The following is a 101,617-nucleotide window of genomic DNA, read 5'->3' as shown; positions in this document are numbered from 1 at the left end:
TGCGCGGTGAGGCGTGTGGCCCCTGGCAGTCCCCCGCAGACCCGGCAGGGGCGGTAGCCCCGCCTCTCCCCCGGGATGGCCCTAGCTACCTGCGCCGACCTGAAGACGGAGTGGTCTAGGCAGGGGTGTGGGACGCAGACCCCCTGGATGTGAGTCCTTGCCATTTGCTAGCTGTGTGACCTTGAGCAATTTACTGAGCCTCTCTGAGCCTCACTTTCCCCATCTGTACGGTGAAAGCACTAGTATGGACCACTCTATTAGGTGGCTGCGAAAATCAGGTGAGAGTGTGTACACTTAGTGGTCAGAGTACGCATTTTAAAAGCACTCACTATTACTAGTAATCGTAGCAAAAATACCTCCTTGCCTCAATCCAAAGCTCGTCGATGACCCACCCTTGAAGAGAAGCAAGGCACACAGCAAAGGGATGAAAAGCTTAGGCAATGGAACCAGCTGGATTTAAAGCCCAACTCAACTGTTTACTCCCTGGCGGACGTACTTAAACTCCGGTAGCCTCAGTTACCTCATCCACAAAATGGAAGTTTGTAAAACAGCCCTGAGACTTGAGTGAAACGGCGATGATGAAGCACTGAGCGCACAGGGTGCCTGGAACTTAAGCACTTAATGTGGCTGCTGTTTTTATTATCATTATGATTTTGATTACATTACATAAGCACCCAGGAAGTTACAGAGGGCAGAGACCTCAGAAGTGCTCTCCCGCCCTGACATTTTACAAATGGGATAGCTGAGGCACGGAGAACTAGTCTGGCAGCAGAACCCAGAACATCTGGCAACTAGCTAGTGTGTGGACATTTTTATTATCCTCTCATGTCTGTGAGCTTTTCAAGAAAAAGATACTGCACTGTTCCACCTTCTCTTCTCAAAGCCTAACACAAATCTGTGAAAGGAAGGAAGGGAGAGAGGGAGGAAGGGAGGACAGAAAGCTATTTCTTGACTGGTGTTACAAGGTGCAAATTTGGACACAGCCATCACAAGTGTTGACCCTCTTAAAAGATAGTGGCTCTGACCCTGAACCTGGGTGGCAGATGTAGGCAACCCCCCCCCCCGCAAAAAAATACTTTTCTGGATTTTACCATCAGAGAACCAGTCCCTAGTATCTTGAGACCCTTTCACTGTTCTAAGCATCCAGCTCAGTTACAAATAGCCTTGCAGGGGATGTATTAGGGTGGCATCATCACAGTGGGCCAACACTTTCAATGCCCTGGATTTAGTTTATTATGGTCCCTTCCAGTCTGAAGGAGCCTACCCTCTACACAGCAAAGCTTAGCCGCCACTCTCTCTGCCACCCAGTACTCTGTTTAAGCAGGTGTCTTCCTGTATGGCCTGTGCAGGACAATACAGTTGCCACTAGCCACGTATGGGTATTTAAATTTAAATTAATTAAAAATAAAATTAAAAATTCAGTTCCTGAGTTTGTCAATGAAATTCAGTTCCTCAGTCACACTAGCCGCATTACATGTGTTCAATAGGCCCATGTGGCTAGTGACTTTTGCACTGAGAGAAGATTCCATGATCGCCAAAAGTTCTTCTGGAACTTTCTGTTAGAGACCGTACCATGCTAATTTCTCCCACCTTGCTCTGTCCCTTTTCATCAGCTCTTCTCCTCACTTGGAGATGCCTCAACTTCCAAAAACTGGATAAGGTCCATGGAAGGAGACAAAGTACACACAGCAGTGTCAGCCGAAGGGAATGAGGGAAAGTTTCCCTAGAGGAAGTAGAAGCGTTTAAGCTTGAGAGCTGAATTCTGAGAGGAAGGAAGCCAAGTGAAGTGGAGAGGAGATGCTTTCAAAGAGAAGAACTAGGTGCACGGGCGCTGAAATGAGACAGAAGAGCCAGGTAGGTTCAGTCTGGCTTAAGCTGAGAGTGCAAGGGCAGAAGAAGCAAGGGATGACGCTGAAGAAATATTTTCTTTGGTTCATTTCTTCCTTCTTCCTTGGAATTCTTCTCTAGCCAGCATGCTTCCCAATGTCTGCGATTGCTAGAGCCTCCTATTGGTACTAACTCCCTTAGAGCAAAACAGAATAAAATGTGACGTCCAGCCTCCACGAATGACCCTGAAGATCCTAGCCTCCTGGGGTTCATGCCCCAGTGTAGTCTTCTCCCAGGTGAATCAGGGAGAGCGGGTCCGTGTGAACAATAGCGTGGCGGAAGGGATGGTACTTGCCTTCTGAGGCTAGGTCATAAAAGGTGCTGAGGCTTCTGCTCTGGGCACTTGGATTGCTCTTTCTAGAGGAAGCCAGCTGCCATGTCACAAGAACATCAGAGCAGCCCTGTGAAAACGCCCAAATGGAAAGGATTGATGGCTTTAACGTGGGTCCTCCAGTCCCAGGAAATCCTTCCGATGACTGCAGCCCCAGCTGGCATCTGGACTGCAACCTTATAAGGGATCCCAAGTCAGAACCACCCATCTAAGCTGCACCTCAAGTCCTGACCCACAGAAACTATGAAAGATGACAAATGTTTATAATTGTTCTCAGCTTCTAAATTCTGAGGTAATTTGTTACACAGCACTAGATAAACAATGCACAAAGGAGAATATTAATAGTAACAGCTAATATTAAGTATTCTCTATGTGTCTAGCATTCTTCTAAGCACTGTATAAAAGTATTTAATTTAATTCTTGCAAAAATCCTATAAGTGATATATTTTTTAAAATATTTATTTATTTTTGGCTACATTGGATCTTCCTTGCTGCACGCAGGATTTCTCCTTTCTCTAGTTGTGGCGAGAGCGGGGGCTACTCTTCGTTGTGGAGCACGGGCTTCTCAGGGCGGTGGCCTCTCTTCTTGCGGAGCACGGGCTCTAGGCGTGTGGGCTTCAGTAGTTGTGGCACCAGGGCTCAAACCCATGTCCCCTGCATTGGCAGGCGGATTCTTAACCACTGCGCCACCAGGGAAGTCCCCCTATACGTGATATTATTATCGCCACTTAACATAAGAGCAAACTAAGGTATAAAGAAGTGAACTAACGTGTCCAAGGTCACACAACTACACAGGCAAGGGACTGACCCATGATTCAAAGCCAGACTGGTTTCAGAGGCCCAGACTCTTTCTGGTCCTCAAGAAGTTTGCAAATGACCAGGAAAGAAAACAACATAATTATAGACTCTGATGCAAAGTAGAAGGCAAGTATGCAAATCAGGTGGTCAGAGGCCTGTGACATCTCTTTCAGGCAGAGATAGAAGTTTTACTATTTGGAAGGGCCTCACTTAAAGACTGGAAAGGATTTGCACCAAAAGAGAAGAGGCTTCCAAGGCAGAGGGAACGGTATTAACCAGGCAAGCTGTCCGTGAGGGCCTCCTAGGTACCGCAGAGAACGCGTGCTTGGAATCTGTTCCCCCGCAGAGTCAGGGTGTAATAGAAGAGAAGTCCCTTAAATGCAAACATGCAAGAAGACTGGCCCGTTCCTCTGAGGGTACACAAGAGGGGAAAAGTCTGATGACAGAGAAGAAGGTAGAAGGTAGAGACAGGAGAACGGGAAAGAGAAAACAGCTGGGACTGTGTCCGAAAAAAATGTGCAAGGATCTTCAAATAACCCCAGGGAGAAAGACTGGAGTTGGGCCATCCCTCTGAGATGAGCCTGTGGGGAGGGACAAGAATGGGAGATTGAGGAAAAGTCTAGAAAAATCCACACACCGTCTACAAGGGCTGAAGGGCACAGAACAGGCTGTGTTAAAATACGAATAGAAAGACCTGGAGGCTCTTTGATTCTCATGGCCTTTTATCCGTGCTTTCTAGTCCTTATTTGTATATCGCAACGAGTGCCAGGATGAAGCTGAGGTTGGAAGGTGGACAAATTAGAGTGAATCCAGGTTTCTAAACAAATAAGAGAATAGTTTCACCTATCCGCAAGGTTCACTTTTTTCCAGAGACTTTCAAAAGCTAACTGTTTCTTTATTGGAAATAAGGGCAACAAAGGGTGTGCTCCGAAAGACCCAGGGTTGTGTTCTGTGGTACCACGACGGTGTGGTGGCCACTGGCAGCCACTCTGGGCTGAAGACCAGTGTTAAGATAGGAGGCTGGCAGACAGTAGTTAGTACTGCCTGGGTGGATGCCTGCATGAAGTCTGACTGCAGTAATGGGGGTGCACTTCAAACTGTGTGAACGAAATGGGAATTTATGAGGAGGGCAGGGCAGGCCATAGGATCAGGGACTCTCCGTTCTGGAGGCCAGGAGTCTGAGATCAGGATGTAAGGCAGCCCACATTCCCTCTGGAGGGTCTAGGGAAGAGTCTGTTCTTTCCCCCTCCCAGCTCCTGCTGACTGTCGGCATTCCTTGACGTGTGGCTGCATGCATCCCTCCCATCTCTGCCCCTGTGATCACGTTGCCTCTTCTATCACTTCTCCCTTGACCTTACTCTTAAAAGGACACTAGTTATTGGATTAAGAGCCCATCTGGTTATCCAGGCTGATCTCCTCAGCTCAAGATTCTTAAATTACATGTACAAACATTCTTTTTCCCAGGAAGATAACAGTCAGAGGTTCCAGAGATTAGGATGCAGACATAATCATTTTGGGGCTACCATTCAGCCCACTATAGTCATTAAACGATTTTTGTGGGAAGGTCCTTTGAAACTTTGTAAATATCCCATTTCTCATCAAATGTTCACTCCTGAGTTCTCGCCTCCATTGACGTTTCTTGGCTGAATTAATTATGACTATGATGGTTGCCAAATGGTGGTTTTCTAATTCCATCGTTCCTTTTACATTTATTAGTTGGCATCCTACCAAAAGGAAAGTGTCATCTCCTGTCATTGATTCATGTTTTATTTATAATAATTTAGACTCACTGATTCCTATTTTATTCAATGGGTTATGATTCATTGCTATCATTATTTATTTTGATACCTAAATTGTCCTATACTTGGCCAGTGGGACCTTCTTCAAGCTGGCTTCTGCATCCTTTTGACGTGTCCCCATCAGTCTTGGAACACTTCGTTATTGTCGGGTACAAAAAGGTATTCCAGGCTCATCTTGCATCTTCCTTCCCCAGCCCTGGAATTAGCCATTTCTCCAAGAAGCCCCAATTCCTTTTCGTGGAGAATGCTATTTAGAAACCTAGATGAGGCTGCTAGGGTGTTCATGACCATTGGGATGTCATTGCTTCTAGGCCCTCCACATATATATTTATTTCTATATCTAGCTATATCCATCTATCTATCTATCTATCTGTCTATCTATCTATATACAGATAGATAGTGAAAACTATGAGTTCTCAGCTTCCAATTCCAATCCAACACAGGAGGATTCATTCTAGTTTTCTCCCTTTCCATATACATAACTCTCCAACATTGAACCTTGTATGTGTTGCCATTCTCCTCAATATATTCTTTTATTCTATCAGTCTCCCTGTTATGCAAGCGACCTATCACCAGTCCCTTTAACAGTGGCCTTTCTCACCTGTCTTGGGCTCTGACACCCTGCACCAGGCTACTTCCCCCCACCCCCTTGCAAATTCCTACTTTTCTTGGCCATACTTAACTGGTTTGAGACTGAATTATTCCAGAAGGAAGGGTAAATATTATTAGTATTTATAATGATAATAATAGTCATTTTAAACTTTTCAAATAACTGATAAAGAATGTTTTATAAAGCAATTAAAAGACTACAGAGCAAGCAAACATCTCTTAAGATGGTCTCCCTCACCCAATACCCACCACAGCTAGACGGAGCTTTATGAGTTTGTAGTAAATCTTTCCAGATGTTTCTTAGGTGTTTACGTGTCTCACCTGTAGTATTACAACAGCCTCCAAATGTTCTCCTGCCTTCTGTCCTCGCCTTCCTACAATTTATTTTCAACACAGCAGCCAGGGTTTTTCATAAGAGGATCCGATCATGTGCCAATCCCCTCATTCCACTCAGAGGAAAAGCCACAGTCCTTGCCCTGGGGCCTCTATGCACAGTCTGCCCCTCCCTCCCCCAACCTCGTCCCCTGCCCCCAGCCCTTCTTCAAGCACTGGGGCCTCTGTGACCTCCATGATGTACTTTTAACCTGCGAGTACACTCCCCACTTAGGATGGTGCCCTAGCTCTTCCTTCTGCCTGGATCCCTCTTCCCTGGGATATCCACGTGACCCTCTCATCCCCTTGAGTACCACCTTCTCAACAGAGGCCTACTCAGGCCACACTAAGTGCCATGGCGCCCTCCATCTTCCCCTGCACCCTTCAACCAGCTCCTCTCTCCCCAGCCCCTATTTCTTTTGCTCCTAGCCCTTCTCATCTCATATTATGTAATTTCCTTTTAAAATTTTGTTTATTGCATGTCTCTGCATCACTAGAACATAAACACCCTGAGGACAGAAAACTCTTTTGTTCCCTGGTTTGTCCCAAGTGTCTCGAAGCTTTGTGCACTGTCTGTAACACCACAGGGGCTCAGTAAATATTTGGTGCAGAGCTTCCCTGGTGGCGCAGTGGTTGAGAGTCCGCCTGCCAATGCAGGGGACACGGGTTCGTGCCCCGGTCCGGGAAGATCCCACATGCCGCGGAGCGGCTGGGCCCGTGAGCCATGGCCGCTGAGCCTGTGTGTCCGGAGCCTGTGCTCCGCAACAGGAGAGGCCACAACAGTGAGAGGCCCGCGTACCGCAAAAAAAAATAAAATAAAAAATAAATAAATAAATAAATATTTGGTGCATAAACATTTATTGAAGTAATTCTTCTTGGCTTAAATTTATCTCAAAAGGTAACGCATTCTTCTGCAGTTTGAGTTTTGGTTTTTTACTTAACAATATGTCTTGGGATCTTCCTGTTTTATTTTAGATATACTAATTAAAATCTTATTTTGTGTAGTACTTTGAAGTATAGATGGAGTATTGTTATTCAACCAGTCGTCTATGAATCACACATACAACTACTCCAGTTTTTCTCTATTAAAAACCAGGCCTTGTATAATTCAAATCTCAGTGTCCTCCTTTATAAAATAGACAGTATTCACCTCATAAAAGACTGAGGATTAAAAGAGATCCTGGGGTAGGACTTGGCAATTTTTTTTTTTTTTTTTTGACTGCGTTGGGTCTTCATTGCTGCGCGCCAGTTTTTCTCTAGTTCCAGCGAGCGGGGGCTACTCTGTTGTGGTGCACAAGCTTCTCGTGGCAGTGGCTTCTCTTGTTGCAGAGCACGGGCTCTAGGCACGTGGGCTTCAGTAGTTGTGGCATGCAGGCTCAGTAGTTCTGGCTCGCGGGCTCTAGAGCGCAGCCTCTGTAGTTGTGGCACATGAGCTTAGTTGCTCCGCGGCAGGTGGGATCTTCCCGGACCAGGGCTCGAACCTGTGTCCCCCGCATTGGCAGGCGGATTCTTCAGCACTGCACCACCAGGGAAGCACAGGACTTGGCAAATCTTTTATTGCATTTTTATGCTGTTATTATTACCTGTGCTACTGCAAGCCTCCTCATGACCATTTCTCCAGGACACTAATTGTTGGAGAGGCACGTTTTTAATCAGCAGTGCCTATGAACTTCCTCAAACAGAGCTGTCACCTTCCGAAAGTATGTCACTGTACACCCACTTGTGGACTCAGTAATTTTTGTCAATCTGATGAGTACGAAAAATAATACCTCTGTGTTGTTTTTTGTTTCCAAGATGTATCTGTTAGTTGGAATATTTTTTCCTTTTTTTTTTTTTTCTGCCAAGAGTATAATTTCATCTTTTTTTTTTTTTTTTTTTTTTTGCGGTAGGCGGGCCTCTCACTGTTGCAGCCTCTCCCGCTGCGGAGCACAGGCTCCGGACGCGCAGGCTCAGCGGCCATGGCTCACGGGCCCAGCCGCTCCGCGGCATGTGGGATCCTCCCAGACCGGTGCACGAACCCGAGTACCCTGCATCGGCAGGCGGACTCTCAACCACTGCGCCACCAGGGAAGCCCTAATTTCATCTTTTATTCCAACTCAGTCCCTAAAGACTTTCCAGACAACCACAAATCACATTGATGGGATCTGTCTTCTGGGTTGTCACAAGCTATGCCACTTCTGCAATGGCCTAACTATATGTAGATTTTGTTAGTGTCACCACCCAGAAGTGTGGAGTAGGAAAGCGGGGAAGGAGTCAGCCTCGATCAGCAAAGTCGCAGACTTAGAACATAAAGCTGAGCCCAGGAAATTCTGAGAGTGTGTATTTTATGCCAGACGCTGGTCTGTAGAGACCGTGGTGAGTAAGGTACAGTCTCCTGGATCTTACAGTCTAGTGGGACAGAGAAACGTAAAGGAAGTAGACAACTAAGTAAAGGCCCAGGATTTATAGATTGCAGTAAGTTCTAAGAAGGAAATAGGGCTTCCCTGGTGGCGCAGTGGTTGGGAGTCCGCCTGCTGATGCGGGGGACGCGGGTTCGTGCCCCGGTCCGGGAGGATCCCGCATGCCGCGGAGCGGCTGGGCCCGTGAGCCATGGCCGCTGAGCCTGCGCGTCCGGAGCCTGTGCTCCGCAACGGGAGAGGCCACAACAGTGAGAGGCCCACGTACCGCAAAAAAAAAAAAAAAAAAAAGAAGAAGGAAATATACAGGATAATATGGTATGAAAGCCATGTGGGGGAAGCCGCTTCGGGTGGGGTGGTCAGGGGAGATCTCTCTGAAAAGGTGATGTTTGGGTTGAGACTTGAAAATGATTCATGTTGGGAAAGAGCTGAGGAAATTAAAGATGCAGAGGCTTTCAGACAGCAGGGGGAAAGATGTGTTCAGGGAAACTGGAGGAGGGTGGGAGGATGGTGGGTGAGGGAGAGCAGAGCAAGGATAAGGAAGCCGGAAGCTGGAAACTGTGATTCCTTCTAAGCCATGTTAACAAGACTGGTTCTCATCTTTAGGGTGATAAAAAGTAGGATGTTTTAAGCAAGGAAATGGCATGCTCCAATGTGTGTTTGTCAAAATCACCATAGTTTCTTGTCTCATCTTCCTTTCTAGGAGTGCCCAGTGCCTTCTCTTCTTTCAGGAATTTCCAGTTCCTGTCATCTCCTCTAGCATCCTAAAATCTATTACTGATGACACACCACCTAGACTGTCATTCTCATGGTTTGGAGTGAGTTAGCATTACTCGGGGAGCTTGATAAAAATGGGCATTCTAGGCCCTTACCCCAGAGATCCTGACTTAGTAGGCTGGAGGTAGGAGCCAGAAATATCCATTTCATCAAACTCCCAGGTCAGTGGTTCTCAAATCAGTCTGCATCAAAACTACCTGGAGGGCTTATGAAAACACAGATTACTGGGCCCCACTTCTAAAGTTTCTGATTCAGTAGGCCTGGGGTGGAGCCCCAGAATCTTTGACACTTCTTTGTTTAATTTTTTTTAACATAAATTTATTTATTTATTTTGGGCTGTGTGGGGTCTTCGTTTCTGTGCGAGGGCTTTCTCTAGTTGTAAGCAGGGGCCACTCTTCATCGCGGTGCACGGGCCTCTCCCATTGCGGAGCACAGGCTCCAGACACGCAGGCTCAGTAGTTGTGGCTCACGGGCCCAGTTGCTCCACGGCATGTGGGATCTTCTCAGACCAGGGCTCGAACCCGTCTCCCCTGCACTGGCAGGCAGATTCTCAACCACTGCACCACCAGGGAAGCCCTGTTTGTTTAATTTTTATTTTTGTCTGCATTGGGTCTTCGGTGCTGCGTGTGGGCTTTCTCTAGCTGCGGTGAGCGCGGGCTACTCTTCATTGCGGTGCGTGGGCTTCTCATTGCGATGGCTTCTCTTGTTGCAGAGCATGGGCTCTAGGCACGCAGGCTTCAGTAGTTGCAGCATGTGAGCTCAGTAGTTGCAGCATGTGGGCCCTAGAGCGCAGGCTCAGTAGTTGTGGCACGTGGGCTTCGTTGCACCGTGGCACGCGGGCTCTTCCTGGACCAGGGATCAAACCCATGTCCCCTGCATTGGCAGGTGAATTCTTAACCACTGCGCACCAAGGAAGCCCCCCCCCAGAATCTTCATTTCTAACAAGTTCCCAAGTAATATTGATGCTACTGGTCCAGGGACCATGTTTTAAGAACCACGGTCCAGGGTGATTCTAATAAAGGTGATCCCTGGGACCACACTTTGAGAAACTCAGGCCCAGGGACTAAAGCTAATCTTGCTAGTATTCCATAAGTGTTCTTCCTAATATCTCCCAGACTCTCTGGCCTCATCTTGGCCCACCCACTCTCTGCATTAGGCCAACCCCTAGCATTCTTTGCTCTTGGCACAGAAAAGTTCTCATCATTGCTAGAACTCATCATGACTGTGCACTTGCTGGCCTTTGCACATGCTGTTCCTTCTCCTTGTAATGCCCTTCCCCCAAGCATTCCCTTTAGACCCTGCTCAAATGTTATCCCTTCTGTGTGGAGTGTTCCTCATCTCTCTGCTAGACATTTGTTGCTCCTTTCATTGGATTGCCTGACACTTTGCACATATCTCTAACATAAGAGCATGAAAACTTTTTTGACCAAAACCAGTAGAAAAAATTCATTTTATATTGCAACCCAATAAACATATACTGATATATTACATAAAATTAACATACGATTTTATAAAATAATACTTACCTTAACATGCACGCTGCTATTCTACTTTTTTTTAAAGCTGGCTGTAACTTTTTAAATTGATTGTGGTATGAAGCACACAGCTTTGGGGGCTTCCCTGGCTCAGTGGTTAAGAATCCACCTGCCAATGCAGGGGACACGGGTTCGATCCTTGGTCTGGGAAGATCCCACATGCCACAGAGCAACTAAGCCCGTGTGCCACAACTACTGAAGCCCACGTGCCTAGAGCCCGTGCTCCACAACAAGAGAAGCCACTGCAATGAGAAGCCCGCGCACCGCAACAGAGTAGCCCCTGCTCAAGGCAACTGGAGAAAGCCCACGCACAGCAACAAAGACCCAATGCAGCCATACATAAATAAATAAATAATAAAAATGTAAAATGGACAAAAGGTTTGAACAGACTTTTTACCCGTGAAAACATATGAATGTCAAATAAACACATGAAAGGATGCTAAACATCATTAGTCACTAGGAAAATGAAACTGAAAACCACAATGAGATACCACTTCATACTCAGTAGACTGGTGAAAATTAAAAAGATTGTCCACATAATCTTGGCAAGCACGTGGAGAAACAGGAACGGCTAGTGAAAATGTAAGTGGTACAACGAACTTGGAAAACAGTTTAGCAGTTTCTTGAAAAGTTAAACATACATTTACCATAGAGCTCAGACATTTCAATCCTATATTTTACCCAACAGAAATGGAAAAATATGTCGAAAGACATGTTCAAGAATGTCCATAACAGCTTTGCTTGTAATAGCCAAAAACTGGAGACAAGCAAATCCATCAATAGGAGGATGAAATAAAAAGGAATGAACTATGGATACGTGCAATAATATGCATGAATCTCAATGATGTTGAGTGAAAAAAGCCAAGCAAAAAGAGTACATGATGTATGATTCCTTTTATGTAAAATCCTAGAACATGCAAACTCATGTATAGTAACAAGAATTAGATCAACAGTTAGCTGGGAACAGGGGTGGAGGAACGGATGGATTGAAAGGGGTATGAAAAGACTATTAGGGGTGATGGAACTATTTGTTATCTTGATTGTGAAGATGGTTTCAAGGGAGCATACATAAGTTACAATCAATCAAGTTGTACCTTTTAAATATAAGTAGTTTATTGCATTTCAATTATACCCTAACAAAGTTGTACAAAAATATTAATGACTAGCTAAACACAAGTCATAAATGCGAAAACAAAACAAAAATCCTAGTCTAAAATACGATGCATTTAAAATGCATAGCTTAAAAAGGGAAATAATGGATAATAGAATTCAAAGCATTTGGGGATCTAAGCTGGGGGAGAGGGAGGAGGACAAGGAAGAAGAAGAATTCTCATAATAAGTAAAATAAGATCATAAGTATTGAAATTCAGTTACTTTACTCATATAAAATAATTATCAGTTGCAGATGATGAAACACAGATCTCAGTACAGTGGGGCCCAAATCCAAGGAAAGGCTGGTAGAAGAGTGGGGAAGTGAGACAGAGAAGAGAAGGAAGCCAGTAAAGAATATATTATCAAGGAAGTTACGAGTGCAGGCAGTCTGAGCTTGCTCCCAGTGTAGAATTCTGGGATGGAACTCCAGAACAGACAGCTAAGAGTTGAGAGGCAAAGGAGCTGGGGTATTTATCCACCAATTCCCGCCAGTCAGTGGTTGAGAGCTACTTCCAGATGTGTTAATTTCCCAACACTTCCAGCCTGCCCAAAGGCAAGTAGAGCAGGCTGCAGTGGAAAAGGAGAGTCTTCAGGCAGAGAGTCACAGGGGCTGGAAATGAGATTCTAAGCTGGCATGCATGGAAATAATGCGTGTTAAGGAAATAAGGCAGGGCATGCTGTGCTGGTCAACCATTACACGCCACATACTGTGGTATTTAAATAGACAGCAACCTTAAGAAGCTTACATTTCAACATGTAATACACCAACTATTTTGCTAATTAGTTCTTGACTTTATCTAAATTTCATCTCAACTGAACACAACCTCTTAATTTTATGTTGACTTTCTCCTAAATCACCATGCACATGCAAAGAACAGCAGAATATCAGGGGAACCATGATAAATAGCTATCAAGTTTTAAACTTGATTTTTAAAAATATTTATTTATGTATTTATTTTATTTATTTTGGCTGCACCGGGTCTTAGTTGCAGCACTCAAGATCTTCGTTGGAGCATGCGGGATCCTTTTAGATGTGGCATGCGGGTGACATGCAGACTTCTTAGCTGCAACATGCAAACTCTTAGTTGAAGCCCGCATGCGGGATTTAGTTCCCCGACCAGGTGTATAACCTGGGGCTCTGCACTGGGACTGGAGTCTTACCCACTGGACCACCAGGAAAGTCCCCTTGATGTTTTGACCCAAGTTGACGATGCCATTTTTTGGCTGCACTCAGAGACAATGTATTTTTCCAAAGATGGAATGATTCTATTGAAATGACATGAAAATTTTATGGCTGGAATCCTAGAAGGATGTGTGGTTTTCAGTAAAATATTAACGAAAAAAAGCATTGTTAGAGTAACACATTTCCCTTGACATCAATTAAGCTTCTGAATCCAGAGCTATTTCTGAATTTTTCACTTACATGAGCCAATACATTCTCTCTCCCTCTCTCCCTCTATATCAATTTGAGTTGTATTTGCTGTCACTTGCAATTTAAAAATTTTTTAACTAATACAGAAATTGGCACCAGGCGTGGGGTTGTTTCCAGGCAGCCAAAATCCCACAAATGTCCACAACAGAGACATAAAAGAGAGATTACGTGAATACATTCAGGTAGAAAGGAACTTAAGCACCGTCTGACCCAACCAAGTCATTTTATGGGCAAGTAAATAAATCTCCAAGAAATTAAATAAATCAATATACTTTTAGTTAATGATACTTTAGAGAATGCGTTATCATAACCCAGCACCCTGAACATTTGTAGGAGAAATAGGTTTTGGAAACAACACGCAAAGTAAGTATAGCGTGTGACGAAGCTTCGCTGACAGGAACTGGTCCCTTCATGGTGCAGCAGAATCACTTTACTTCTTTTCAGTAAATACTTCTGGAGCACCAGAAATGTATTAGCCATTGAGTTAGGTGATGCACATTGAGCAGGGGAAAAGAACAGCAAGGACTGTACCCTCAAAGAACTTTGTATCTAGTGGGAAAGGCAGTCAATTAACTCAGAGTTTCACGCAAATAAGTATTGTTGCTGTGATAATACATACCGCAAAGAAAAAGTCCAGGATTATGTGAGGGAATATAAGAGGCAGAACTGCCTTTATGTACGGGATCCAAGGAGCCTTCCACAAGGAAAGGATATTTAAATCGATACCTGAAGGATAGTAGAATTTGCCAGGTGAATTTCTAGGGTAACTGATTCCAAGCATGTGCAAAGCCCCTGATGGGAAAGAGCTCGGCTTCCTAAAGGAACAGAAAAACAAACTAGCATAAGTGAACATTAGCGGAGTGAGGAAGAAGAACTCAAATGAAGCCAGGGAGATGGGTAGGAGGTAGATACGCAGGGACTTCCTGAGAACTTTGGACGCTATTCTAGGAGCAAAGGGGAAACACTGAGGAGCTTTACACAGGGTGGGGATGGGTTAGGGTTTGGAGGGGACCAGACTGAATGCAGAGAAATAAGAAAGGCATTAGAACAACAATCCAGGTCAGAGAGGAGAGGAATCCAGGGAGTAATGGTTTGAGTGGAGACAACAGTGAAAATAGAGGAATTTCTGACTGACTCAGTGAATATTCTGGAGGTAGAAGCAATACACTTTTTTCTTTTTTTTTGGTACTAGTTTGAGTTGTTTGTGCTGTCACTTGCAACTTGAAGAGATGTACAGAAATCGGTATCAGGAGTGGGGTGCGTCAATGGGGATGTGATGATTTAGTGATGAGGGTGATGTGAAATGTGACAGAGGGCGAAACAAGTAATGAGCAGGTTTCTAGGATAAGGCAGGGGGTGGACTGGTGACACTGACTGACTTAGGGAACCACGAAGGAGGAGAAGAAGGGGGAACACTATGAGATCATGATCAAGGACAGGAGGGCTACTTATAAGCTATGAAGAGCTAAAGGGTGTGATAGGAACCAAACAGAAACAGGATAGCTTTGGGAATCGTAAAACTACTGAAGCCAGAGATTTTCAAACTTTTCCACCTATGTTCCTCTAAAAAGAGAAGGAAGGCAGAACTTCAGCATGTGGACCCTCTGGTAAGTAAACATCTGACCCCATGGCAGACTAATAAATAAAAATGCCAATTTTTCAATATGATACTCTTTTAGAAATCCATCAGCCATTTATTTACTGGAGGTAAGGGGGCCACAAACAAGGAATTTTTAGAATCTTGGAATTCCATGTTTTTGTGTTTATTCCTCACAACAATCTATGAGGAATCCTTGTCCTGTTCTAGTAAGTGGGAAGTCTGAAGCACAAAGATGGTCAAAACAGTTGCCTAGGTCACATGTAGGCAGAAAATGGTGGAACTAGGATTTAAAGTTAATGTTGTCTAAATATAGTACCTGACTCATATCTCACAAAATAATTTGATGTGGGTTCCCAGTTACTCCAGAAAACCATATCCAAATACCTTAGCATTTTAAAAAGTTTTAAAATATGAGGAGGAAACTCAGTAGATGAACAGAATACCTTGTGCTGATTTTTAAGAGTCTAGGTATTGGGGGGAAAAAACCTTTACGTAGACTCAAAACCCTTGGTATGTTATTTTTGATTATGTTAGTAGCTAACAAGTCGGGTTCAATTTTGCTAAATAAAATATAAGAACGCAAGAACTAATTTCACATTTTCCAAATTTTCTTCACTGTATCTCAAACACCAGACACCTTTACAACCAAATAACATAATGTATAGTGTGGTATTTTATAAACAAAGAAGATTTTTAATGATTTTTTTAAAACAGGCTAAACTACTTGCTAAACCAAATATCTCTTTTAATAGCTGGAAGGACTTAAATATTACTATTTCATATTATAAAATCTTAAACTTGAAATCTTCCAAAAGAAAAGTAACACACTTCCCAAATAACACCAAAAGACAAGACTTTTTTAAAAGCTTTTAATTAAAAAAAAGTAAAACAGGAGATGGCATTTATAAAGACAAGATAGTAATTAAATCATAATACTTATGTTCCTTTTAATTTGCTGTAATAATTCCTTTTCTTTGGAGTGTTCTTTCATACGCTCATTTTGTCCCAAAGAAAAATCACTAAAAAATAAGTTTTCCAACATAAAAAATGCATTCAGGTTCTCCTTGGGAGCTATAAACAATTGGTGCACTTTTCAGTGACAACACAAACATGTAAAACTGATGAAGCAGAAATTGCACCTGATTCTTATATGTTCATGCATATGGTGATACAAACAAAGTGCTTTATCTTGAAGACACAAGAGAATATTTCCAGTTCTGACCTGTGAAAATTTCTCTGTTTGCCAGAGAAATCTCATCAGCTTTTTAAACGCCAGCATGGCAATTGTGAAATGATATCACCTAAGGTGTCACCATCTATGATTCTTCAGTTCACAGAGCACAATAGATGCTGGGTCTTTCTTTAAAAAACATTTGAGGGTGTGTGTGTGTGTGTGTGTGTGTGTGTGTGTGTGTATCTGTGTCTGTACGTATTGTGTAAATTTTTTTTGTAATTTTTGGAAAAATTCTCATCATAAAGATCTGATTTTAGGATTAGAAGTTAGTTCTGCCTGCACAGGGATCCCCAAGTGCTCTGGCTCTGCCACTAATGCCAAGCATCTTGGTACCACTGAGAAGCTAACATCAAAGACAGGAAGGGAAAGGAAAAAATGAAAAAGAGGAAGATGAAAAAGTAGGAGAGAAACAGAAAGACATAAAAAAGCTTGCTTACCATACTAATAAATGAGGATATAATGATTTGTACTCTCATGGCATTCAACATATTTCTGAATTCAGTCATGAAATCATATTCATTTTGGTTTATCCAATACATGCGATTTATCTTTTTTGTATCAGTATCAGGCAATATTTATACATAACCCTAAATCTGTACGTATGTTGCGGCATCTTCAGGGTGGGTTGGAGTGATTATTCCATTATTGGATCACTATTTTGTGACTGTGAGTAAGGTTTTGTACAGTTTGCTTGTTTTATAAACACCATAACTGCAATGAAATAAATACTCACAAACTTCTATAAGTCTGTATAAATATCCATTTCAATAATAAATTCAGTAAAAGTCACAACAATTTGCAGTGGAAACACTGAATATGGAATAGACGTTTCAAATAAATAGTTAAGCTTGGAGCAATATATCCTAAATGCTAAATTGTCTTGGAAGTTGAAAGAAAACTTAGATTTTCTAGCCAGTTAATTTTTCAAATACTGGAATTTCTGATGTAAGTCACAATTTCAGAGATTTATATTGGGAAGAGAAAAACTCAGCAAGAAAAACATGGTCAGCATTTCTAGTGACCCTGCTATTGAAAGTTCTAATATCCATGCACACAAAAATACTACACTTTGGGCTTCCCTGGTGGCGCAGTGGTTGGGAGTCCGCCTGCCGATGCAGGGGACACGGGTTCGTGCCCCGGTCCGGGAAGATCCCACATGCCGCGGAGTGGCTGGGTCCGTGAGCCATGGCCGCTGAGCCTGCGCATCCGGAGCCTGTGCTCCGCAGCGGGAGAGGCCACAACAGTGAGAGGCCCGCATACCGCAAAAAAAAAAAAAACACAAAAAAACTACACTTTGCTATTAGAAAGTGTTCTTTCATTCTCCAGTGGAACTCTGTAGTCATGCCTTAAACAGAATTTTAAAGGAAACAAGGAGAGGACAGGAGAAGATAGGAGGACAGAAGAGACCCCATCTCATGGTCATCCCACAGATTCGATGTGCCAAAGGGGGCAATGTAACTTTTGGCAAACTTCAGACCACAGATTGCATGTTTCAGGAGTCCACTGAATTCAAATTGTGGTTATCATATTTCAAAGGCGCTAATGTCGTAGCTTTCCGGAAATTATCACAGGCAGAGAAAATACTGCCTCATGGCAACGTCCTAACTATAAGAAATAATTAGCACTTTTTGGCATGGGGATTAGAAGATCAGAGTTTTTCTAAATTCTCCACCGAACTCACCTAACATTTCAGGATACAGCAAAGGAATTCCCAGGCAGAAAACCACACCAAATTCTAAGGCTTCACAGTCTCATAATGCATCATTCTAGAATGTTCTAGAGTTCTATCACTGACCTTTGCTGGAAATCCTATTGTGCATCTTCAGACTAGAACCCACAATTGAGAGTTGTGGGTAAATCTGACTCTCATAAAAGAAAAGGAATTGCTGTATGCCATGTCTTTATCTGCAGATTTTTTGTGGGACTTGCCAAAGGAGGAAAGGAACTTCTTTAGGTCTGTGAGCCACCAGCAAATCTGAGTGACTTCTGTGCGGTTTGCTGGCTGTGCTGAACAAGGAGAAAGAAAATTGGAATGGAAGTCAGGGAATCATCTCCACATCCTGGCTCTTTCACCAAAATCCTATTTGTGGGATACAGAATGCAATTTCCCCGTCCAAAACACAATCCCGAAATTCCCCCCACATGCTTTAGAAATCAAATAATGAATGATGTCACCTTCAGTGGTAAAATGAGGAAACATAAAATACAACAGCAAAGATAAGAGTTTCACATCATAAGGGTAATTTCCCTTAACAAAAATAACAAACCACAGGTCGCCCAACTTATCAAAAGGAAAGTATGGGTTATTACTCAGCCATTTTAGATTTAAATTTGTTACTACCATAATGGTGCTGCATACTAACATTGACTGATACCTATATATTCTTCGGTAGTGCTGAGACTTGCATATGTTTTTTTCAGGGTAAGACCTTTTCTGCTGTTATAGAACCTATGATATCCTACGGGATTCCAATCTGTCGGATACCATATTTGCATTACCAAAACAAAAATTTTCATTTTATACTTTCAGATCATTGTCTATATGTGATGAAAAATATTTCATATTTTTGTTTTCAAAAATTTCTCTGTGAAACGGGATGTATCCTATACACATCTGTGTGCCTTACAGAACAGTAATTATATGGAATATATTTGTTTCTTTGTATTACAATTTCCTTATTTGCCCAGTGGAGATGATACAGGCCCCTACTAAGTTCACTAAGTTGTTGCAAACATCAAGGAGATCATTTAAGCACACGTTTTTTGAGATAAATAAAGCATTATGCAAAATGCCCTTATGCTAATAGCAGCTACAGGAGCAACTAGGGATTAACTTTGATTCCTTTGGGGAGAGAATACCGAACTTCCTCTACTGTAGCTAGGTGATAAGACACACCTTGGCTAACAGCCAGAACACCCTCGAGAAGAAAAAAAAAATTTGAGAGACCTTTCTAAGGCTGGTGGGAAGATGAATTTTCTGGCCAGTGGAATCCACTGAACTGTTTATTTGTACACATTACATTCCAAGTCGGCCTTTAATTTCCACGTATTGCCCAAGAGTTTAAAGAGAGAAGGCCACACCTACCGAAGTAAGAGATAAAATGCTTTTGTCTCTGGGTCAGCACAAAATCACATCTCTGCTAAATAGACCGTTTAGGTTTAACACAATTACTGAATTTCCTTTCAGAAGCTGTGGCTGCATAGACATGTCTTACTATTTGGAAAAATCTGAACAATTTTTCTTAAAAAACAGCCCCAGATATGCTTCATCCTTTATCACTGCCCAATTAGCTAAAATCCGAATGTTTCTCCCCGATGTATTTTTTTGAAGTAGAAAAGGATAGCTTTATTGCTTTGCCAGGCAAAGGGGGGATACAGCAGACTCCTGCCTTGAAAAACTATGTGTCCCCACCCCAGAGGATTTGATGAGGGGTTTTATAACAATGGTGAGGTGGGACCTCTGACAAGATTAGGGTGTGAGCAGGGCTTGTGCTCCCTTAATCTCGTCTCAGGTGGTCGGTCTCCTAACCCTGATCTCTGTCCCAGACGTGTTTTAAATAAAGGGTTGCAGGCATCATCCTTTTGTCTAAATTTTTAGTCTCCTACATAAAAATCTCAGCATAGGGTCCCACTTTCACTTAGACTACCTGTTTTAGATACATGTTTATACGATGGAAAAGACAACCGCAAGTAAATATAAAAGTAGGGAAAAAAAGTCTAGAAGGGACTACACTAAAATAAAAATCTTTTTCCCTGGTTAATAGGATTATGGCTAATCTCATCTTGATTTTGGTCCAATGACCTATATATTCTCTATAAGTTTTAAAAATTTGTTTTACAACAAGCATGTATCACTTTTATAACAAGGGGTGGGGCGAACCCATTGCATAGAGAGAGTCTCAAGAGAAGTGGATAAAATGTGCCACATTAGATGCCACTGACATTGCCTCAGACACTTGGGAATCAGAGGGCTCACAAGAGTTCCTTTTCACAGCTAGCTCGACCTACTTCAACAGTGTTAAGTGAGCAAAAATATCATTTTTTTAAAAAAAACAGAGAGATAAATAGCACTTTAGAAAAAAATTAAAGCGTATTTCCATTTAGGGGCAACTGATTTAGCAACATTTAACAAGTCTTTTTAAACTTAGTTGTCATAGAGCACCATGAAATATTCACATAAAAGAGATCCAGGCAGCTTGCAGATGAGTATTTCCTCGTTCATGAGATGCCTAATTGACTCGAGACAATGGGAAATACTCAGCGCCTCTGGTTCGGGCCAACATGGATGATGACATGTTTCTCATAAGCCCTTTTCATGGTTTTCTCAATTTGCTTCAGAAAAACTTGTGGGATTCGTCCACATAAAGTGTGCACAGTCTCCAAAAACTTCAGCTGAAGAGGGTAATACATGGATTGAAAGAGATTGTCTTGAAAGGGAAACTGAAAGATGAGTTAAAAATAAAAAAAAAGAAAAGTGTATTTTAGTTACTGAAATGCCATTTAACACGCAAATAACTTACTGAGAAATGACACAGGGAATTAATATAAACATGCAGGCACAGCTTGGTACGTTTTTAGATACAGAGGAAGGGACCTCCGAGGACCGAGGGTCAAATCCTGATTCAGTCCTGTGCAACCCCAGGCAATCACTTACCCTTTTGGGGCCTGTTTCTTTACCTCTTAAAAAAAAAAAAAAAAAAAAAAGATGATTTATTTGGATTTTAAAAGCTCTTAAAATCTGAGTGAAGTATATTTCCCAGGACAGGATATTCTATAGCATGCTCTTGCTGAGTAGAAGCAAGACTCAAGTATAAACAAAAAGGTCCTACTGTATAGCGCGGGAAACTATGTTCAATATCCTGTGACAAACCCCATAATGGAAAAGAATATGAAAAAGAATACATATATGTATAACTGAGTTACTTTGGTGTACAGAAGAAATTAACGCAACATTATAAATCAACTATACTTCAATAAAATTTTTTAAAAAGACTCAAGTAGATACTTGAAATCTACTACAATAAAACACTGAATTGGGGCTTCCCTGGTGGCGCAGTGGTTGAGAGTCCGCCTGCCGATGCAGGGGACACGGGTTCGTGCCCCGGTCCGGGAAGATCCCACATGCCGCGGAGCGGCTGGGACTGTGAGCCATGGCCGCTGAGCCTGCGCGTCCGGAGCCTGTGCTCCACAACGGGAGAGGCCACAGCGGTGAGAGGGCCGCGTACCGCAAAAAAAAAAAAAAAAAAACCAACACTGAATTGTTCATATATCTTGCCTTTGTAGCAATCTTAATGAAGGAACTATGGTAATCTCACGAAGTTCAGAGTTTAACAACTACTAGTGAAATGTATCATCAGTGAACTTTATTTTAGTAATTCAGGTACCAAATATTGGTTGTCGGTTTTTTCCCACTTAATATTGGACTTTAAAAAGAAATTATCTTGTTTTCCTATGGAATATGTCTGTATTTCCCAAAATAAATCTTTCAGACCACCTAATTATGAACACGAGTCAAAGTTTTATCACAGTCTTGTCGAAAGGGAAAAGGCCTCTAGTAGGTCAAGTAAAAGATTCATTGTTGGCAAGGACATTCTAAACAAAAAGACTAGAGAAAAAAGCAAAAGGGAAATAAGAATGATGAAAAGTCAGATACTATTGCCTGACAGCAGAGTGGGTGGGTGTCTAGTTTCCTAGAACAAGTCTTAATCCCTTAAAGTTCATCAGAAATATTGCTTAAGCATGTTTATCAGAAATGTGAATTTCTTCCCAGAAGGAGATTACACATTATGTAATGCAAAAAAAGGGTTCTGTCCGAGACCATGCTTGGAACACTTTTTCTTTCACAGCACAATTTAGACCATTGATAAACTCCTTTTCATCACTGTATCCCCAGTGACAGGAACAGAATAGGTCAAAACCGTGGAGCCCTGCTTGATTCCTCTCTTTCCCCCACATCCTTCACCTGGTGCAACAGCAAGTACCGTAAACTCTACCTCTACAGCACATCCCGAGTCCAGCCTCTCATCTTCCCAACACCACCCAAGTGCACGCCAGCCCCATCTCTCACCTGGAAGGCTGCAGTCTCATAGATAGCCTTTTTGTTTTCACTCTTGCACCCCCTGCACCAAGTTACCACGGAGATATTTTTAAAGCATAAATCAGAGCACGTCGTTTTCCTGCAGGGGCTTCCCGCTGCAATTAGAGTAAGATTCCAACCCCTCTCCTGTCCCCAAAGGTTCAATGTGACCCGGAACTCTCCCTGCTCATCTCCTCCTCGCTTCCCTTTTCTGTTCATTCTGGTTACTGTGGCCTCTTCCCTGTCGGTGGGCACACAAACTTACTCCTGACTCAGGGACTTTTCCCAGGTTATTTCTTCTACTTGGCAGGATCTCTCCCCAGATTGTCCCAGGGATCAAGGCTCAGGCTGGCAGAAGCCTCCCTGAGGACCCGAGCTTGTGAACCTTCCTCTCCATCCTGGATGCCCATCCTGGATGCCCAGCACCCTGCTTTAACCTTCCACTATCTGGTAAGAGTTTTATTGATTTCTTCATTTATGTGAGTACTGTCTGGCTTCCTCACCCAAAATATACGTTTCATGAGGAGCGGGCTTTGTCAGTCTTGTTGACTTCTAAGTTCCCAGAACCTAGAATTGTTCCTGCATAAAATAGGCTCTTCAGAGATGATTGTTGAAAGAATTACTGGCAGAATGTCTGCCTCATATATAATTTTCCTTGGGTCATGATGGGGGAAGATCACACTTACCCTTCACACAAACATACACACAGAGTTAGGGTATGTGAGTATGTGTGTTTGTGTGTGTGTGTGAGAGGGGGAGAGAGAGAGAGAGAGAAGGGGAGGGAAGAGAAGGAAGAGGGAGGGACAGGAGGAATATTTTCAGAGAGAGATGAAGGAAGAAAGAGACATACAGCGAAAGAGAGAGAGAGGAAAAGTATTTATAGAGGGGAAGGGAGAGAGCAAGTGAGAAAATGTGGACAAGATAAGAAAAGAAAAGAGTGTGAAACTTCTAATTATTGAGAACAACTCTATGTCGGGTGCTGTACTAAAAGTGTAAAAACAATCATTTTGTTGAATTCTCACAACACGTTTTATGAGGTAGATAATATTATTATCCCCATTTCACAGATGAGGAAACTGAGGCTCAGTAAGTCAAGAGCACAGAGTTAATGACTAATCACCAGAAAGGGACAAAATTGGGACCTGAACTCAGGTCTGTCGATGCCTAAAGCCAAGCCCTGACTCCACTGCACTGGGGTGCACAGTGGCAAGTGGAGAAATAGGTCTTTTATGATGAAGTCTGTCTATATTTACTTGAATTTCAGGATGGGGTTAGTGACTGTCCTGATTGAAATGCGTGAACGAAAATTGTCTTTTTAGTCCCAACTGAGGAAAATCAGTGAGTGTATTATGCAGAATCATTTATGAAACAGTTATTTGGCCCTCTTTCTGATCCACCCAGAAAACAAACAAGACCGATTGTAACTCTAGAACCATAGTTGCTCAATCCCAGGCCAGGGCTGACAGAGTACAGAACAACCTGGGGCATGGCTCTGATATCCACGTCTGCTGCATTCTTATGTACCTTCCATTTGTACTCCTGAATGGATGTGCACCTGGAGTCAGTGTTTGAATATCTAAATGTGATATCACTAAGTACAGAACAAATTTTCTGTGTAATTAAATCACCTGGCTTTGGAGAAACAACAGCAGGAATCCCAGGAGAAAAAAGAGGTGTTAGTTTATTGGCACGTGAAATTCTTTCCCTCCACAGAAGACAATTCTGGGGATTCCAGAATTGGAATTCTCTGGGATTCTCCTTAGCAAAATGCATACTTTCATACGTGCAAAAATGCATTACTGTGTTGCAGGATTCACCCTCACCTCACTCCTGCCCAATCCTTTTCATGAATCATGAGGGTTCCCAGATCCCCAAGGAAAAAACCCTCTAATAAAATCTACATGCCTTCTGTCAGGGGTTGGCAAATTTTTTCGGTAAAGGGCTAGATAGTAAATATTTCAGACTCTGTGGGCCGTACAGTCTGTCACAGCTACTCATCTTTGCCTTTGTAGCATATCGGTGGCCACAGACAATACGTAACATGAACAGTTGTTGCTGTGTCCCGATAAGACTATATGAACAGAGAAATTTGAATTTCATAAAACTTTGTTACACAGTTACACAGTTCATAAAACTGTGTTACGAAATATTCTTCTGTTCATTTTTTTCCCAACTATTTAAGAAACCATTCTTACCCCACATGTCTTACAAAAACGGGCCAGATTTGGCCCAATATTTGGCCCAAGTTGGCCGACCCCTACACTCTACGTTTTGGAATGAAAGTTTCAAAAGGGAAATCTCTGAAAGTAGCTGTTGCTGGTTCTGCCCCACCAACTTCAAGGTGAAAGGCAATGTGGAAAGCAGTGTTTCCCAAAGTGAGGGATGCAGGTACCAGCAGGCAGTACTTGACGTGATATTAGGTGGTGAACCACAAAGCAAGGTCCTTTCGACCTTCCCAGTTACTGCAAGAAGGTAGTTCACATAGGTCTTAACTGCTCCTGCTAAAATCAACCTCTTCAAGGGAGTAAGAGGGGGCGCCTCAGCTCCAGGCCAGAATAGTTGGTGTGATCTTCACACTCAGCCAGAGGCAATTACAAGGCTGTCTGGCATGTCTCGGGGGAAAGCTGTCCTCCCAGACTTGGTGCATGGCAGCGAGCTGAAGTTTTCTTTGTGTGTATGAGCCACCCTGGCTTATACGCATGTTTGCATCCCTGCCCCAAGCACCTCCATGTGGAGGCCTCCTTTGGGAGGTGTGTGGGGGGGTACCTTTCTCCTCCTCCCCTCTTCCTTCCCTCTCCTCTTCCCCAAGATTCCTGGGCCCGTAAAGATGCAAAAGCCTTTTATTCAGGAGATATTCCTGCCTCCGTGCTGCAGCCACTTGACCCTCAGCCAGCATCCTTTGGTGGATAAAAATGGACCACCGAGAGCTGGTGCCTCTTCTTGCCTCTTGCTCGCACTGTGGCAGTCCATAAATAAAGACTTGATTGTCACTTTGGTTTGGCTCCTGGTCCTAACTCAGGAGTCCCCAACTCCTGGTCCTTGGACTGGTACCGGTCCGCGGCCTGTTAGGAGCCGGGCTGCACAGCAGGAGGTGAGCAGTGGGCAAGCAAGCGAAGCTTCGTGTGCCGCTCCCCGTCGCTGGCATTACCGCCTGAACCATCCCCCACGCCCTCCCAGCCTCCCACCCAATCCGTGGAAAAATCATCTTCCTTGTAATGCGTCCCTGGTGCCAAAAAGGTTGGGGACCGCTGTCCTAAATGACCACCTCGACACCTGCTTGGTCAATAGGGTGGAGCTGGCAACCAGGCAACACACTTAGCTTGAGCTGCATAATATTTTATTTTTATTGTATTACCTATATCCTAACCTCTGACCCTTTATTACGGCAAATAGCACAGAGTTTCTCTTTCTTTTTTTTTTTTTTTTGCTTACTGTTCTCTTCTTTTTTGGGGGGGATTTTTTTTTTAATTCAAACAGAAAGTCACAAAAATTATAATCATCCTCATCAGTTCACTCAGTCCCAGGTAATTAATTTTTGTTTTCATCTTGATCTTTTGTTAGCACTTTTATGAATTCATGAGTTTTCCATTAGAGTTCTGAAAATGCTTATTCGTTCAGTTCAGCAGTATAGTCAGTTACCAAGGGTTTCTCTGTCTGATAGGACACTTCCTCCTTCAGCGAATTTATTTCAGAGAAAAAGAAATGAGTGACTTTCTTGGAAATATTAAGTCAAGAGTGGACAAAGTATGGTACCAGGTGGCAAGTGGATGGAGTGACGTAGCGTGAGTGAGGTTGGGGAAAAGCGGTAGAACTCAATGCTTCTGGGAATTATTTGGCCTTCAAAGGGACGGGTGACCACAGCACCTGCACTGCTTCATGCTGCTAAGTACATGTCTGCTGAATGGGGGGGTGAGAACACACTTACATCTCGGATTGCTTCATAGAGCGCTTTGAAAGTTGGCTGCTTCTCATCATGGTAGACGCCTCGGTTCCCATGCAGGACAGACACGCCTTCCCGCTCGGCCGCTCTGCAATTGCTTCCGTACATGCAGTGATCAGGACGGTAGTTCCACTGGCAGGGGAACACGTACAGACACTCTGGTGGTGACAAGAGAAAGATGTGTGTACAATCAGTGTCAGCGACGAAACCAACGTTTCCATAAACTGCACACCACACGGGATTTCAAAGCGCGTGACTGTGATTGTGACTTGTAGCTCAGATTTTACCACGTTTGTCGATATTCTGAGATCAGGAACTGAAGGAGCACACATTAGTGATGTTGGAGATTTCACCCCAAAGAGGAGGGCAATATAGCATCTTAGACAAGAAGGCAAATGAGGGCAGCAGAAGCCTGGATCAGAATCCCAACTCTGTCACTCAAAATCAGTGCAACCTGGGTCCAGTGACTTAACCGGCCTGTGTTTCAATTTCCTCATCCGCAAGATGGATGTAACAGGATTGCCCTGTTATTTTGATGATTCAATTTTTAAAAAGCTCATGTAAAATGCATAGCAGACTGACAAGCACACGGCGGTGGTCCATAGCATTAGCAGTTACAATCAACTCTTTGAAAAGGTTTTGTGAAATGGACCAACTTGAAAAATTAGAGTCAAGATTGAAGCAAAGGTTCTTCTTCAGATTAAAAAGCAACCAACCAGGGCTTCCCTGGTGGCGCAGTGGTTGGGAGTCTGCCTGCTGATGCAGGGGACACAGGTTCGTGCCCCGTTCCGGGAGGATCCCACATGCTGCGGAGCTGCTGGGCCCGTGAGCCGTGGCCGCTGGGCCTGTGCGTCCGGAGCCTGTGCTCTGCAACGGGAGAGGCCACAGCAGTTAGAGGTCCGCGTACAGCAAAAAAAAAAAAAAAAAAAAAAAAGCAACCAACCAACAGAAACGAAGTGAAGGAAAAAAACAAGAAACAAAATACTACAATAGGAAAACAACAACAAAAAGCAACACAAAAAGAAGTCCCCCTGTCAAGGTGACTATATACACTGTGGGTGAGCATGTGCACATGTGTCCTTGTGCGTGTTTGCATCTCTAAGCCTGTGGTTCTTAGCCAGGGGTGATGCTACCCTGCAGTCTCCCGGGACCACCTGGCAGTGTTTGGAGGGAGACATTGTTCGTCATACATGACGAGGCTGCTACTGGCATCTGGTGGGTAGAGGCCAGGATGCTATAAATATCCTCAGTGAACAGCAAGCCCCACCACTGTAGTAGTGCCAAGGTCGAGAAACTCTGCTCTAACCCTGATGGACTCAGTAAATTTCTTCTTGGTGACGAGGGAGTATAAAATCAGCAATAAGCTCATAACCCCTGAGCTTCCTGGCTCCTCCTTCCTGGTGCCTTTAAGGGCCGGGGCTAGAGGAGGATGGATCAAAGTTCTCTGCAAACGTGTGCCACTGACCATAAGAAAGGCCCCGAGTGACAGCACAGAAGGCTTAGAGCAAATCAATTACCAGTGTCAGAAGAGCGTCATAAAGATGTGCTTGTTGGTTGGGTTGATGTCATTCCCTTCTCATGGAAAGGACCCCTGCTTAGAGGTTATTTACAGAAACCTTCGAGATGGAAAGCAAAGAATGAAGACGTCATCGCACATCCCCTCTGGCAGATGGCGTGTAATATTTCTACCATTCAGAAATCACATGCCACTGGGGAATTCCCCGGCAGTCCAGGGATTAGGACTTGGAGCTTTCACTGCCGAGGGCGCAGGTTCAATCCCTGGTTGTGGAACGAAGATCCCGCAAGCCGCGTGGCGCGGCCACAAAACAAAACAAAACATAAAACTCACAGACTGCTGTGACATCCAAGCACCCTCTAATTCCTAACTGTTCACAACACACGATGAGACTTTCCTTTTCTTGGGAGAACTCCATTCCACCAGGATGTTTCCCTTACCTGCATTCACCTCCACGCTTGCGCATACATAATCCACAGCTGGGAGAGAGCGGTGCTCATCATGAAGTTATACTATCAAGGTCTGAATCCCAACTCCTCTATTAGTTGTGTGACTTTGCTGCACTTCCGTGAAGAGGGTGGATGTGAGGATAGTGGGAGTGAAAATATCTAAACATGCTTTTGTGCTTCTGAACTGTGACCTGACCCCAGCCCAACAGCTGCCTTTTTTTTAATCCCATGAGTCACCTCACTCCTTTCTGATACCTGCCCGGCCATTTGGATTTGCAGTCCCTGCTTAAGCACCTGCCAGTATTCTCTCCTGAATGAATTGCCCTAGACACTACCTCTGTTTTTGTAAACGCACGGATTGATGGAATGAACAAATATTTATCAAATGCCTGCTATGTGTACAGGTCCTGCCTTCATGGAGTTTAAGATTGGTGATGAAGGTTTTTTGCCTCTTCCTAAGTAGTTTAAGGACTCTACTACAAAAAGAAATCTTTTCCTCTCTTTGCAGCCTCCTTAGAGGACCGAGCCCAATGAGGGCATCACTCAAAGGCAAAACACAAAGACATAGAGTCTAAACAATATGTTACTAAATAACTGATGGATCCCTGAAGAAATCAAATAGGAAATCAAAAAATACCTAGAGACAAATAACAACGAAAATATGACAATCCAAAACCTATGGGATGCAGCAAAAGCAGTTCTAAGAGGGAAGTTTATAGCAATACACTTTTACCTCAAGAAACAAGAAAAATCTCAAATAAACACCTAAAGGAACTAGAGAAAGAAGAACAAACAAAACCCAAAGGTAGTAGAAGGAAAGAAGCCATAAAGATCAGAGCAGAAATAAATGAAATAGAGATGAAGAAAACAAGAGCAAAGATCACTGAAACTAAAAGCTGGTTCTTTGAGAAAATAAACAAAATCGATAAACCCTGAGCCAGACTCATCAAGAAAAAAAGGGAGAGGACTCAAATCAATAAAATTAGAAATGAAAAAGGAGAAGGTACAATGGACACCACAGAAATACAAAGGATCATAAGAGACTACTGCAAGCAACTACATGCCAATTAATGGATAACCTGGAAGAAATGGACAAATTCTTAGAAAGGACAAATTCTTCCAAGACTGAACCAGGAAGAAACAGAAACTATGAACAGACCAATCACAAGTACTGAAATTGAAACTGTGATTAAAAAATCTTCCAACAAACAAAAGTCCAGGACCAGATGGCTTCACAGGCGAATTCTGTCCAACATTTAGTGAAGAGTTAACACCTACTTTACTGAAATTCTTCCGAAAGGCTTTGTAATAAGACAGGTAGGTTCAGAGTTGGCTTCTACCACCTCCTAGTTCTAAAAACTTGGGTGAGTTGCTGAAACCCTTGGCCTCAGTTTAGAAGCACTGAAGAGAAGTTAAATGATGCAGATTTGAATCCCAGCTCTACCACGTGTTAGCTGTGACCTAACAGCAGAGTGGCTAAGAAGCAAGCTTTAGAGTCAAGCTGTTGGGTTTCAGTACAAAACTCTGCCATTAGTTGCATGAACTCAAGCAAATGGCATGATTTTTCTGGGCCTCAGTTTCATTATCTGTAAAAGGGGAAGAATTGTAAATACCACTCGTAGGATTTGGGGAAGTATTAAATGAGTTCATATATAGAAGTACTTGGAACAGTGCTCACTGCACACAGAAGGTACACCCCGTAAATGTAAGCTGTGATCATTACTATTATCATTGCTATTGCCGTAACAAGAACTATTGCATTAGGCTACTAGAAGGATAAAACAAGGTAACTTAAATGGAATGCGCCTGGCATCCTTCTAGACACATAGCACATTGGTGGTAAATGTTTTACACCAATTGCCTCTAGACATGCAGGTGGCCAGACTTTCTTAACCTTTTATGAGTCACAGATCTCTCTGAGAATCTAATGAAAGCTTTAGACTCTGTCTTTGGAAAAATATATGAAGAATATCTGCTTACAAATTTAGGGGTTTGTAGATTTCCCGAAGATCAGCTAGGAACCACAGCTACTGAATATCACATGTGAAATTCGGTCCCAGACAGAATTCAATTCACGTGTTTACCTTCCCTTCAGAATTTTCCAGAGGAAGAAACGTGAAATTCCGTGAGAATAGAACTGAAACAAGTATTTGTTCACCACAATGCAAGGCATTGGTGTCACTGGGTGATACGGCACTGCCCCTGCCCTTCGGGAATTTATACTCTTCTAAGGGAGATAGTACAGAAATGAACATTTTTTTTTTTTAGAAATGAACATTTTTTATCAGAGTTTATAAAAGGAAGGCATTTTGGTAAAGCTTTACTTAAACTTAGACTTATATAGTAAGGATAGGATTCTGACAGTTAGAAGCCTGGAAGAGCATTTGAGGAGGAGAAAATGGCCTGATCATGGCGAAGAGTTTGGAAATCAGAGTGTGTTTTAGAAAAGATAAAGCATTTAATTTTTTTTGGGGGGGGCAAACTCGATTTCTTCAAAGAGGTAAGATAATGGTAGGAAAGTTGTGATATAAATAGACTGCTTTGTCCTAAAATATTCAAGATATATAAATCTTTATTAGGTTGCAAGTAATCAACTTTGATTCTAGCATGTGAGGCAAAAAATATTTTTTTGCCTTTGGAAAGAGAGGAGGTAGCTCAAAAAATCAGAGGGAAAGCTGAATTGGGGCAGGAAGTGGGGTGGCTCCTGGGATCTGGGTGTGGGGACTAATTAATGTCAGCTTCTCGGCATTGCTGCCAGGATGGACCAGCCTTGCCCACTTTCTGCTCTTGGATTCCCAGACTCAGGTTCCCAGGAGATGGTCTGACTAGTTAAGTGCGAGTCAGGGGCTCTAAGACTGCATGCAATGGGGGAAGAGCAATTCCCCTGAGAGAACTGCGTGCTGTTACTAAAAGAAAGGGCAATCAAGAGTGCACAGGTGGACATTTACATGAACCTATTTGCAGGGCAGGAATAGAGCCGCAGACGTAGACAATGGACGTGTAGACACAGAGGGGAAGGGTTAGGGTGGGATGAAGTGGGAGATAAAGTTTGACATAAATACACTACCATGTGTAAAACAGATAGCTAGTGGGAACCTGCTGTGTAGCACAGGGAGCTCAGCTCCGTGCTCTGTAATGACCTAGATGGGTGGGATGGGCGGGGGAGGGAGGCCCAAGGCTGGGGGATATCTGTATACATATAGCTGATTCACTTCACTGTACAGCAGAAACTAACACGACATTGTAAAGCAATTATACTCCAATTAAAAAAAAAAAGAGTGCATACGTAAAAATAACAGATGTGCCTTTTTATTCACAGATACATTTGGCGTGGGTTACACTGCGGAATCTCCTTCTCCATGGGGGCAAGGAGGAGGAGAGGGGCTACACCAGCACCCTCGGCTGGGCTGAAGATGGAAAACCTCTGTAGAGCAGCTGATGAACACGGAGCGTGGATTAATGATGGTTATTTGGCACACAATGAATAACTATACCGAAACGAATCTAGTTTAAGCAAGATTATCATGGCTGTCAAAATCTAATGTTTAAAAATGACAGCATGGTGAAATGTGCAGGTTATTTTTTTCTGCTGCTGAGGAAATAATACAGTGAACGGTTTTTAAATTCCAAAGCCTCAAAACACTGCAATTTATTAAAAACATCTTTTTCAAGCCAATCTCTCTTCAAACCCTGGGTCTTTGCTATTTTTCCTCTCCATTTTATGTAGATAAAGAAGCTCAGTAATTGATTATTTATGAGTCTGAAATCCCTTAGCGATCCTTTTCCGGAGTCTACGTTTATTTCCAGAGCCTCCTAACTACTTGCAAAGTACTGTGTGAATTGATTGCTCCTTACATTTCTGATCATTTCCTACTCTTGGGGTCTCTAAGATTATGGAATAGTTTATGTCTGATCATTTTAACTTCCTGGTGGAATAGGCTTGCTACTTACTTACTACACTATGTCAACAGAACGGAGGCTGTTTGCACGACTCATAGCGTTTTGTTTGTTCTGCTTTGTTTTTTAATGTCTCATTCTGCAACTGAGCTTTCCCAGCCTCCTCTTCTTCCTTCTTCCAGAATGTACCTTGTTCCAGAAAAGGGCAATTCATTCCTCCAAGAAGATGTCTCTGATCACACAATTTAAAGATGGAACCCTCTCTCCCCAGCCTTGACAGTGGCTCTCTCAACCTCTCGTTTGTTTCCTTCATAGCACTGATCACAATTTGTGATTTTGAATGACTCATTGTTACTCTTTGGAAGCTGACCTCTCCCAAAACAAGGTAGGTTTTGTAAAAGTAGAGACTCTGTCTCCTCTGCATGCCGCCGCATCCCCTCTGCCTAGCCCCGTGGCTGGTACCTAGCAGGTAAATGCTCAAAAGATATCCACTGAATGAATGGGAGAATCAAAGCGTATACGTTCCTCTACCCTCTGTATCTTTCCCCCTTCTCTGCTTTCTCCCTCTCCTTTCTCTCCCCAACATCCCTTCCTCTCACTTTCCTGGCTGTGCTCTTTCTCTTCCATTTCCTTCCTTCTTCCATTCCAGTCTCTTAATCCCATTCCTCCAACCAGCCAACACCTCTGAAGATCAACTCCAGTTAAGGCACTAACCCTCCCACCGGAATCACTCAATGAAGACAAAGTAGACGTAACCCCTTCTCACAAGGACCCTACGATCTTCATTCTTGAGCTTCGTATCAGAGCTCATGAACTTCTCAGACTCCCAAAACAATGATCTGTTTCCAGTTTTCCAGGACAGTCCTAAAACCAAATAATTGGGCCTGTCCACCCCAAAACACATTCACAACTACCAGCTGCTGGAAGCTTTTGGTGAGGTGAGTATATAGTGTGGTTGCACACCCAGGCAGGATGAGAGCAAGGCCTGACAGGGCCTCTGAAGAGGGCTGTTCCATGTGACTGTGTGTCCTGCTCTCTGTGGCCCCAGCAAACCCTCCCGACTCCCTAGTATCAACTCATGGACGATCTATGTACATTCCATGCGCGTTTCAGCTCTTCTCTCTCTTCGTGGACAGAGCCCTAGCGCTTCTCATCTGGCTGGATGCCCTGCCTTGTCATCTAAACTTGGCTGGTTTCATTTCTTCCCCTGGCCACCCCCACTTTTCTAGAAATTGCTCTGAAAGAAGGGACAGACCTCGGTGTTCATGTTTGAGAGAGGAAAATGCCATGTGATCTTGCTCTCCTGGCCCCTGATGACCGGATCAAGGGTGGTCTCCCCATCGAAAGAGAACCAGTTCATAGCTGGGCTGGGAATCCGTTAATAGGCTGGGACAGGCCAACCCCCCATCCCCCTCTCTCTCTTACCTTCAAGAATCCGAATTAAGAAACCTAGACAACCCATCATCACTGGCATGGGCTTGTAAGGTTGTGCTGACTTGGGGTTGGGCCATGTACAAGCAGACATTATTGCCGGACAGATGGAATGGAATCAGATGGGCATGAAGACAAGCAACACAACATACACCGTGAGGACTCTGAGGGATGAAGAAATGAGCTTTGATCCTGAGCAGCCACCCAGAGATGGTTCTCACGAGGCCTGGCATGATCTGACCCACGTGTTCATGGGACTGGCACCTGGCCCTTTACTTAGCTGGTCTGAGTTAAGTTGTATTCCCTGCAACCTAAGCGCATGAATCCAAGCGTATCTTTCTACATAGGCTTCTCTTTTAGCCCTTGTCAAATCTACCCTTTCTACAGAAGTCTGCTCTTGACTCAAATTCACCTGTAAATATGTGAGTTCTGTCTTTCACCCCTTGAAGAAGCTGCCTTGGCTCACCTGCCAGGAAATGTCCTGTGGGATGAGCTACCTGCATGTCCCCCATGGGCTTCAGCTGTCTTCTTGTGAGTCAGTCTAGTACCCAGCACGGCAATTACACACCCACAGGCATTTACTATCTAATTATATAGCAAGAGTTTTAAAACATTTTTAAGCGAATGGCTTTTAAACACATTTTAAAAGCGATGGGATTGGCTACGAGAGGCTCTAATAGTAAAAACATTCTAGATACGGGCTTGGGTTCTGTGTGTATTGCTTCGCCAATGGCAACCCAAAGAATCATAACAATAAGCATGTTTATCTCCTGAGTCATGGCCAATTCTCTCTCTCTCCTTTCCAGGGATAAAAGTGACACACTTTTTTTTTTTTTCAAATATAGTTAGTTCTGGTTTATAGAAAATGATCCCAATGAATATAAACAAAGAAAAACCTTTCAATGTGATGGATATCACTGGATTTCAGGTCAAAGAGCTCATGTTTGATAAAGTACCTGGATAAAGTATGCAAGATCAAAGGCAGACCATACAAAGAACAATCCAGGAATTCCCTAATACTCACTGATCCAAAGTTAGGAAGCTCCGTTATTTACTTGCTACTGCTCAGACCCAAGATTCAGAACAACTTCCTAATTATTTTATAATATCCTTGTACTCAGTGGACCTGAGACGGGCAGTGTGACGCCATTAAGCTCAGCTGGTTTTCAGCCCTGATTAAAGACAAGGGGCTCGCATCTAAGGGCAGAGCTGCTTGCGACCGTCTTTGAGTGTTATTTACTCACTGATCACGTCCTCAAATAATCTGCAACAGGCTAAGAGGATTTCTGCGGAGGCAACTATGCAAATGTTTTGAATTCCTCAGTTTGGGAATATGGACAGATAGGCTCATGGAAGAGAGTTTAAGCCACACAACACAGTGGAAAAAATGCCATATTTAAAGGGCAGAAATAATGCGGGAGAGAGAGACGCATTTGGGGAAACCTGCCCAGCTCTCTAGAATCCACCCTCCTCTGGGACCTTCCCCTCACCCCCAAATACACGGGGCCGGAGTTGGAGTGGCCTGGGTTTGTGCTCCTGCTCTGGCACTCATTAGCTACACCACAAATTATTTAACTCTCTTTCCCTTGGTACCTTTGTCTATAATACGGGGATTCTATTCTCAGGGTTGTTGCGAGGATTAAATAAGAAAATGCTCAGAAGAGCACCTGACACTCAGTAAATAATCAATGTCAGCCATGATTCCTTAGCTCCACGCTCCTGGCCTAGGGGACCCACACTGCCAACATGTGATTTCTCCCCCAGGAATTTGGAACTGGGGTGAAGTTAGTCTTTCCATATGGCTGGACGTGGAGCATGAAACCTTGGTACTTTGCTTTGAGCACAGAATGAGAACCTTCAAAGAGAGGAATACACAGTCTCACCAGGAGAAGGAAAGTCCAACCTGGGTTCCTCTTCCTTTTGCCTCTCCTGCTTTAGGTCCTGGGCCCAGCCTGCTGGCCTTTCTGCCCTAGGTTTCTACAGGACACCAGTTTGCTTATTAAAAAAAAAGTAGCCTTTGTGCTTAGACTAGCTCCAGGGACCTTTTATTTGTAGCCAAGAGTCCTACTCAGTATAACTACACCTAGAAAAAAAGATGAAATCCGCTTTAGAAGAAAAAGGAGGGGCAGACTTTCAAATCCCCGTTGATCCCTGTTGCTATCAAAGTGAAACGGATTAAAACATGCCACAAACGAACCTCCAACACATCCCCTTCATCAAATGAATTCGTATTGGGACCCTCTGCCAGAAATGCACCCCGTTCCATATCAATCTGCTCGCTTTCTTTTCCAGGATTTGCTACTTTTTGATCCAAGGGCATGTGAGATTAGGTTCCATTTCAGCATTTTGTTAAAAAACAAAAAAAAGGTACATACACAGAAGTCTTTATAAACAGGAGTCTCTAGTTCAGGATTTTTAAAGACACAGGAGAGGCCTGAGGAGGTTGGGGTGAAGAGTGCTTTTTTCCCCTAGAGATCTTTCTCAAAGAGAAAACATGCTTTTGGTTTTAATACCATTAAATAAGGTTGTAGCAAAGATGAAAGAAAAGAAGGAAAATTTTTAGCTTTAGGTGTCAATACAAAAACACAGACCAGAAATTTACATCTCCTTTCCTTCCCCAACTACCCAAACACTGACTTAACAATATAAGAGGAATTTCTTTAGCCCTAGGTGAAAAGAAAGAGGGATGTGGGAATCCAAGTCCTTCTTCTAGACCCTTTTAACCCTGAACAAGTCAATTTATTGTAAGGACCCCAAGAATCAATTCCCTTCAATCTAGCAATTGTTCAGGCTACGGCGGGCCTTGTGCCTAGATTATAATGTTTTCATTTAGTTCTGTGCCACCCACTGATTTTGCCTGTACTTCTTGGAAGAATGGCGTGGCAAAACCTAAAAGATATTCTTGAAGAACGGAGCCCAGTGTTGGGGGTTTCAACATTTGGCCTTTTGTGTCAGCAGCGCAAGGACCGCCCGCGTGAGACCCCGGGGAGGGGGTGGGGTGGGCGATGAAAAGGCACCCTTTGCAGGGGACACAGGCACAATTCAGGCTTCGCCAATACAGCCCAGGCTGGAATGTGCTCTGTGGGGCGAGGTGGGCGGAATCCTCCGAGAACTGCATTCTTGAAAGAGAACCTACCTGGGTTGAAATAAAAAATAATATTTAATAAGTCCTGGTCTCCCCACGTGATGGCATTCTTGTACTTCTGGTACAGAGGGTATAGCATGTCCTCCCAAGCCAAGCCTGTTGGAATCATGCTGTTCTGGAAAAGAGAAAACCATCAGAGTGGCTAAAGCACGGCAAATACATCTCACCCGCTGAGAATCAATGTACAGGGACGTGTTCTCCCCTTCACCGCCCCGCTCCCCAGAATGAAAATGAAATCAGCAGAGGAGGGGACCTGTTGGCCTCAAGGCATAGGACAAAGCAGAACTAGGGCTGACGATTACAGGTGTACACATGGATGGTAGCTGGACCAGAAACGGGCAGTTGGGCCTATGGCTTCTGCTCAGAAAATCACGCCCCATGTGGTGGAGGCATAAATCAGGAGCTTGGGATGAACATACACACACTAGTGTATATAAGATAGATAACCAACAAAGACCTACTGCAGACCACAGGGAACTCTACTCAGTATTCTGTTAATGGCCTACATGGGAAAAGAATCTTAAAAAGAGTGAATATACATATATGTATAACTGATTCACTTTGCTGTACATCTGAAACTAACACAACAGAGTAAATCAGCTACACTCCAATAGAAATTTTTTTTAAAAATTATTTACTTTTAAGACAAAAGCAACATATTCAGACTAAATATTCAACCAGCACACAAAGATGTAAAAAGTAAAAATATTTTTCCTCCTGCCTCCTTCAATTCCCATTCCCACCTTCCCTAGATGTATCCACAATTAATGAACAGTCTCTTAGATATTCTTTTGGAAGTTTCTAAGGCATAAAAGGGATCACCTCTATGGCATCATGCTCTGTTGCATTTTAATTTTTTCACTTAATATTTTTTACAGCTCTTATCTCACTTATAGATTTGATCTAATTCTTTTCAATAGGAGGATAATTTTTTTGACTTGTTCTCTACTGATGTTCACTTAGGTTCTTCCAGTTTTTTGCTAGGATAAAAGACAAGGCCATGAACAGCCTTGTATGTTTATCTCTGTACATTTACATAAATATATCCCTAGGGTAACTCCAAAAAGTTTTCCAGGGTTTTTGAAGCCTGGGATACACAGAGTGTTTAAACATGGAATTCAGAAATGCAACATAATATTCCCCAATAGTAACTCTGCTGAACAGTTTAAATTCCATAATCACCTGGAATTCTCCTAAGCCAACAAATATTCCATAACTCTCCAAATACTTTTCTCTTCCCTGGCTTCTTCCATTCTCACCTGCAAGCCAGCTACTTCCAAAATCAATACACTGACACTCCTGGAACGTCACCGTTGAGGAGACAAAATCCCGACATTTAAACAAGGAAATATAACATACTTCCTTACCTTGAACTGGGCACTTCTTATTCGAGTTAAGTTCATCAGCATGACTCCTGAGTTAACTCCCGCAGAGCCATAGAAAGGGTGCCGAGCAAAGCGGCTGTACCAGCCGATCTTGGGGATTTCATGCTCGGGGGCCATGGCCGCAAGCTGCGTGGAATTAAATTGCCTCAGAAGCTTCCAGATGTCATCAACAGGTCTCAGAAAGAGAACATCGGTGTCCACGTAGAGAAGGGAGTCCACATCCTTTAAAATCACCTTTGTGTGTATTGGGTGAGGAGGGAGAAAACAAGAAACAGAGGAAGCGGCCTGATAAGTCAACACTGCCAATGATTTTGTTGATTAATGTTAATGCTAGAAAGGGTCCCACTCTTAGCTTCCATTCCTCCCTTCTCCTTGGACTTCAGGGGTAAGGGTCAGTCAAAGAGTAGAGACTCAAAGGAAGATTCATCTTGATCCAGACTGGTCCAATTCCAGTATCCTGGATTACATCTGGTGAGGGTTGAACGTCGCAAGGAATGAAAACATTAGCAAATGACTGTGGCTTTCTTCTCCTGCATCCTCCAATAAGGCCATCTGTCTTTCTCAGTTTTTTCTTGGAAAAGCTAGGGTTAGCATTAGACTACTTGAAGTGGACAATCCGTAGATTAGCTCATGCCAAGCTTTAGGGTAAATACTCTGTTTCTGGATCCATTTCTTTTAGTGTTGATGGAAATGGCTCTGCATCTTTTTGAAATAGTATTTTCAGCTAAGATTTAGACTTGGAAACAGGCAAAACAAGTCATTGGCCAGCTTTGTCTGCAAGGATTGGCGAACGTCTTTTTCTAAAGGGCCAGAGAGTAAATATTTTAGGCTCTGTTGTAGCTACTAAACTGCTGTTAGCATAAAAGCAGCCAAGGACAATATATAAACAAATGAGCATGGGTGTTTCCAATAGAACTATTTAGAGACAATAAAATTGGAACTTCGTTTAATCTTCAGATGTCACAAAGCCTTCTTCTTTTGATTTTTTTTCAACCATCTGAAATGTAAAAGCCATTCTTGACTCAAAGGCTGTGGTCTGTCAACCTCTGTTGTAGATCGTTCAAGTCAGCCACCTTAAGTAAATAAGTTTTGCTATGCTAGATGCTTAGTCTACCAGAATTTTGCCCTGGGGTTTGAGACTTTAAAGTCATAGTTAGTAATAGAGTTCTTTGCCTTGTTTTGCCATTGTTCCCCCAATTTAGAGGTAGCTTAACCAAAGAAGGATCATCCTCCTAAAACTACAACAACACTTGTTATGGACTGAATGTGTCTTTACAAAATGCGTATGTTGAAGCCCTAACTCCCCAATGTGAGGGTATTTGGAGATGGGGTCTTTGGAAAGTAATTAGGGTTAGATGAGGTCCTGACGGTGGAACCCTCAAGATGGGATTCATGTCCTCATTAAAAGAGACACCAGACAGCTTGCTCTCTTTCTCTCTCTCTCTCTGCTACATTAGAACATAGTGAGAAGGCAGCAGTCTGCATGCCAGGGAGAGTGTCCTCACAAGAACCCAACCATGTCAGCACCAATCTCAGACTTCTAGCCTCCAGAACTATAAGAAAATAAACTTCTGTGGTTTAAGCCATCCAGTTACGGTATTTCGTTATGGCAAGTTAGGACACCACTCCATTGAGATCCTAATATTTGAAACTGATGAACACGGGCACTGTATGGTACAGGCATCGTGGAGATTTCAGTCTTGAATAATTTCAAAACTTACATGATTAACTGCAGGATTTATCTTTCCTTCCTCATCTACTAGAGGAATAGAATTGACAAATCAATAAAATGAAATAAAAAAATAATGATCATCTACCATGTCATAAAAGAAGACATCCGTCTTAACAGTTTAAAGATCCTAATTCCAGAATTAGGATGAATTCTTTAAAATGAATACACAAACTTAAACAAACATCTACCACACTATACTTATTTTTTCTTATTTAACCATGGACAGGTAAAAACTTTGCCACAGATTAGCACTAGCCTGCTGAGTTGTTTTTTTTTTTTAAATCACAACTCCAGAGTACTGTGGAAGAAGGGCAAACTCTCTACAAAAGTAATAATAAATTATACAATCATGATACAAGTTACTTATCACATGTAAATACAATTTTGATGTTCAAGACCACCCATAAGAACTCAACATCCTGCCAATCCTATTTTACTGGGAAGGAAAACTAATGCACAGAAAAGTGTTCTGTCCAAGTTAATGTGTCAAATAATGCTAACAATTGCTGGATTTGGAGCTAATAAAGTTGCAACACGGTAAAGTCGCTTTCTAGAATGTGTTTAAGGAAATGAGAGACTGCACAGTGTTTCACTAAAAAGCTAATTTAGAATTAGAGAATCAGAGGACGAGAAAGCTATTTCAACCCATGTGAAAGAGAACAGATTTCTCTTTATGGCTGATTATCTAATAAGGCCTAAATAAAACTGTATTAATATTAATGTTTTAATCAATTAAGGGTTATGCAGACATCTAGTCCCTAAATTCAAGCTCACTGACTTGATTAATTTTTTTCTCAGTCTTAAATCAATACTATTGTTAAAGTTATCATCACTTTCCTCAATAAAATAAAAGTATTACCATCTTTCATCAAAACAAAAAAGAAAACAAAAAGACTTGAAAAAAGGTTTGGAAAAGGAAAACTAAAAAACCCTTCAGGATGGAGGCATTCCATCGTGAAATAATAAGCAAGATAAATATATTGATTATACAGTATAGAAGCTGGTTAAAAATAAAGCAGGGAGAGGGGCGGGGGTCCCAGGTAGGAAGGGGCTTGCAATTTTAATTAGGGATATTGGGAAGGACTCACTGAGAAGAAAGAGGGCAAGTACAAATAGCGGAGGCTGGACCACTCTTAGAACAGCAGGGAGCCAGGGCGGCTGGACCACAGTGGGCAACGAAGAGCCAGGGATGAGGATGGAGCAGAGCGGGGGCTGAGCGGGGGCCGGTCACTTCACTTAGGGCTTTGTTTGCCTTTGAAAGAACTTGTTCTTTCACTGTCAGTGAGATGGAAGCCATTGAAGGGCTTTTACCAGAGGAGTGCCATGGTCTGACTTAGATTAAGGATCACTTTGGATGCTACACGGAGAAAAGACAATTAGGGCACACAGGGGAAGCGGGGAGACCAGTTAGGATGCTATTTTAATAATTCCAGTGAGATGCGATGGCGGCTTGGCTCAGGTGGTGACAGCCCAGGGAGTGAGAAGTGGCTGAATCCATAACACAGTTTGAAATGGAGCCAACAGGATTTCCGCAACAGATTGGATGTGGAATGTGAGACTAAGAGAAAAGTCAAGGGCAACTCCATGGATTTTAACCTGAGCAACAGGTATGATGGAATCGCCTTTAACTGAGATTGCACCTGATGTGTGTCACTCCCGAAGTACCTGCCTGGCCCTGGCACATATGTACTGGAGTTGGCAGATGCTAAAGCCTCGCTCCCTCCCTCCTCCTCTGCATCTGCCCTTCCTGAAATATAAAGAAAATCGTAGTGGTCCTAGGAAGGGATGCATTGATGGCGGATTTCTGGGGTGATGGTCGTTTCTCTAGTTCTTGACCACAGTCGTGGTTACAGAGGTGTGAGTGTGGTAAATTAAGCATAAAGTGTTTTGGTGGGCTCTTTGTGGTAGGTAGATCATATTTCAAAACTGACACACAAAAGTAGCCCTAATGGTACATCTCAGAGACGGAACGGAAGATAGTCCTTAGGAATACTGAGTCTGGCATTCCTGAGTTCAAATCCTGGCATCATGTGCCCTGTGACTCTGGACAAGTTCCTCAGTTCCCCATGCATAAAAAGTGGAAAGCAAGACCTCCACCACGTCCCCTGTCTTTGGGTTGTCACTAACATCCAGTGAAATAAAACACACACAGGGAACTCGGTACAGTGGCTGGTACGTAGTAAGTACTCAGTAAATAGCGGTGTTGCTACTATAAGAAGTCTCCGTGTTTTTTTCTTTTAAATCTCACGTGTAATTAGTTACCATGCACATCAATGCTCACAGCACTTCAAAGCATGTGTCGACCACAAAGTGTCTTTTATATAAACAAAGTTAAGCTGAGAAAAGTTGAAGTTTTCGAACATCTCTAATATCATAATCCACATATTACCTCGACTGAAAACAAGAGCACCAGGGCTTTTTACTCTTTATCTGAAAAAATAAAAGACCAGGAGAAAAACTCCACTCTTCTTATAACATTGCGTCTCTGGAGGCTAATTCTGCAGCAATTATTGGTGGTATTAATTTGAAGAGGATCACTGTGGCCACTTTATAATGGGCAGAGGAATATTTACCGAAAGGATATAAAATTAGCCATTCTAATTCCCTTATGGAAATTAGCACTAGAAATGAGGCCTCTGTTTTCTCAGAGAAGAGCAAATAGAGGACAGACAATAGCTATTTGTATACAATGCTGCTCTGCCTCCATTCACCACCCCAACCTGGGCAGCTGGCTCTGGCCACCGGCAGCAAGATTATCAGGGGCCACTGGCACTCCTTCAAGTTCATTTTGCTGCAACCTTGTTCTGACTTCAACAGTACAACTTTGTGGTTGAAAGTTCGGGGTTTGAAATCTAACCATTTGTGTTTGGATTCTGTTTCTACTACAAACTGCGGTCTTGGGCAAGCTGCTTTAAGCCTTCTAAGCCTTAGTTTCCTTATCTTTTTTTTGGCCGTGCTGTGTGGCATGCAGAATCTTAGTTCCCCGACCAGGGATCGAACGCGTGCCACCTGCAGTGGAAGCACGGAGTCTTAACCACTGGACCACCAGGGAACTCCCTGTTTCCTCATCTTGTAGATGGGATTGGTCACTCACTTCAGAGTGCTTCCGGGATGATTAAAAGAGGTAATGCATGTGAAGCCCCTGACATACACACAGTAAGGACTCAGTAAATGCTATGTGACATTCTTATGGGCTCACTCTCAGGATGGCTAGTTCCTTGATCCCTAGCCCAGTAACTGGCTGCAGTAGTGGTGGTAGTAAAAGAATGAGGCATGTGCTCTGTTCTCAAAGAGCTTTAGTGGGGGAGACAGATAAGAGGCAAAGCAAAATAAGATGTGGCTAATGGTAGGAGTAGCACAGAAGCACTTGGCAGGGCTACTAAACCATTCTGGATTGAAAAAAATGACAGAAGTGACAACTAAGCTGAGAGATAGGCAAGTGAATAGCAGGGCAAAGAGTACTGAAGATAGGGCTTCCCTGGTGGCACAGTGGTTGAGAGTCCGCCTGCCGATACGGGGGACGCAGGTTCGTGCCCCGGTCCGGGAAGATCCCACATGCCGCGGAGCGGCTGGGCCCGTGAGCCATGGCCGCTGAGCCTGTGCGTCCGGAGCCTGTGCTCTGCAACGGGAGAGGCCACAATAGTGAGAGGCCCGCGTACCGCTAAAAAAAAAAAACAAAAAACAAAACAAAACACAGTACTGAAGATAAATAGAACAGCATGTGAAAAGGCCCAGAGACCAGGAGGGAGCAACACACCAGGGAGGATAGCAAATTGGTTGGTGGGGCTGGAGCTTACAGTGGGAGAGCCAGGAGCCAGGGGTGGGGAGAGATTAGGCTGTCTAAGTGGGCAGGGGCCCAATCAGGAGCTATGCTGACAAATTTGGACGTGATCCTAAGAGCCATGGGGAGATGTGAAATGACATGAACCAGAAACCTTGAGGTCTGATGTTTCCTCTCCTATCCCCATTGCCCACATCCAATCCTCAGCAAGTCCCATATGCTCTTCCTCCAAAATACATCTGAATCTGCCCATTTCTCTCCCTTTCCACTGCCTTACCCTGAGTTCAAGGCACCATTACAGCTCCCCTAGAATTCCGGAAGGGTCCATTCACTGGCCTCCCTGTGTACACACTTTCCCCTTCAATCTGTTCCTCACAGAGCGGCCAGAGGGATTTTTAATCTCCAGTGTCATTTCTTCTTTGACCCATGGGTTATTTACAAGGGTGGTTGTTTAATTTCCAAATATTTGGGATTTTCCAGATATCTTTTTATTATTCATTTCTAATCTAATTTCCTTGTAGTCAGCGAGCACACTCTGCATGATTTCAATCCTCTCAAATTCACTGAGACTTGTTTTATGGCCCACATATGGTGTATCTTGGTGAATGCTGAAGGTTTATTATTCTGCAGTTGTTGGGTGGAGCATTCTATAAATTCTGTACCTGCCAATTAGGTCAGTTGGTTGATAAGTGTTGTCAAGGATTTCTAGGTGCTAACTGATTTTCTGTTTGCTTATTATAACCACAGGAGCTCTATGGAGTTTTATCTTCAGACACAAAGAAAGAGGGGAGAAATATGAAGTTACTGCAAATTCATTAACATCAACAGATATGATTTGGGAGAGTTCCCTGGTGGCCTAGTGTTTAGGATTCCGGGCTTTCGCTGCCATGGCCTGGGTTCAATCCCTGGGTGGGGAACTGAGATCCCACAAGCCACGTGGCACAGGCAAAAACAAACAAACACACAAAAACCAGATATGATTTGCGAGCCATCATTTATTTTCACACTAACAGACAATTATCAAAAGAGGAGTGTTGCAGTCTCTCGCTCTGATTGTGGGTTTGTCTATTTCTCTAAGCAAGGTTTTGCTTTGTAGATCTGGAAGCTCTGTTGTTAGGTGCATACTCATTTAGGGTAGATACACCTTCCTGATGGACTGAGCCTGATTGTTATGAAAGATCCAGAGGGCTTTTTAAAAACCTTACATTAGAGGATGTCACTTTCATCTTTAAACCCCTTCAAGACTTTTCACTGTGCTTTCATTACACATGAACCATGGCCCCTAAAAGGCTCTGCAGGATGGACACACTCTGTCCCTACAGGGGACCGAGTTCCTATCAGTGGTGATCTTTCACCTCCTAGCACAACTTTTCATTATGGCTCAGTTACTGTCAAAGTCAACAGAGGGTGAGGAGGAAAATGGACTTAATAGGAAGTTAACAAGCTCCTACTTCTCTTCCTGCCTACAGCCAGGGTTTCCTCTGTCGGAGATGCTCTTAAGTCTTTCTTTAGATAGAAACTAACACAGTTAGTTTCCCCCTTTCGGAAAGAAAACATAAAGTAGAAACTATCTCATTTAACAATGGAATCATCTTTTGGAATGTTCCTTCTCACTTCATTCCGGAAATTCAATGCACCCAAGGTAAAGAAGATACTGTACTCAAATTTGCTGAAAAACACTATCAATTATGAAATACTTGTGCAGCCCTGATGCTTTATTCAGTTTCATTGTTTGTGAGTTCTCCTTTTAGATAATTGCCTAAAGTATCAAAACTGTGATTAGGGTGAAAATTAATGATGTCCCCAAATTGTATCTGTTGATGTAAATCAGTTAGCAGTAACTTCACATTTCTCCCCCTTTCCTTGGGTCTGAGATTAAGCTCTAGGGAGCTCCTGTGAGTTAGGATAAGCATCTTCCCCAGCCTGTGAATGAAGTGCTACCAACAGCTTCCCGGATGTGAGGCAGAGCTTTCCAGTTACCATTCTCGAATGGCCAGCTCTAACTCACGCTGTAGATCTGAGCTCAGGTGTGATCTCCTCAGAAAGGCTTACCCAAGAGCCTCCTTCCTCTCTGCCTCCAGGCTCCCCATCACACCACTCTGCGTACCTCTGTCCACAATCAGTGGCCTGTTGTTAAATTATTTTCTCGTCTGTTGCTTGCCTCCTCCAATTACAATAGAAGTTCCATGAAGACAGGGACCTTCTGGGTCTAGTTAACTCCTAAAAGTTTATGTGCCTAACGCAATGCCTAATAGCTATATTAGGCATCCAATAAATATTTACACAAAGTAAGGAATTCAACTGCTGAACTGTCTCAGAAACATTGTAACTTTAAATATGTTTCAAGGCTGATTGCAGAAGAAAGGACAGGTCCTGAGAAATAAGAAGGTCTGTGAATAGTTGAAGAATAGAAGACCTAAGTTCCTGAAGAGAAAACTAACATAACACCTACCAGGCTGAATATCATTCTTTTGCGGGTGTGGTCCAGTGCGTCACCCTTCAGGCCTCTGTTGATGGTACAGCTAAGTCACTTCGTATGTATATCATCCCATTTCCTTACCTCACTAGCATTTTTTTTTAACATCTTTATTGGAGTATAATTGCTTTACAATGGTGTGTTAATTTCTGCTTTATAACAAAGTGAATCAGTTATACATATGTTCCCATATCTCTTCCCTCTTGCGTCTCATCCCACCCCTCTAGGTGGTCACAAAGCACCGAGCTGATCTCCCTGTGCTATGCGGCTGCTTCCCACTAGCTATCTATTTTACGTTTGGTAGTGTATATATGTCCATGCCACTCTCTCGCTTTGTCACAGCTTACCCTTCCCCCTCCCTGTATCCTCAAGTCCATGCTTTAGTAGGTCTGTGTCTTTATTCCCATCTTACCCCTAGGTTCTTCATGATCTTTTTTTTTTTTCTTAGATTCCATATATATGTGTTAGCATACGGTATTTGTTTTTCTCTTTCTGACTTACTTCACTCTGTATGACAGTCTCTAGGTCCATCCACCTCACTACAAATAACTCAATAACGTTTCTTTTTATGGTTGAGTAATATTCCATTGTGTATATGTGCCACATCTTCTTTATCCCTTCATCTGCTGATGAACACTTAGGTTCCTCACTAGCATTTTTAAAAGACCCTAAAAGCTAAAGGAATGGAAAGGGAGCTGCAGGAGGCAAAGGACAGAACAGAAGCAAAGACAAAAACGCCATTTAGATTCAAGTAGGACTGAATTCCAGAGGAGGGAACCTTTGTTAAATGATGTTAGTGATAATTAAGAGAAGGAAAAAATATTCAAAGAGGGTTAAAGCAGGAAGTGGAAACAGAGAGGAGGAAAGGACAAGTTTCAAGAGGAAGTAAAAAAGAAACACGTATTTTTTTGTTTCTTTTCTTACCAAGGGGAAACATCTCCTACATTTATGAAAAATAGAGAGTTGAATATAACTAAAATAGCAACAATTTATCCGTACGGTCTGAAAGCCACAGTCTCCATATACACTAAGTCAGGTCATGACTAAAGAAACGAAGGTCTCCATGGAAAGGCCCAAGAAATGCAGCCACTGTTTCAGTCTGGGAAGATGAAGAAGCTCTGGAGATGGACGGTGGTAGTGGTTTGCCCAACAATGTACTGAATGCCACTGACCTGTACACTTAAAAATGATTAATTAAAACATTTTATGTTATGCATATTTTACCACAATAAAAATGGGAAAAAACAAAATACAGATACCACTCTTACATTTTTTCAATTCAAATAAAGTTGGCTTTAAACAATGTACTCAATGGTGTTTACTCACCTATTTCTACCTTTGTGAATTCTTATTTCCCTAAACAAAATGTATTCTAGGAGTTATTCTTTTTTTTTTTTTTTTTTTTTTTTTTACGGTACGTGGGCCTCTCACTGTTGTGGCCTCTCCCATTGCGGAGCACAGGCTCCGGACGCGCAGGCTCAGCGGCCGATGGCTCACGGGCCCAGCCGCTCCGCGGCATGTGGGATCTTCCCGGACCGGGGCACGGACCCGTGTCCCCTGCATCGGCAGGCGGACTCTCAACCACTGCACCACCAGGGAAGCCCTCCAGGAGTCATTCTAAGATGATCTTTAATTTCCACAATTCTATCAGGTTCCTGTCCTTTAGATTTTCTTCTTTTCCTGTTTTGAAGAGTAATTCGTTCCTAGAGCACACACCTCTCCAGGTGAGATGTCCTTCAAAGCTGACCGAGAGCCCACCTTTGCCAATGAAGGAGCCTGGGCAACGTCCCCTGCCACCTGCCTCCTCTCTCTAACAGAGAACTTTCCCCTAAGGGGGTAGATTCCGGGGAAAATTTTTTGGGTCCCGTGCCCCTTCTCATTCTACAGAAAGATAAACTGAATGGGATAGAATTTCTCAAGCTTCTTGGACTTTCTCTCTGGGACCAAAATTCCCAAGTCTCCAAATCAAAATCAGAACAAAAAGGAAATTCTACGTTTCAATACATATTTGCAAATTGATCAAAATAAATTCCCTTTTCCTCTACCATCACGTCACATTCCTTTTCAAAAAACACACACTGGACCTATCTTGAAGCTATTACAGAGAAAATAATTATTGAGGAAAGGGAGAAAGTCACGTAATGACAGACATGTCCACTGATGGCTGGGTAACCTCTCAGAGATCCTCTAGTAAACAGAGTGGAAATCTGAAAGACGCAAAAATCATGGTAATTTAATCCTCATTTCATCCTCACGACAAGGTAGTACTATTATGACCCCCATTTTATAGATGAGGAGACTGAGACAGAGAGAGGTTAAGTTCCTTTCCCAAGGTCACACAGCTATAGAAAATATTCAATCGGTAGATATTTTTGTCAATAAAGTAACTTACAAACATAAAGGAATAACAATCCCTCTGTTTTTTTTTAGCACGTGTTATGTGCTAAGCATCATTCCAGCCATTTCCTATACATAGTACATTGTTTCCAGTGCCTTAACAACCCTGCCAGTGTGGTATTATTACTCTCATTTAATAGATGAGCTTAACTAACTTACCTAAGGTTAGCACTAGTAAATGGCAGCACCTGGATGAAACCAGGGCTCTCTGACACCAAAGCTCACACTCCTTCTGCTCCACCATGTTGTTTTTCATCCACCACAAAGCAGTAATTGTGCTTGTTCACAACGGGAATGATGGATGTGACTAGTGCTAGAGCAATTGTTCTTAAACTTCAGCGTACATGAGATTCATTTAAGAAGCTGGGTTGAAATGCAGATTCCTAGGCCCTACCTCCAGATTCTGAATTATTAGGTCTGACCTGGACCCCTAGAATGTGCCTGTATGTATGTATGTGTGTGTTTTTTTAAATTTTGAAATCATTTCAGACTTACGGAAGAGTTGCAAAAACTCCAGAGAGCTCCCATGTACTCTTCACTGAGCTTCTCCTGTGTTAATATCTCACATAAGCGCCCAACATTTGTTAAGACTAAGAAATTAACCTTGGTACAATTCTATTAACCACAGAGTTACTCTGATTTTACCAGTTTTTCCACCAATGTCTTCTTTCTGTTCCAAAATCCAATTGGTATCTCACAGTGCCTTGAGCTGTTCGGAGTACTTTCTCTTCTCCAGTCTGTGACAGTTCTTCAGTCTTTCCTTGTCTATTCATGAGCTTGACAGCTTTGAAGAATACTGGTCAGCTATTTTGTACAAAGTCTCTCAATTTGGGTGTTTTCTCAGGATTAGACTGAGGGTATGCACTGTCAGGAAAAATACTACAGAGGTGAAGTGTCCTTTCTCTGTGTGTGCCCGTCTCTGGGTGTACATGATGTTGATATATCAATATGTTACTGGTGACGTGAGCCTTGATCCCTTGGCTGGCTAAGGTTCTGTCTATCAGTATTCTTCACAGTAAACTTACTATTTCTCCTTGGTAATTACTAAATATTGTAAAGGAGACACTTTGAAACCATGAAAATATCCTGTTTCTGGTTAAACTTACACCCCCTAATTTTAGTATTCACTGGCAGATCTTACCTGCAGTAATTAGTACTGTAGTATTCTAATGGTGATTTTCTATTTCCCTCATTTCTTTCTACATTAATTGAATTCTTCTGTAAGAAAGAGTTGTCATTTCTCCCCATCCAGTTATTTGTTCAGTTATTTATTTGTATTAGTATGGACTTATGAAAATTATTTTATTGGGGGGTTAAAATTTGATATATATTCTTTTTTTTTTTTTTGCGGTACGCGGGCCTCTCACTGTTGTGGCCTCTCCCGTTGCGGAATTGGATCTTGGCTCACGGGCCCAGCCGCTCCGCGGCATGTGGGATCTTCCCGGACCAGGGCACGAACCCGTGTCCCCTGCATCGGCAGGCGGACTCTCAACCACTGCGCCACCAGAGAAGCCCAGATATATATTCTTAAATAAATAATTATTTATTTTGTTGCTCAAGCTGTTTCAACTTTGGTCATTTGGAGCTCTTTCAGATTGGCTCCTGTGCGCTTTCAATATGCACGCCCTTCCTTTTTTTCCACATCCTTACCTTCTAGCACCACAAGACACTCCAGGCTCGTCTTGCACTTTCCCTGCCCTCTGTTCTAGAATCAACAAGTTCTACAAGGAGCCCTGGTTCCTATTATTGGAGGACGGAATTTAGAAACCAAGATTTGGGTGCAAGGTGTGCTCATTGCTACTGGGGTGTCACTGCTTCTAGCCTCTCTTAGTGGATCTCTAGGAAGTACATGTATGTATACTACCCAAGGTATACATACATATCTTTATCTATCTAGTTAACTACCTATCTATCTATTAAAAAAAACATGAATTCACATTGATACCTGATCTCACGAGCCTGTATGTGCCTTTGAAAAATAATCTGTTAAAGAAACAGAAAATTTTGAGCTTAGATTATCAGGGTATTGGGCTGAGTCTTGAATTACTGGGCATGATTTTAATAAGTGAGGCTGGAGGTGGAAGAGTGGAGAGGCGTGGTCCCCAAGCAACAGTATGGAGGGGGGTAATACACACAGCGTCTCGGAAAGACAATGGCAGAGCAGCCTGGCTGGAATGGGAATTCATGATTTGGAATAATGCTGAAAAGTTAATAGGTGCACTCGGTCAGAATTCAAAGGGCCCTGAACACCGGGCTGAGGGGGTGCGAATTGATCCTACAGAGACTCTGGGAAGGCTCTGGGGTGAGAATCCACATGAGAATATCATTCAGAAACCAAAAATCCAGGAGTGGCATGCAGGAGGGAAGGGACTCAGATGGCAGGGAGACAAATAGATCAGTACCATCATCATTTTCTCTGTTATCATTGCCACACTTACTGTTTGTATTAATGTAAATATACCCAGAACCAGAACACCTGGCCAGAAAGAGGCCAGCACCTTCTGTAATTCTGGCATGCCTGTATGTATTTGCAAATGTGAACAAGAAGTTTCTATACATTACGAAAAGCTTTGATGCTCTTTTTTTTTTTCTGACTGGTTTGCCATTTTAAAAAATTGTCTAAATTATACAATATACAAATTCATGCTTGTGTGTTATAAAAGTATGGACAATTTAGCAATCCACAGAATAAGAAATTCAAATTTTTCTTTTTCTGCCTATCCCCACCACACCATCACTCCATGCCCCTGCAACCCTCTCTCCTCTTTCTGCATTAACTAACCATAACGGTTCAGTGAATATCACCCCAGACAGTTTCTGCACATTTATCTATATATGTGACCTTTGCAAGGCCAGGAATTCAGATCTCAACTCAACTGTTACCTCCTCAGAGAGCCCCACTCCCCATCACTCTCTAAACACTTTAACTTTCCCCCATTATTCTTATTACTACCTGAAATGAACTTTAATTGTTTTTGTCATTCTTCCCTGACTAGGATGTAAGCTCCGTGAAAGCAGGACATTTGGATAACTTGCTCACAGTCATATTTCTAGGGCCAGTCACATAGTTGGGGCTGAATAAGTATTACTGAATGAATGTTTGTATATATGAACGTTTGTGTGTATATATACACACACACAAATGCACATACTTTTGGATTTTTTTAAATTGAGGTACAGTTGATTTACAATGTTGTGTTTTATTGGTGTACAGTACAGTGATTCAAATATATACATATATATATTCTTTTTCATATTCTTTTCCATTATAGTTTATTACAAAATATTGAATATAGTTTCCAGTGCTATATATAGTAGGATGTTGTTGTTTACCTATTTTACATATAGTAGTTTGTATCCGCTAATCCCAAACTCCTAATTTATCCCTCCCCACTCTTTTCTCCTTTCGTAACCATAAGTTTGTTTTCTATGTCTGTGAGTCTGTCTCTGTTTTGTAAATAAGTTCATCTGTATCATTTTTTAGATTCCACATATAAGTGCTATCATATATTTGTCTTTCTCTGACTTACTTCATTTAGTATGATAATCTCTAGGTCTATCCATGTTGCTGCAAATGGCGTTATTTCATTCTTTTTTTATGGCTGGTAATATTCCATTGTATATATGTATCACATTTTCTTTATCCATTCATCTGGCAATGGACACTGAGGTTGCTTCCACGTCTTGGCTATTATAAATAGTGCTGCTATGAACATTGGGGTGCATGTATATTTTTGAATTAGACTTTTCTCCAGTATATGCCCAGGACTGGGATTCCTGGATCATATGGTAACTCTAGTTTTAGTTTTTAAGGAACCTCCCTACTGTTTTCCATAGTGGCTGCACCAATTTATGTTCCCACCAACACATACTTTTGGATTTTTAAAAATACCAATGGATTCACTCTATACATACTTTCTAATTTTCTCTTTTGAGATATTTCCCTTTCGTTTTGGATGTGCAGAGAACAAAGAACTTTCTGTTTGATTCTACATATTCTCAAACATCCTTTATAGTGTGAAAATAGTTTAAGGCAGGGGAGAGAATTATGAACACTTGAAATGTATCATTCCCATATAGTGTTTTCTTCCCTGTTCCATTGGGAACTTGTACAAAAATAAATATCCACTCTTGATTAAATAGTGACGCACCACTTAAACTGTTTTGAGATTTTTCAGGGTCACTAAATGGCTAGCTTAAAATGCAGTGGGGGCTTCCCTGGTGGTGCAGTGGTTGAGAATCCGCCTGCCAATGCAGGGGACATGGGTTTGATCCCTGGTCCGGGAAGATCCCACATGCCGCGGAGCGACTAAGCCCGTGCGCCACAACTACTGAAGCCCGCGCGCCTAGAGCCTGTACTCTGCAACAAGGGAAGCCACCGCAATGAGAAGCCCACACACTGCAACGAAGAGCAGCCCCCCGCTCACCGCAGCTAGAGAAAGCCCGTGCGCAGCAATGAAGACCCAACACGGCCAAAAATAAATTAATTAAATAAATAATTTAAAAAAAAATGCAGTGGCCCAGGAGAAAAATTACATCCATTTTTATTTTTGCCTCTATTGTGCCCTCTTGTGGAATGATATATAACTTACATACTCATTTTTGTGAAGTTTTAACAAAGAGCAGATTGTACCCATGTCCTGGCTACTACATTCACACATGATCCCATCAACGCAGTAGACTCTTCTGATCAGTTTAATCTCTGATCTCCATGCAAACAAGATTCAGATTGCCTCTGAGTTGAGCAAATCAATGATGGCTTTGTTCAGGACGCTTCTCCTAAAAGTCTGGCTCGTCAAGCTTGTGTTTGGTCTTTGATTTCATCATCTCAGCTGTTGGGTCAGCTGTTATAACTGCATGCAGGACGTTTTCCACAGGCCTTGCGTTACTGAAGGTGTCTGGTTTCTCTGGCATGCTCTGAGATAATGGCTCTCTCAGATCTTCCATCTGCTTCCATCCCTTTGGCTTGCTTCCTCCTCTTATCAGGTGTTGCAATCCCGGCCAGCAAGTACACACTATCTTCTCCTGCAGGCTGTAGACATCCTGTTAGCCCTGGCAACTGTCATTTAAAGCAGAGACCAGTTTCTTAGTCAGATGATGCCGTCCCAGAGAATATGCTGTCTGCTAGGGAGTTGCTGGAAACAGGATCACTGGGTCACAAGGAACTGTAGCTCTTCCCTCGAATTGGACTGGTTTTCGACAAATGTTTTCATTTTCCTTGTATTTGAAATCAAATCCAACTAACGTGTACTGAATATATACTGGGTTCAAGTCTAGCCAGTTATAAGTGTTAAATCTTCAAATCCTCTCTACGACCCTTTGATGAACTTGGTAAAGCCCTTATTGTAAGTCCATTCATTCATGCATCCGATGTCCGTCCTCCCTCCCTCTTTCCCATCCTTCCATCCTTCCTTGCCTTCCTTCCTTCTCATCCAAACATCCCAATAGTTTTACTGAGTGCCTTCCGCTAATATGTGCAGTGCACTACTCTACTTGTTGGAGACCAAAAACCTTTCCCATGATAGGGCTTACATGTGAGTGAGAGAAACCCAAAAATAAAACGAATAAGTAAAGTATGTAGTATTCTAACTTTAAAGATAGTAGCATAGAGGAAAAAATAAAGCGAGGGAGGGGAGCAATTTTAAATACAATAGTTTCACTGAACAAGTGAGTGTGAACAAAGACATGTGTACTATTTTTATACCCATTTAACAGATAAGGATGGAAGGTTCCAGGGAATCTTCCAAAGGAGGTATTTTGGAAAATTTTGGGAATCTTTTCTACAAATACAGGAGAAAATTCTGGCATTTAGAAACTACAAGAAGCAGGGCAGAAAGACTATACTATGGGAGAAACTTGGGCTCCAATCCAGGCTCTAAGATTTACTCCAGGAAAATGATTAACTTCCCTCGACTTCAGTTTCCTTGTTAGAAAAAAATGGTACCAATCGGTACATTCCTCAAAAAGTGAAGAGTTGATGAAATCATGAACCTGAGGATCCCAGAATGTACTAGTGTGACAGTCACTGCCTGGTCATTGACCACCAACCATTCAGATCTCTCCTTTCAGTTGTATGTCCTGAAGACCTGTCTTAAAGCCTCATTTCTCACGCTGTTTTCAACTGCACCCCACAGTAAGACATGCATTTATATCATGATACTAGTAGTACGTGCACACATAAATATATAAAACAGAAACATTTTCAAATATATATTTGTCCTTACTATAGTAACGCATATCCCTTATTTGATACTACTTTAGTTATTTAATTTTTTAAAGAACTGATCATTAGCCACTAAACTGATTTCAAGAGTTACCAGTGAGTAATTTTCTAGTATTTGAGAAACACAAGGATCGAACCGTTAACAAAGGCTTGGTAAATAATTTAATGTAGATAGACAGACAAACAGACATAAGAACAAATACATAAAAAATATCCTCAACATCTCCCACCACATTTCCCTCTCTCACCAAAAACAACCAATTCCAATCCTTTAAAACTGATTCTTTGGGTAGGTACCTCCACGTCTCTAAATAACACGCTAAAAGAAAAACAATTCTCTGAACTCACAACTTCTGGCACCAAATGTGTGGGGCTTTCCCCCACACCAACCAATTCGCCAACACTCCAGACACCAACTGGCTGTCCTACAATTCAGTTATGACACTGACTACGTAGGGTGAGGTCCAGAAGGGTCCTGAGCCCAGGAGCTTCTGTCTCCATAACGTTTGCACCACCCTCCCAGCACATGGATGCGTTCACCAATCCCAAATCTCTCCGGACCTCATCGTTTACAGATTTTAATGGAGGCTTCATCACGTAGGCATGATCAGTCATTAACTCAATCTCCAATCTCCCTCTCCCCTCCTAGAGGATGGGGAGTAGGGCTGAAAGTTCCAATCATGGCTTGGTCTTTCTAGTGACCGGCCCCCATCCAGAAGCCCACCAAGAGTCACCTCATTAGAAAAAAAAGACATGCCTATTAACCAGGAAATCCCAAGGGACTAAGAAGCTCTATGTGAGATGCCTCTATCACACCCATTATTCAAGAAATTACAAGGGTTTTAGGAACTCTGTGTCGGGAACCGGCACCAGAGACCAAATGTATATTTCTCATTATGTCACATATGCCTCATCTACTGACTTCTTACCCTGGAAGAGAATTTAGCTGCAGTACTCGGGATCTTCATTGCGGCCTGCAGGCTTCTTAGTTGTGGCATGCGTGCAGGATCTAGTTCCCTGACTAGGGATCGAACCTGGGTGTCCCGCACTGGAAGCGTGGCATCTTACCCGCTGGACCACCAGGGAAGTCCCGAAATTCTCTTGAATTAGTTTCACTGTTGATTTCCTATCCTTTGTGTTCTATGTTCTCTTTCCAGGGCTCCTATTCTTTACATGTTTGATCTATCCTCTAATTTTCTAAACATTGTATTGCTATCCTCCATATCATTGGTTTTTATTGTTTTTTGATTCTACTTTCTGAATAAAAACCTTTTTCTCCCAATTCTTCTATTGATTTGTTCATTTCTACTACCACAGTTTGAATTTATGAGGTTTTTAAAATCCTCTAAATGTTTTTTTTTAATAAATTTATTTATTTTATTTATTTTTGGCTGTGTTGGGTCTTTGTTGCTGTGTGCAGGCTTTCTCTACTTGTGGCTCGCGGGCTCTAGAGCGCAGGCTCAGCAGTTGTGGCGCACGGGCTCAGCTGCTCCGTGGCATGTGGGATCCTCCCGGACCAGGGCTCGCACCCATGCCCCCTGCATTGGCAGGCGGATTCTTAACCACTGCGCCACCAGGGAAGTCCCTAAATGTTTCATTTTTAAAATAGAATCCTATGCTTCTTCATGTAATACCTTCTTTTATTTCTCTGAGAATACTGATGATAATTTTTTTAGAAGTTTCATTCATCCTTCGTATTGATGTTTTCCTCTATATTGATGTTTTTCTCTTTATTTGTCTTGACCTCTGTCTTTCCTAGTAGAGGGTTTCTCCAAATATCTAGTGATTTCTGGATTTCCATTGAGATTTAAGAGGAGTTTGGAAGTATGTGGAGGGAACTTGTCAGCTGTATGCTTCAGTGTAGGAAGCTCTGGCTGGGCCACCTTAATGGGGAAACTCCTGATGTCAGTGTCCTTAAATCCCCAAAGATATTTCTTTCAAATCCCTGTTTAGAAGACATAATTTTCCTTGCAAGGTTCTGAGAGCTATATGGGAGGAAAGGTCTGTGGTCTCAGCATTCATATTTAAATTTTAGACTGAACCTCATGTTTCAACATGATGCCCACCACTGTGCCTGGATTCCTATAGTCCAGAAATAATCTATTTTATCTTCTCTAGAAACAGAACCGCCAATCTTTTGCCCAGGGAAAGAGAGAGGCGGAATTCCAGTTACATGATATAAAATTGGCAATCTGGGGGTCTAAGTGTTTCTCAAAGAATCTTGCAATGAAACCACTGATTTTAGGCATATTTTCACTGCCAATTCCAGCTGATGCCACCAGTTCACTGGCCTTTTGGGATTGTGTCATGTGAGTTATTTGCTCCTGGGCTTTCTCCATTGCTGGTTAATGATACAGATGTCTCAAGCAGACCAAGTTGGTTACCACCAACTTAGTGGTAAAATCTACTTCAAGCTTTAATTGCCTCCTCTTCTGTACTTTTTATCCTAGAATAGAAGGTTTATGCTACTTAAAAAATTAATTATCCATTTTACTATAGGTTGGGGAAAGAATGAATATAAATCAGATGTTTTGCTTGCAGTCTCTAATCAGACACAAGCCTAGTGTGCTAAACTTCTTTTCCATTCTGAGAGTCCCTAACATCCTTCCAATCAAGTCCTCTTCTGATTAACTCAGCCTAAGTCAATTATAATTGCTTGCAATCAAAGAATTATGTAACAGTAAGTAATCAACAAATATTAGTCACGATTCTTGTACTATGCTTCATAACAAACATGGTAATTCCAGAATTACTAAGATGGTAATCACGTTGGTCAAAAAGACTACGATGTGTCTGATATCAAAATAGGAGCATCCTCTGCTGGGGCATGTTGTAATTGTTCTGTGCTGGTTATGGCTTGGACAACTAGACGGAAAAAACTTTTGCTGCTGTTAAGCAAGATAAGGTCCTTTGGGGAAAACAGTTAATGGTCTCAGTAGTTTGATGTTACTTATCAGTACTCATAATAACAGCAATAATAATAAGAATTACAGATAACACTTATTATGTACTGTGCATTATTCCTAAGAGTGTTATATTTATTAACTAATTTAAGTGTTCACCACACTATGAGTTAGTAAAATTCTTATTCCCATTTTACAGATAAGTAAATTGAGGCAAAGAAAAGTTACTTCTCTCTCTCTCTCTCTCTCTCTCCATATATATATATATATAAACATTATATCTACCCTCTCTCCTGTGGAAAAACTGAATCCATATGGTTCCGATGCAATTGGTCCCTGTCGCCCAAAGGAGAGAATGTGACTTAAGTTGGGCTAATCAGAGTATCCTATTTTCCTGGCCATAGTAGTTGTTCAGGGACAAGAACATGAACCATGAGGGGCCAGTCAAAATATACACCACGATTTTTATGATAGAGTTATTAGAGACCATGCTTTTATCCTCTCTTAATAGCTTTATTGAAACATAATTTACACATCAGAGAATTCACCCATTCATAGTAAACAATTCAGTGGGTTTTAGTATATTCACAGAGGTATGCAACCACCATCAGAATCTAAATTTAGAGCATCTTCAGCACCTCAAAAAGAAATTCTGTACCCACTAGCAGTCACTCCCCATTTCGCCCAACCTGATTAGCCCTAGGCAAGTACTAATCTACTTTCTTTTTTTCTTTTCTTTTTTTTAACATCTTTATTGGAGTATAATTGCTTTACAATGGTGTGTTAGTTTCTGCTTTATAACAAAGTGAATCAGCTATAGTATTCATATATCCCCATATCTCCTCCCTCTTGTGTCTCCCTCCCACTCTCCCTATCCCACCCCTCTAGGTGGTCACAAAGCACCAAGCTGATCTCCCTGTGCTATGCAGCTGTTTCCCACTAGCTACCTATTTTACATTTGGTAGTGTATATATGTCCATGCCACTCTCTCACCTCGTCCCAGCTTACGCTTCCCCCTCCCTGTGTCCTCAGGTCCGTTCTCTACATCTGCGTCTTTATTCCTGTCCTGCTCCTAGGTTCTTCAGAACGTTTTTTTTAGATTCCATATATATGTGTTAGCATACGGTATTTATTTTTCTCTTTCTGACTTACTTCACTCTATGACAGTCTCTAGGTCCATCCACCTCACTACAAATAACTCAGTTTCATTTCTTTTTATGGCTGGGTAATATTCCACTGTATATATGTGCCACATCTTCTTTATCCATTCATCTGTCGATGGACACTTAGGTTGCTTCCATGTCCTGGCTATTGTAAATAGAACTGCAATGAACATTGTGGTACATGACTCTTTTTGAGTTATGGTTTTCTCAGGGTATACGCCCAGTAGTGGGATTGCTGGGCCGTATGATAGTTTTTTTTTTTAGTTTTTTAAGGAACCTCCATACTGTTTTCCATAGTGGCTGTACCAATTTACATTCCCACCAACAGTGCAAGAGAGTTCCCCTTTCTCTACACCCTCTTCAGCATTTATTGTTTGTAGATTTTTTGATGATAGCCATTCTGACCGTTGTGAGGTGATACCTCATTGTATATTTGATTTGCATTTCTCTAATGATTAGTGATGTTGAGCATCCTTTCTTGCGTTTGTTGCCTATCTGTACATCTTCTTTGGAGAAATGTCTCTTTAGGTCTTCCACCCATTTTTGGATTGAGTTGTTTGTTTTTTTTGATACTGAGCTGCATGAGCTGCTTGTAAATTTTGGAGATTAATCCTTTGTCAGTTGCTTTGTTTGCAAATATTTTCTCCCATTCTGAGGGTTGTCTTTTCGTCTTGTTTATGGTTTCCTTTGCTATGCAAAAGCTTTTAAGTTTCATTAGGTCCCATTTGTTTATTTCTGTTTTTATTTCCATTTCTCTAGGAGGTGGGTCAAAAAGGATCTTGCTGTGATGTATGTCATACAGTGTTCTCCCTATGTTTTCCTCTAAGAGTTTGATAGTGTCTGGCCTTACATTTAGGTCATTAATCCATTTTGAGTTTATTTTTGTGTATGGTGTTAGGGAGTGTTCAAATTTCATTCTTTTACATGTAGCTGTCCAGTTTTCCCAGCACCACTTATTGAAGAGGCTGTCTTTTCTCCATTGTTAATCTACTTTCTATCTCTATAAATAGATTTGCCTACTTAGGAGATTTCATATAAATAAGATCATAGAATTATTCTTATGTCCTTTTTTGAATGGCTCCTTTCACTTTGCGTAGTGTTTTCAAAGCACACCCAGTGTTGTAGCTTGTATCAGTACTTCATTCCTATTTACAGCAACATACTACTCCATTGTATGAATATACTACATTTTATTCATCCAGTCAACAGTTGATGGATGTTTGGGTTGCTTCCATCTTTTATCTTTTGGCTCTTATGAATCATGTTGCTATGAATATTTGTGTACATGTGTTTTCATTTCTCTCCATTATCTAGGAGTAGACTTGCTGGGTCATATGGTAACTCTATATTTAATCTTTTGGGTAAGTGGCAGACTGTTTTCCAAAGCAGCCACACCATTTTACATTCCTACGAGTAGTGCATGAGGGTTCCAATTTTTCCACATCCTTGCTAACACTTGTTACTATGTCTTTTTGTTTAAAGCCATCCTAGTAGTGTGAAGTGGCATCTCAATGCATTTTTAAAAAATTAATTAACTTATTTTTTAATTTATTTTTGGCTGCGTTGGGTCTTCGTTGCTGCGCATGGGTTTTCTCTAGTTGCGGCGAGCAGGGCTACTCTTTGTTGCGGTGCGCGGGCTTCTCACCGCGGTGGCTTCTCTTGTTGCAGAGCACGGGTTCTAGGCGTGTGGGCTTCAGTAGTTGTGGCACGCGGGCTCAGTAGTTTTGGCTCATGGGCTTTAGAGAGCAGGCTCAGTAGTTGTGGCTCGCGGGCTTAGTTGCTCCGTGGCATGTGGGGTCTTCCCGGACCAGGGCTTGAACCCGTGTCCCCTGCATTGGCAGGCGGACTCTCAACCACTGCGCCACCAGGGAAGCCCCTCAATGTGGTTTTGATTGCATTTCCCTGATGACTAATGATATTGAGCATCTTTTCGCACGTGTATTGCCCATTTTTGAATCTTCTTTGGAGACCTGTCTATTCAGATCCGTTGCCCATTTTTAGTTGGGTCATTTGTCTTTGATTACTGAGTTGTAAGAGTTCTTTGTATATTCTAGAGAAAAGTACTTTATCAGATATATGATATGCGAATATTTTCTCCTATTTTGTAGATATCTTTTTGCTTTCTTGATGGTGCTCTCTGAGCACAAAAGTTTTCAGTTTTGATGTAGTCCAAGTTATCTAGTTTTTCTTTTGTTGCTTGTGCTTTTGGTATCACATCTAAGAAACCACTGTCTAATCCAAGGTCTTGAAGATTTACTCCTATATTTTCTTCTAAGACTTTTATAGTTTCAGCTCTTATATTAGGTCTTTGATCCATTTGAATTAAATTTTACGTATAGTATAAGGTACAGAATATAACTTCATTCTTTTGAATGTGGATATCCAGTTCTTCCAACACCATCTGTTGAAAAGATTACTCTTTCCCCAACTGAATTGCCTGGGAACCTTCGTCTAAAATAAATGGACTGTGAATATGAGGGTTTATTTCTGGACTCTCAAATCTCTTCCACTGATCTATGCCTCTACCTTTATGCCAGTACTACACTGGCATAGTTACTGTACTTTTGTTGTAAATTTTGAAATCAGGAAGTGAGAGTCTTCCAAGGTTGTTCTTCTTTTTCAAGATTGTTTTGGACATTTTGGGTGTCTTGAATTTTAAAAAAAACTTTATATATATATATATTTAGCAGTTTTAGGTTCACAACAAAATTGAGAGGAAGGTACAGAGATATCCCATACATGCCCTGCCTCCACACAAGCATAGGCTCCCCTATTATCAACGTCACTCACCAGAGTGGTATATTTGTTACTAGGGATGAACAGATAGTGACTCATCATAATCACCCAAAGTCCATAGTTTACATTAGGGTTCACTCTTGGTGTTATAGCTTTTATGAGTTTGGACAAAGGTGTAATGACATATATTCATCATTATAATATCATACAGCATATTATCACTGCCTTAAAAATCCTCTGAGCACCACATATTCATCCATTCCGCCTCTCCAAACCCCAGGCAAACACTTTTTACTGTCTCCATAGGTTTGCCTTTTCCACAATGTCATATAGTTGGAATCATATAGTATTTGGCCTTTTCAAATTGGCTTCTTTCACTTAGTAACATGCATTTAAGATTCCTCCGTGACTTTTTATGGTTTGCTAGCTCATTTCATTTTAGCACTGAATCATATTCCACTGTCTGCGTGCACCACAGTTTATCCATTTACCTCATGAGGGATATCTTGGTTGCTTCCAAGTTTTTACAATTGTAAATAAAGCTGCTATAAAGATCCAAGTGCAGGTAGACATAAGTTTTCAGCTCCTTTGGGTAAATACCAGTGAGCACTACTGCTGGGTCATATGGTAAGCATAGACTTAGTTTTGTTAGAAACTGCCACACTGTCTTCCAAAGAGGCTGTACCATTTTGCATTCCCACCAGCAATGTATGACAATGCCTGTTGGTCCACATCCTTGATAGCATTTGGTGTTGTCAGTATTCCAGATTTGGGTCATTCTGATAAGTATGCAGTGGTATCTCACTGTTGTTTTACTTTGTATTTCTCTGATGACATATGATGCAGAGCACATTTTCATATACTTATTTGCCACCTGTTTATCTTCTTTGATGAGGCGTCTGTTAAGGTCTTTCACCCATTTTAAAATCAGGTTATTTCTACTCCTGTTGTTGAGTTTTAAGACTTCTTTGTGTACTTTAGGTAACAGTCCTTTATCAGGTGTGTCTTTTGCAAATATTTTGACCCAGTCTGTAGCTTGTCTTCTCATTCTCTTGATATTGTCTTTCACAGAGCAGAAGTTTTGAATTATAATGAAGTCTAGTTTATCAATTTTTTCCTTCATGGATTGTGTCCTTACTGTTGTCAAAAAGACATCACCATACCCAAGGTCATTTAGGTTTTCTCCTATGCTATCTTGTAAGAGTTTTATAGTTTCGCATTTTACATTTACATGATCCATTTTGAGTTAATTTTTGTAGTGTGTAAGGTGTGTGTCTATATTCATTATTTTGTATGTGGTCGTCCAGTTGTTCCAGCACCATTTGTTGAAGAGACTATCTTTGCTCTATTGTATTGCCTTTGCGCCTTTGTCAAAGATCAATTGACTATATTTATGGGGGTCTATTTCTGGACTCTCTATCCTGTTCCATTGATCTATTTAAGGTTCTATTTCTATGAACTGGTATAACATCTTTCTTAAATGTTTGGTAGAATTCACCAGCAAACCCATTTGGGCATGGTGCTTTCTATTCGGAAGGTTATTAATTATTGATTCAATTTCTTTAATAGATATAGGCCTATTAAGAACATCTGTTTCCTCTTGGGTGAGTTTTGACAGATTGCGTCTTTCAAGGAATTGGTCCATTTCATTTAGGTTATGAAGTTTGTGGTCATAAGAGTTGTTCATAGTATTTTTTAAATTGTACTTTTAATGTCCATTAGAAAGAATCTGTAGTAATGCCCCTTTTTCATTTCTGATATGAGTAATTTGTGTCATTTCTTTTATTTATAACTTCGCTAGAGGCTTATTGACTTCAAAGATCCTTGAATTTCCATATAAATTTTCGGATTAGCTTGTCAGTTTCTGCAAGTTTACTGAGGCTTTTATATGGCCTAACATATGGTCTATCCTGGAGAACGCTCCATATGCACTCAGATGGATGTGTGTTCTGCTGGTATTGGGTGGACTGTTCTACAGATGTCTGTTGGTCCAGCTGGTTTATAATGTTGTTCAAGTCTTCTATTCTCTTGTCGATGTTCTGACTACTGCTTAATCCATTATTGAACGTGAGGCACTGAAATCTCCTACTCTTACTGGTGGATTATCTATTTCTCCCTCTAATTCTGTCAGCTTTTGCTTCAAGTATTTTGGGGGCTCTGTTGTTAGGTGCATGAATGTTTACAACCGTTATATTTTCTTTGTGGACTAACACATTCATCATTATAAAATGTTTCTGGTTTTCTCTAATAATGTTACATATTATATTCGATTTTATCTGATACTAGTATAGCCACTACAGCTTTCTTGTGGTTGCTGTTTGATTGACATATCTTTTTCCATCCTTTTGCTTCCAACCTATTTGTATTTTGAATCTAAGGTGTGTCTCCTGTAAACAGCACACAGTTGGATTGTATTCTTTACCATCTATCTCTGGCAATTTCTTTCTTTTGATTGGAATTTTACCCATTCTTATTTAATGTTATTATAGATACAGTTGAGCTTATGTCTGCTATTTTAATTTTGTTTTCAATATCGCATGTCTTTTTTATTCCTGTAGTCTTCTTTTAACTGCTTTCTTCTGCACTGAGTATTTTCTAACATAGCATTTTAATACATTTTTTCACCATATTTTTTGAGATATTTCCTTGGCGGTTGCCCTAGAGATTAACATATATATCTTATCAGAATACACTTCAGATTTATACTAACTTCATTCCAGTGAGATATACAAATGTTAGTCATATATAATTCTATTCCTTCTTCTCCATTTTATGACATTGTTGTACAAATTATGTCTATACTGTTTCAAACCCAGTAGTATAATTGCTACTTCTTACAATTTTATGCGTTTAAAGAAGCTGAGAGAGGAAGAAGAGCAAGTATATATTTATGGAGTTCGTTATATTAACTTTTTCATATGCCATTTTAAATTTTCTTCATTTGTTCCTGTGGATTCAAGTTACTATCTGGTGTCATTTTTTTATTCCATACAATTTTTCCTCCATTCCAACCTCCTCTGTGCTATTTTATATATATATATATTTATTTATATTCATATTTATATATTTATATTACATTTCTATGGTACAGGCTCAACACGTGATTATTATATACATAATGTTTTATACAATTGTTTTTAAAATCAATCCAGAGAATAAAGGGTAAAAAATACTCACTTATATTGTCTTTTGCATTAATGCCTTTATTGGTGCTTTTTTTTTTTTTTTTTTATTGTGAGTTTTGAATCACTGCCTGGAGTCACTTGCTTTCAGCCTGAAGAACTTCCTTTATTCTTGTGGTTCTGCTGTAAATGAATTATCTCAGATTTTGTTTATCTGGGAGCGACTTTATTTCACCTTCATTTTAAAAATCATTTTGCTGGATATAAGGTTTTTGGTTGACAGTTCCCCCTACTTTTTGGCACTTCAGATAATGTTATCTCATAGCCTTATGGCATCCACAGTTTCTAATGAGAAGTCAGCAAATAATCTCATTGGAGTTCCCTTACATGTGACAAGTTACCTTTCTCTTGCCGCTTATAAGATTTTGTCTTTGCCTTTCAGGACTTTTACTATGATTTATCTGTGTGTGGATCTCTTTGAGTTTAACTTACTTGGAGTTAGTTGATTTCTGATGTGTAGATTGCTTTTCATCAAATTTGCAAGTTTTCAACCATTATTTCTTCAAAAAAATTTTTTTTCTCTATTCCTTTCTCTCTCTCCTCTCCTTCTGGTGCTCATACATGTCCTGGTGGATCTGATGGTGTTTCACATCTCTGAGTCTCTGTTCAATTTTATTTGTTATTTTTCTCTGTTCTTCAGATTGTATAATCTTTATTGGTTATCTTCAAGTTTACTGATTCTTTCTCCTTTAAGTTCAAATCAATAGTGAGCCCCTCTAATGATTTTTTTCACTTCAGTTATTTCACCTTTCAACTCCACAACTTCCATGTGGCTCTTTTTTAAAAAAAAATCATTTAAATTTCTTTATTGATAGTCTCAATTTTATGAAACATTGTCATCACATCTTACTTTACTTCTTTAAGCACAGGTTCCTTTTGGTGCCTGAATATATTTACAATGGCTGTTTTGAAGTCTTTTCCTACTAAATCTGACAGCTGGGTCCTCTCACCAGGCAGCTTCTGCTGCCTGCATTTTTCCCTGTGAATGAATCACACTTTCCTGTTTATTTGCCTGCCTCATATTTTTTTGTTGAAAAAAAGTTAGAGCATATTTTTAGCATGTTAATATATTTTAGCATGATAATGCATTTTAGGATGTTTTAGCAATTCTGGATAACTCTCCCCTGCCCACCTCACGCCCCAACTCAACATACAGGGCTTGTTCATGTTGTTTGCTTGTTTATTTGTCTAGTATCTTGACTGGGCTATTTCAGTGAAGTCCACTTTATCCACTGTGTGAAACCTATGATGTTTTTCCTCAGTGGGTGCAGCCTTTTGCATGTCCACAGTCACCCAGGATGACAGTGGTTTTATCAGGGCTCTCTCTGATGGACTCTTCTTCTAATCATCCTCTTAGGCTGTGCATCTCTGTGTTGGTATTACACCCAGCTATTAGCCTTCACTGACTGCCAGCTGATTGCTCTACTGTTTTTGACAACGGCCTGAGCACAAGTTGATCCTGCAGTATGATCCATTGAATTCTGGCCCATTTGCAGGGATAGTTTTGTTTTTTGTTTGTTTTTTTTTTTGCGGTACGCGGGCCTCTCACTGCTGTGGCCTCTCCCGTTGCGGAGCACAGGCTCCGGATGCACAGGCTCAGCGGCCATGGCTCACGGGCCCAGCCGCTCCGCGGCATGTGGGATCTTCCCGGACCAGGGCACGAACCCGCGTCCCCTGCATCGGCAGGCGGACTCTCACCCACTGCGCCACCAGGGAGGGAAGCCCTCCTCTACGGTTTTTGACAACAGCCTGAGCACAAGTTGATCCTGCAGTATGATCCATTAAATTCTGGCCCATTTGCAGGGATAGTTTTTGAAGTTGGTATTTAAACTTTGTTCTGACACCAGGAGGGCACTTTTTATTTGTCTCTTTCCCTGGTTCTCCCTTGTAAACTAGCTAGCCCATCGTTTAGCTTGTTGCTCTCATGAAGCTTTCTCTTAATGAACAGAGCCTCTGAACCCCTGGACATACTTACCTGAAATTTAAGCTCTGTAAGATATAGCTGGTAGAGAGGAGAAATGCTGATGACCTGCCCCTCCCAAGGAAATACCATAGCCCTCAGCTGGGAGCTGGGAGGATCCCTGTGTTCTTGACTGAATTGTCTAGAGTTGGGTTTCCACCACGCAGAGCTAGAAGGGGAGAGGGAGGGAGTGGGTCATGATTCAAGTGTCACAGACTCTTGCTCTTCCTTATTAAGTTTTAGTAGATTTTCTTGAGTAAGAAATCTGTTTCTTAATGTGCTTAGGTCCTTAGGACAATTTCCAAAGACTCTAGATAGTTGTTTTAAAAACAATGTTCACAGTTATGCTTGTTTCACTGGGGAACAGTTTCCAGAGCTCTCATGCCACCATTTCAGATGTCACCACCCTGACAGGCTCTTGTTCTGCTGCAGTAGCTAAGCTTTAGAATTTGTCTCTCAGGCTGCTTCAAGCAGTCATCATTCTCACAGAGTGAGCCCCGCAAGGGACGGGGAGAGAGACAGACACAGCCCTGGTGACATTATAGGAGCCTTGGGATCTAGCTGTGCTTGAGATGAGCCCTCTGATCTGGACTCCACGGTCAGATAAGTGAATAAATTGCCTTCTTTGCTTAGCTAGTTGCAATGGAGTTCCTCTCACATGTAACCAAGAGTTGTAACTAATACCCTGAATGTCAAACTTTTAATAATGTGTGAGTAAACGATAAGTACTGTGGAAAGCTTGTTCAACAAAATTAGTATCTAGGGTCATTTTCATGTGATATTTAGGTAGTTAATCTCATCCTGAGAATTTATGGCCTCTGAGTGCTTGAAGAAATAGATAGACATCATTTATGATGATTCTAACTGATGTTCCTCTTAATAAGCATTTTTAATACGTTCCTATTCGCCTGTCAATATTTGTTGCTACCCAAAGGGTTGTTTCCAAGGAAGTCTCAATGTTAATTGCTAATTCTGAGGTATAATATTAATAATAACACAGAAGCCTAACTTTAATTATAAAAAGGTCTAATATGTCAGGTAAACCTCTCTTTTCCATCGGTCTATGGCAAACTTATTAGAACATTTCTGGTAAGCATACAGTTTTCCAAATATTTGAACCAGATAAAGACCTCTTTAACAAATTAGAAGTCGAAAGAGGGAAGATTTATGTTGTTGCCCTTGATGTGATATAGAAAATCTAGGTAATTAAGATTTTTGCTGATTTGGGATATTTCTACTTTGACATATTAAAGCATGGGACAAGTTTGTTGGAAACATAAGAGTTAGAAATTCTCAGGATGTATTTATAGTTCAAGACTGTGAGCAATTTTATCCAATCTCTCTTGATAATATTCTTCCCTAACTCCTTCCTTGAATGTGGATACTTATGACAAGTTTTATGAGCAAAGGCATCAGACATTATTATAATCCTGGAACTTACTAAACTTGGTTAAAAAAGTCTTCCTCTGGAGGATGACTGGAAAGCGCCTTAACCTACCTCATATTACCATGTTTGGTACCGCTTGCCAATAAAGTCTCTGTAGATTCTGCAATCCAGTGATCTCTTGTCATATTTTAAATATCTCTAGGATCTCCAGAGGAGCACATTATTGAGAAGACAGGTCTTTATAATCAAACAGGCACAGTGTGTAACAAAATGTAGAGATCTATTATGCAATCTCACCAATTCCTATTAAATGAGGAAAAGGTGATGTGAATTCACAAAACTCAATTATTCTTATAGAATAAAGGCTTTTGGCCTTCACTAAGGAAAAAAGGGAAAAGTCCTCCAAGGTCAGTTTTAATTGACAGGTTTGATTTATTTGTGATTGGCATATTGTTTTAAATACTTTGAGCTTCTGAATTACCTGAAAGCAGAATGCAGTCTAGGGAGCTTAATCAAGTCATCTGCTGTTTACTTTGCACTAATAATGGTCCTTAGATCCACCATTCACAGAAATAGAAAAGTAAGCATCCACTGATTTAGGACTTCATAAATCTTGAATTGGTGGGATCTGAATTCCACTAATTGTACTTGAGAATCTAACAGTCTTGAGTTGCAAAGACACATGCTCTGATTAGTAAAATCTTACCTGAGAAAGGGTTTCATCTACAGGTTTGTGGTAGATGACACTCCCTCAGAAAAGAGGTAAGGGTTTCCCTGGTGCTGCAGTGGTTAAGAATCCGCCTGCCGATGCAGGGGACGCGGGTTCGAGCCCTAGTCCGGGAAGATCCCACATGCCGTGGAGCAACTAAGCCCGTGCGCCACAACTACTGAAGCCTGTGCACCTAGAGCCCCTGCTCCGCAGCAAGAAAAGCCACCGCAATGAGAAGCCTGCATACTGCAACGAAGAGTAGCCCCTGCTCCCCGCAACTAGAGAAAGCCCGCGCAGCAGCAGACTCAACGCAGCCAAAAACAAAAATTAAAAATAAAAAAAATTTAAAAATTTTTAAAAAGAAAGAAAAGAGGTAAGACTGTGATTCTCAGTCAACCGACTAACCAGGGCTAGAATGTTTGCATTTTATTTTATTTTATTTATTTGGTTGCACCGGGTCTTAGTTGCAGCTCGGGGACTCCTTAGTTGTGGCATGTGAACTCTTAGTTGCGGCATGCATGTGGGATCTAGTTCCCTGACCAGGGATCAGATCTGGGCCCCCTGCGTTGGGAGCACGGAGTCTTCACCACTGTGCCCCCAGGGAAGTCCCTGCATTTTAGAATCTCCATCTCCTCTGCAGTGTCTCGGCAGCACACGGATCTGGTTTTACAGAGACGAATTTCAAGGAAAACATCACCTAAACTTTATTTCAAATTACCCTGAGGATCAATATATCTCACTGATGTCCAGAAACTCGATGTTTATAATCTTCTGTTATGATATACAACTCAGGGAAGGTAAATGTCCTGTCAACTGCAATCTGTCTTTATTATTTTTAAGGAGGGCTAATTTCCATTATCAAAAGCAGATAAGGAATGCCAGCACTCATTTGTCATTCAAAATGGAATAGACTTGTTTAGCTGGGAATGAATGAAAACCATCATGTGGTGGGTCTGTTTTTTTAGTAGTGGCAACCAAGTCACAATTCAAGGTCAGGGAAGATTCAAATGTGTTCTACTGGGTTGCTACTATTTTTTTGCATACGTTGGGGAGACAATTTTCCAAAAATAACTTGGGATTTCTAATATTTTTTCCCCTAAAACAGAGATAAGAAGCAGAAGCCTGAGATTTTCTCTCGTCTTCTCAAATAGTAGTTACTTTTCATTTCACCAATCTGGAGATGTTGGTTCTGATTTGGGGAAGTCTTTTCTTATTCCCATTTTAATGCAATGAATCCCACCTCACAACCTGTATAAAAGGCTGTGGCATGTGAAAAATAAGTCATTTAGTAGTGAGTGGGCTTGTTCAGCAAATCAGCAGCAAGAGTACAGCCAGGCCTTGTTTTTTTCACAGGTTCTGCACAGGAAATGCTAAAACTGCTATTTGCCATTTGGGATTTCAGACCAACAGATGGTAAGACCTCCCTGTGTGGGTGTTTCCCAGGCACCTCGAAATCAAAATATGACCCAAATTAAACTCATCTTCTGCCTTACAAATAATGGTCTTTCTTTAGCCTTTTCCATCTCTAAATAGCACTGCCATCCATCTTGTAGGCTGAACTATAAGAAATTGCCTGTTTTGAAGGTCATAAGTAGCTGAATACTGGCAATTTCAAACAGATCAACCTTCATAGCTGTTCAGGTCAGACACCTGGGTGAGACCTTTATCACCTCCTCTTCCCTTCAACTCCCACAGCCAGCCAGTCATGGGGACTGGTAATTCTATTCCTCAGGCACGGTCTGCATCCATCTCTAAGGCAACTGCCATGGCCGAAGTCAGTATTAATTGGCCTCAGCAATTCCACTGTCCCCACTGCAATGAACCGGTGAGTCCTCTGTATTACCCAAGTCAGATCATCTCACTTTCGTGCTAAGAATTGTTCAATGGCGTCTCACTGCCCTTAACGCAAAGACCAGACACTCCAACATGGCTTACAGAGCCTGTAAGCTCCAGCCCCCGCCGACCTCTTCTATCGTACCGTGCTCTATCTTCTGGTTACTGGACCTTCTATCTTCTCAAACGTGTTCCTGTCCACTTTTGCAGTAGGGCCCCTTTGTACCTACTATTCCATTTGCCTGGAACTCTTTTCTCTCATTACCCACCCCAGGCCCTAGTCTCTCAGTGACCCCCTACTACTCCTTCTTTCACGTCTCAGCATAAAAGCCATTCCTCGAGAGAACCTTCTAGACATCCCCCAGACCAGAGTGGAACCCCATGTTACATACATCCATGAGACTCTGTTCTCCACCTCAGCATGGATCACATTTCTAATTACCTGTTCAATGCCTTGCTAGACTCAAACTCCAAGGAGGCAAGACCAATAGATAACTAATAAGGACCTACTGTGTAGCACAGGGAATTCTACTCAATATTCTATAATGACCTACATGGGAAAAGAAACTAAAAAAAAAGTGGATATATGTATATGTATAACTGACTCACTTTGCTGTACAGTGGAAAGTAACACAACATTGTAAATCAACTCTACTCCAATAAAAAAAAAAAAAGACCACAACTGTCTTGCTCACCACCGTATCGCCATCACTAAGCCAGGGCTTCGCACCTAATGGGCGCTCAATAAGTGTTTACTGAAGGCATGACCTTCACAAATGTCAAGGTTACACTTCACAATTCAAAGCTGCCATCTTTGTTCAGTGATATTCTCAGTTTTGGAATATCTTCGGTGATTTTTCTATTTAGAATTTTAAAGGAGGAAACAAAAACATTCAATGTGAAAATTCAAAATGGAAAAGGTGAACCAGAACTCTGGACCTTCTCTGAATTATCCCCTAGCATAGCTACATCTAGAAATAGTTATTATTATAAGAGAAATAATAATAATCTAGAATAACACTTATTGAGCACCAACTATGTGCCAAGCTTATGGAGGAAAGTGAGGCTTAGAGAAGTTAAGAGGTTTAGTGAGGTCCACACAGTTAGTAACTGGTGCCTCCACAGTCACAAAGACCCATAATCCAAGACATGCTTGGGATGCTCTCAGTCCCTCAATCTTTGGGAAAGACAATTTCTCAACCACAGGGACCCTCCTTCTACACCCTGAAGACTCAGAGCATCAACTACAGAAACCAAGAGGAACATATTTTCCACTGTAATTAAAATGTCTCTAAACACACCCTAGTTAATTCCATGATGTTTCCAAGAGCAATTCTCTCCCAAGCAGCATCTTATTAAAAGCAGGTGTTCCTACCGGAAGAAAGAGTCTCTGGGCAGCACACGGTTTGAATAATTTCTTCCATTCCTGAGGGTTTCCAACCGAAAATGTGATGGGGTAGATTCTGTACTCAAACTTCTTTGTATATGAGTCTGGCCACTGTCGTAGCTGAAAAACATGGAAGGTCAGGGGAGGGTGATTAGACTCCAGAAATATGGAAAACACCTAAATCTTCTGCATGGCCAGGTGGAAATTATTCAGGTAGCATACGAAGAAAGTCTAATTTTATCACCACAATTTATGCTCACTGAATAAAAAGACCATTGCTAAGATTTTAAAAAATTAACACCCAGAGTTGGCAAGGATGATGGGAAACTGGCACCTAAACTGCAAGGGTAAATTTAAACAAACTTCCAGGATGGCAATTTAGAGACTAGTAACAGCAAATCCCAAGACAGACGCACAAGGACTTTCACCGAAACATAGTTTGTAATAAAAACAAACAAACAAGCAAAAAAACCTTGTTCAATACTCAATGCTCAACGATAAGGAATCGGGAAGACGCATTACAATGGAACTACGCGGTGGACTAATGTACAGTTAAAGTAGATCTATATGTGCTGTCATGAGAAAATGGTTACAGTACATAGTTAGGTTTTAGTAAAAGCAAAGTACAATACGAAATGCATAATATGGTTCTATCTTACAGGGAAAAATATATGCATACGCTTCCACGTAGAGAAAACTCTGAACAGATATGCACCTAATTGTTAAACGTGGGTACCTGCGGAGGAGGTGGTGGTGGTTTCATTTTCTAAGTTTATATTTCTGTGTTCTTTAAGACTTTTATGGACAGTGTATATTACTTTGTCTGCATAAATTAATTTTATAATAAAATTATTTTAATTTATAGACTTTATTTTTCAGAGCAGTTTTATGGTTACAGAATTGAGCAGGAAGTACAGAGACAGTTCCCATATACCCTCTCTCCTTCCCCTCCCACCCCCCAGTTTCCCCATCATTGACATCTTGCATTAATGTGGTACGTTTGTTACAACCGATGAACCAATATCAATACATTGTTAAGAACCAATATCAATACATAGTTTACATTAGGGTTCATTCTTTGTGTTGTGTAATGTTACAGGTTTGACAAATGCATGATGTTCTGTGTCTACCATTATAGTATCATACAGCATAGTTCCACTGCCCTAAAAATCCCCTCTGTTCCATCTACTCATCCCTCCTCCCTCCTTTTCATCTCTGAACTACTGGCAACCACTGATCTTTTTACTGTCTCTCAGTTTTGTCTTTTCCAGAATGTGATATGGTTGGAATCACACAGCATACAGTCTTTTCAGATTGGCTTTTCTCCTTGGCAATATGCATTTAAAGTTCCTCCATGTCTTTCTGTAGCCTCACAGCTTATTTTTTTTATCACTGACCAATATTCCATCGTATAAACATATCACAGTTTGCTTGCCTATTCATCTATTGAAGGACATCTTGGCTGCTTCCAGTTTGGGGTGACTAGGAATATAGCTGCTCTAAACATTCATGTGCAGGTTTCTGTGTGGACAATTTATCAGTTCATTTGGGTAAATACCAAGGAGTGCGATTACCAGATTGTATGGTCAGCCTACATTTAACTTTCTAAGGAGCTGCCAAACCATCTTCCCAAGTGGCTGTACCATTTTGCATTCCCACCAGCAATGAGTGAGAGCTCCTGTCGTTCCACATCCGCTTCAGCATCTGGTGTTATCAGTGTTATGGATTTTAGCAATTCTAATGGTATGTAGCTGTATCTCATCATTTTAATTTGCAATTCCTTAATGACATGTGATCTTAAGCATCCTTTTCATATGCTTATTTGCATATGTATCTGTGTATCTTCTTAATTCTTTTTAGTTAATGCCTTCCCAGTGCCACAGTAACTCCACTTCTGAGAATTTATCCTATGGAAAAATTCCAAAAGTACATACACACTTATTACAAGGTTGTTTAATGTAGCATTGTTTGTAACAGTGAAAAATAGGAAACAAGGTAAATAAGAAATTGGTGAAATAAGCTCTGGGATAGGCTTACACAACAGAATACTATGCAGCTACTAGTGACAATGTTGCAGAAAAAGGTCAGCAAAACATGGTAGTGGAAGAGCCAAACCCAGCCTGCTACAAATAGCACACAAGCCAAGAATGGGTTAAACATTTTAAAATAGTTGAAAAAAATAAAAACAAGAGGACTTCCCTGGTGGCGCAGTGGTTGAGAGTCAGCCTGCCGATGCAGGGGACACGGGTTCGTGCCCCGGTCTGGGAAGATCCCACATGCCGCGGAGCGGCTGGGCCCGTGAGCCATGGCCGCTGAGCCTGCGCGTCCGGAGCCTGTGCTCCGCAACAGGAGAGGCCACAACAGTGAGAGGCCCGCGTACCGCAAAAAAATAAAAAAATAAAAACAAGAGTAATACTTTGTGACATGTGAAAATCACATGAAATTTGAATTTCACTGTCCATAAATACAAGTTTTGTTGGAACACAGCCATACCCATTTGTTTAGGTATATCTATGGCTGCTTTTATAAGAAGGAATAGAGGTGAGTAGCTGTGAGACCAGACAGCCTGCAAGGCCTAAAATAGTTACTACCTGGTCTTTCACAGAAAAAGTTGGTCAACCCCTATTTTAGAAGAAATTCAGTAATATAAGTAACAGTGATAGAAAATATAGAATATAATTCCATTTCTAATGTTGATATGACAAGAAATGTAAATAAATACACAAAAATTGTTCTCCTCAGCATTAATATGATGGTTGATTTTTTTCATTTCTGATTTTATAACTTTTTTTTGATAGTTTACATTTTTACTCTCTGTCCACTAATATAACTTTTTTTTTACAGTGTACATGTATTGCTTATATAGTCGCATAAAATTTTTTGAAAAACCACACCATTGGGAACACTTTAAATTTGCAATTTTGAGATGGATATTTGGGAGAGAAATCTTCAGGCATAAACACCCAACACAAGTGCACGAACACATCAGAACTGACACTGGGCATGAACATTCAGTGCAACAGTACCAACCAATCAGAACAGACACTGGGCACAAATACTCAGGACAACTGTGCCACTGCACAACAGCCCAAAATCATCCCTGGAAGGAGAACGGGAAGGTCCCATAGTCTACTGATTTCCTTGACTCTTTGATCTTTAGCATCCTATCTTCTAGAAGGGTTTATCCACCTTTGCCGATCCATGTCTTTTAAGTGGAATATTCAGTCCATTTATATTTGTTCCTATGTCTATATTTGAATAGTATACTGACTCCAGCCACTAGAAATTCCTGTTGACACCTCTTCCTATGTCAGAGCTACACACACACACACACACACACGATGTCAATGCCCCATGGGGCCCCACCTATCACCAGAACGGATTGGTGGCCATCCCTGCTTCTGTGTCGCACTATTTCCTGATTCTGAGTCTGGGGCAGGAGCACAAATTAACCAAACTTAAATCATATATTTGATCCTGAACTGTCTGGAGAAGCTACGAAATCAACCAGCTGGCATTTTCAGCTTTTATACTGGGAGATGACAAAAATAAATGAAACTTTCAAATATTAAATACCAACAACGTAGACAGTAAATACCATCAGACAGTGTACTTAAGCAGCTTTAAAAAAATTTCTACTTAAGTATAACAGAACTCGTCCACAATGCCGTTTCCAGAGGGATAATGATGGCAATTAGCATTTTGTTTTGTTTTGTTTTGACCCTGAGGTATGTGGCCCTGAGCATCTCCGGAAGTTATCCCAAGACACTCTGGATATTCCCACAATGCCTCAGTGTTGAAACTGACACCCTTCAGAAGGATGGTATAACCTGCGCCTCCACACCAGCATCTCATGTGGCTGAGCAGAAACCAACTGCTGCTGATCTATAGCTTCAGGGCTAACACAGTGCCCAACCCAGGGAGATGTTCCAAGGCATCTTTGTGGAATGAGAGAATAAATAGGTTATCTGATTCAGCCTCACAATTACACTCTGCAATAAGAAGAGCAAGAATCGTTGGTCCCTTTTGTATGTCTGTTATAGATTTTTGCTTGATACAGATGAAGAAATTGAGACTGAGAAACGTTCTGTGACTTACGGAAGAGCCAATATTTAACATCTAAACTTGCACCATGATCCCAGCATGGAAAAGAAAGGGGTGACTCCATATGCCCTGCGGTGATGTGAACACCCTATTATAATCTCCTTTGCCAATGGAGCGTCACTGGTCTAACAAAGAACCGAGGAAATAAGCCATCAGAGGGATAAAGTCAGCAGGGCAACGTAAAACGTGGCTTCACTCCACAAGTATCTGCAATATTTCCCCATACTTTAGCTCCTAATTTATAATGTCCCAGGTACTATGGCTCATAACAAATTACCCCAAAACTTAGTAGTATAAAATGACCATTTATTATGCTCAGATATCCAAGGATCAGGAATTCAGACAAGGCACAGAAGGGACGGCTTGAGTCCGCTCCACAATGTCTGGGGCCTCAGCTAGAAGGCTTGGAGGCTGGGGGCTTGAATCGTCTGAAGGCTCGTTCTCACATGTCCGGTGGTGGAGGTCAATTACCGACTGGGGACCTCAGCTCCTCTCTGTGTGGGCGAGTTTGGACTTCCTCACTGCATGGTGGCCAGGTTCCAGGGCCAGGCATCCCCAGACAGAGCCAGGCACAAGCTGTATGCTTTCAATGATCTAGCTTCAGGACATTTGGCATACTCTATTTTATATACACATACGTATTATGTAGGTAGACGTATCTGTATTAGCCCTTGCCTTATAATAAATTACCCCAAAAGCTAGTAGCTTAAAACCACAAATGTTCATTAACTCATATCATTTTTTAGGGTCAGGGATCTGTGAATTGGGTTGTTCCAGCTCAGGACCTCTCATGAGGGTGAGTCATGTGAAGGCTGGATGGGGCTAGAGGTCCTGTCTCCAAGCTCAAGCACACAAGTGTCGGCAAGAGGCCTTCATTCCTTAACACACGGGCCTCTGCAAGGGCTGCTCTGACATAAAAGCTGACCTCCAAGAGAGAAAGAGTGCAACCAAGATGGAAGGTGCAGTGCCTTATTAAACCTAATCTCAAAAGTGACATAGCATCACTTCTTCCCCATGCTACTGGTCCCACAGGCCAGGCCTGGGACAGTGCAGGAGGGAAATATACAAAGGAAATATACAGGAGGCCCTTTGGAAAACACAATCTGTTACACATCTATAGTTACACATACACATCTTCCTTCTCTTGCCTTTTTTAAGTCCAAGCCTGTATTCTGTTCTGCTCTGTCCTCATGCCCCAACTTCTAGCATGCAGTAGGTACTCAATAAATACTTGTCCAATGGATATTGTACATGACCTGACTAGTGTTGACCCATAGCCACTTTTCCTCCATTCCTTCATGTAGGATACCTCTCAGCCCCCTTGGAGTTGGGTGGGCCTTGTGACCAACTGCTTCTGGACAGTTAAATAGGAGCAGAAATGTCACTGTCGAGTTGAGGGAGTGAAAAGCACAGTGGGGATCCGATAGTCCCAATCTTTCCTTTAGTGGCATCTCAAGAACTGCAGAGGCCAAATGTTCCAGCAGGTGCAGCTACGTGCATGAATGGTCTCTGTCAACTGTGGTCCCAGGCTGAGGGGGCCGTGTGGACAGGGACCCTGCTGTGCCTGCATGAGACATGCAGCAGGCATGTGGAAAGTCTCTGAGCTTTCTGGAAGCTGTCACTGCAGCCTGAGGTAGCCTATCAAGATTATCGATAAGCATCTCTTGTATCACTTCTGCTGGTCCCAAGCTACAAAGGGGGAAACCGAAGTCCAAAAAGCCCACAAGACTTGCCGGAGATCACACAGCAAGAGTGGAGCTAAATTTTGAATTCAAGATTTCCATCTACTAGTTTGGGAGGTAGTAGGATATAGTGGTTAAGTTCGTGGAGGTCTGAGTCAGTAACCTTGAACTGACACCTGATGAGCTACTCACTAAGACTCTCTGAGTCTCAATGATCTCAGCTAGTAAAATAGGGACATGGTTATTACCATCTTCAAAGGATTCTTGTGAGGATTAAGTAAAAGTAAATCGTAAGTCATAAGCCCTTGATAAAGCCTATTTTATTTTTAAAATTATTATTACTACTATTATTGTTATTAATTATAATTCCCCTTACACCACAGAGAAGCTACCTATGTGTGTTTCAATGTTTTTCTTTGCCCCTTTCACTGACTCAGACCTTCCTCAAGCCATTTTCCAATCAATTTCAAAGCCCCAAGACTGTTCTGCCCTGACTTCTCTTGGTGAGGATGTCGAGGTGATTTTTTTTCTGGAGAAAACATAACACGTTTTCTAGCTTTCTGTTATTAGTCTTTCTCTGCCCAACAGGCTGCTTTGGCCTTTCTCATCAGCATGGCTACCCCAGTAGCAGGATGCAGCCTGGTGACACAAGTCGGTAGATACAAAACAAAAGAGCTTCTCTCTCTGCCAGCGCACAAGAACTCACTGCAAGAGAAGCCTCTCCAGGAAAACAAAGTTCAGTGTGCTGACGCACACGTACCGAGCCCCGGGAGAAGAGGCATTTCCAAAGCTCTCCTGGACTGGGAGGAAACTGCTACTTATTCCTCAGTACAGGAAGAGTCAAATCAATGATGACCCAGCCACATAATAAAAGACTGTGTCGTCAGCAAAAAGGGATGAGGTGAGAATCTATGAGTCCTCACCTGGAACGATGTTGATGCTATGGCTTTAAGTGAGGAAACGCAAGTTCCAGAATAATACACAGAGAGTGATTTGGATTTTGTAAAAGAAATATGTTTTGATAAATAAATATAATAAATAAGTATATTATATATTTATATATATATAATAAAAGAATACGTGCATGTGCATGTGTTATACATATATGTGTTTATACTTATACAAATATACGTGTATACACACAAACATACACAATCACACAGATGCGTAAACACACACACACCTGCATATGAAAAAAAATATGGGAGAATCACTCACAAGTGTTGACTCTGACAGTTTCTTGTGTGCGAAAGAACCGTAGCAAGGACTTCTGCCTTTTTAATTTATAACATCTATACTGTTGGAATTTATTTTGATGAGCGTATATTATTTGTCATTCAAAAAACACACATACATAGATAAAAATTAGCTACATGACTCCCACTAAGAACAATGTCAATAACACCAAGAGGGATGGAGCCCTGGGTCAAGTGCTTCAAGTGCATCATCTCATTTAATCCTCACCATGTCTCTCTACAGGGGGTGTAATTATCCCTATATTATAGATGAGAACAGTAAGGCTCGGAGTCAAGGGTTCATGGGCGCACAGCTGAGTATGCAGCAGAATAATTAGGAAACAGGATATGCCTTTCCCGCAATGCAGTCTGTCTGCACTCAGTAAACAGCGTGCCACAATTCCTGCACATTCACCTGCTTGTCAAACTCGGACTTCAGAGATTCTTCGGTGAAGATGTGAAATCGCATCTTCCTGTGGCTGAAGAGCACGGCCGATTTGAGCATGACTAGCGTCTCCTCCAGCCGATTGCCACAGGCCACCACGGCCAGGTGGATCCAGAGCTCGGGGGGCAGCACAGCTTGGAAACTCCTGAGTTCTCCAGGCCTCCTAGAAAGAAGAAAAACAGGTGAACCCTGTTATTAAACTCATAAAAGAAAAAAAAAACAGCTAGTGAAGGGTTGGAACGTTTCAAAACATGAACAGGCATAATCTGTTATATTTTATAAAATGATAAGCATTTTGACAATTCTTCCTGCTTAGGGAAAAATACCGTTTATTCCCATATTTATCCTGGCAATAGCAGGATGAGTCACTGTTTGGACTGCTATAGGTGTCTGAGGCTTTTTCCGCCAGCATTCAGCTGTCTAGTGCCTGCTGGCTGCCTACTGGCCCATGTTTGGAAATGGTATTGCTAAACTCTGACAGCTGACACAGGGCTGTGGAGCTCCCACTCACATGGGCCATGGAAATTAGATTTGAACGCAACTTGGACAAGAGGAAGGTGGGCGGTGGCTTTCCCATGTGAAACGAGCAACATGATACTCCCATGATCTGGATGGTTTTAGCTTGCAGTGGAATGCATGACCACCGGACCATAGGAAAATCATGCACACCCGGGAAGTGAGCAAAGAAAACAACGCATGGGCCTCCATTCCATCTTGGGAGAGTCTTAAAGAAACAGGTGTTAATCCTAAATGTCTCGCTCAAGACTGTGGAGCTGGTAGGTACGAAATTCAGCTTCCAGTGTGAAATGCATATTAACGAGAAGCAGACAGGAGAGGGGGCAGGTTAAGCTGAAAATTACCAAGGTATCAAATATCCAGTCAACAGCTGAGAGGGGAATAGGGTCCAAGAAGTCCAGAATCATCATCCAGCTATTTCCTCGTAATAAAACATTTGTTCCAGACGAGGAGACACAGCCAAGCCTCAAACACACCACTGAGAAACATTTGCAGGCAAGCTGGAAGAAGCTGGCCTGGAAAAGGTGCCCTGAGACAAATGAAACTAATTTACTTGCACAAAAGATCTGGAGACCAGGGGAACTTGGACGTGGAATGCTACCTTCCTTCCAAAAACTTCGAGTTCAATCAGCGTGCTGCTCCATTATTCACTGCTTGGTCGAATAAAGGCAGCCTTGCTCCAGATTTCTTTCACCAAGAGGAAAGTTGAAGATGTGGGTGGAGGACTTTTGATAGCTTTCCAGTTTGATTACTTAAGAGCACGCTGAATAGAAGCACAGCCTGCTGGCTTAGTTAAGCTCAGATTCGGGGAGTCACTGAGATTCTAGTTATTTCGGGGATCGGAGGAAAAGACAAGTAGGGCTGTCCTACATATCTCCTGAAATTGTCCACGTCTCTCCATGCCCCTGCTGCTACCTGAGGAGATCACCAACTTCCCTCACCTGATCGCTGTGACAGCCCCCTAGATGGTCCACCTGTCTCCAGTCTGATCCTTAACCCCTATCCTATGATTTCTTCTTGTGGGTGCCAGAGTGACGTTCTTCTAAAAATGCACAAAGGATCGTGTTACTCCCTTGATAAAAATCATGTAAGGCTCCCGACTGCCTTCAAGGTCAAGTCCAAACTGCTGACTGCGGCTCCTACTTATATCTCTTGTAACTGCCTCTAGCACCCTCCGCCTGCATGGGCAGCCATGCAAAATCACGGTCACACTTATATTGCAGCTCTCCAGCTCACTCCTAGTCATGAGACCATGCCGGGTTGCCTTCGGGCCTTGGCACATACACTGTCTCTCAGAAATGCTCTGCTCTCTCTACCTTGCTAACTGCAGCCCATTTATTAGTCCACAAATCTATACTGAGTGCCTACTATGTGCCAGACACCGTTCTAGGTGCCAGGAAGACAGTAGCGAACAAACCAGACCAAGATGCCTGCACTTGCAGAAGTTACATTCTACAGGTGGTAGGAAAAAGACAAAGAAAGAATAATGGTCAAAGCAAACAATAACTAAGTAACTTATATAGAAAGTTATCCAGTGGTAAGTGCTAGGAGGAAATAGATAACAGAGCCAGGAGGGATACAGGAGTGGCTGATGGGCTGGAATATATTATACAGTGCAAAGTTAGGGGCGTCCTCACTGAGCAAGTGAGATCCGACGACTGCCTGACGGTGGGGAAGCCAGGAGGGAGTCATGTGCTTTTCTGGGTGAGGAAGATTCCAGGCAGAGGGGACAGTCAGAGCAAAGACACTAAATCAGGAGCATGCCTGGTGAACTCAAGAACCCTTGCCTTCAGGATTCAGACGTCTTCTCTCCCTCAGCTTCATGGATGGGTTTTCATACCTGCTATTAAAGCCAACTCCCAGCCAATGTATGTAAAGGGATGGGAAGGATGCGTCACAGATAATGCTAAAATCACAGTCAATTAACAAAAAAGACAGTCAAAATACCAGCCAAAGTATGCTACAAAAGAGATTAAATGCAAACTCACTTGCTTAAAGTTATGTTCAATATTTAAAAACACAAGTATCCAAAGGTACTAAAATGATAAATACAATAGCTTAGATGTCTTAAATACGAACCATTACCCCACCCCCAAATAGAACCACTCGGCCTAGTTTAGCTTTACACCTTGGGCTTTTACATAAATTAAAAGTTTTAACCTCAGTAATCAGGGAAATACTAATTCAAACAATTAAGAGATTCCACGTTATTTTCGCACTGGCAAAACATAAAAAATAAAAGTTGTACCATACACGTCTCAGAGTGGATATGGAGGTGGGGGACAGCTCAGAGGCCGCTAGCGGCAGTGTAAGTTGACCCAAACACTTTGGAAAGCCTTTTGGCAACATCTATCAGGAGTGAAGATATATATATATATATATATATATATATATATATATATATATATATACGCCCTCACTCTTCTGGTTCTACCCTTACATATGTGACCTGAAGAAACTCTTGAACGTTTGCACAGGACCCACACAAGAATGCTCACAGCAGCCCTGTGTATAATAGTGAAAAGCTGGAAAAAACTCTTCTGTCTACGCACAGGAGAATCATGAATATATTTGACAAGTTTAAGTGGAATACTACACAGCAGAGAAAACGAACAACTCAGAAAGTCACGTGTCAACATAAGGATCAAGAGGAGAAACAGCAATTTGTAGCAGGATAGTGATAGAATGAGACCGTTTCGATGAAGCTTGAAAACCAGCAAAACAGCACTGCGTGCCGTTCACAGACATATGGAGCAAAAGTCATCATGCATGAGGATGACAAACATCAAAGGCAAGGCAGTGGTTATTTCCAGGGACTTAAGTTTTTATTTCTTAAGATGAGTGCAGGGTTCACAGAAATTCATGATGTAATTGTCTGTTTTATTCGTACGCCCAAACTATTTGACATATACTTTGTTTTTCTTTTTGATTAAAAAAGCTTGCACCTCCCTGCAGCACAGCAGGCCACTTCTTTTCTTTGCAGGCTTCAGTGATACAGGACTGCACGGTACACAGAGCAGGGGCTGGGGCCTGCAATCTTTTTTGGTGTCTGGTGACAGGTACTAAAAAAGACAAATAAAAGCCTCTCCTGGTGGCAGTTCAAGTATCAGCGGCTGGGGTTTAACGAGACCTTTGCTGCCCCTACTGTGTTACCTCTCACGTTACATTAAAAATCCTGGGCTTCAGGTAATAAGCGTCTGTGCTGTGTGGTCACACGGAATAATCAAGTTTAAGGGTGCTGAAATGGTGTGCCTTTCACGAGATCTTACCAACAGCACACTCAGCCCCTCTCAAATGTCACCTGAAGGCTCTGCAAGGATCCAGGGAAGTCCAGTCTGTGAACCTAGGACTTCTTAACCCCTTAAGTCACCAGGTGTTGGTGGCAAATGGGAGATGGGGAACTGTACTTCCCCTGCTCTGACTGGTGGTTAACTATGTTCTTATTTACACTTTATAAAAGAAGACTGGAGTGGACATTTGCTGTCCAGGATTTTTAAAGACCTGTTGCTGAGGCTGGAGCTGATGGCAGGCACCTTGGCCACCACACTGGTGGAGCCTGGAAGGCAGTCAGCAGAGTAGAATGCAGAGCTACAAGATGGTGGGTCAGATCTCAGGTGACATTACTTGAGCACCTGAATCCAGGTGCACTGACCCTAACCCTGGAAGTTCATTGATCAAGCCAATAAGTTCTCCTCTACTTAAGTCAGTTTGAAACAAACTTACAACTTAGCAATCAGAAGTGTCTTAAGGGCTTCCCTGGTGGCGCAGTGGATGAGCGTCCGCCTGCCGATGCAGGGGACACGGGTTCGTGCCCCGGTCCTGGAAGATCCCACATGCCGCGGAGCGGCTGGGCCCGTGAGCCATGGCCGCTGAGCCTGCACGTCCGGAGCCTGTGCTCCGCAACGGAAGAGGCCACAACAGTCAGAGGCCCGCGTAGCGCAAAAAAAAAAAAAAAAAAAAAAAGGGTGTCTTAACGTAGGTCTTAAAAATAGGTTTCCAATCACCTTGGACTCACTCCGCCTCTCTCATATTCTCACCGGGAGTCATCCTTGAAATGCTCCATGAATCCACTCCCTCTCTGTAGCTCACTACTAGGACCTCGATCAAATCTCCATCACTCTACCAGTTTCATAGGTGGAGGAGACACCAGATACCATGTCGCACAGCGGATTCCCGTCCCGGCTGCATATCATCATCACGGGAGGTGTTTGTTAGTATTGAAACCCCATCTCACAGAGATTCTGATTCCGTGGGTCTGGGGTGAGGCCCCAGAGTTCGCACATAAACACACTTGAACTACAACCACTTGCAGTTCATCTCCAGCCAGGAACTCATCATCTGAGCTGACCTCTCACCTCTCCTCTGTCTCCCAAACGCTTCCCCGAGCCCTCAGGAACGCCCATTCTATCCTCTGCCTTTTCTCACGGTCTCCTCTTCACCTCTTGCCTTAATGAAAACATGCTGCCTTGTGAGGACGCCACCTCCCCGGCAGACCCCTCGAGTGGCAGCTGTTCTTCCTGCCCTGTCCTAGGGGCCTCAGGGCAGGAGGAGGGGCTGTTTTTCTCCTTGCTTCTCACTGCCGAGCCCAGACGTGGACCATGTCTCCATGGCGAAGTCCGTGGACGCAGCTATTCCACCTTCCGTGTTGCCGTCATCTCTCAGCTGCCGATTTACTTCTCTTCATTCACTGAGTTGAGCTTCTTGCCACCGTGTTTCTCCTCACCCCCGTTCCTCAATATTCTTCGGGGCTTCATCTGCTCTTTAGCAGATGGTTCCCGATCCTTCAGTTTTGTGAGCTGAACACCCTGCACCTTTTCCTTCTTACTACCTGAAGCACCTAGTGCTGGGCTCATATCCTGGACCTTCACACAAACTGTTCCACCTGGAATGTTCTTCCCTAGCTCTTTGCAAAGCTGCCTCCTTCTCTTTTGGACAGCAGAATGGCCTCCCCTGACACCTCATTGAAGGAGCACCGTCCCTTTTATTTTCCATCATGGTCTTTGTTTATTTCATTCCAAAAATGAACCTCAGCTGGTGATTATATATTCTTTCATTGTAATTTATAGCAAGTACACAATATTATTTACAGTCAATATAAGACAGTGTATCAATAAATTAAAAATATCTTTAGAAAAAAGACTGGAATAAAACACAATGCACATTTTCAATTTAAAAAATGTAAAATGTGTTGAAATAGTAAAGTTGGTACATGAAAAAACTTCTTGCCCCATAAAAAATTTTTGCATGTTACGTTCTGGTCTTTACTCTATTGAATACATATTTTTACAGCTGCAGTAATGCTGTACATACAATTTTATATCCTACTTTTTTCATCTGCTTCTTTTATTTTTCTTGTTACTTTTTAAGTCTTCACGACCATCATTTTATTCTATCCAGCTAAAACACCATATGGCTTATCATCATTTCCTTTGTGTTGTTGTTTCCAATTGTTCTCAGTTATATATATTAAAAAATCTTGCACTAAGCACGGGTGGGCCAATAGATTTCTTTCTTTCTTTGCATTATTTCCTTTCACTACATTCCCTGGAATGGATTTACTGGGTTTAATAGCTATTATCCTAGCAAGAATGTAGTAATTTTGACAGTTTCTCGAATTTACCCACGAGTTCTTGGAAAACACCAGACCGTAAGAAGCAAAAACAAAAAAAATGTAATAAACATTAGCCCAGCCACCTCTGAACTCCTTGTATGAGGTAACCGTGTAGCTGACTGCTGAAACAAGTTGAAACACACTTGCGTATGGCATCAGTGCCTCCAAATTCCTTGTGTTCTGAAGCGGTGATGCTTAGGTTGCAGTTATCATTTAGACACTGCATCAAATAACATTGAGTCACACAGTGAGAACTTATTCCATTTTCAGTTCTTTTTCAACAATGGCAATAAGAAAGTCTCAGTTGGTGCTAATATGTCTTGAACACCTTTCTTTTTCTCTTTTTTAATATTTATTTATTTTGGGCTGTGCTGGCTCTTAGTTGCAGCATGCGGGATCTTTAGTTGTGGTATGCAGACTCTTAGCTGTGGCATATGGACTTCTTAGTTGTAGCATGCAGACTTCCTAGTTGCAGCATTCATGTGGTATCTAGTTCCCCAACCAGGGATCAAACCCAGGCCCCCTGCATTGGGAGCATGGAGTCTTAACCACTGGACCACCAGGGAAGTCCCCTGAACACCTTTCTAATGTTGCCTAATCCTCCCTTTCAACTGAAAAGACAGCAGACTTTAGATACAGAACCTTCAGCAGGAGTATCAAGTTAGAAATGAACAACATTGTTTGGTTTTCTTAGTGTTTGATTTGACAATTACCTTCTGTTTATGTTTTTGCTGACAATTCATGGTGATGTTATAAAATTTCCTTTAAAAACAAATATACTTAGAATGTGGAGAAATTAGCACCCTCAGACATTGCTGGTGGGATTGCAAAATGGTGCCGCCACTTCAGAAAGCAGTTCTACAGTTCCTCAAAATTTTAAATATAGAACTACCATATGACCCAGCAATCCTATTTCTCGGTATCTACCCAAGAGAAATGAAAGCATATGTCCTCACAAAAACGTGTACATTCATAAATGTTCATAGAAGCATTACTCACAATAGCCAAAAATTCCAACCCAAATGTCCATCAACTGATGAATGGATAAACAAAATGTGGTATATCCATACAATGGAATATTATTTGGCAATAAAAAGGAATGAAGTACTGATGCCTGTGACAACATGTATGAACCTTTAAAACTGTGAACTGTGAACCTCGTGAAAATATAAAAGACCGCATGTTTTATGACTCCATATGTATGAAAAGTCCAGGATAGAAAAATCCATAGAGACATAAGGCAGGTTAGTGGTTACCAGGGACTCACAGAAGGGGCAAATGGGGAGTGACTGTTTTTATGGGTATAGGGTTTCTTTTTTGGGTGATGAAACTGTTCTGAAATTGGATAGCAGGGATGGCTGCACAACTCTGTGAGTAAACTAAAAACCTCCACAGTGTACACCTTTTAAGGGTATTTGGATTATATTGCAATAAAGCTGTTTATTAAATACATAAAGGCACACATTTATAACAAGGATAGATTTAAACTTTTTCCTTTTAAAGTTAGCATATGGTAGGGTAGTCATGTTAAAAGAATCATGATACTGACGTGGGGACAACTGAGGCTTGTAAAACGCCGCCCCCATTGTCCTGGCTTAAGCCAGCCCTGTGATCCAATGAGAAATGATGCTCATAATAACACAGAAGGCTCACAGCAGAAGCAGCCTCACCACCTCCGCGCTGCCCAAGACGAAGCGTCTCCTTAATTGCTTAAAAAGTCTCAAGCGTGTGACTTAATTAAACTTCAATTTCTGGAGTGTATAAATAATGAAATACGGCATTTGTGTGTCTGCTATTTACGTTGGAGCCTATTACCGCAAAACACACTGAATTATTAAAGCGAGTAATTGCTTCTACTCAGACCCTCTTTTCTGCCATCTGCCGCTACCTCTGTTTCCAGGGCTTCTCCTTAACTGACAGGCTAAATTAACTCAGGTAAAGCTGATGCTATGATACGGGCCAGCAGTGTGAGCTGGATGGAAAAAAAAATCACGGTTCTTTCAAACACAGCCTGAAACATTTGGTGACTAGTTTTAACAGGGAAGGAAACACAGAAATATGAGGGTGGGGAAGGAAGCAGACACATTTTAAGAGGTTGAATATGCTCACCCTAGGGGAAGACTTGACTAGCAGAACGCCACTCCCCTCTCCCCTAGTGGAATCTCTTACAAGACGAAGCCACGGCTATCTGAATGTAGAAGTTTGCAAATGGGGTCAGAGTGGCAGTTGAAGACGTGGAAATACCTTGATTCAGCCCCTAGTAGGAGCGTCTGGTGATGGGTGGTTATATCTGCCTTAAGTGCTGGCAGCCAGAGGCACTAGTGAAGCTCCTCACAAACCACAGGTCTGGGAACACGGGAGACCCTTGACAAAAAATTTCCGCACCGAAGCTGTAAGTAGAGCCTTCACTTAGCAACCCAGACGTGACGCTCAGGACTGTACTAACAGTTAAATCACTTTTAACGACCCATGGTTTGGAGTTAAATCAACTATCTTTAATCTTCCAAGACAGACAGAAAAGCCTGAAGTCCCAGCATTACATGAACAGTGTTGACACAGTGCCAAAAATATCTGCCATGAGGGGGAGGCTTGATAAAACCGTTCGATAAGGGCATCCAATTACTAATAGTTTGTATTTAGTCTGGATCATGATATTTGAAACATGGCTGTGCTCCTAAACAAAGTCTAGGTCTAACGCACAGTAGGTGTTCAATGTCCAAAGCTGGTGGCTTTGTGCGTCTCTAGGTGTGTGTGTCTGCTTTTAGCCATCACTGTACACATATACATGCTTTATGATTAGGAAGTAGCAGAGCAACGATTCAAACTCAGGCAGCTGGACTTAAGAAGCCCTGCTTTTAGTTATGACGCTGTATTTGGGGTCACACACAAGCGAGTCAGAAAAGGAGCCCCTCCAGGCAGATGAAGCCTTTATCTCTACTCAGAGCTCCTGACTCAATGATCCGAAGGTGGACTGGATTTCAGTCCTCACCCACAGTCCCGCCAGGTGTGACTCGCACAGCACACCTGCACCATCTCTACCTCCATAATCCATCCTCTCGCTCTTAGCTGAGGTCACGCACAATTGGGTTTATAATTCTTCTCCTTCCAAAACTCTAGGATGCTGCCTGGACTGAGTCTCATTTCATTCTTCCCCCCGTGATTGTTCCTGACACACAGGGGATTCTATTTCTCCATCTCCCTCTTCTTTTCAAATTAAGATGTTATTGAGATTTAAAAAATATGAACCAGCAGCGCTGGTTTGAAATAAATGTCTGGTGACATACAAGGGGGAAGCATGAGGATTACATATTCTGAGAATGGGCACCTCTATCTCATTTCCTGAAAAGAGCATAAGGGACTTACCAATTTTTTTTTTTCAGTACGCGGGCCTCTCACTGTTGCGGCCTCTCGCATTACCGGAGCACAGGCTCCGGACGGGCAGGCTCAGCGGCCATGGCTCACGGGCCCAGCTGCTCCACGGCATGTGGGATCCTCCCGGACCAGGGCACAAACCCGCATCCCCTGCATCGGCAGGCGGACTCTCAACCACTGCGCCACCAGGGAAGCCCCGGGACTTACCAATTTAAGCAAAGGAAAAGTGGGCTCCCCAGCTAATTTCCATACTCTTATGCCTCAGGCCAATAGGGATTTAAAATTTTTATGATAATTAATATACTTTAAATTGTTTCATAAATATATAAGTAATGCATATACTTATCACAGAAAAAAGTGTAAAATACAGACAAGCGAAGGCGGGCGAGGGGTAACCAAAGCAACTTCATAACCTCTGTTAACGTTTTGGTATACCATCTTCCAGAGTTATAACCACTATATGTAGGTGTGTGTATATAAATATGTAAATATGTAAAAACCTTTAAAGAATGGGATAATTTTTATAATCTGTTTTTTTCCCTTACAAATACGAACAATTTTCAAATTTAAAAAAAGAAAAGAGATTTTTATCAAAGGGATCTTCTTCAAAGGGATTCTGGAAAGCCATCAAATGCTTCACATTTCAAGATCTGTTCCCAAGTACAGTATGCTTGTAAGCAATATGGATCTAGATGCATACAGAGCTGGCTTCAAATTCTAGGTCTGCCACTTGGCTGTCCCATCTCGGGCACACACTTTAACTACCTCTCACCCTCAGTTTCCCCATCTGTAAAAAGGGCTTGTTGATTCTAGTGGCTCTTTGCTTTTGGTTTTGGTGTTTCTTACTAGCGTCCATTTCCAGGTGTTTCTGGTAAGAGCACCTCAGTTTTCTTTGGGGGAAACCACTGTTCTCAGTTCATGAGGTTTGGACGCACTGAAGCATCGTCCCCCAGATGCAGACATCAGGGGCTGGTGTGCATGTGATCCAAGCCAGGGCGGTTAGAGGCAGCCCTGGGACTCTTGCTGGATGAAGTCTTTCCCTTCAAGGTTACTAAAGGAGGAGGACTTAAGCCAGACCCGTTGGAACTATCACATGGAAAAATCTGGCCTGAGAGTGTGGCCCACACAGAAGGAAGCAGAGTTAAAAGATGGAGGCAAGATGGTCACACATCCTGGACACACCCATGACTGAAGCTTTATCTCCTTTGCACGTCACAGTTTTATGAGCTAGTAAATCCGCTTTTATGATTAAGTGATATGAGCTGATGAGCTGGGATTCCATCACTCCGAATGAAAAAGAATTTGACCTATCCAGTAATAGTACCCACCCCTTAGGTTGTTACGAAGATTAAATGAAATAACATAGTGAAGTGCTTCATACGGTACCTGACATGTTTTAAGTCATCATTAAATATTACTTGTTATCATCATTATTATTAAATATTAACTTAGATGCATCAGAAGCCTTCATTTTTCTCCAAATATTTTATGTCCATGCCCAAAATGGGCGAGGCAGAGCAGCAAAAAATTTATTTTAAGTGTCAATACCCTAAATTATTGCAAAACGAGGTTTGAAGTGTTTGTACATTTTTAAAAGTTCTCAGACATTAACACCGACATCCATTAACCCGTTCCTCCTGAGGGATGAAATTTGATACTTGAACACTAAGGCTTGTTACTTTGGAACCAGTGGTCAGACAACCCGGCTCCTTTTAATTCCCACAAAACTGGGATGAGGAAAAAGCAGAGCAAGGGTTCAAGCCCAAGCAGAGACACAGGCCCCCGCAGAGCACTGTCTGTGAACAAAATTCTGCGTTTTGGTTTCTGAGGACACCTCCTAATTCCTGAAAACTCTTCACTTACCCTCTGCTTTTCTAAGCTCGGAAACAATAGTTCTCTGCCCTTGAGTGGAAATCAAAGCTACAGACAGCCTGACTTCCAGGTCTCAAAGTCTCCAGAACAATCGCCCAACCCAACCAGAGGCAGTGAAAAGGGTTCTGTCCCATCTAGTCCCCGAGCTTTCACTAAGGACCGGGACACTGGGGTTAGGGTAGCATTCGTTATATGTGGAAGCTGTCTTCATTTTCTCAAGACACAACCCAGGGAAAAGCCTGCCTAAATCCTTAGCTCTGGCTAACATTTGCTGAGACCTTCTCGTGTTGCAGGTACCGTGCCAGCCTTTGACTCACATCGTTTCATTTCCTCGTTGAACTTAGAAGAAAGCCTAGATTGGCCGAGGAGCACTGACTCATTCAAAGCCACACAGCCAGTCAGCTGGATCTAGTTAGGATTCAGTTTCTAAATAATAAAGCAACCATGGACACTAACGGTACTCAGAGCAGCACGTCACTTGCTGAGTGATCGCCATGAGCTGGCCCTGTGCTTGGTGTTTTATGTGCATTATTACAATTTCAGCTCTTTGGACCTCAGTTTCCTCTTGTATAAAAGGAAATCACGCTTCAGATTATGTGTTCTCTATTGCCTCCTATTTATGGAAAGCTTGGACTCTAAATTGTACCATGATGAATTTTTACCAGAAGATGACAGTCTTCCGTGTTGCTAAAAGAGGTCGGGGGGAGGGGCATCCAAACATCACCCTCAAATACACCACAGTCACTCTTGGCTGCCAAAAAAACCACGGACTCCCAATAAAGGCATCAAGTCAAGAAACTCCTCTTTCCAGGGGGCAGTTTTCGAAATTTCATCGTAGGAGATAAATCAAGCGCTGGGGAAGATCTGGAGGGGAACATACAATGAATTCCGTCTTCAACTGAAGCCTCTTCTTTTCTTTTTTTTTTTTTTTAATATTTTAAATGGTGGCAAGATAGATATAACATAAAACTTTACCTCTTGTTTTCTTACAGTAAATTATAACATGAAGAGAAGTATTTCCAAAGGAAACAAATCTGTTCTCAAATTTTCTTCCAAGAACTCTCACCTATGGAGTTTCTAGGGAGATGTGTCAATAGGGCCACTATTGACGGAATTTTCTAAAGGTGCTAAAGCAGGGGCTACACATCCACATCCGTCAGGACGTTATGGTGGTGAGTGACAGAAACTCAATGCATGGAAGCTAGGACGGGGACGGGACAGTGGCAAAGGGCGGAAGCTGGCCTTGGGAACAACGTCAGAACCCGCCCCCACCCCGGCTGCTGGATGTTGCTTCTCACCCCTCCAGGTCACCTTGGGTCCATGAACTCTCCATGCAGACCAGCTTTCTCCACCTGGCAGAGACACAGCTGCAGCCACTAGAAACAGTTTTCCCTTATGCTGTCTCTGACCCCAATTTTTTAAATCCCTAAAAAAAAGGCTCTAATTTGGCTTAGGAACCTATCCCGGAATCACCTGCCACCTGGGACAAGGTCAGGTGCACAGAATGGCCACTCCAGGGTGTGACGGACCTTCATGTCCTGTGTGCCCCCTAGAGCCATTCCCCTCTCTCTCCATCAACAGCACTGAGGTTTTGATTTAAAGAACCATCTGGTTCTGTTAAGAGGATTCTGGATGCAAATAACAGAAACCTCAACTCCAGCGTGGAAGAGAAGGGCCCTAGATAGGGCAGGCCTCTGGATCTGTGGATCCCAGGGCTCAGTATTGTCCTCAGGGACCCATAGTCTCCTTTCTCTACTCTACTGCCCAGAGTGATGACTTCAGCCAAAGCTGGTTTTCTAAGGATCGTGGTGACAACTGGGACTATTTATTTCCTTGTTCATATCTAGAAGATAAAGTCTTTTGTCCAATAATGTAAAATAAGTCCTTCTCTTCTTATTCCGTTCCCTTTTTTTTTTTTTTTTTTTTTTTGCTGTACGCGGGCCTCTCACTGTTGTGGCCTCTCCCGTTGCGGAGCACAGGCTCTGGACGCGCAGGCTCAGCGGCCATGGCTCACGGGCCCAGCCGCTCCGCGGCATGTGGGATCTTCCCAGATCGGGGCACGAACCTGTATCCCCTGCATCGGCAGGTGGACTCTCAACCACTACAACACCAGGGAAGCCCCCGTTCCCTTCTTAAGCAGGAGCTGATTGGGCCAGCTTGGGTCATGTAACACCTGTACACCAGTAACTATTGCCAGAGAAATGAAATTATGTCTTAGCCCCGGATATATAAAGGTTACACTACGACAGGGATGGGACTGTCATGGCAGGCTTAGACCATTGCCTGGAGGTACAGTTCACTGTCAAATTGGGGGTGGGGTGGGAGAATGGAGGTCAGGAGCCAAAGACAAGTCTATTACATCACCCTCTCCCCAGTGGTTTAGGTGGTCTTGGCTTCATCCCTAACTCTACGGGTGGCCCTTGCTTGGTTTACTTCAATTAGCTAATGCCATCCCACCCCTCTACTCCTTCCCATTTCCTCATCCACACTGTAGGCATTTAAACCAACCAAAGCCAATGAGATGGGAGAAAACTTTTGCTGGTGCTTCTAGGAAATAAAAACACTCCCTCATCCAGAGAAGCAAGATGAGCCTGGAGCATCTTGTAGCGCCCGAGAGTAAGAAAGTGCTCAGAAAGGCAAAACTGAAAACAGAAAGCCGAAACACAGTGATGGGGGTCTACCAGAGGAGCAGAGCAGCCAAGTGAAAGAGCTACTCATCACCAGATGGAAACAATTTCAGCAACAAAATAAAGTCATACTGGACTGTAACTCAAAGCCCAAAATCAATATCTACCAGTCCATCCTGATTTATGACTGAATAATACAGGGGGGAGAACAAACACCATCTCCCGCACAAAAGAATTTCAAATTATTTATATAGAGATACTCCGCCCTCAAGGAGGGGGAACACAACTCCGCACTCCTTAGGTGGGAGTTGTGCACAGTGACTTCCTTCTAAACAGTAGAGTATAGTGAGGGGGGAAAGAGTAAGTCTAGAGTGCAAACACTAGCTCAGCCAGTGGCCAAGGTCAACGTTAAATCATGTCGATAGTATACGCACTCGATAGGACGTGATGAAAACGGCACTTTACCTCTACGGTCTTCCTCCAGATAGCCCATAACCCCAGTTATCACCATGAGTAAAACACCAGACACATTCCAAAAGCGGAGTATCTTATAAAATATCTGACCAGTGCTCTCCAAAACTCGCAAGGTCATCAAAAACAAGGAGGGCTTCCCTGGTGGCGCAGTGGTTGAGAGTCCGCCTGCCGATGCAGGGGACACGGGTTCGTGCCTCGGTCCGGGAAGATCCCACATGCCGCGGAGCGGCTGGGCCCGTGAGCCATGGCCGCTGAGGCTGCGCGTCCGGAGCCTGTGCTCCGCAACAGGAGAGGCCGTAACAGTGAGAGGCCCATGTACCGCAAAAAAAAAACAAAACAAGGGAAGTCTGAGAAACTGTCACAGCCAAGGGGAGCTTAAAGAGACATGACAACTAAATGTACTGTGGTGTCATGGATAGAATCCTGGAACAGAAAAAGAGCACTAAGTAAAAACTAAAGAAATCTAAATACATTAAACATTAGTAATAATGTATCACTATTACTTGATAAATGATAACAAATGTATTGTACCAGTGTAAGATTTTAATCAGAGAGGAAATTGGATACAGGCTATATGGTAACGCTCTGTACTACATACTCCCCAATTTTTCCACAAATTTGTTCTAAAAAAGAAAACCTCTTAAAAAGAAAAACATTCCCTCTCTTGGAAGGATGTTACTATTAGAGATCCTTACTATTTTCCTAAAGGGTGTAAGATTGTTTTGAATAGTATTAGGTAACATGTAACTTAATAATATAAGTAAAGTCTTAGTATCAATATAGTGCTGGCACAAGGGGGGGTTGCTGCATGTACTCATTGATTAGTTTATTTGACAAATATTTATTGAGTACCTACTGTGAAATCATCTCTGTTCTAGGTGCCAGTGGTACATTGGTTAATACGACATGAAGTGTGCATGAAGAGGGGAGGAGCAAACGAAGTAGGATTTTCATACAATGATGAGTGCTATTTAAAAAAAAATACGAAACAAGAGTAAGGAGGTCGAAGATGATGGGCAGGGTCCTTTTTTCTAGGGCAGCTGGGAAGATCCCGCTGAGGACAGAATCTGAAAGCAGAGCTGAAAGAAATGAGGGAGCTAGCCACACAAGGATGTGAGCAAAGAACATTCCACCACAGGAAAAAGTAAACAGTGCTGGGGTAGGAATGAGGGCATTTGAAGGCCAGTGTGGCTGAAGCAGAGTGAGTGAAGTGGAGAAGGGCAGGACATGAGATCAGAGAGCTAAATGGGCTGAAATCAAACAACGGTTCAAAGGCCACACTAAGAAATTGAATTTTACTCTGTATGATGGGAAGTTAGGCACTGGAACCAGCAAAGTGACCCAGTTACATATTTAAGATTATTCCAGCAGCTGTATGGAAAATGGACTGTAGAGGGCGCTAGAGTGGAAACCCCAAGCCAGAGAGAAGCTACTGTAGTCCCTGTGTCAAACTATGGTGTTTAGCTCAGTGGTAGCATGGAAGTGGTAGATATAGTGGGATTGGGGTTATATTTGGGGATAAAACCAAGAGGGCTTATTAACTGAATACACAGAGAGGGTGAAAGAGGGGTCTCACGGACCAATCAACAAAAATGAATTGGACAAGAATCAGGACTCACAGTGACAAAATATCATAGATGGTCCCCAAGATCTAGAGATCTGTAATGTGTTCTGGGGCGACCAGCTAATTATAGGATGGCCACAGACTTGGCATTCTGCTCTATAACATCATCCCTCTTTAGTGAGACATTTATTCAGGCTTGAACCCTCTAAGAAGACTTATCTCAGAGACCAAAGAGAACTGCAGGAAGTGCTGTCTCTTGATGAGCAAATACGCAGGCTTCCTCTCGGGGCAGCTCCAGAGGCTGCCAAGTGTGTAATGTGTTTCTGTATTGTCTCCCCTCCCCCCTCCCCCAAATTCTGGGAGGGAAGCAACTCCATTCACCATTGCACACTGAGTACCTGCCCCAGGATACATGTGCAATAAACATTTGCTGAATGACTGTGGAATAAAATGACAGAGGTAGCCTAAGTCTCCCTTAGAAGTCATATTTTAAGGGAAAACAGCAATAGCCAGGCTAACACAGAGACAAAGAATAAAGTTCAGGAGGGGGTTGAGGCTGACGAATCCGTTGGAGCTCTAGGCTACAGCCAGTAAATGAGAAACAGTGATTTTGCAAGAGATGGCACAAAGGGCTAAGCAACAGTCATTGATGGGACTTTGCAGCTGAACTTGTTGATCTCATCACAGGACCATCAAATGTCAGAGCTGGAAGAGATCTTAGAAAACTTATAGATCGACCCACATGTTTACAGATAAGCAAATTAGGGTGAAATGGCTCAGGACTAGAACCCAATCCCCTGGACTCCAGATGCCAAATTCTTTTTCCTATCACACAGATGGGCAGTTATATTGAACTTCCTCTTCCGTATGTAGGCTCAAAGAGGAGTTTTCAGAGCAAGCTGGAGAGATAGTCTTCTGAAATCCGAAGTCTATACTAATATAAAATTCTCATTTTAGAATTCAGTTCCATGAAGAATAAATGACCCCTCTTGATAAACTTTTCCCCTTATCATTCAAAGAAAATAAGGCAGCCCATCATGGTTCCCTTTTTGACACGGCTGCCAGGAAGGTTAGAGCTAAATTTTTCTTTTTCTAATAAATTTATTTATTTATTTAATTTTTGGCTGCATTGGGTCTTCGCTGCTGCACGTGGGCTCTCTCTAGTTGCAGTGAGCGGGGGCTACTCTTTGTTGCGGGGCGCAGGCTTCTCATTGCGGTGGCTTCTCTTGTTGCAGAGCACAGGCTCTAGGCACGCGGGCTTTAGTAGTTGTGGCTCGCGAGCTCTAGAGCGCAGGCTCAGTAGTTGTGGCAGACGGGCTTAGTTGCTCCGCGGCATGTGGGATCTTCCCGGACCAGGGATCGAAACCGTGTCCCCTGCATTGGCAGGCGGATTCTTAACCACTGCGCCACCAGGGAAGCCCCGTTATAGCTAAATTGAACACTTAGTCCTCATAACAACAGTGGCCTCAGTGGTTAAGAATATGCCTGCCAATGCAGGGGACATGGATTCGAGCCCTGGGCCGGGTCCCACATGCCCCGGAGCAACTAAGCCCGTGCGCCACAACTACTGAGCCTGCGCTCTAGAGCCCGCGAGCCACAACTACTGAAGCCTGCGCGCCTAGAGCCCATGCTCCGCAACTAGAGGAGCCACCGCAATAAGAAGCCCACACACTTCAACAAAGAGCAGCCCCTGCTCACCGCAAGTAGAGAAAGCCCGCGTGCAGCAACGAAGACCCAACGCAGCAAAAATTAAAGATAAATAGAATTCAGATTTGGAAAAATTAGTAATTAAAAACAAAAACAGTGGCCTTAGTTTTTGTCAAAAAGTACTTCTTTCCTACTCCTCTTGATGACTTTTCATGTTTCATAAGTATTTCAATGGCCTTATTGTATATGTCTGTGTTACTGTTAGACGTCTCAAATTTGTTTTGGAAGTCAGCCAGGTCTAAATCACCAAAAAAAACAAAATAGAAGGAAGATTTCATTTCTCTTGTGCACTGGAACGGCTACTTATAGTGTGGTGTACGTTTTCAGATCCCACCCTTGACCTAAAACTCAGACATTACCTCCCGGCTTTATATTTATAGAAAGGAGAGCCCACCACACGACAGACTGCATACAAATGACTAGTTATAAAATTGTAGGGTCTGCCTGCTAACTAGGCAAGTCCCTGGAAACTTCTCCGAAATGAAAACAAGATGTGGAAGGAAAGTGCCATGCTTGCTGTGCTGACGTGGCAGGACTTCACTTACACCAGGACCTGGGGGGGAGCAGTGCAGCCTGGCCTAAGGATGGTCAGCAGGTGGTGGACTGGGTTCCACCCAGCTCCACGCTTGCTGCCGACTACTCCCCAGGCTCGAGATACAAGATCACCGTAGCCTTCGTCTCTTCTGGATTCTAGCCATGTAAAGAGATTAAAGTGCTCATTTTCTGAAAACATGAGGCTTTCTTTTCCCTCCCTAAAATGAAATTCCTCCTAAACCACAAAAATTTAACCCAGGCAGGATTAGGAAAGCAACAAAGGCGTCCATGCAGAGATCTTTCCTCCTGCTCCCTTAGTGCTCTGTCGCTGTTTCTGCCCAGGTAGCAAAAGAAACGTTAATAAGTCCCTGAAAATGTCAACATCGCCAGAGGACGCTAGACTTTCATGTTTATGCATTTGAGCCTGAGACTTCCTGTGGCTTTTTTTTTGTTTTTTCCTCTTTCCTGAGTTTGAAAATTTTGTTCTTTATTCTTATGGTGTTGCCCATGATTTCCATGATAATCTAAGAGATACGTTTAGAAGAAAAATGGCTTCAGGAGACACTGTTGCTCATGGAAATAGTCCTTCCCGAAAACAACCATTTGGATTCTGTTCATGGTCTCTTCCAAGTCAGAGCCAATTTTTTCAGGCAGAGACAAGAAAATGCTGCCCCAATGTTCCCAACACCTTGAAGGATGAAGACAGTTCCAAAAATCTATGATGTTTCTTCAGAAAAATTTCAGGAAAATTATGAATGCAGGCAAGCCTACTGTATGACACCTGCATTAGTACGAAAGGGCTCAACCTGTACCAAGACTGCTGGGATCAGTATCCTCATCATGGAACCTTGGACAAATTGCTAAACCTTGTGTAATATTTTCCTCATCTGTAAAATGGAGATAATATTAGTGCTTAATCAGTGCTTACTTCACAGAGCTGTCTCTCAAAGTTTGGTGTGCATCAGAAACAAGAGGAGTGCTTGTTAAAACACATACTACTGAACTCAACCTCTTGATTTTTGATTTTGTGAGCCTGGGTGGAGGAGGGAAGGGGTGAGACTCAGCATTTCCAACAAAGCCCCAGGTAACTCTGGTGCCGCTGGTTCAAAGAGAACTCCAAGAGAACCACTATCTAGGGTTATGGTGCTGATGGCGTAGTTAATGAACGTAACCTAAGTGTCAATAATGACTATTTTAATGTACTGTGGTTAACACTATGCCTTGTAAAAAGTTAGCTGTGATAAATGGTGTCCATTCTAATTATCTTCCAAGTTGTCCCATCAACTTACAAATCATAGCAACTTTGTAGCTAAACCGTAATAGAATCCATTACAAGAAACCTCAGTACATAAGAGGGAAAACCCTATTAACTTCCTAACAGAAATATCCTTATTTTAAAGAGTGAATACATTCATAAGAGATTGTAAATGGTTCTAAATAGACTTAAAAGCAATTCTATACATCACTGGGGTTTTTTCCCCTAAAACTTGTCCATACCCATCTGTACATTTCTTACCAGGCAGAAGAGAAACAAAAGCTGACACAGCTACTTACTAGGTTTCCTGACTTTTCTCTCACTTACAGTAAAAACGCCAAACCAAATTTAGTCATTACGGTGAAAAAGAAGTCTTCCACTCGTTTCAAGTAATTAAGGAGCCCAGCAAATGTGGACGTTGCAACTGGCAGTTATAACCATCAACAGTCTCCAAATGGTAGAGGAAACAGAGGGCTACAAGACAAGGGGATTTTTTAAAAGCTCTCCACAACAAAGGAAATGAACGCAAATCCCTAACCTGCGGGTGTTCCAGCAACCCTAAGGCCAAAGATGAAAAGCTGTGGCGGGTTAAGCTCTGTGCAGATAAAGAGGATATCAAACAGAATGTCGAAGGCTAACATGTTTTCCTTGCAGGGCTCTGACCACACATGAGTCTGAAAAAGAAGGAGGAACAGGGAAAGCCCCACGCTTCCAAGGAGAACACTTCTTAGTACACTCTGGTCGAGAGTCTCTTCTGTTCTAAGCACAGGGGGAGATTCGCGGTTCAATGAGAGGCAGCCAGTACTTAGTAAACATCTAACTTTTCCAACTCAGTCAGATCTAAGTTTTTGGTAGATATTCTCCAGTGAAACATGAGAGTTAGATAAAGCATTCTTAAATCGTGATGGCTATTGAGAAATTCTACAAAGGGCGCATGTTTGCAAGAACGCAAAAAAAAAAAAAAAAAAGCCTTTGCCCTGACAGTTAAAAATGTACCATGCAGACCACTTTCCCTGACACTTCTCTTTTCAAAAGGTACGTGATGACCAGCACTGCGCTGTTAACAGGACTCCATGAAGACGGTTTTTCATTTCTAGCGGGAAAAGAAAGAAAAGTGGGCAGCCCGTGGGTGAACTTGGAGTTTGTCCCTCCAGCCCACAGCCTCCCATGGACCGGACACGGGTGGAAGGAGGGAGACACGGGTCCGCGGATGGGATTCTGGGGCTGCCACGACTCACCTCGCCAACTTCTTCAGGCTCTCGGCGCCCCGACGGCTGGCTCGGGGGCGCGGACGCGGAGGCCGGCGCCGGCGAGCGCTCTGGACCGCCCCCGGGAGGGCACCCGGGCCCGGGAGGCGCGCGGGGGCCGGCGCGGGGCGGCGCGGCGGGGCGGACACGGGGCGAGCGAGCGGCGCGGGGGGCGCGGCGCGGCGGGTGCGCAGGGACAGCCCCGCGAGCAGGAGCGCGGCCAGCGCGAGCAGGAGCAGCGCCGCCGCCTTGTTGCGGAGCTTCATGGTGCGGCGCGGCGGCGGCGGCGGCGGCGGCCCCTGGGCGGCGCGGCCCCTCTGCGCATCGCGGCGCGCCGGGCGGCGGCGGCGGCGGCGGCAGCGGCGGCGGGGCGAGGGCAGCGGCGCGCGACGGCCGCCTCCTCAGCCCGCCAGCCGGGGACTGGGGTCCGGGCGGCCGACGGGCGAGCGGGCGCGCGACGCAGGAGGAAGAAGGGGAGGGAGGGGGAGGCGTGAGCCGGCCCGAGGAGGGGCAGCCCGCGCCTACCGTACTGTGTGGAGTAGCCGCCCGTTCGTCCGCCCACCCGCCAGCCGCCAGGCGCTCCGTCTTCAGGTAGGGCAGCCTAAAAACCTCTCACCTCCTCATTCATCCACTCATTCATTCATTCGTTCATTCATTCATTGTCTCCCATTCCGTTCCATTCCCTCGTTTACTTCCTCAGTTCCGTCATTCATTCACTTACTCTCCCATTCCATCTTCTCTTCATCGGATTCTCTCTCATTCCATGCATTTGCCCCATCATTTATTTTTACCCATCTATCCACGCACTCGTGCACCTACCCATACATCCAATCAGGCGGGGACATCTCTGTCCAGTTTTCCCAATGCAGGGCCTGGCACTTGGTGGGTACCTGTAGGATAACCACTCCAGATCCACGTTGTCTAAACAAGTTACAGAGTGAATTCTAGAGTCTGGGTTTGAAATCTGACTCTGCCGCTCGTGATCTAGGCTAGGTGATCATGAGCAAGTGGCACAACTTTCTTGAGCCTTAATTTCCTTACATGCAAACTGGGATTGTATTGCTGCTCTCCGCAGAGCCGTTGTGTGGACATTACATTAAACAAAGCATTCGAAGAAACTCGCACAGTGCCTGGCTCACAATTGGTGCCCAATAAAAGCTCTGTGATAATTAGTACAATAAAACAGAGCTCGTCATATATACATAAATGCACATTTTTTTCTTTCTGACGTAGATTTGATATAGAGTAATATTCACAAGCCAGTGTAGAAATGAATGTTTCTGAGACTTTAACAGCCGCAATCACCAGATGAAGTTTCCAGAGTTTCCCAGCTCTTCTTCCAGGGCATCCCCAAGCATCTATGTGAAGCATGAGGACACCTCCTCTTATTATTCACCATGAACTGACAGCCAGCGTTCTATTAACTCTCTTTTCTGCTTGGCCACGTGACAAGGAACAGCAGTTATGACGACGTCTCTGGGATTCTACAAGATTCCATGTTGCCTTATAAATCGTCTAAAATTCAGTTATATTCCGAATGGTTCTCATATTAGCGTTACATTTTAATTCTTTGAGATCCCATTGTATTTAAAGTTCTAGGAATGAGAATATTTAAACACCTGGAACCTCTGGCCAAGTAGGCACCTAAGAGATGGCAGGATGCAGGCTCAAGGTGTACACAGCAGATGTTGCAGGTGAATGAGCACCAAAAAATCCATCGATTTCCACTGAGGGTGAGGTAT

The 101,617-nt window shown here is 42.5% G+C and overlaps 1 protein-coding gene across 1 annotated transcript; it reads right to left on the bottom strand.

Moving 5' to 3' along the window:
* Nucleotides 1-15,523: 15,523 nt before the first annotated feature.
* GXYLT2 (glucoside xylosyltransferase 2) lies at nucleotides 15,524-100,141 on the bottom strand (the record flags this gene model as incomplete). Its single annotated transcript, XM_079934241.1, has 7 exons — nucleotides 15,524-20,362; nucleotides 25,924-26,096; nucleotides 36,368-36,491; nucleotides 37,744-37,995; nucleotides 71,619-71,750; nucleotides 79,067-79,259; nucleotides 99,867-100,141. The coding sequence occupies 7 exons, from the start codon at nucleotides 100,139-100,141 to the stop codon at nucleotides 20,180-20,182; spliced, it is 1,332 nt and encodes a 443-aa protein (XP_079790367.1). The 3' UTR covers nucleotides 15,524-20,179.
* Between the last annotated feature and the right edge of the window lie 1,476 nt (nucleotides 100,142-101,617).

This window comes from Stenella coeruleoalba (assembly GCF_951394435.1).
Source record: "Stenella coeruleoalba genome assembly, chromosome: 10".
NCBI classification, from domain to species: Eukaryota; Metazoa; Chordata; class Mammalia; order Artiodactyla; family Delphinidae; genus Stenella; species Stenella coeruleoalba.
The sequence above is the reverse complement of the archived record's forward strand: the minus strand, read 5'-3'. Positions and strand labels throughout refer to the sequence as shown.